Source organism: Myiozetetes cayanensis, unplaced genomic scaffold (assembly GCF_022539395.1).
Source record: "Myiozetetes cayanensis isolate MyiCay16 unplaced genomic scaffold, myiCay2020 scf59, whole genome shotgun sequence".
Lineage (NCBI taxonomy): Eukaryota > Metazoa > Chordata > Aves > Passeriformes > Tyrannidae > Myiozetetes > Myiozetetes cayanensis.
In genome coordinates, this window is record NW_026087842.1 from 4,599 (window position 1) to 142,093 (window position 137,495).

The following is a 137,495-nucleotide window of genomic DNA, read 5'->3' on the forward strand; positions in this document are numbered from 1 at the left end:
ATCATGCAATATGGACTTGATAACAAATATGTACAACAAATGTTAGAACAATGTTTCAAAAGCCAAGTTCTTACTCAAACTGACATTAAGGCTGTGATAGAAATGTTTTTTGATCCTACACAATTGTTGTTTTCTGAAAGATGGAAGGATAAGGTGTGGATTGCTCAGGTGGAAAACCTGAATAGAGGACCCGATGATCTGTTAACTGCTGCTACTGAAGACATGCTTTTAGGACAAGGACACTTTGCCAATCCTAATGTGCAGGCTGCATCACATCCAACTATATTACAACAAGCTCAGGCCCTTAGTTTAGCAGCTGTAGAGGAAGTACCACAGATCGGACGACCATTACCACCTTATAGTAAGATAATGCAAGGCTCCAATGAACCATATAAATAATAATGGCCAGTCTTCGCGAGCGAAGATCCGGGGAAGGTCTTTACACCTTCCAGCCTGCGCATTGGATTTTTTAGGTGAGACACAGCGTGCGCGGAACTGAGCCCACCCTTTAATCCTAAAGTTCATCTGCCGGGGCCAAGCGAGCTTGCACGGTGGCAGCGAGGTCCTTAGGACGTAGATGGGTTGCCTTTTTTTTAAGGGCTAACGAGCTCCATCTGGCCCGGGGAGCGTCCCTGACCGGGAATCGAACCCGGGTCTTGGTGGTGACAGCGCCACGCCCTAACCACTAGACCACCAGGGGCTCCCAATGAACCATATATGGAATTTGTTAATCAACTAAAAGAAGCCATCGAAGCATCTCCGAATCTTACCCCTGATGCCAAGGGTGCAGTCGGAAAAGACCTGGCTGTGGTTAATGCAAACAAACAATGTAAACAAGTTATAGCTGCCTTACCAAAAACAGTCACTTTGGTAGATATGATTGAGGCCTGTTCAAGAGCACCAATCATCGAAGAAGAACAACGAAAAACCAACATTCAGGTCAAGGCACATGCTAGTGCATTAGCAACAGCTTTGAAGCCTATATACAGCAAGGACATGGCAATTGTGGAGGACAGGGAAAAGCAGTATGTTACCAGTGTGGACAAGCAAGGCACCTGAAGCAAGATTGCCCCAGGAAACCAAAGCAACCAGCTGTTACAGCTAATACTGAAACATCTTCTACAGGCACCTGTAGTCAGTGTGATAAGTTTTGCCATCGAGTTCATGAGTCCTGGTCAAGATATAAGAAGGATGGAACTCTGCTTTCGGGAAACGGCCAGAGGAGCGCCAGGTCGGGGGGCACTAGGACACACACACAGAAAAAGCAGCATCAATGATGATTGACAGTGGGTCAGATGTGACCATTGTACCAAACGGGTCTTGGTCACATACCTGGCCTCTAGAACCAGTTAACACAATGGTAACAGGTATTGGTGGAGCTCAGCCCACCATGATCAGTACACAATTCATACAGCTCTGTGATGTCACTGAAGGGCCTATGGCCTCCATTCGCCCATATGTTCTTCATATCAACATTTGGCTCATTGGCAGGGATGTCCTTAGTCAGTGGGGCATGGTCTTAACTACAAATTTTCAGTAGGGGCCACTGATGGGAGATCAACCCTAAAATTGACATGGCTTACTGAAAAACCTGTATGGGTGGACCAATAACCGCTACCAGATGAAAAGGTGGCACACCTTGAGGCTTTGGTAGAGGAACAGGTACAGTTAGGTCATTTAGTACCTTCAACCAGTCCTTGGAACACACTAATGTTCACTATTCCAAAGAAATCAGGCAAATGGAGATTATTACAAGATTTATGAGCTGTAAATGCTGTGATGCAAGATATGGGAGCATTACAGCCTACGATTCCATCACCAAATATGTTACCTAACAATTGGGAACTGATGGTAATTGATCTCAAAGACTGTTTTTTTCACTATTTGTTTTGGACCCCATGGACTGTGAAAAATTTGCTTTCTCTGTGCCAGCAAAAAATTGTGCTTGACCAACGCAACGATGTCATTGGGTAGTTCTCCCCCAAGGTATGAAAAATTCTCCTACCATATACCAATGGTCTGTGGACCTTTTTTACAACCCCTGCAGAAACAATTTTCTGATCATCTGATCTATCGTTACATGGATGATCTGTTAATCTGTGCAGAACAACTAGCACAGCAAGAAATGTTGAGAGCATTACAAACTGTACGCTAACCATATGGACTTGTGATAGCTCCAGAAAAAATACAGGTAAATGCACCGTGAAAATATTTGGGACTGCAAGTTACTCTCTCCACTGTTCGACCTCAGAAGCTTCATATTCACTATAGCGTTCACAATGTGAATGATGTGCAGAAATCAGTAGGAAATCTTCAGTGGGTCAGACCCATTTGTGGCATAACAAACACAGACTTAAAACCTTTACTGGATATGCTCAGAACCAGTAATCAATTGACAGAAGCTCAATCATTGTCAGATGCTGGAAAACAGGCCCTACAGACAATTGAGCAGAAACTGGCACATGCTTTTTCAGGGTGATTGCTCCAAGATAAACCAGTTCAACTTACGATTTATAACACAGACACAGAAGTTGCAGGAATACTTTGTCAATGGGACATGACACAAACAAATCCTTTATGGATCCTAGAATGGGTTTTTCTTCCTGTATCATTATCTAAAACAATTGTTACCCATGTAGAAGCATTAGGACTTAGTATACAAAAAGCTGTAGATCACTTTTTGCAAATATCTGGAAAGTATCCAGATGAAATTGTTGCCCCATTACAAGATCAGATTGCAACAACAATTTGTACAAACAAAACATTTGCCCTTGCAGTAACAGGTCTTTCTGTGCCTTTAACCTGTCACTACCTGTCACACCCACTGTTCAAAACCACTTTGAATTTGGAACCATATTCCTTACTCAGCAAACACCCCCTAGAAGGTCTTCCAGTTTTTACAGATGCCAGCAGTTGCACTGGTAAAGCTGGCTTTCTCTGGAAGATTCAAGATACTTGGAATTCAGAAATCGTTGTAGCTGACGGCTCAGAACAAGTTCTGGAATTAGTAGTTGTAACACGGGTTTTTACAAAGTGTCCACAATGCCCTTTAAATATTGTGTCAGACCCTAAGTATGTTGTTTGCCTTGTGTCTTGCCTGCATTGTGCACTTTTTAAAGAAGTCTCCAATAAGGCCCTGTTTTATGCCATTTATCAACTGTGGCATCTCTTAGATGATCCCTTTTTTATTACCCACATTAAGAGTCACACTGCACTGCCAGGATACCTAGTAGAAGGCAATGAAAGATTTATTAGTTTCTGTATCAGCAGAGCTAATGCCAAAACCTGATTTACTGGGACAAGCATACCTCTCCCATGCCTTTTTTCATCAGTCAGCTAAAGCTCTGAAACACCAGGTCTGTATTTCTTTGACTGAGGCTACAGCTATTCTAGCTGCGTGCCCCGACTGTGCACTTGTACCTAACATTCAGCCTCAAACCACTAACAAAAGAGGGCTATCTGCTTTACAACTCTGGTAGACAGATATAACAGAATTTGCACCTTTTAGTAGACTTAAGTATGTTCATGTTTCCATTGACATCTTTTTTGGTTTTCTATGGGCCACAGCTCATGTATAAACAATGCCTGAGAGGTCCGAAAACACTGGCTAACTTGTTTTGCTGTTATGGGTGAACCACAGTGTATTACCGTGCCAAATCAACTCTTACCTTTTTACATGCCTGGGGAGTCAGTTATACATTTGGTAACCCTCACAATTCGACGGGCCAAGCTATTGTTGAGTGAGCCCATCGAACCCTGAAGCGTCATCTTGATGTTTTGAGAAAGGGGGGAGATGCTCGACCTATCTCCACTTCAGAACTGTTACACAAAACACTTTACGTATTAAATTGGCTTAATCCTCATGGTGGGGATGACGATTTGCCAGCAGCACAGAGACATATTATACACGATCAGGATATGGATCAGAATTTGTAAAAACCTTTGGTACAGGTTTATGACCCTGTCCTTGATCAGTGGAAAGGACCATGGATGTTGTTAACCTGGGGAAGGGGCTATGCTTGTGTTTCCACAGATAATCAAGACCCCCGTTGGGTTCCAGTAAAATAGATAAAGCTGTGGTTACAGTATGACTCAGCCATTCCTGTTAGAGCCTGAAGTTGAAGCAAGATGTCTGCAAAGACTGCATTGTATCCTTACTCCGAGGTTACAGGCTACTGGTCTCCAGGATTCAACAAAAGTTACACCAGAAGCTCTGTTGTGAGGAGAAATAGAAACAGTACTACAAGCCCCTCAAGGATTAGAAGAACAATTGCGCTTGTTATACACACAGGTATCAATGCAGACCATGGATTTGTGTGTATTGTAGTGGTTGTAATCAAAGTCATTGGAGGGTTGTACGTAATTCTGATGCAGCTGCACTGCATCTACTATGCCACGTTTGTGATCAGCAGCTAAGAAATGAGTTTTCTGCTGAGAGATGGTTTAGTGATTATTTAGGTTTTTCAGTTAGTCGTTGGGATGGCACATTTTCGCAAGCATTAGGGATAATAGAAAATTGTGAATGTTGAGCAAATGCAGTGATTATATTTCAATTTGTTCGCTTGGCAGCCCCCAATCAGGTGATAAAAGGGTGTGTCATTGTGGATAGTAGCTGTGGAGAACAGATCAAAGTACCACGATCTCGGTTTGTAAAAAGTGATAAGTGGCAGTCAGAATGCCGTCGCTTGTGGCGTCGACAGTCACTGTGGCGCTGAAACTCACTGTTGGCCTGACTACGGGTTTTATTACAGAAATTACCCCAGAACAAAACATGTGGGTTACATGGGCAAATCAAACTGGGCAAACGGACTTTTGTCTGTCTTTGGCAATGTCTGGAGATCCTTTTCGTACGTGCCTTATTGGCTATCCTATGTTTGAGAAAAGGGCATTTGACAGATGGTTTAGTGGTGGTTTTACTGACATGGAGTGTCTGTATAACAACACCAGACAGAACAAGAGCTCCAATGGAGAGTGCATGTGGAGCAACACTGTGCCTGTGATGCAAAGTGCCTTTGCACAACAATATCTTCTACAGCACCTGAACCATTTGAGTCCACTTCCCTAACAAGATTTAGACCTATTAGGCTCTGTAGCACCTGCTCAGTGGGCAAATGTGACCTCATATACCAACTGCAGCAATGTTAGCCCTGAAGAACAACCATGGAATGGAACAGGTAAAATTAGGTCATTTAGTACCTTCAACCAGTCCTTGGAACACACCAGTGTTCACTATTCCAAAGAAATCAGGTAAATGGAGATTATTACAAGATTTACGAGCTGTAAATGCTGTGATGGGAGCATTACAGCCCGGGATTCCATCATCAAATATTTTACCTAGCAATTGGGAACTGATGGTAATTGATCTCAAAGACTGTTTTTTCACTATTCCTTTGCACCCCATGGACTGTGAAAATTTTCTTTCTCTGTGCCAGCAAAAAATCGTGCTCAACCAACGCAACAATATAATTGGGTAGTTCTCCCCCAAAGGTATGAAAAATTCTCCTACCATATGCCAGTGGTCTGTGGACCTTGCTTTACAACCCTTGCGGAAACAATTTTCTGTTCATCTGATCTTTCATTACATGGACGATCTGTTAATCTTTGCAGAACAACTAGCACAGCAAGAAATGTTGAGAGCATTACAAGCTGTACTCTAACCATTTGGACCTGTGATAGCTCCAGGAAAAATACAGGTCACTGCACCGTGGAAATATTTGGGACTGCAAGTTATTCTCTCCACTGTTCGACCTCAGAAACTTCAGATTCATGATGCCGAAATTTTGCCCCAAAAGGCACGGAGAAACTGCTTTAGAGACAAAGTTTGTTTCTTTAAAGCAGGAGGTATTTTATTGCAACGCGTTGGGGAGCTCTCCAGGTCGCCCTGGGCAAAGAGCTCCGTCGTGTACAATCAGCATAGCTCTTTTATACAGTTTTTGAGTATAGGATTACAACACAATCATGCATATTCATTAAATTGCAACATCTAATTGTAATATTCATATGAAGGCGGAGTCTGGGCGGAGTCTTCAATTTGGGGAGATTTCACGGTGGGAGTTCCTGTTGCCTTCCTCTGGGCGGGGGTCGTGTGTGAGTCTTCCTCACTGTAAACTTCTGAACTTTCTTTCGATCTTCTCCTTTTAAGGCAGTTTTGGCAAACACAATAAGGTCAGGCTGACTTTTGGCTCATCCTACGATTTGCTGAGTTGCTATCTCTGTGAGGAATGCAGCTATCTCTCTAGGACTGCTCTAGGATTCGCTGAGTTGCTATGTCAAGGACTGCCTAGTTTCCTAATGTTAAGGTTTTGAAATTTCTCTTACAATTTTGTGTTAACCTTTTATGTTTCAAAGTTTTAAGTGAGTGGCTTCATTCATGATAGCGTTCACAACATGAATGATGTGTAGAAATTAGTAGGAGATCTACAGTGGGTCAGACCCATTTGTGGCATAACAAACACAGACTTAAAACCTTTACTGGATATGCTCAGAACCAGTAATCAATTGACAGAAGCTCGATCATTGTCAGACGCTGGAAAATAGGCCCTGCAGACAATTGAGCAGAAACTGGCACATGCTTTTTCAGGGCGATTGCTTCAAGATAAACCTGTTCAACTTATCATTTATAACACAGACACAGAAGTTGGAGGACTACTTTGTCAATGGGACACGACACAAACAAATCCTTTATGGATCCTAGAATGGGTTTTTCTTCCTGCATCATTATCTAAAACAACTGTTACCCATGTAGAAGCATTAGGACTCGGTATACAAAAAGCTGTAGATAACTGTTTGCAAACATCTGGAAAGTATCCAGATGAAATTGTTGTCCCATTACAACAAGATCAGATTGCAACAGCAATTTTTACAAACTAAACATTTGCCCTTGCAGTAACAGGTCTTTCTGTGCCTTTAACCTGTCACTACCCGTCACATCCACTGTTCAAAACCACTTTGAATTTGGAATCATATTCCTTACTCAGCAAACACCCCCTAGAAGGTCTTCCAGTTTTTACAGATGCCAGCAGTTGCACTGGTAAAGCTGGCTTTCTCTGGAAGATTCAAGATACTTGGAATTCAGAAATCGTTGTAGCTGACGACTCAGTACAAGTTCTGGAATTAGTAACTGTAACACGCGTCTTTGTGTGAAGAACTGGCTATTTGAAAAGAGGCGTGCAGGCCCACAGGAGCTGGGAAGGTATCGACTCAGCAACTTTAAGCACAGCTGGTGTAGCTGCTGTCCAAGCAAGGTCGTGCTAATCTCTTAGCGATAGCTGTTGCTCAATAACAAGATCTTGTTATTACTACAGCCTGGGAAAGTGAGGGGCTGAGGGTCCCCACAGACAAGAAGTGGAGGCAGTCCGGACCTCTAGGGCTCTTACCAATCATGTAGTTAAATTACAGAATATTAATAAGCTCATTATCTATCCTATATTTTGCTGTGGTGTGTGTTCAATAAATGGAGCATGTTGATTCTCATATTGAGTGTCCCTGCTTTCCCGTGTCTGCAACATCTTTGCAAAGTGGTCACAATGCCCTTTAAATATTGTGTCAGACTCTAGTATGTTGTTGGCCTTGTGTCTCGCCTGCATCGTGCACTTTTTAAAGAAGTCTTCAATAAGGCCCTGTTTTATGCCATTTATCAACTGTGGCATCTCTTAGATGATCGCAAATTCCCCTTTTTTTATTACCCACATTAAGAGTCACGCTACATTACCAGGATATCTAGTAGAAGACAATGAAAGGGCTAATTTATTAGTTTCTGTCATCATCATCATCATGGCTGGGCTTTGCGAACGAAGATTTGAGAAGGGCTCTACCCACGCTTGCTACAAGCGCACTGATGGTTAAAAAGGCCAATAATTAGTTTCTGTACCAGCAGAGCTAATGCCAAAACCTGATTTACTGGGACAAGCATACCTCTCCCATGCCTTTTTTCATCAGTCAGCTAAAGCTCTGAAACACCAGGTCTGTATTTCTTTGACTGAGGCCAGAGCTATTCTAGCTGCATGCCCCAACTGCACACTTGTACCTAACATTCAGCCTCAAGCAACTAACAAAAGAGGGCTATCTGCTTTACAACTCTGGCAAACAGATAGAACAGAATTTGCACCTTTTGATAGACTAAAATATGTTCATGTTTCCATTGATACCTTTTCTGGTTTCCTACGGGCCACAGCTCATATATCAACTAATTCCCAAGAAGTCCGAAAACACTGGCTAACTTATTTTGCTGTTATGGGGGTACCAGAGTGTAATAAAACAGATAACAGGCCTGGTTACTGTGCCCAATCAACTTGTACCTTTTTACATGCCTGGGGAGTCAGTCATACATTTGGTAACCCTCACAATTCGACGGGCCAAGCTATTGTTGAGCGAACCCATCGAACTCTGAAACGTCATTTTGATGTTTTGAGAAAGGGGGAGATGCCCAACATATCTCCCCTTCAGAACTGTTACACAAAACACTTTATGTATTAAATTGACTTAATCCCCATGGTGGGGATGATGATTTGCCAGCAGCACAGACACATATTATACAATATCAGGATATGGATCAGAATTTGCAAAAATCTTTGGTACAGGTTTATGACCCTGTCCTTGATCAGTGGAAAGGACCATGTATGTTGTTAACCTGGGGAAAAGGTTATGCTTGTGTTTCCACAGATCATCAAGAACCCCATTGGGTTCCAGCAAAATGGATAAAGCCGTGGTTACACCATGACTCAGCCTTTCCAGTTAGAGCCTGAAGCTGAAGCAAGACGTCTGTACAGACTGCATTGTATCCTTACTCCGTGGATACAGGCTACTGGTCTCCAGAATTTGACAAACATTACACCAGAAGCTCTGATGCAAGGAGAAATAGAAGCAGTACTACAAGCCCCTCCAGAATTGGAAGAACAATTGTACTTGTTATACACACGGGTATTAATGTAAACCGTGAATTTGTGTGTATTGTAGTAGTTGTAATCAAAGTCATTGGAGGATTGTACGTAATTCTGATGCAGCTGCACTGCATCTACTATGCCATGTTTGTGATCAGCAGCTAAGAAATGAGTTTTCTGTTGAGACATGGTTTAGTGATTTTTTAGGCTTTTCAGTTAATCATTGGGATGGCACATTTCTGCAAGTATTAGGGTTAATAGAAAATTGTGAATGCAGAGCAAATGCAGTGATTATATTTCAATTTGTTTGCTTGGCAGCCCACACTCAGGTGATAAAAAGGTGTGCTATTGTGGATAGTAGCTGTGGAGAACAGATCAAAGTACCACGATCTCGGTTTGTAAAAAGTGATCAGTGGCAGTCAGAATGCCGTCGCTGGTGGCGTCGACAGTCACTGTGGTGTTGACACTCGCTGTTGGTCTGACTACAGGCTCTATTACAGAAATTAACCCGAGACAAAACATGTGGGTTACATGGGCAAATCAAACTGCACAAACTGACTTTTGTCTGTCTTTGACAATGCCTGGAGATCCTTTTCGTACGTGCCTTATTGGCTATCATATGTTTGAGGAAAGGGCATTTGACGGATGGTTTAATGGCAGTTTTACTGACATGGAGCGTCTGTATAACAACACCAAACAGAACAAGAGCTCCAAGGGAGAGTGTATGTGGAGCAACACTGTGCTTGTGATGCAAAGCGCCTTTGCACAACAATATCTTATACAGTACCTGAACCATTTGAGTCCACTTCCCTTACAAGAATTAGACCTATTAGGCTCTGTAGCACCTGCTCAATGGGCAAATGTGACCTCATAGACCAACTGCAGCAATGTTAGCCCTGAAGAACAACCATGGAATGGAACAGGAGTAGTTGATTTTGGGAAGCCTTGGTACCTTTGGCTTCACACACAGGGTGAACAACTAGCAAGGAGTGGATATAAAAATCTGAGTGGTAATTCTGAACACTGGAATTTTTCTGAGAACAGTGCAGGGCAATTTACTGTCAACACATCTGGAGGCTTTTTATTACCACCAGGATATTTCCTAATTTGTGGTAACCGTGCATGGGAAGGTATCCCTTTTCATCCAGTGGGAGGTCCATCGGACCATCTGTGTTATATTGGAAAATTAACACTCTTTGCCCCCAGCCTAAGGCAATTGTGGAACGAAACACGATGTACAAAAAGAAATCTTCATCGCTTTGGTCCAGACTGTGATGATGATGTTAGAATTGGATCAGAGGCAGGAACAATAGCATTAGCCATTTTCCTTCCTGGAGGAGCTGCTGCTTCTAATTATGCTAAATTGAAGCACTCAGCATGCTGGAGTATTAAGCAGTTTAACACAACATCCAATATCATATATCAGCTTCTGACTGACGTAGATAGTGTTCGCAAAACACAGAGCAGCAACTGACTTTTTACTGCTAGCACAAGGCCACAGGTGTCAGGAATTTGAAGGAATGTGTTGCATGAATTTGTCTGACCATTCACACAGCATACACAAACAACTGCAGACCTTACAGGAATGTTTGGATCATGTTACTTATGGTACATCACCATTTACTGATTGGCTGAAAGGACTTGGAATGGGACCATGCCTTATGCAAATTGTACAATGATTGGCACCCGTTGCCTTTCTGCTTCTAGGAGTATGTATTTTTCTGCCATGTCTGGTACAATGTTTTCACAGCTTAATGGCTTAAACTGTATCTGCTTTGTTTAAAGAAAAAGGGGGAAATGTAGGGATTTTTAGTGCTAATATAGAGGATATGCTGCAGCTGTGAGAACACAGCCTTATGTTGCTAACATAGAAAGTATGCTGCTGTGAGAACATAATGTTATGTTGCTAACTAGAGGATATGCTGCTATGAGAATATAATCTTATGTTTCAATTCTGAAAACATGATCTGTTGCTCTGATGGCCTTCTGATGGTACCAGGATGTGAAAGATCTACCAAAAAAACCAGCAGCAAAGCTAGATATAGAAAACAGGTTCTCAGTACATGCTTTCAGGGTGGGAAAGGACATAAAGAAACAAAGCTAATAGAAGAGTATTGTTAGAAAACTGTATAAAAGACTGCTGCTTAATTTAAATAAATGGTGTTTCTCTGATCATCATATTGGTGTGCTGAGTCGTCCGTGCTTGTGCAAGAAACCCCACAATTCTTATTCCATTTGGGGCTCAAACTGACCATTGCAGTGCAGGGGTGTTGACACCAAAGAAATGCATTTCCACCTCCTGCCATGGGGAGGACACTCCCCCAATAGACCAGAGGGCTCCAAGCCTTGCCCAGATAAGTTTGATAAGGGGAGTCACTAAAGCACAATTATAGACTTGCATTAGAACTTTGGAAATGTCCTTCGGGGCAAGCATGTTCCAGAGATTGAATTTCAGTCCAAAATGTGCTAATGTCCCTCTAAGACTATTCTCTAGGCCTCCCTAAATATTTGGTCATAGTGTGAGACTTCGCAGATGCTTGAAGTGCTTTAGGCAGCAAGAGGCACCCATCTGGAACCAGAAACCCAAACAAAGTAGTTGTTGAGTTAGTTTCAAGATGGAAGACAAGGTGACCTCCAGGTGACCTCCCAGCTCCTGACCTTTTCATGAACCACATTACTACAGAGGGGGGGAACAGGTTTTGTTTTGGTGCCCAATTTCCTGGGAGTCTTGCTGCCACTCCAATTGTCTTCTACAAGGACAGGGTGGAGATAAGCAGCCTGGATGCCCAAGAAAGGCAGAAGAGTTACTACATGCTCTTCCCTGGGACCAGGGTGAGCCCAGCGACATACCCATGTGGATACCAGCACAAGAACAACAGCAACTGAGTGAGGAACTGTGCCCTCAGTGGTCCCCAGAAGCTGAACGTCGCAGGTGAGTTGTGGCACTGTGTAAAAGGCAGGAAAATATCATCGGCTCCACAGACCTCAGGTGAGCAAGGAGACCCTGCCCTGCCCTATGGCATGTCTCTGGATAGTAGGATGCTGGGGGTCACTGGGCAGTTCAGCCCAGCCTTTGCCACTGGGGACATGTTGGGGATGAGCTAAAGAGCGAGACACAGTTCACTCGCTGGAGGAACAACTTTATTAATGAGACAGAAGATCCTGCAACAGCCTGTCAGCCTACCTAATGAACTTTCTATTAATGATCACATGGCTAAACCTATTTCTAGGCTGAAGCCACCATTTTGTGTTTCATCTTCTTCTTTAGTTATGGACTCTGCCTTCCAGGCACAGTAACAATTTACCTATTGGCTAGTCTACCATGGGGTAGCTACCAATCAGTTCCTTCCCCAGTTGCCTCATAGTTGTGTTCCACCCCCTTGTCATGTCACCCTGTTACCAATCCTATCACCTTCCCTAGTTTTGCATGCTCCTCCCATGCTCCACCCCTATTCCTGATCCTTCCCTAGCCACACCCTTAAAAACCATCCATTTTCTTCAATAAAGTTAGATCAGCTTTGGCTGACCTCTGGTTCACATCGTCTCTTGTCTCTTGCTTTGGGCACGGTGGGTTTCAACCCTTTGGGTGAGACTGCATACGACCCTGCAAGGCAGAGTGTGTGTGCTGCACTTCAGCCTGTGGCAGGCTCTGCCAATTAGAAGAACTCCTGCAGTCCTGCTACGAGCCCGCTGGTCTCGTTTTTCCCTGAACCAAACCGTGTCAGGGACAACCCTCCCAGTCATGGGAGAGCATCCTGCTCCTCTCCTGCCCCTGAACCACAGAAAGGGGAGAATGGTGGTGTCAGGTCTAATCCAGAGCCACAACTGGGCCAGGGCATTCATTTCTTGATCCCCACAGTTGACAGACGGTGGCTCAGGGGGTCCCCAGAGTGTCTCAGGGTGTGCAGCACCTGGGGGAGCTGCAGGGTCTCAGCCTGTGCCTTTCTCCTCCCAGGCAGCGGGTCCAGCTCCCAGGCAGGCACAGCCACTGAAGGGCAGGGATTCCCTCCCTCCAACCCAAAGTCCTTCAGCATTGGACCAAGGCTGCCCAGCTGCCCCCACGAGGACATTGGGAGGTTCATCAGCTGGGATCTATCTTGTGTCTGAGGTCATATCCTGCTCTCTGCTTCCACTCATCTTCCCCAACAGCTTCCAGACATTTTCACAGGACCTCATGATAGGCTTGGTGACCACACCATTCCTCCTCTTGACTGCAACCACCAACTGTTTTGTGGTGGAAGGTGAGTGATTTGGGGATATCGAGAAGAACATTTGAGGCTGGAATTGCACTCTGATGCTGCTGCTGCTGTCTGAGCCCTGCTGCCTTAGGACAGCAGCATCCTCCCCTCACAGGCAGCTGAACCTCTCAGGCCTTTCCTTTGTCAAATGAAGCAAGTAAAGCTGTTGAGAAGGCAAAGACTTTATCAGAGGTTACTGTGCTTGAATGCCAAAGTCAGGAGGAAGAGACCAAATGCATCCCTGCCACAGGCACATGTTGGCTCCCATCCCCTGGACACAAGAATGGAGTGTCTGAGCTGGCCTGAGTGGAACCAGCACAGCTCCTCCACACTCTGGCTGTGCTCTGCTGCTGAGAGTTTGGGAGAGGCCAGGCTGGGAAATGGAATTCACTGTTTTATTGGGTGGGCTTGAAAAATCCCTCTCTGAGTGAGGTGTGGAGGTTCAGCCCATCATCCTCACTGTGTGGCCCAGAGAATGAAAAACAAGAGCTGTGCAGGATCTCTGCCTCCCACCTCTGCCTTTTTTTCCTTGCAGGGGCCTGCAGAGAGAGATGCCAAGGCTGAGCAGCAATCCCTGTGGGCTGTGGGGCTGTGGGGTGATGGAGATGGGGCATCCCGGGCCCCCTGGTGGGGCAGGGACCACTGGGGAAAAGAATCAAACCAAAACTGAAGGCAAAGGGCCCAGCTCCCTGCAGCTCTCCTGTATCCCAGGGACAGAGGCTTGGGCAGGGCTTGAAGCTAGCAGGGGAAATAAAGAGCTTTTCTTTTTCCCTCTAAAGCCTCACGTGCAAGAGCTGAACAGCAGCACAACCTGCCATATGCTGGTTGAGACAGAGCAGTGGAGCAAGATGCTGAAGGAGAAGGAGAGGAGAATCCAACTGATGTGTAAGATGAAGCAGAGAAGCCAGATGCTCGAGGAGATGAAGCAGAGGAGCCACATCATGAAGGAGAGGGAGGAGAGGATCCAAGTGCTCTTTGAGATGAAGCAGAGGAACCAAATGCTGGAAGAGACAGAGAAGAGGAGACAGGAACCACCCACAGTTTCCCAAGAGAGCATGCTCCCCTCTGCCTGCCAGCACTGGTGGCTCTGACTCCCTGCTGAAACCCTCCTGCTGCTCTTGGCCTTCTTCTGGCTGTCCAGGCGCAGGAGCTCTGCCCACAACCGCTCCCACACCAGCAAACCTGGGGCAGTGTTGGGGATCATGAGGCACCAGGGGAAACACCTGATGGAGAGAATGAAACATCTTTTTCTGAATGGAAAGCCAGATTTGTGGACAGGTGCAGCCTTGAAGAGATTGGTATTGAAGAACCACCACTTGGGACTGTTATTGAATAAATGATGTTTGGGGTAAAACCTACATGTAGGTTAAACCCCCATTTTAGTTTCTTTTCCCTCATGGACTTGCTGCCTTACCAGGCATAACAACAATTCCCCTATTGGTTGGAGTACAGTGTGGCACCAACCAATCAAGCTGTTTGGCAAGCTTTGGCTACTTGTCACTCCACTGTTACCACCCAATTCAACCCCCTTATGTTTATTCATTCCCTGTTAGTCAGTCACTGTAAGAGGATTTGCATGCTCCTCCCCTTTCTCCACACAAGTTCCAGACCCTTCCAACCCAGACCCCTAAAAACCCTCTATTTTCCCTCAATAAACTCAGATCAACCCTGGCTGATGCCTGCCTAACACCTGTGTCTCACTTCTCCTTATTCAGGTAGCGCAGATGCGTGCAGGGCGGTGCTCGCCTGCAGCCCTCCACTTCTTTCACTACCTACAGCAGAGCGGTGAACCCCAAGCTGGTTGGCTCCCTTCCTGACACTCAAAACCGTGTCAGGGCAGAGCTGAGGAGCAGAAGTCTCAGGAGGTGGCAGACGACGCCTGGCAGCACAGACTGCAGGGCCCAGCTGTGTCCCATCAGGGCTTCCTGTCAGCATCTGGCCTGGACGGACAAGCAGTCCTTGGGGAAGGGGGGCACCAGGCGGGTGGTCCCTGCATCTGACAAGGCCTTCCCACAAAGACATTCTGGAAGGCGATGCCTCTCCAGAATATTTTAATATTCATTCTTAGACTGCAGATTTTAGCTCTTGAAATTTTAGATTTTTTAGATTTTACATTTCTAAAACTAGATGACATTTTAGATGTTGAGGAAGTTTTCATTTTAGGTATAGAGTATAAGAATGTTAGTAAAACTGTTCCTAGGAGATTAGTAAAATTGTTCATAAAAATGCAGTGGAATTTAGAGAGATTACTTTTCAATTTAAGAATAAGCTATAAGGATGTTAGAATGTTTCTAGAAGATTAGTAACATGTTTCTAGAAGATTAGTAACAAGATTCAGTTTACAAAAAATAGAATGAAACACTCTGCAAAGTACCTTATATTTCACTATTTTTATAAAAACAAAAGAGGGGGAATAGAAGTAATAGAAATAAAAAGGAAGATTAAGACTAGAACACTCGTTGGTTAACGAAAAACAACAAGAATGTTTCTTTTTTATCCCCAATAATTTCTCTTGTCATACTTCCTTACATTGGGGGCATACATTTACTTTAAAATGTGAAAAAACATGCATGTCTTAAGTCTTCATACTGAAATTGATATTATAATTTGTAATTAGTCAAACTTTAATGATTGATTTTGAAGGGTAAATTCAAGAGTGTGTTTGAATGAATGAAAGGAGGCCTCAGTGAATGTGGTGAGAAAGCGTGAGTGTATGACAACCTGAAAACCTTCAAAGTGTTGAAAAGTTCACAAAAATATCAAGTTCTTCCTTGTTAAAAAGTACTTGTTCTCCCAAGTTACTACAGCCTGATGTTTAGTACTCCATTTCACAACAAACATGGATGCCATCACTGTAAAATTTAATCAGCTGACAACCTTCCAGGAACTTCAACAACTGAGCATTCTGATAGGAAAAGATGGAGCTAACCAAATTCAGCATTACACACACTGCAGACAGCAACATCAAGAGTTATCACAAGTGAAAGCAGTCTCTTCCAAAAAGCAACACCAATCGAGCCAGACAAGAACACTTTTAGGGTCAACCTCACTACATTATGTTCCAACAGAAAGTTTAGTTTCAGTTTTTCTTCCAAGTTTAGTGAAAATCTTACACCCTTCTTTCTTCTTAAGATAAAAATTGCTGATTTTTTACTTTATTACCTTTACATGTACTTTGTCCCTTATATATAAATCCTGTATTTTTATTAATCACTTTCTGATGTAATGCCATGTAAAATTACGTTTTCTTTCCATAATTTCTATTTCAATGCTCTGCCTCCTAACATCTGTTCAACTAGTATTCCCAACTGAATCATTGTAATTGCCTTTCTATTCTCTTTGTTAACTTATATGTCATCAGGTTTAAAAAATATGTCCTTCAAAATATTCTTCAAGCTTTCCATTTAGTAAACAAAAAAGGGGGAGATATTGGAGATGGCCATTCTGGAAATTCATCATATCTGCAATGGACAGAAGACTTTCCTACTGAAAGGGACAGTGAGCATGCCTCTGTGTATGAACTGTGTCACTGATACCACCATCTTGTCACTGTGGGCTTTGCTCCCTGGGCTCTCTGGTGTGTGTTCATGGGACCATTTACATCGATGTAATCTGTCACAACCAATCCCTGTCTGCCCTTGTTATGTCACTGTTACCACCCCTTCCCCTAATGTTTATTCATAAACCCTCCACGTATCCGATGTCAAAAATTTGCATATCCTTCCTACCTTCCAGCACCTTCCCCAGCCTACCCCATGTAAACCCACAATCTTGTTAATAAAGCAGATCAGCTTTGACCATTGCTCTGGCTGGACCTGCAGGTCTGTTCAAGAACCCCACTGCTGGAGGTGAGGGAGACTATGAAGAGATGGAAACAGCATTTGCACTGTGGAAGGATCAAGGGAAAAGAGAGATTTCATCTGGTGATTGGAAGACTAACCTTGTCCACACCACTACCCATGATAACACCAACATTTAAGGACTTTATTGTGGTAGCTTTGTTAAAGTTATAAAACCTATTAGTTGGTTGATTCCCACACTTTTTGTCTCCCCTCATGGACTTTCTGCCTGACAGGCACAGAGACAGTTCCTGATAGGTCAGTGTACCCTGAGGTACTGACCAGTCATGTTCTCCCGTTAACTCATCCCTTGTTGACGCCTCCCTATGTTTATTCATGTGCCCTGAACCAATTCTTGTTAGAGGATTTGCATGCTCCTCCCAGTCTCCATCCTTCTTCCAGACCCTTCTCTCCCTAACCCTATAAAACCCACCATTTTGTCCTAATAAAGTTAGAACGACCTCGGCTGTTCGAGTGTTCACTACTGTTGTGCGTGCCTCTTCTCTGGGTGCGCCTGCAGGGTGAACTTAACTCTCAGCCATTGCCTTGAGCCTACTAATACCACCTACAGGCTAGGCAAGAACCCTGAGCTGCTCCGGTCCCTCTCCAGACCAAAATTGCGTCAAATGGAGCCCAGCTGTGGGGCTAGCTTGTAGGTTTTCTGTTTCAAGAAGATCTGCACGGCTCAAACAGGGCGACAACTGCAGTGGTGTACAAGAGACCCTGCAGCTCCGGCAGTTTCCCCGGACGAGACTGGACTTCACGTCCCCCTCACCGGCTGCGCAGGCGTTTCGTCGGGAGAGGTGAACATCTGGGGCATTCCCTACCTTCCTACCCTTCTCCGTTTTCCCCCTATTTTACACTACTTGTCTTCTACATCAAATACAAAACGGGCGCTTTATTATCCAAGCCAGAGAAAGCCATATACAAGCGTATGCGTGCCATCATAGAACTTCAAGGACATAAATATGATAAAGCTTCCTTGAAAGTGCTGGCTACCTGGCTTCATGTCCATAAAACGTGTGTCCCTGAAGAGAGAGAAATTTACAAGCACGTTTGCGCTGTTATCGAACTACAGGGATATAAATACGATAAGATGTCTCTTAAAGCGCTAGCGATGTGGCTGCATTCTAACAAAGCCAAGTTCCCTGAACATTTTTCTTATGAGGAGTGGGACAAGATTGGAGAAAAAATGCGGAAGGCAGAGAGAAGGGGCAACAAGGTCACAGTTAGAGGACTAATTGCATGGAGACTGGTTCTGATGTTATTGCCCAAAGAACCTCAAGCTGAGAGCTTAAAGCCTTCAGCAGCAAATACAGCTTCTCCGTCCCAAGATGGGGTCCCCTCAGTTTTATCGGCTGCGTCACCACCTTCTTCTACCCCTGACACCATCATGGTGGGAGAAGACACCTTGAGGGGAGGGAGACAAGGCGACCGCAGGGTCCCTCCTCACTGTATGCCTCGCGTCGACTCCAAAAACGGCGGGAAACTCCATCTTCCCCCGGGGGCCACAGGAGGGAGGAGCAGAGGGCGCAGACTTTCTCACACGCGATGGTTTAGGTGCCGCCCACCTACACCGCCCCTAACCACATGTCATCTCTGCACCCCTCCTACGTGATTATGTCATCCAGGACACTGCCCCTAGCCAACATGGTGGCGCCCATGGACGAAGACCTATAGGGCCTGTGGCCTATCCCCCCCTGCCTACCCCTGATGCTGCAGCCCAGTCAGTGGCTTATAACTATCAGGTGCCACCTGCTCCTAATATCACTCTGACTGCTCCACCTACATACTTACTTCCACCAACTGCTTTCCAACGTTTCTCCCTTCACTCCTCACATTCACAACACACCTTTTCTACCCTTAAGTCCCCTCAAAAACAAGAATTACCTAAATCCACAATCTCAACCCAGACTCAATCTACCTCCAGCGAGAGTCTGGGGGATGATGAACCACTGGCACGTAATATAACTCCACCGCCACCCTTAAAAACAATCCTAGCTGGTGCTAGAAAGAAAACAATCACACCTACTAAAATAGTAAGCTTTAAAAAAAAGAACATGGCAACTACTCAGACACAGACATGTACACCACTCAGTCTGTTGAGACAAGATAAAAGTACCTCAGCAGAAAGCACTATTGAACCTACTGCTGATGATAACACTGACACTAATAGTCCGGGTGATGCACAGGCATATGTATCATCTACTGCTCTCCAGGAACAAATGACACCAGGACCCTGGATAGACATCACCCACCAGGTGGTGGAAGCTCATGATAGAGCTTGGAAAACTTTTCAAAATCAAGCTATTTTGGCTGGTGACCTTGAAATGCTGCAGGCTTTTCCAGTCCAAACATCAGACCGAGGGCCTCCAGAATGGATTCCATTTTCATATCCTATTATGAAGGATGTGAAGAAAGCAATTACTGATTATGGACTAAATTCACCTTTTACCATAGGCCTAATGGAGTCCTTCTTCCAAGCCTTTACACTTACACCCAATGATATTAGACTTATAGCTAGGGCCTGGCTTCCTGTTATTCAATTCTCAGTTTTTGAGGCTGAGTGGCAGGCCCTAGTCAAAAGATATGTAAGGGAAGGAGGAAATCTTAGGGGAATGACACCACCCCAAGCAGCTAACAGACTATTGGGAAAAGGTGAATATACACCTAATGCAATTCGAGCCCGTACCCACAAAGAACTATTAGACAAGTCTAAGGATTTAGCTTTTAGGGCCTTAAAAAAGGTGGCAAGGGTCACTACACCAACCCCTTCTTATGCCTTAATCTTCCAAGGTGTAAAAGACCCTTTCTTAGATTTTGCTACCCGACTAAAAGAAGTTATTACCAAACAAATCAGTGATGAGCAATCCCAAGAGGTTCTATTTAAATCCCTAGTGGTTGAAAGAGCAAACGAGGAGTGTCAATGGCTGCTTAAGCCTCTAAGGAATCCAGCATTGTTAGAAATGACAGAGGCTTGTCGAAACGGGGTTCTGTAAAAAATACAGTGGAACAAATTAGGCTGATGATGTGTGCAGCAAAGGGAAAATGTTTTAAATGCGGTGAATCGGGACATATGCAAAATAATTGCCCACAGAACCCCCGTCCAAAACAGTTCCCAAACTTTAACTGTCAAAGGTGCGGCAAGGGAAGACACTGGACTTCTCAGTGTCGGTCCCTTACCGATATCAATAATGATCCACTACCTCCAAAATCTCCAAACTTTCAAAAGAAAAAAGTAACCTTTGCCACTCCTCCAACAGCTCGAAGGGATTTAAATACAACCTCTCAGGGAAACTCCGTGAAAAGCGCCATGACACTAAATACCTCCACCCAACACCACTGCCCTGCCAGCAGACACTCCACAGAGCACAGTCAGACCCCAGTCTGACCATCACAGAGTTAAACTAGGTCATTACAATCAAATCATGCCATATACCTCCTCCCCGTCCCTACCTTTTTGTGCGGAAGAAGTTGTTCCTGTTAGACCTGCGGAACCTTTACTCAAGGGCCACCAGTATCTGGTTATAACAACAGAAGAAGCGGTTCAAAGAGGTGTTATAGCCCAGCATGAACTCCTTACTGATATAGACTGCGCTTCGCAACTTTTTGTGACTGTGTCTGTTCCTTTTCCTCCCTCTGAGTTGCCACCAGAAGAACCAGTAGCAGCTCTCCTTCTGTTACCTCCAGTTCAACATCTTAAAGAAGGAGAAGAGGAAGTCCAAGCCAATTGGATACATGCGGTTTCAGAAGACCAACCGACAATGACAGTAAAAGTTGTCTCACCCGCAGGAGAAATGTCTGTCTCAGGTCTATTAGACACTGAGGCAGGTGTCACCATCATCGTCACACATGATTGGCCAGCGAACTGGCCATTTGAAAACACCTTTTTAAGTGTCTCGGGTGTGGGTGGGACGCAAAAGCCGCTGAGAAATATATTGGTAGTCCTATTTACAGATGTCGATGGCCAAACGGCCAGTTGCAAGCCTTTGGTGCTACCCTTGCCCATGACGCTATGGGAGAGAGACCTTACGGCACAGTGGGGAACCAAATTAAATTCAAATTTCTAAATTTGGCCACTGGAGAGCAGCTGCTACCTGCTCTGGTGTGGAAAACAACCACCCCAGTCTGGGTAGACCAGTGGCCTTTGCCTCTTAAAAAACTGCAAATACTCCGACAATTGGTGAAGGAACAATTAGAATTGAGCCATATTGTCCCTACTGTTAGCCCATGGAACTCCCCTGTTTTCATCATTCAAAAAGCGTCGGGCAAGTGGAGGCTCCTGCATGATCTCCATAAAATTAACGAGGTCATTGAGCCTATGGGAACACTCCAGCCAGGCATGCCATCCCTGGCCATGTTACCTCAGGAGTGGTCCCTTGTGGTCGTCGACATCCAGGACTGCTTCTTTAAATTCAGCTGTACCCCCAGGATGTGGACAAGTTTGCATTCACCATCCCTTTGGTGAATGCAGGGAAGCCTAACCAGAGATTTGCTTGGAAGATTTTGCCACAGGGGATGAAGAACTCCCCCACTCTTTGTCAATTATATGTTTCCAAAATTCTATCTCCAATTCGGCTGCAAAATCCCAATTCAATAACTTTTTATTATATGGATGACATTTTAATTTGTGCCCAAAATAAATTCGAAATAAAAAATACCTTGGATGTTATTTTAGTTACCTTCAAGACCTTCCAATTGCAAATCTCTGGAGAGAAAATCCAATGGACTTCCCCTTGGTTTTACTTGGGGTGGAGAATTGACCAACAATCTATCACTCCACAGAAAGTTGCAATTTCCAAAGACATTTCTACTCTCAATAATTTACAAAAGTTTCTAGGGAATATCGATTGGATTAGGCCTCAGCTGGGAATCTCCACTGATGAACTCCATCCGCTATTTGAGTTACTCAGTGGAGATCCCGACCTGAGGTCCCCTACATGCCTTACGATGGAAGCAAAACAAGCACTTCAGCTTGTTGAACAAAAGATCTCTCAACAACAAAGTCACAGGAAAGTTCCAGGACTTCCACCTGTTTTAGCTGTTCTCCTAAGCAGCCTTTTGGTCTGTTTGGTCAGCTACAACACCAGAACACTGACTTTCTTCTGTGGGAGTGGGTTTTCCTCCCCCATCAATTTGGGAAAACTTTGGTAACATTACCAGAACTCATTTCCAAAGTTTTATTCAAAGGTCGAATTCGATGCTGGGAGATGTCAGGAGAAGAGCCAAACACCGTCTGCCTCCCTCTGACATCTGAACAGCTTGAACAAATGCTGATAACTTCTCTTGACTTTCAATTGGCACTAGCAAATTTTACTGGGTACATTAAATTTCACCCACCCAGCCAAAAATTACTGCAAAAGCTCAAATTAATTCCAATCGAGCCAAAATTTGTCCAATCCCTAGTACCACTTCCAGGAGCACTCACAGTCTTTGCGGATGGTTCCAAGAGAACCAGGAACGCCGTAATAGTCTAGTGTGTTAATGGAACCTGGGAACAGGATATCCATAAAGTTGAAGGTTCTTTGCAGTTAGTGGAGTTGTCAGCAGTTGTTCGGGCATTCCAAATTTTTAATCAGGTCCAAATAAACATTGTCTCTGATTTGGCTTACATTGTGGGCGTGCTGCAGAGGGCAGAAAATGCGTATTTGAAATATCTAAATAACCAAAAACTTTTTCTCTTATTTAAACAATTCTTATCTTTAATACAGAATCGAGAACACGCTTTCTTCATCACTCATGTACGATCTCATTCCACTCTTTCAGGTCCTGTGGCTGAGGGAAATCGCCTTGCGGACCTTCTTGCAGGTGTGTCAGTTGTCCCACAGAAATTGGAGCAGGCAAGGATCTCCCACGACTTTTTTCATCAAAATGCAAAGGCGTTACAAAAACAATTTCAACTCTCCCAAAATCAGGCTAAAGATATAGTCAGGGCGTGCCCTGACTGCCAAAAAGTAACCCCTCTCCAACCGGCTGGAGTTAATCCCAGAGGTTTGGAGCCTCTTCAAATTTGGCAAACTGACGTATCGCATGTGCCACAATTCGGTAGGCTAAAATTTGTTCATGTATCCATTGATACCTTTTCAAAATTCCTTGCTGCAATGGCGCATACAGGTGAAAAAAGTCATGATGCTAGGAAACATTGGGCCCTAGCTTTTGCTCAAATGGGAGTTCCACATCAAATCAAAACTGATAACAGACCTGCATATGTGTCTTTAGGCACTCACATTTTCATGCAACAGTGGGGCATCAGACACACTACGGGCATCCCTCATAACCCCACAGGACAAGGAATAGTGGAACGCGCCCACCAATCATTAAAAAATATGCTGAAAAAACAAGAAAAGGGGGGATCAGGCCTTACTCCCCAGGAGAAACTCACCAGAGCCACTTATGTTTTAAATTTCCTGAATAGACAGGACAGTGAGGACTTACCTCCTGTCCATAAGCATTTTTCAGCAGGTCCATCACCTCATATGGGAAAAGCTAGGGTTATTTATGAAGACTTACTAACGGATCAATGGAGAGGTCCCTTCCCCCTTATCACGTGGGGGAAGGGACATGCTTGTATCTCTACAGATTCTGGGCCGTTATGGATTCCAGCAAAACGTGTCAAGGTCCACCACGACTTATCATCATCATTGGTCTCTTCGTCATAAGCATGTGTACGACGGCATCATTCCCAGTACCCAGCTGGATGGAACAACCAAAGAAGAATGTCTAGATCTCCCTGGCAGAGGCTACAGGGACTGACTCTCTGTGCCTTGCGACATCCAGCACCCAAGATCCATTGAGATCGTGCCTCATTGGAATTCCCCTGGTACCAGGAGCAGAGTGGGTAAATTTCATCATGAGAGTTGCTCCCAGGTATATGACCACAACCGCTAACAACCTCTATGTTGCGCTCAAAGACCACCTTAACATCGCGAGTGATATCACGCCTCCTCCTGAAGTAGATCTCTTTGGTTTGTTTCCCCCTGCTTTGTGTTTTAAGTGGCATGTAACTAAGTTTTTCACTAAAATTAAATATATTGACGTGTCTTCTTCTAACCCCTCATTTCAAGGATAGTGCGACAACATGCAGGTGATTGTGGGAGTCTCTGAGTACTTTCCCAAAGTCCGTCCCCTACCATCAGGATTTTTCCTTCTTTGTGGAGATAGGGCCTGGAAGAGTATTCCCCCCTTTCCCATGGGCGGCCCGTGTACAGTAGGTATGCTTTCCTTATTCAACTCTGGTAAATTTCAGTCTTTAATCAACTCCACAAAATTTCAATTATCATCCCCTAACAAAATACAATTCGGTTACCCAGATCTCTTCCCCAAGTACAAGATCTAAAAACAGGAAAATCTGTCCCCCCATGGTTTTGGACTTTGGATAAATCTAAAGATCCCAAACAAGCTCCAATTCAAAATAGACCATGGTGGAGATCTCCAACTTGGGGTAAACCCAGACAGATAGCCCCTTCTCCCACTCCTTCTCCTGTCTGGCATGCTCCACCTCCCCCCGCCTTTCATTACCAAACCATGTCTCCTCCTTTACCTTTCCCGGAGGACTGCGACTCACACGTTGAGATCTGGTCGCAGATGAGAAATTTTTGGGCTGCCACATTTATACCTGCGATTGGAGCCAACCATGCCTTATCAGTCCTTACATATCTCGGCTGCTGGCTAACTAAGGAAGACAATACAACTTCCAGAGCCATCAAGGACTTATTAGAAGACATTCAAAGACTAAAAACCGTTACTCTGCAGAATAGGGCAGCAACTGACTACCTTCTCTTGGCACACGGGCACGAGTGCCAAGACTTTGAAGGTATGTGTTGTATGAATTTTTCTGATAATTCGGAGTCCATCTATCAAAGTATCCATAAATTAAAAGCCTTAGTCAAAGACATACATGCTCCCTCTTCTCAGAGTAATGACCCTGAGTTACCCAGTTTATCTGGACTTTTCAGTTGGCTACATCTGCCTAACATACCCCAATGGCTTCGCACTGTTATTGGCTTTTTAATCATAATACTAATCATCTTTTTTGTAATTTTGGTTATGACCCCTTGCTTGTTAGCCTGTGCTTGTAAATTACTAACAAAAAGCGTTGCAGCAAATTTTATTTTAAGAGATAAAAGAGGAGGAGATGCTGGGGATCACTCGACACCTGAGGAAGAGAATGAGACATCATTTATGGAATGGAAGGCACGATTCGTGGACGGATGCAGCTTGGGGGAGATCAGCAGTGAATCACCACCACTTGGGACTGTACTTAAACCATAGTTTTGGGGTAAAACCTATACGTAGGTTGAACCCTCATTTTAAGTTTCTTTTCAGATACTTTCTGCTTAGCAAGGCATGACAGCAATTCCCTGTTGGGCAGAGTACTGCGAAGTACCTACCAATCAAGTTGTTTGGCAGGCTTTAGCCACCTACCGCTCCCCAGTTACTGCCCAGTTACACCCCCTCATGTTTATTCATTCCTTGTTGTCCAGTCAGTGTGAGAGGATTTGCATGTCCAGTCAGTGTGAGAGGATTTGCATGCTTCTCCCTTGTTTCAACGCACTTCCACACGCTCCTAAACCTGCCCTATAAAAACCCCCCATTTTCCCTTAATAAAGAGATCAGCCCTGGCTGATGTTTGCCTCGCACCTGTGTCTCGCTTCTCCTTATTCGGGTTGCGTAGGCATGTATGGGGCAGTGCTCGCCTGCAGCCTTCTGCTTCTGTCACCATCTACAGCAGAGCTGCGAACCCCGAGCTGGTCGGCTCCCCCTTGACACCAAAACCGTGTCAGTTAGTCAAACTTTAATGATTGATTTTGAAGGGTAAATTCAGGAGTGTGTTTGAATGAATGAAAGGAGGCCTCCATGAATGTGATGAGAAAGTGTGAGTGTATGACAACTTGAAAACCTTCAAAGTGTTGAAAAGTTCACAAAAATATCAAGTTTTTCCTTGTTAAAAGCACTTGTTTTCCCAAGTTACTACAGCCTGATGTTTAGTACTCCATTTCACAACAAACACGGATACCATCACTGTAAAATTTAATCAGCTGACAACCTTCCAGGAACTTCAACAACTGAGCATTCTGATAGGAAAAGATGGAGCTAACCAAATTCAGCATTACACACACTGCAGACAACAACATCAAGAGTTATCACAAGTGAAAGCAGTCTCTTCCAAAAAGCAACACCAATCGAGCCAGACAAGAACACTTTTAGGGTCAACCTCACTACATTATGTTCCAACAGAAAGTTTAGTTTCAGTTTTTCTTCCAAGTTTAGTGAAAATCTTACTCCCTTCTTTCTTCTTAAGATAAAAATTGCTGATTTTTTACTTTATTACCTTTACATGTACTTTGTCCCTTATATATAAATCCTGTATTTTTATTAATCAGTTTCTTATGTAATACCATGTAAAATTATGTTCTCTTTTTATAATTTCTATTTAAATGCTCTGCCTCCTAATACCTGTTCAACTAGTATTCTAAACAGAATCATTGTAATTCCCTTTCTATTTCTTGTTAATATTCACTTATATGTCATTAGGTTTAAAAAATATATCATTCAAAATATTCTTCAAACTTTCCATTTAGTAAACAAAAAAGGGGGAGATATTGGAGATGGCCATTCTGGAAATTCATCATATCTGCAATGGACAGAAGACTTTCCTACTGAAAGGGACAGTGAGCATGCCTCTGTGTATGAACTGTGTCACTGATACCACCATCTTGTCACTGTGGGCTTTGCTCCCTGGAGCTCTCTGGTGTGTGTTCATGGGACCATTTACAACGATGTAATCTGTCACAACCAATCCCTGTCTGACCTTGTTATGTCACTTCTCCTACCCCTTCCCCTAATGTTTATTCATATACCCCCCACCTATCCCATGTCCAGGATTTGCATATCCCTCCTACCTTCCAGCACCTTCCCCAACCTACCCCATGTAAACCCACAATGCTGTTAATAAAGCAGATCAGCTTTGAGTATTGCTCTGGCTGGACCTGCAGCTCTGTTCAAGAACCCCGCTGGTCTCGTGTCTTATTCCCAGTTTGTGACAGAGGGCAGCTGCCAGCACTACAAACCCACGGTTCATGGGCTTTACCCCTCACAGAATTGTCCCCAATTGCAGGACATGGGTATTAAACATTGTTGACTGCACCATTAAAAGACCATTTCTTTCTTGGAAAGACAGGGGTTTTTCTAATTCCTTCAGATGGGTTAGGGAGGTGGGGTAGATCCATGAAAGGACTGGAAAGGAGAGCAAGCTCTGAGCTCGGGAAATGCAGGCACTCACATTTTGTTCCCGGCAGAGGAGGCGTGCCATGGCTTGGTCTTTTCCAACTGCTGAATCTGGCTGATGGCATCAAGCAAGTGAGGGATGCTTAAGACACACAGAGTCTCTCTCCAAGACAACTCCACAAAGTCATCCCTGTGCATAAGGTTTGTCTTGTTGTATGCTGTCTTTGCCTGGTGATGTCCTGGTGCTAAACACAATCCCTCTCCTTCAAACCCATCATCACATCCAGTCATTAGGAGCAAACGTGGTATTCTTCCTTGGGGAAACAGAGGTAGACCACAGCATTAACTCTCCAGTAGAAACACTGGAATCATGTTCAGAGAATGGTTTCTAGGGGACCATAAGGAAAGAAGTATTTTATTTGGAATAAATTTTAAAAATTATTGCATCTGTGACTGTTCATCATCTGTGATATTTATCTCACTATTGCATAAGCCAACCTTGCCTTGTACCCGTGGATAACACGCATTTCCACACAAACAACAGTCGATAGAGGGAAGGTAAATACAGGGAAGGATGTATCTTAACAAAATAAATTGGCTGGGAATGGAATCAAAGAACCTGCAGCTAAGAACCAGGGACGAGATTTTAATAGGACTCAAAAGCGAAAAAGACTTTGGAAAAAGGGTCCAAATCACAGAAATCCTGGGCAAAGAATTAAGAGCACTCCAGAGTTGGGAAACAGGTGAGGGATTACCCAGGGCTGTACATGTCAGACATCTGCCTTTGCTCCACTGCACTGCTAATTGAAACCAGCAGTATACTTTAAATTTCAAACCTAACACTGGGAGAGGTTCTTCCCTAAATGAGAAAAAGAATTCACAAGTCCATCAGCTACTCTAAGAAATAAACTTTTCCTAATTATAATTTCTTCATTTCACGTGGGTTTCTCCTGGAGAAATAATGCTGAAGAAAAACAAGAAAAAAACCCAAAATCCAAAGGGAATTTGTTGTCCTGGTGGAAAAAACAAGAGTTTGGAACTTCTTTTTCTCCTCAGGGCTATTCTTCCTTGTTCCAGATGGCAGTAATAGGAACCCTGAGAGGTGAGCCTGCATCCCTCTCGTGCCAAGGGGATGTGTGACTGCCTGGGCTCTGTGCTCTGTCACTTGTGGGGCTGCAGAGCCGGGGGCAGTGGCCGTGGGCACGGCCGGGCTGTCTGTGTGGGGCTCCAAGGGCTGTGCCGTGAGGGAGGCCAAGGCAGGCGAGGGGGTCCCCTTGCCGGGGGTGGGGCCCTGGCCATGGCAACGGCGGGGTGTTGCCGTGTTCCACGGCCCGGGACATCACACAGGACAAGCCGTGGAACGGTGCTCCAGGGGCTCCAGGCACACCAGGACGCAGCGTTGACACTGCAGAGCAGCTCCAGGCAGCGCTGAGTGGGGCAGAGGGAGCAAGGCTGGGCTGCCCCAGGGCTGCCCACAAGCACCTGGGGCCACCCTGGGCGGCTTCTGGGGCTGCAGGGAGGGCACAGGGGCTGCCGCAGCACCTGGGTCACATCCACTCCCACCCATTCCCAGCTCCCTGCGGCTCCTGCCCCTGCTACCCCAGGCACCAATTTCCCCACCCAGCCCCACTGAGCCCCTTCTCTCCCTCCTCCTCCTCCAGGCAATGGCTGGCAGCTTCACTCACCTCCTGGTGCTGCTGAGCATCTTCCTGTGTGTGGTGAGAGTCGGTGACGAGAGAGAAGAGGCCACTCAAGAGCTCCTGCACCAGCATGAGGAGTAGCAGAGACAGCAGATGGCTTGGCTGCTGGCAGAGATGGAGCAGAGAAGCCAGGTGCTGAATTAGATGGAGCACAGGATCCAACTGCTCTTTGAGATGAAGCAGAGGAGCCAGATGCTGGAGGAGATGAAGTGGAGGAACCACATCATGGAAGAGAGGGAGGAGAGGATCCAACTGATGTTTGACAGGAAGCAGAGGTGCCAGATACTGGAGGAGATGGAGCAGCGGAGACAGGAACCACCCACAGTTTCCCAAGAGAGCGTGCTCCCCTCTGCCTGCCAGCACTGGTGGCTCTGGCTCCCTGCTGAAATCCTCCTGCTGCTCTTGGCCGCCTTCTGGCTGTCCAGGCGCAGGAGCTCTGCCTACAAACGCTCCCGCACCAGCAAACCTGGGGCAGAGCTGAGGAGCAGAAGCCTGAGGAGGTGGCAGACGACGCCTGGCAGCACAGACTGCAGGGCCCAGCTGTGTCCCATCAGGGCTTCCCGGCAGCATCTGGCCTGGATGGACATGCAGTCCTTGGGGAAGGGCAGCACCAGGCAGGTGGTCCCTGCATCTGACAAGGCCTTCCCACAAAGAAATTTTGGAAGGCCATGCCTCTCCGGAATATTTTAATATTCATTCTTAGACCATAGATTTTAACTCTTGAAATGTTAGGTTTTTTAGATTTTACATTTCTAGAACTGGATGACATTTCAGATGTTGAGGAAGTTTTCATTTTAAGTATAGAGTATAAGAATGTTAGGAAAACTGTTCCTGGGAGATAAGTAAAATTATTCATAAATAAGAAGTAGAATTTAGAGATATTTATTTTCATTTTAAGTTTGAAGAATGTTAGTAAAAAATACTCCTAGGAAATTAGTAACGTGGTTCAATTAATATTAGTAAAATAGTTCATAGACTATTAGTAGAATTGTTCATAAATAAGAAGTAGAGTTTAAAGATAGTAAAACAGCAAGTGTAATGTTAACTAAATGTGTTATGGTATCCTTCAAAACTCTTGTTCTTTGTTGTCATTTCCAAACTTCTTTGTTCAAGAAAATCTTTTGTAAGATGTACTTTCCATAGGTGTTGAAATCTATAAATAAATAAGTTTCTTTGATTTCAAAAAGGAATGATTCAGTGGATTTTTTTTTCCAATGCCAAAACTGTGTAGGTTACTTGAGGAAGAAACCCATTAAGGACTAAAATGTATTTCTTGCTCTGTCAATCAGTTTCTGAGAAGACATCTTTCCAAGTAACATACAGAGCCCATTTTCACACAGCAACAACATCCTATGAAATGTGTTCCTTATGCAAATGAATCCGCTAGGAAATTATGAAAATGATGCATTAATTGAGAATCTGGTTCATGAGGACAGGCAGTCTTAAGTTTTGAGAAAAATGTTGACCACTGGGGAAGAGATGAAATCATCGTATTTTTCCAGCCCCTGGACAGAAGGCACACAGTGCTCATGTTGAAAGGGATGTCGGCTGCCAGCACTACAAACCCACGGTTCAGAGGGTTTACTGTAGGAGGTGGCCATTCTGGAAATTCATCATATCTGCAATGGAGAGAAGACTTTCTCACTGAAAGGGACAGTGAGCATGCCTCTGTGTATGAACTGTGTTACTGATACCACCATCTTGTCACTGTGGACTTTGCTCCCTGGAGCTCTCTGGTGTGTCTTCATTGGATGATTTCCAGCGATGTAATCTCTCACAACCAATCCCTGTCTGACCTTGTTATGTCACTTCTCCTACCCCTTCCCCTAATGTTTATTCATATACCCCCACCTATCCCATGTCCAGGATTTGCATATCCCTCCTACCTTCCAGCACCTTCCCCAGCCTACCCCATGTAAACCCACAATGCTGTTAATAAAGCAGATCAGCTTTCAGCATTGCTCTGGATGGACCTGCAGCTCTGTTCAAGAACCCCGCTGGTCTCGTGTCTTATTCCCAGTTTGTGACAGATGTCAGCTGCCAGCACTACAAACCCACGGTTCATGGGCTTTACCCCTCACAGAATTGTCCCCAGTTGCAGAACGTGGGCATTAAACATCATTCACTGCACCATGAAAAGGCCATTTCTTTCTTGGAGACACAGGTTTTATTGGAATCCCTTCAGATGGGTTAGGGAGGAGGAGTAGATCAATGGAAGGACTGGAAAGGAGAGCAAGCACTGAGCTCGGGAAATGCAGGCACTCACATTTTGTTCCCGGCAGAGGAGGCGTGCCATGGCTTGGCCTTTTCCGGCTGCTGAATCTGGCTGATGGCATCAAGCAAGTGAGGGATGCTTAAGACACACAGAGTCTCCTTCCAAGAAAACTCCACAAAGTGATCCCTGTCCATGAGGTTTGTCTTGTTGTGTGCTGTCTTTGCCTGGTGATGTCCTGGTGCTAAACACAATGCCCCCACTCCTTAAAACCCATCATCACGTCCAGTCACTAGGAGCAAACTTGGTATTCTTCCTGGGAAACAGAGGTAGACAAAAGCATTAACTCTCCAGTAGAAAACTGGAATCATATTCAAACAATGGTTTCTAGGGGACCATATGCAAATAATAAACTTTACATGTAAATTTTAAAAATTATTGCAGCTCTGACTGTTCATCATTTGTGATATTCATCTCACTATTGCATAAGCCAACCTTGTCTTATACCCAAGAATAACACGTATTTCCACACAAACAACAGTTGATAGAGGGAAGGTAAATACCGGGGAGGATGTATCTTAACAAAATAAATATGCTGGGAATGGAATCAAAGAACCTACAGTTAAGAACCAGGGATGAGATTTTCTAGGACTCAAAAGCGGAAAAAGACTTTGGAAAAAGGGTCCAAATCACAGAAACCCTGGGCAAAGAATTAAGAGCACTCCAGAGTTGGGAAACAGGTGAGGGATTACCCAGGGCTGTACATGTCAGACATCTGCCTTTGCTCCACTGCACTGCTAATTGAAACCAGTAGTATACTTTAAATTTCAAACCTAACACTGGGAGAGGTTCTTCCCTAAATGAGAAAAAGAATTCACAAGTCCATCAGCTACTCTAAGAAATAAACTTTTCCTAATTATTATTTCTTCATTTCACGTGGGTTTCTCCTGGAGAAATAATGCTGAAGAAAAACAAGAAAAAACCCAAAATCCAAAGAGAATTTGATGTCCTGGTGGAAAAAACAAGAGTTTGGGACTTCTTTTTCTCCTCAGGCTTATTCTTCCTTGTTACAGACAGCAGTAACAGGAGCCCTGAGAGGTGAGCCTGCATCCCTCTCGTGCCAAGGGGATGTGTGACTGCCTGGGCTCTGTGCTCTGCCCCTTGTGGGGCTGCAGAGCCGGGGACAGTGGCCGTGGGCACGGCCGGGCTGTCTGTGTGGGGCTCCACGGGCTGTGCCGTGAGGGAGGACAAGGCAGGCGAGGGGGTCCCCTTGCCGGGGGTGGGGCCCTGGCCATGGCAACGGCGGGGTGTTGAAATGTTCCACGGCCCGGGACATCACACAGGACAAGCCGTGGAACGGTGCTCCAGGGGCTCCAGGCACACCAGGATGCAGCGTTGACACTGCAGAGCAGCTCGAGGCAGCGGTGAGTGGGGCAGGGGGAGCAAGGTTGGGCTGCCCCAGGGCTGCCCACAAGCACCTGGGGCCACCCTGGGCGGCTTCTGGGGCTGCAGGGAGTGGTACAGGGGCTGCCTCAGCACCTGGGTCACATCCACTTCCACCCATTCCCAGCTCCCTGCGGCTCCTGCCCCTGCTACCCCAGGCACCAATTTCCCCACCCAGCCCCGCTGAGCCCCTTCTCTCCCTCCTCCTCCTCCAGGCCATGGCTGGCAGCTTCACTCACCTCCTGGTGCTGCTGAGCATCTTCCTGTGTGTGGTGAGAGTCGGTGACGAGAGAGAAGAGGCCACTCAAGAGCTCCTGCACCAGCATGAGGAGCAGCAGAGACAGCAGATGGCTTGGCTGCTGGCAGAGATGGAGCAGAGAAGCCAGGTGCTGAATTAGATGGAGCACAGGATCCAACTGCTCTTTGAGATGAAGCAGAGGAGCCAGATGCTGGAGGAGATGAAGTGGAGGAACCACATCATGGAGGAGAGGGAGGAGAGGATCCAACTGATGTTTGACAGGAAGCAGAGGTGCCAGATACTGGAGGAGATGGAGCAGCGGAGACAGGAACCACTCACAGTTTCCCAAGAGAGCGTGCTCCCCTCTGCCTGCCAGCACTGGTGGCTCTGGCTCCCTGCTGAAATCCTCCTGCTGCTCTTGGCCGCCTTCTGGCTGTCCAGGCGCAGGAGCTCTGCCTACAAACGCTCCCGCGCCAGCAAAGCTGGGGCAGAGCTGAGGAGCAGAAGCCTGAGGAGGTGGCAGACGACGCCTGGCAGCACAGACTGCAGGGCCCAGCTGTGTCCCATCAGGGCTTCCCGGCAGCATCTGACCTGGATGGACAGGCAGTCCTTGGGGAAGGGCAGCACCAGGCGGGTGCCCACAAAGAAATTTTGGAAGGCCATGCTTCTCAGGAATATTTTAATATTCATTCTTAGACCATAGATTTTAGCTCTTGAAATGTTAGGTTTTTTAGATTTTCCATTTCTAAACTGGATGCCATTTTAGATGTTGAGGAAGTTTTCATTTTAGGTATAGAGTATGTTAGGAAAACTGTTCCTGGGAGATAAGTAAAATTATTCATAAACAAAAAGTAGAATTTAGAGACAGTACTTTTCATTTTAAGTTTGAAGAATGTTAGTAAAAAAATACTCCTAGGAGATTAGTAGCATGGTTCAAGTAATATTGGTAAAATAGTTCATAGACTATTAGTAGAATTGTTCATAAGTAAGAAGTAGAATTTAAAAATATTAAAGCAGCAAGTGTAATGTTAACTAAATGTGTTATGGTATCCTTCAAAACTCTTGTAGTCATTTCCAGACTTCTTTGTTCAAGAAAACCTTTTGTAAGATGTACTTTCCATAGGTGTTGAAATCTATAAATAAATAAGTTTCTTTGATTTCAAAAAGGAATGATTCAGTGGATTTTTTTTTCCAATGCCCAAATTGGGTAGGGCACTTGAGTAGGAAACCCATTAAGGACTAAAATGTATTTCTTGCTCTGTCAATCAGTTTCTGGGAAGACATCTTTACAAGTAACATACAGAGCCCATTTTACACAGCAACAACATCCTATGAAATAAGTTCCTTATGCAAATCTATCCGCTAGGAATTTATGAAAATGACGCGTTAATTGAGAATTTGGTTCATGAGGACAGGCAGTCTTTGATTTTGAGATAAATGTCAACCAATGGGGAAGAGATGAAATCATTGTATTTTTCCAGCCCCTGGACAGAAGGCACACAGTGCTCATGTTGAAATGGATGTCAGCTGCCAGCACTACAAACCCACGGTTCAGAGGGTTTACTGTAGGAGGTGGCCATTCTGGAAATTCATCATATCTGCAATGGACAGAAGACTTTCTCACTGAAAGGGACAGTGAGCATGCCTCTGTGTATGAACTGTGTCACTGATACCACCATCTTGTCACTGTGGACTTTGCTCCCTGGAGCTCTCTGGTGTGTCTTCATTGGATGATTTCCAGCGATGTAATCTGTCACAACCAATCCCTGTCTGACCTTGTTATGTCACTTCTCCTACCCCTTCCCCTAATGTTTATTCATATACCCCCCACCTATCCCATGTCCAGGATTTGCATATCCCTCCTACCTTCCAGCACCTTCCCCAGCCTACCCCATGTAAACCCACAATGCTGTTAATAAAGCAGATCAGCTTTGAGCATTGCTCTGGCTGGACCTGCAGCTCTGTTCAAGAACCCCGCTGGTCTCGTGTCTTATTCCCAGCTTGTGACAGAGGGCAGCTGCCAGCACTACAAACCCACGGTTCATGGGCTTTACCCCTCACAGAATTGTCCCCAGTTGCAGAACGTGGGTATTAAACATTGTTGACTGCACCATTAAAAGACCATTTCTTTCTTGGAGACACAGGTTTTATTTGAATTCCTTGAGATGCTGTAGGAAGGAGTAGATCAATGGAAGGACTGGCAAGGAGAGCAAGCTCTGAGCTCAGGAAATGCAGGCACTCACATTTTGTTCCCGGCAGAGGAGGCGTGCCATGGCTTGGTCTTTTCCAGCTGGTGAATCTGGCTGATGGCATCAAGCAAGTGAGGGATGCTTAAGACACACAGAGTCTCTCTCCAAGACAACTCCACAAAGTCATCCCTGTGCATAAGGTTTGTCTTGTTGTGTGCTGTCTTTGCCTGGTGATGTCCTGGTGCTAAACACAATCCCCCACTCCTTAAAACCCATCATCACGTCCAATCATTAGGAGCAAACGTGGTATTCTTCCCTGGGAAACAGAGGTAGACCAAAGCATTAACTCTCCAGTAGAAACACTGGAATCATATTCAAACAATGGTTTCTAGGGGACCATATGCAAATAATAAACTTTACATGTAAATTTTAAAAATTATTGCATCTGTGACTGTTCATCATCTGTGATATTTATCTCACTATTGCATAAGCCAACCTTGCCTTGTACCCGTGGATAACACGCATTTCCACACAAACAACAGTCGATAGAAGGAAGATAAATACAGGGGAGGATGTATCTCAACAAAATAAATATGCTGGGAATGGAATCAAAGAACCTGCAGCTAAGAACCAGGGACGAGATTTTCGTAGGACTCAAAAGTGGAAAAAGACTTTGGAAAAAGGGTCCAAATCACAGAAACCCTGGGCAAAGAATTAAGAGCACTCCAGAGTTGGGCAACAGGTGAGGGATGACCCAGAACTGTACATGTCAGACATCTGCCTTTGCTCCACTCTACTGCCAATTTATAACAGCAGTATACTTTAAATTTCAAACCTAACATTGGGAGAGGTTCTTCTCTAAATCAGATCAAGAATTCACAAATCCATCAGTTACTCTAAGAAATAAACTTTTCCTAATTATTCATTTCACGTGGGTTTCTCCCAGAGAAATAATGCTGAGGAAAAACAAGAAAAAAACCCAAAATCCAAAGGGAATTCGATGTCCTGGTGGAAAAAACAAGAGTTTTGGACGTCTTTTTCTCCTCAGGGCTATTCTTCCATGTTCCAGACAGCAGTAATAGGAACCCTGAGAGGTGAGACTGCATCCCTCTCGTGCCAAGGGGATGTGTGATTGCCTGGGCTCTGTGCTCTGCCCCTTGTGGGGCTGCAGAGCCGGGGGCAATGGCCATGTGCCACAGCCTTGTCTCGGGATCGGGAGACAGACCAGCGATGGGGGGTTCTTGCCTTGCCTGCAGATGTTAGGGTGGCAATAGCAAGCACTGACAGGTTAGGTTCACAGCCACGCAGAGCCCCAGGAAAGAGACACACACACGAGATGCGAACACCTGAACAGCTGAAAGCTGATCCACTTTATTCAACGAAATGGTGGGTTTTTATAGGGTACTGGGTAGAACATCCTGAACAGAGGAGTAACTTGGGTGGAGCGTGCAAATCCGCTTACAGTGGTTGGACAATGGATTATGCATAAACATTAGTGGGTGTAAATGAGGGAGGCGAGAACTGGGGATAACCGGGTTGGTCAGTACCTCACGGTAGACTGACCAATGGGGAGCTGTATCCAAGCCTGTCAGGCTGTCAGTTCATGAGGGAGGAAGGGAAATGGCGGGAAGGCAACCTAAAAATAGGTTTTATATTTCACTAAACCACCGTAGACAGTCTCTTAGGCACACTGAGGTTCACTGTTCATTCTTACAAGGTGACTTCTCCATTCTTCAAAGGTAGTTTCTGTTTTCTGAGCATCTTTCCATTTCCTAAATGCATTTTCCATGTCCTCATAATCATCCTGACTGCCAACATCTCCTCCTTTCTTGTCTTTTAAAGAAACTGAGAAAACACGCTTGGTAACGATCCCTTTCCCTTTAAGGTATGAAGACAGATAAGTGAAGGATGCCGAAAGACAGACTAAAAGTATTTGTTTTAGCCAATTCAGAAGAGAGGGTAGATGTAAATTATCAAAGATGTCTGAGGAGTAAAAATTTGCAGGTACTTTGGCTGCATTAATCAGATTTTTCAGTCCAGAGATAGTATAGTAGGCATAGTATTGAGGAAGTGAAGAGGGATTGGAAAGATTGAAACAACAGAAATTGTTAATTTCCTGGCAACCAGGGTTTTGGGTCAGTAGAAAGAGATCAACAGCAGCTCGATAGTTTAAGGACATTCCAGCAACTAATAAAGAATTTTCTACCATTTTATGGAGAGTATTGCTAATACCGCAAGTCTTTCCTGTGATTGGACATTGCGTAGATTCCAGGATATCAAAAATTTGTATAGATTCCACATTTAAAGGAATGGAAATTTGGAGGTTACACTTAGTAGAATTTTGCACTTTTTGCATTGATGTGAAAGACAGGTGTTTTAGAGATAGAAATTTAGTCCAATTTAAAAATGTCATTAACCCTATGGTGCATGGTCCTCCCACAGGAAAAGAAGGTATTCCAGACCAAGCTCGGTCTCCACAAAGCAAAAACTCTCCTGTCGGGAGGCTCCAAGGTTTTTTTATCATGTCCTTTTATACAGTACGGATTTCATTGCACCATAGAAACGTATTTTTGTAAAGAGAAGAGAAGAGTGTAACCAGATACTTTTCTGTAAAGGCAGAGGGTCTTTCTATGAATATTATACATAGGTCAGCTTTTACAGTACCAAAAGTATGGAATTCTGGGGGTTCGGTATCTCTATATGAGAATGTCCTTAGAAATTGGAGGATTTGTTCTTTTACAGGTAAACCGATTAGACTAGTTTTGAGAGGATCGTTAGTATTAGAGGTAGGTAGACAGAGAGAATCGGTACCAAGGATCTCAGCCAATTTTACCCAAATGTTCCCTTGCCTGGACAAGGTCCAAGGCATGGGGTCTTGCAGCGGTCGTCCACAGGTTGCAGTGATGATGGTAACAAGGAGGGTGATGATCCATGATGGACGTTTGGAGAAAGGAAAGATGCAGGTTATGAGGTAGATGATGGTGATGACGGTCCATTGTAGACTCTTATCCTCCTTGAAGGTATCCATAACAGACCGGTACCTGTGGAAATGCAAGCGTGTCCTTTTCCCCATGTGATCAAGAGAAAAGGACCTTTCCATTGGTTAGTGAGGAGGTCTTTATGTATAATTCTGGCTTTGCTGTCAGGTGTTGTACTATCCCCCTTAAAATGTTTTTGTACTGGGGTCACGTCTCCATCTTGACAATTTAAAAAATTAAGAACATATAAGGCTTTAGATAGTTTTTCATGAGGTGTGAGGTTTTCTGTACTGGACCCTTGCTTTTTCAACATATTTTTTAAAGTCTGGTGAGCACGTTCCACTATTCCCTGTCCTGTGGGATTATGAGGGATGCCCATGGTGTGCTTGATGCCCCATTCTCTGAAGAAAATTTGGGTGCCTAAAGACACGTATGCAGGTCCGTTGTCGGTTTTAATTTGTTGTGGAACTCCCATAGTTGCAATCGCAGTTAAGAAGTGTTTCTTAACATCTCGACTTTTTTCCCCAGAATGTGCTGTGGCTACTAAAAATTTAGAAAAGGTATCAATTGAAACATGGACATATTTTAGTTTACCGAATTGTGGGACATGGGTGACATCAGTTTGCCAAATTTGCAAAGGTTCTAAACCTCTGGGATTAACCCCAGCAGGTTGGAGGGGAGTAATTTTTTGACAATCAGGGCAGGCCCTGATTATTTCTCCAGCCTTATTTTGGGTTATATGAAATTCTTTTTGAAGGGTTCTTGCATTCTGATGGAAAAAGTCGTGAGAGATCCTTGCCTGCTCCAATGCTTTAGGGACAACAGTCACACCTGCCAAAAGGTCGGCTTGGCGATTTCCCTCGGCCATAGGACCTGGAAGGGTGGAATGAGAGCGGATGTGAGTGATAAAGCAAGCGTGCTCCCGTTTGCCAATTAAGAATAGTAAGGATTTGAAAAGGAGAAACAGTTGTTTGTTAGGCAAATGTTTGAGGTAGGAGTGCTCCGCTCTTTGCACTAAACCTACCACGTAAGCTGAGTCACTGACAATATTTAAATTTTGGTCTGAGAAAAGTGTAAATGCACGTACAATTGCAGACAATTCAACTATTTGTGAAGAGCCAGTGACTACGTGACAGTCATGCTCCCATTTGTCACCTGTTTTACAGGTAACAGTTGCTTTCCCTGATCTACCTGAGCCATCAGTGAAGACTGTGATGGCATTAGGAATAGGGGCTGATGACTGTGTAAATTTTAATTTTATTGGAATATGTCTTAATTTCTGTAAAATCTTTTGTCCCAGTGCGGAAAATTTAATTTGACCAGTGAAATTTTTCATTGATAACTGAAAATCTCCACTTGCCTGATGATTTTTGAATGACAAAACCTGGAGAGTTCCAGGGACTGACTGATGCAGATATATGTCCTAACTTCAACTGCTCTTCTACTAATAACTCCAGTTGATGCAGCTTTTCCTCTGCAAGTGGCCACTGGTCTACCCAAATAGGTTTTTGAGTAAACCAATTAAGTTTGGGTAGCAGCTGCTCTCCAGTGGCCAATGTTATAAATTTGCTCCTATTTTTGTTCCCTATTGAGTCATTATATCCCTGCCCCAGAGCGTCATAGGCAATGGGAGAGTAAGTGGCTTGCACGACGCATGCCTATTGTCATCATCTGTAAATATCACAACCAGTTTGCTCTTCTGTGGCTTGCAGGATCTCCCCACCCCCGAAACACTGAGGGAGGTTCCCTCAACAGGCCAGGACTTAGGCCAATCCTAAGCAGCAATGATTGTGATGTCAGCTCCCGTGTCCAGAAGTCCAGTGATGGTGGTGGTTCCAGCCGGAGATGTGGCGGTGACTGTCATTAGCGGCTGGTTGTCAGAAAGTATCCTGGTCCAGTTTACTGAAGCGGTGGTCTCGATGGCTTCTTGCTTCTCCTGTATTTGCTGAAACAGTCTGGATACTGAAAGCAAAACACCTAGAGGTTCCTCGTTAGACATAGTCACTGGTGGAAAAGGAACATGCACAGAAATAGTAAGTTTGTCTGAGTCTTTGTGAGTAAAAAGCTCCACTTGAGCAATGATGCCCTTCTGTGATGCTTCCTCTGAGGGTTGGATTAAGTACCACTGATCTTTCTGTAAAGGATGCGATGGGTGCACTGTCACTGTGCACTCTTCTTCTGTGAAGATGATGTTAGGAGAGGAGGAATAAAGTGCAACGTGCTGTGGTGTGTTTAGTGTAGGTTGATTTGGCTCGGATTGGGTCCTGTCTGGCAGATGACATTGGCATTCCATTGAGGAACTTAGTGTCTTCGTGCCCCTCATGGCGCTCTAGAGTGAGTTTCCCCGACCCATGTCAGCCTTCCTTTGTGCAGGTGGTGTACTAAATGTGACTTTTTTTCGGTATTGACTTTTTGGAGACTTTGGTGGGAGGGGAGCACCATTAATATCACTAGTGGACCTGCAGTCTGAGGTCCAGTGCTTCCCCTTACCGCACCTTTGACAGTTAAATCGTGGAAATGTTTTGGGTGTATCTGGCCTATTCTCAGGACATTTTCATTCAATATGTCCTGACTGCTCACAAGTGAAACATTGCCCTTTAGCAGCACACATCATAAGCCTTATTTTTTCTTTGGTAGAGCCTACATTGCGGCACGCCTCAATCATCTCTAGCAATGTAGGATTTTTTAAAGGTCTTAATAATTTTTGACATTCCTCATTAGCTTTTTCTATAACCAGTGATTTAAATAAAACATTTTGGGAAGCCTCATCAGAAATTTGCTTTATTATGGCCTCTTTAAGCCGAGTAGCAAAATCAAGAAAAGGTTCCCTTGGTCCTTGAAATATCAAGGCATATGATAGTGTGGAGGTTGTTACCTTAGCTACCTTTTTAATAGTTTGCAGGGCAAGGTCACCTGTTTTGTGTAGTAATGTTGAATGTGTTAAGGCTTGCCGTGAGTTGGAAGTATATTCACCCTCGCCGAAAAGTCTGTCAATGGCCTGATCTTGTGTCATTCCATTTTCCATGTCCTCATAATCATCCTGACTGCCAACAGCCGTGGGCGTGGCCAGGTTGTCTGCGTGGGGCTCCACGGGCTGTGCCATGAGGGAGGTCGAGGCAGGCGAGGGGGTCCCCTTGCCGGGGGTGGGGCCCTGGCCATGGCAACGGTGAGGTGTTGCCGTGTTCCATGGCCTGTGACATCACGCAGGACAAGCCGTGGAACGGTGCTCCAGTGACACGGTTTTGCTATCAGGAAAGGACCAGACCAGCTTGGGGTTTGGTGAGTAGCCTGTAGGTGTTAATAGCAGGCAGTAGTCAGAGGCTAGCTCAAGCGCACACGCGCTACGCACCCCAGAATGAGAGGAGACGAGACGAACGTGTGAACAGGTGAACAGCCAAGGTTGATCTGCTTTATTGAACAAAATGGTGGGTTTTATAGGGTCAGGGAAGGAATGCTCTAGAAAGAGGGCAGTACGATGGAGGAGCATGCAAATCCTCCTCACAGGGTTGGCTTAGGGAAAATGCATAAACATAGGTAGGTGTTAACAAACCACAGTGTAACTGGGGAGAACAGTGATTGTTGGTACCTCAGGGTAAACCAGCCAATGGGACACTGTCCCTATGTGTGACAGGTAATGTCCACTTGATAACTGCAAGAGCAGAAAATGGAGAATTCAACCTACGAATAGGTTTTAAGACTTCATAGCTACTAAAAACAGTCTCAAATGGTTGCACAATCATCCTCAAAATGGCTTTTCCATTCCTCAAATGAATCCTCGTCTCCTTCACAGTCTTGGCCATCTCCAACACTCCAGGGGCTCCAGGCACACCAGGCCGCAGCGTTGACACTGCAGAGCAGCTCGAGGCATCGCTGAGTGGGGCAGGGGGAGCAAGGCTGGGCTGCCCCAGGGCTGCCCACAAGCGCCTGGGGCCACCCTGGGTGGCTTTTGGGGCTGCAGGGAGGGCACAGGGGCTGCCTCAACACCTGGGCCAAATCTACTCCCACCCATTCCCAGCTCCCTGTGGCTCCTGCCCCTGCTACTCCAGGCATTCAAAAATGTTGTCCAATCTCTACTACTTACTTCTAATCTTTTCAAAAGAGATGACCAACATCTACAACATTGGTTCATGCATTGAGCTATTACATAAACACTGACTATGTACATTGCCAATAGAAACAGTTGTTTTATCCTGGTCCAGTTTGGTAACCATGAAGTAAGTTTGTGGAGAACATCTCCCAAACCCAGTGAGACATTATCCAGAGATACCTGATGCAGAATTTTGGTTTGGTTCCAAATTGCAGCCAAATCGTTATTAATTCTTCCACTTTAGTCTATGTAAGAACAGTAACTGGTGTTAATGACTCTACACACGCCTCCCTGAGAGGCCAACAAGATGTTAAGAGCCAGTCGGCTTTGTAGAACTACACGAGACAGACTATGAAACTCCTCTTGTAAAGCTGAAATTGCATCTGAAGCCTGATCTTGAATATTTTCAATAACTATTGCTTTTTCCAATTCACTCACATCTAGAGATGGGATCATAGCTCTGACTATACTGTGAAAGAGTGTGGGACGCTCAACAAGGCGATTGTTTGTCTTTTTTATTCTTTTTGGATAAGTTCTTTCCCATTCCTCTTGTTCATCAGTTTGGTCAAAGATTGTTATGTTTGGGATTACAGCCCCTAAGGCACAGGCCTGATCTTTATCAAGGGGCAAAACTTTCCAAGCCTCCTTTCCACAGATCCAGTACCACCCTGAACCATGGGGAGGAATTAATCTCAAGGGGACCTGTGCCAACTTTATTACAACTTCTGGGTTTCTGTCTTCTTTAGATTTATCTTTATCGCAGTAGGGAGGGAGAATGATTTTTCCTGTGGCATTAACAACCATGCAGGGGACAGTATAATTTTCCTGATCAGGCATTACATGACCCAGGGTTGCTGGATAGTAGGCCTCAGTAACTGGCTTCCAGGTCCCTGGGAGTTCTAACATAGACTAACCAAAGTTTGTTTCGTTTAGTAAAATGCCAGTAAGGGGCCAGCTGCCGATTGCTGGTATTGGGGTACAAATCCAGCAGTCATCTCTGCGGAGGATTTTAGATACATTTTGGACTATGGTCACATGCAATTTTGGATCCCAAACTCGATTCATAGTTACCGACTGTACAGACAACATGTACAGTAGAAACAGTCTACGCCACATCTTCTTCATCTGAGTCAGGTTCTGCTTTGCTGATTGTTCCAGGAACTGAAGCTTTCTTCACTCTGGAGTAATGAAACCAGGGTCCTTTGCCAGCAACTTTGATGGCAGTGAGGGAAGTCAGCAGGACTTGGAAAGGTCCTCTCCACTTGGCTCGCAGCGGGTCACTGTCCCACCATTTGATGTAGACCCAGTCTCCTGGTTGGAATTGATGAGCAGGGGTGTCCAATCCTATGGACCTGGAAAGCTCAACAAATTTCTGGAGCTTCTGTAAAGTAGAGCCTAAAGCAATTTTGTAAATCAACCTTCCCTCTCATGTGAATGTCCCCTAGAATGTGTGGAGCCTGGTATGGTCTTCCATACAATATTTCATAAGGACTTATGTTATCCCTCCGCCTTGGCTGGATATGAATCCTCAGCAGAGCCAGAGGCAAAGCCTGAACCCATGACCTGGATGTTTCCTGACAAATTTTACCAATTTGCATTTTAAGAGTGCCTTTCAAGTGTTTGACTTTGCCACTTGCCTGAGGTCTGTAGGGAGTGTGGAGGTCCCAAACAATTCCTAGGACACGACACACCTCCTTCACTATCACTGCAATGAATGTGTCCCTCTGTCTGATGACATTCCCAGAGGAACCCCAAATCTTGGAATTACGTGATTAAGCAAAGCTTTTACCACTTCCCTTGCTGTATTAGTACAACACGGGTAAGATTCAGGCCATCCACTGAAAGTGTCAACCAGCACTAGTGTGTATTTGTACCCCTCTCTCGGTGGTAACTCAGCAAAATCTATTTGCCAATAATCTCCAGGGAGGTTCCCAGTCTTTGTCACTCCTAGTACCACCCTCTTGGTTGTATCAGGGTTGTTCTGCTTGCAGATTTCACACTTACTCACTATGGATTGCACAGTTTCCGTCATATCTGTCCCTATCACTACCTTCTTTAGGTGTTTGAGAAGGTTCTCTATTCCTCAGTGGGTAGCCTCATGTTCCCACAAAACTATTTCCCTTAGGAGTGGGGGTGTGACCACAACCTGTCCTGTTGGTGTAACAGCCCACCCACTTTCTTTGATTTCAGCTTAAAGGGATTTAATTAGTTGGTGGTCCTTCTCATCATATTTTGGGGTGTACCCTGTCAAATCTATTTCTTTTTGTGGTACTACTGCTAGAATGCCTTTTTCTGCAGCCCTTTGTGCAGCCTGGTCAGTAAAATGATTTCCCAATTCGGGAATTGTTTTCCCCTTCTGATGAGCATAATAGATACCTTTTCTGGCTTCCAGATACTTTGAAGGAGTGCAAGGATTTGGTCTGCATGTTTGATCCCACTGCCTTGGGCAGTTAGTAGCCCTCTCTCTTTCCAGATGTCTCCATGGGCATGTACCACACTGAATGCATACTTAGAATCTGTCCAGATACTCACTTTCTTACCTTCACTCAGCTCTAGAGCTCTTGTCAGTGCAATCAGTTCTACTTTTTGGGATGACACATCAGCTGGCAAGGCCTTCGCCTCGATTACCTCGTCTTTGGTTGTCACAGCATACCCTGTCATCCCTTTTCCATCCCGCATGAAGCTGCTTCCATCCATGTACAGTTCCCAGTCTGGGTTTTCCAGAGGCACATCCTTCAGGTCTGGTCTGCTGGAATAGGCCTCCTCTAGGTCTGCAAACAGTCATGCTCAGGCACACTGTTAGTCAGTGTTGAGGACAGAAACACAACAGGATTTACAATAGATGTTGTTTTCAGGGTAACATTGTCTTGTTCCAACAACACAGCTTGGTATTTGAGCATTCTGCCAGGGGCCAGCCAGTGGCCCCTTTTTGCTCAAGCCCAGCTTGGACTGCATGGGGTACATACACGACAATGAGCTGCCCAAGGGTGAGTTTCTGGGCCTCTTGGATCAAGACAACAGTCGCTGTGACAGCTCTTAGACACCCCGGCCATCCTTGGTTGACACTGGCTAGCTGTTTGGAGAAGTAGGCCACAGCCCTTCGCTGGTTTCCCAGGGTCTGTGACAGTACCCCTAGAGCAACATTTAGTTTCTCATATGTGAGCAGTTCAAAAGGCTTAGTCAGGTCTGGTAGTGCCAGTGCTGGAGCTGACATTAAAAATTGTTTCAGTTGTTTGAATGCAGCTCTGATCTCATCTGTCCATGTTATAACTCCTTCCTTGGCCACTTTCAGTGCTTCATACAGGGGTTTGACCAATAACCCATAGTCAGCTATCCACAGGTGTGGAGTGCTTAGATGAAAAAAGACACACTATGGACAAACCATACTAATAGACCTCAGTTAGGCCTGGGCCTGACATAGCCAGAAACCTGTTTGCAGGCAGTGGAAAAGTACAGGGCAGTGATAACAGACTGCAGGAATGTAAACGAAGAGAAACCTGTGACAAAAATAAGGAGGATTTTTGGAGACAAGCAATGCTTTCCTATCGCGTGGACACCTTTATGCACCCAGTAGGAAGTGTGTTAGTTATACATGCTCAGTTCGTGGATTACAGCACATAACCAATAGTTTGAAAGTGTTTGAAAGAGTTTCACTACCGGAGGGTAGTGAAAGTATATAAGAGGTTGGGTTATGTAAATTGAGCGGAACATTTGTGTAAATCATATTGATTTGTGTGCAGTTCGTTCTGGAAGCTCCTCCGCCAACACACAGGTGACACCATCCCACCATTCCTAGGAAAACCTGCATTTCTCTTACGGTGCGGGGCTCTGGGAGATGGCAGATGGCTTCTTTCCAATCTGTGCTGAGCCGTCAATGTCCACGATAGATTTCAAACTCCAGGTAAATGAGTATTTCCTTTGCAATTTGTGCTTTCTCTTTTGAGACTCTATACCCACTTAGTCCCAAAAAGCTTAAAAGACTTACAGTGAGCTCGATGCATTGGTCCCGACTTTTAGCAGCAATTAGTATGTCGTCTGCATACTGCAGGACAACTCCTTCTGGCTGCTGCCTTCTCCAGTCCTCCAGTTCTTTTGCCAGTTGGTTTCCAAATATCGTCAGGTTATTCTTACAGCCCTGAGGTAGAACCTCAGGTTCTTCTCCCTGTCTCAGGATTTTCCCATTCAAAAGCAAAAAGCTCTCCTTATGCACGGGAATTCAGAAAAAGGCATCCTTTAGATCAAGCACTGTAAACCACCCTAATTCCTCTGTTAATGTGGTTAATAAGGTATAGGGGTTGCCGACTACGGGATACATATCCTCAGTTATTCTGTTGATTGCCCTCAGATCTTGGACCAATCGATAGCTCTTACCATCAGCTTTCTTCACTGGAAGGATGGGGGTGTTATATTTAGATTCACATTCTACCAATAGGCCAAATTTGAGAAACTTTTCAATTATGGGTGCTAAACCTTGACGACTTTCTAGCTTCAAGGGGTATTGTTTTTGTCTTACCAGTGTTGCTCCTGGTTTGAGCGTGATGCTTACGGGTTCTGCTTGTTTGGACCTCCCAGGATAATCACTAGCCCACACTAAAGGGATCACAGCATTCTCAACCTCTGCAGGGATCTCTCCGTGGTTCTCCTGCATGAAGAAGGCAGCTGCCTCGATATATTTAGTGTCAGGGATAATAACTTTTACTCCCCTCCCTTGCAGAATTTAATTTCATCTTCCACTTTTTCTAATAAATCTCTACCCAATAAAGGCAAGGGGGAATTTGGCATATAGATGAATTGATGAGTTACTTAGTGTTTACCTAATTTAAATCTCAAAGATTTGAAGAAAGGCCTGGTTTCACTTACCCCTGTGGCACCAACCACAGTTACTGTATCATGACTCAGTTTTCCTTCCAAGGTGTTTAACACAGAATATGTTGCACCTGTATCAACTAAGAATTCTACGTCCTCCCCCCTAGCTTAGCTACAACCAGAGGTTCTGCTGGGGTACAATTCTCCAGTCCCCTTCATGCATTCTGGTCCACAGTCAGTTGGGAGGCTGGAGGAGGGGGTGGAAATTCATTTCTCTTCAAGTCTGGACAATCCTTTCTCCAGTGCCCCTTCCTTTTACAAAAAGAACAATGATCATTAGTCTTATCATATTGGCAATTGGATCTGTAATTTTCACAGTGGGCATTGTGTTTGCAGTGTTTTTGGTAGTCACTGTCCGGCTCCAGCTCCTTTCCTTTGCCTTTTTGGTCTCTATTCTGATAGACCATCCAAGCTATATCCAGTAAGTCACCAATATCTTTTTTATCACCCACCTTCTGCAGCTTTTTCCTTATATATAGATTGGCCTATAAATAAATAGAGTAAGTGCTTTTTCCCTGTATCTGATTCTGTGTCTGTGTCCGTGTATTTTTGTATGGCTTCTTTTAGCCTGTTCAGAAAGTCTGTGGGAGACTCATTTTTTGTCTTGTTTCACTTCATACATTTTTGACCAATTAACTGCCTTTGGAATTCCATGCTTAAAACCATAAACTACCCAGTCCTGTTAATGTTTCAATGCTTCCCTTTTTTCTGGTATATTGGGGTCCCACTTGGGATCCTCTAAGGGGAACACATCCTTGAGTTTCCCCTGGAATTTGCCCAGATGTTATCAGCATCTCAGTTGCATTCTGGGCAGCTCACTTTACCATCTCCTTCTCTGTGGGATCTAATAATGTTTCCATTATCACTTCCAAATCGTACCAATCAGGATTTTGTGTTTTTATTGCTCTCTGCACATAGCTAGCCACTCTGTCTGGGTTATCTCTTGTGATGGTTTGGACCTGGCTCCCTGCCAAATGCCCGAACTCAGAGTAGCAACCCCCTTCCCCCTCCCTTCCTCCTTTAGGGTAAAGAAAAAAAAAACTATAAAAATTGAAGAACTTGAACCAAGCTAATTATATAAAAATATATATATTTACGTGTGTTACAGTTATATACAGTTAAGATGCTATGTACACAGTGCAGGCAATCCAAACACTTCCCCCCCCAAGGGAAAGGGAAAGGGAAAGAAGGGATAAAAAGGGACAAAAAGGGACACCAAATAGATATACACAATCAAACTCAAGAACTATCCTAATAACTAGCAAAACAGATCTCACCACGTCCCTTAGAAAAGCAAGATTGCCAGACAAGGCCAGCACTCTCCAAACCTCCCATGTGGCAGGCCCATGGACCCTGCAGGCCTCAGCCTTAGATAAGCGAGACCAACGCAAGGACTCACTGCCCTGAACCTTGCCGGGAGAGAAGAGAGCGAGGTCTCTGATCTCCAACTTATTTATACTCTGGTTTACATAAAAATTGTATGGCATGCTGGGTACGTGGCCACTTCCTTGGTTACAAGCTGGCTACCGGGAAGGCCTAGACCAAAACCATCACAACATTTGAATGAAATAAAGTTCCCTGCCCTGATTTCTGTGTTGAAGATGCTTCTTCAGCCCTTCTCTGAATCTGCAGGGCAGTGCCTGTGTGCAGAGCTGGAGGGAAGAGACTCCCAGCACAGCAGCACAGCCAGGGACAAGGGTATTTGTTCTTTCCACATCTCGGCTTTGGGAAAGGCTGGGGAAGGTTGGGAAAGGTGTTAACAGGGTGGTTTTACCTGAGGTGTAAAACATGAGAGTGGGTCTATCTTCACAATTCCCAAGAGAAGAGATGGTAGAAAGCTGCCCTGCAGGTTGTATTTGAAGGAAGAAGAAAAGAGACCGAGGGTAAGGGGTTTCTTTCCTGGAGGGCAGGGCTGTCGTTCGCTTGCAGGAGCCTCGCGTTGGAATTGTCAGTCCGACTGCCAAATTTGAATCTGGACAAAGATTCCTGCCAGACAAAAGGTGGCAGGACAGAAAGCTCTTGCTGCCCGTGGAGTGCCCAGGGTGGCCAACCAACTGCACCTAACACCCAAAGGTCACAGGCTTTCTTTCCCTGGGGAAAGGGCTGTCTCTTTCTTTTCGGAGGCCTTCGCTTAAACCGTCAGTCAGACTGTCAACATTGAATAACGATGAAGATTCCTCCCAGATAAAAGGTGTCAGGACAGAAAGCTCTTGCAATCCATGCAGTGCCAGTAGTGGCCCAACAACTGCACATGAGAGACAAAGGGTAGGGGCTTGCTTTCCTGCGGGAAAGGCCATGACTTCACAAAGAGTCCCATGGCAGATGGGTGGGGTTGCACTGTGGGGGTGTGGGGCGTTGGTTCTTTGGTTTCCAGGGGCTATTCCAGAATGGAGAGGATGGGCCGGGACATCATAAAGGGGCACATGGGTGGGACTGCATTCTGACCTTGTGGGGTATTGATTCTGTGGTTGCCAAGGGCCATTCCAGAACGGAGAGGGTGGGCTGTGACATCACAAAAGGGCCTCAAGCACATGGGTTGGTTTAGTGGGTGGACCCTGACTGGATTTCAAACACCCACTAAATGCTGCTACCTCCCCCTCCCTCTGCAACTCCACAGAGGAGAGAAAAAAAACAGCTGAGGATTCCTGAGTAGAGATAAGGGTGGGGAGAAAGTCGCTTCCTAATGGGCAAAACAGACTCAAAGTAGGGATAGTACTTAAATTTATTACTGACAGGATAAAAGTCAAAGAGTGGGAAATAGTCTGAAAAACACCTTCCCCCCACCCCTCCTTCCACCTTTCCCTCCTCCCCCCAGCAGTGCAGGGGGATGGCAATGGGGGTTACAGTCAGTTGTTGTTTCTGTCACTGCTCAGGGAGAGGGTGATCAGGCATTGGAACGGCCTGCCCAGAGAGGTGGTGGATTCACCATCCCTGGAAGTTTTTAAAAAGAGATTGGACATGGCCCTTAGTGCCATGATATAGTAATTAGAGTTGGATCAGGGGTTGGACTTGATGATCTTGGAGGTCTTTTCCAACCCAATCTATTCTATGGTTCTATGATTCTATGAGTTGGATCCTTCCCTGTTCCCCTGGGGTCCCTCCCATGGGAGAGAGTCCTGGATGGACCGCTCCAGTGAGTCCATCCCTTGGGCAGCAGCTCTTCCCACCCTGCTGTCCCGTGGGTCCCTCCTCCATGGGGTCAGTCCTTCAGGGATGAGCTGACCCGGCGTGGGTCCCCCACAGGGGCCACGAATCCTGCTGGGAAAAACCTGCTCCAGCCTGGGCTTCCCTCTGCACGGGCTGCAGGTCCCTGCCAGGACCTGCTCCATCCTGGGCCTGCCCCGGGATCACAGCCTCCTTCCTGCATCCCCCTGCTCCAGCGTGGGAGCCTCCATGGGCTGCAGGGGGGTCTCTGCACCCCAATGCTCCCCCAGGGGCTGCAGGGCCTCAGCTCCAGCTCCTGGAGCACCTCCTGCCCCTCCTTCTGCACTGCCCTTGGGGTCTGCATTGCTGTTCCCACGTTCCCACTCTGCTCTTCCCTGGCTGCAATTCCTTCTGGCCCTAAATCTGTTATCCCAGAGCTGTTCCTGTTGCTCCTGATGGGCTCAGCCTTGGCCAGCGGCAGCAAGTCCATCCTGGAGCAGCTGGCATTGGCTCCACGGGGCAGGGGAAGCTTCTGGAAGTTTCCAACAGAAGCCACCCCTGGAGCCCCCCTGCTACCAAAACCCACCCACAGAAACCCACTACACCCAGTGACTTCCACTTGCCCCAGGATGGTCCCAGTTCCCAGCAGTGTGATCCCAGTCACTCCCAGTTCATGATAGTTGCCTCCAGCATGCACCCTGTCACTCCCAGTTACTCCCAGTTGCTTCCAGCATGATCCCAGTTGCTCCAAGTGTGTTCCCCATGGCTTCCAGCATTGCCCCACTGGCTCCCAGTTCTCCCCTGTGTAGTTCAAGTTGCTCCCACTATGATCCCAGTATGGTGCTGGTCACTCCCACTGTGATCCCAGTCACTCCCAATAGGATCCCAGTTGCCCCCAAGGTGGTCCCAGTTCCCAGTTCCTCCCAACCCCACTCAGGATGGTTCCTTTCCCTCTCAGGGACTCCCAGTCTGAGCCCAGTATGGCCCCAGGCACTTTCAGGCACTGCCTGGACAATGCCATTTGCCCCCTGCATGGTCCCGGTTTATCCCAGTATGACTCCAGTCACCACCAGTATGATCCCAGGCACTTCCAGTAGGAAGACAGTTTGATCCCACTCATCCCCAGTGTGGCTGCAGTCCCTCTCACACACTCCCAGTAAGACCCCAGTATGACCCCAGTAGGGGCCCAGCTGCTCCCAGTATGATCCCAGTTGCCCCCAGCAGGGTTCCAGTTGCTCCCCTTCACCCCTACTGTGGTTCCAGTAACTCCCAGAATGATCCCAGTCACTCTCAGCCACTCCCAGTATATCCCAGTTGCCTCCAGTATGCTCCCAGTCAGTCCCAGTATGATCCCAGTCTCTCTTAGTAGGATCCAAGTTACTCCCTGCATGGTCCTAGCTGCTCCCAGTCACCTCACTGTAGTTCCAGTCCCTCCCAGTATGACTCCAGTAAGATCCCAGTGACACCCTCTATGGTGGCAGCCACAGCCAGGATGAACCCAGACATTCCCTGTCACTCCCAGTATAAAGCCATTTGCCCCCAGCAGGGTCCCACTTGCTCCCACTCACCCCACTACAGTTCCAGTCTCTCCCAGTCGATCTCAGCCTGTTCCCAGTCGTCCCAGTATGATCCCAGTCACTCCTCGTCTCTCCCAGTATATCCCAGTTGCCCCCAGTGTGGCCTCACTCACTCCCAGTTGCTCTCAGTAGCTTCCAGCATGATCCCAGTTGCTCACAGCCACTCCCAGTCACTCCCAGTGTGATCCCAGTCACCTCCAGTGTGATCCCACTTGCTCCCAGTATATCCCAGTTGCGCCAACACGGTCCCAGCTGCCCTCAGAATGCTCCCAGTGATTCCCTGTATGACACCAGCGACCTTCACTGTGGGCCCAGTTGCTCCCAATATGATCCCAGTTGTGCCCAGCATGGTCCTAGTTGCTCCCAGTTCCTCCCAGTGGGATCCTAAGAGCTCCCAGTTGTCCCTAGCATAGAACCAGTTGCTCCCAGTATGATCCTAGTCTGATCCCAGTTTGATCTCAGAAGGATAAGAGTCACCACCAATATGATCCCAGGAACTTCCAGACACTTCCAGTACAAACCCAGTTTGATCCCACTCATCCCCAGTATGGCTGCAGTCCCTCCCACACACTCCCAGTATTATTGCAGTCACTCCGAGTATGATCCCAGTATGACCCCAGCAGGGGCCCAGCTGCTCCCAGTATGATCCCAGTTGCCCCAGTTCTGGTCCCGCTGGATCCAGTCCAGCTCTGGGTGTATCCCGGTGTCCCCCCTGTCCCCCCACCCCACTGTCACCCCCTTTTCTCTCCCCACAGAGCTCCTGAGCCAGCGGTGGCTGCAGCCCCTCCCCAGGGCCTCAGGTACAGCCTGGACCCCCCCCGTGTCCGTGAGGATTTTGGGGGGTCGTGTGTCCCCCCTCCCCTGCTGTCACTCTGCCTCCACCCACCTGCTCCCAGTGATCCCAGCAAAGCTTCCCAGTTCTCCCCAGTCCTAGTTATTGGGGAACAGTGGGGGGGCTTGGGGGAATCCCAAGGGATGGAGCTGAGTTTGAGGGGGCAGAACCAGCCCCAGGATGGATCGGGAATGGGGACCCCCCTGTGTTCCCACCGTGTCACCCAGCTCTGGGGGACTTTGGGATGGCACCGGCCCCTCAATAGGCTCCCAGCTCAACCCAAAAGGTGCTTGGGGCACCCTCCCAAAACCTCCCCAAAGCCCCTCAAAGTCCCACACTCAGAGCCCACCCAACCCCTTTTCTGGGGGAATTCTCTGGGCACTGGTGGTGTTGGGAGCCCCCCCCGGCTGCGGGCGAGAAGCTCTCGGATGAGCGGGGAGTGGGAAGGGGGAGGTTGGTGGGAAAAGGGGGTCAGAGGGGATAAAAGGGTGGTGGGACCCTGAACTGTGTGGAGGGGAGTGGAACCCCCAAAAGTAGAGGGGGAGGGGGACTGAGGTTCATGGGAAATGGGTGGAGAGGTGAGAAGTGGGGAAAGAGCAGGGTGGGACCCCCAGACTGAGCATGAGGGGGCTGAGGAGTGGGGGGATGATGTGGAAGGGGTGGGGAAAAATATGGGGGTTGGTACCACAGAACTGATCTAGGAGGGGCTGGGGATCGAGGGGACCATGAAAAAGTGGGAGGAACAGGGAGAAGGATGGAAAAGGGGGGGTGGTCTGGTGGGTCCGACAGTCCCATGGGGGTCTTTGGGCACAGGGACGCTGGGAAAGGGGGGTGGTCCCCTGAGCTCCCAAAGTATTGTGGGGTGCTGGGGGCTGCTGGATCCAATCTCAGCCTTGGGTCATGCCAACAGTTTCAGCTGAGAGGAATTACAGAGGTGGGACTGAACCACTTTTGTCCCCCAGGTTTTAATGATGGCAAATCAGATCTATTGACAGAAATTAATTATTTAGGGTTGCAAATTATCAGATAAAAGATCTTCATCAGAATTATTTACTGCACAATAGAAACACTAAAACTACCACTAGTACAGCATAAGATAGGACAGTGCTCTACACTAAAGCAATTGTTGAAGCAATTCTACTCAAGCTGGCACCAAAACAAGAATTATTCATTAGGGAGGGATGGAACTCCCCCAGACCAACGCTCGTGGGGAGATCTCTGCTCTCAACCTCCAACAGTGACCTTGGGGGGGTCCCAGTCAAGGCAGGAATCTCCACACACCCCCCAAGAAGGGTTCTGTTGGCACAACCTGCCCCTGGGAAAGGGGACTGGCCCTTTCTGGTGGAAAGGGATGGACTGACAGTCACTGGACTCCAGGGGTTGCCTCACCATCAGGGGGGTCATTCGGGGTGGGAGCAGCAGCCAAAGCTCTTCCCGCAGTCGGGGCACTTGTGGGGCTTCCCTTACTGGTGGGTCTGTTGGTGTCTGGTCAAGATGGGAGCTCTGGGTGAAGCTCTTCCCACACTCCCCACACTTGTAGGGCCTCTCCCCGGTGTGGATGCGCCGGTGGTCGATGAGGTGGGAGTTCCGGTTGAAGGCCTTCCCACAGTCCGTGCAGCAGAAGGGCCTCTCCCCTGTGTGTGTCTGCTCATGCCTGAGGAGCCTGAAGTTGGTTTGAAACCTCTTCCCACATTCCAAGCACTTGTAGGGCCGTTCCCCAGTGTGGATGTGCTGGTGGGTGACGAGGTGGGAGTTGCATTTGAAGCCCTTCCCGCAGTCGGTGCAGCGGAAGGGCCTCTCCCCTGTGTGTGCCTGCTCATGCCTGAAGAGATTGGACCTGCTCTGAAACCTCTTCCCACATTTCAAACACTTGTAGGGCCGTTCCCCACTGTGGATGTGCCGGTGTTGGATCAGGCCGGAGATCCGGCTGAAGCTCATCCCACACTCCCCACACTTGTAGGGCCTCTCCCCAGTGTGGATGCGCTGGTGGGTGACGAGGTGGGAGTTGCATTTGAAGCCCTTCCCGCAGTCGGTGCAGCGGAAGGGCCTCTCCCTTGTGTGTGCCTGCTCATGCCTGAGAAGATGCGATCTGGTCTGAAACCTCTTTGCACATTCCCTACACGTGTAGGGCCGTGCCCCAGTGTGGATGTGCTGGTGCCTGAGGAGGCAGGTGCTCTTCCTGAAGCTCTTCCCACATTCCAAGCACCTGAAGGGCTTCTCCCTGCTGCGAGGCTGCTCAGGGACCACCAGCTCGGAGCTCCGGCTCAAGCTCCGGCCGCCTTCCCGGCACAGGACGGGTCTTTCCTCCTCAGAGCACCCTGGGCTGGCTTTGCAGCCCCTCCTCCGGGGGCATCTCCGGGCCTTTTCCTCCCCGCTGCCTTCCTGCACCGGGGAGCCCTTCAAAACGGCCTCTCCCACCAGGCTCTGCCGGGGGGATTTGTCCTCCGTGCTCTCCGTCCTCAGCTCGGGGCCTGGGGCAGGAAGGAAGAAGGACAGGCAGGGGATTTGCCTCTGGTCCAGAGGGAAGGCCAAGGACATCCCCCCAGATCCAGCCCCGGCAGGACGGCGGTGCCAGCGGGGTTGTCCTGCAGCCGGGGGCGATGCTCGGCTGCCACAGGCACCACAAGACAGGGCCAAAGGGGCACTGACTTCCTCCTCACCTGCCTGGGGGGCCCACGGCAGCTTCCTCTTCCTCGTAGCCTTCTCCTCCATCCGCCCAAGCTTTGGGAAGGACAAATCCTGCTGGGGGCAGGGGGGAAAAAAAGGGCTGAGCGCATTGCCTTGGGGGTTCCTCCTGCCCAAGTCCAGTCCTAGGGCTCACCGTGCATCCTGTGACCATAAAAACCTCCAAAACACCAAGATTCAGCCCCAAAAGCCCTCCCAGGAGTTTCACCTTTCTGGTCTCTGGGCTTATAGGGGTAACCCCTGTCTGGGCTGCTGGGACTTCTGCGTCCATTGGAGGTCCCCCTTCTCCGGGCTGCCGGGGCTCCCGGGCGTCCGGGGGGTTCCCACTCTCCGCGGTCCCGTTTAGTGTTGCCAGGGGGATCACAGGGGCCACTTCTCTGCCTCCCGGGGCCGGGGTCCCTCCTCTCTCGGCTCCCGCCCTCTCAAAGCTCTTGCGGGTCTCGGCTCCCACCCCGTCTAAAGGCCCCCCCTCCTCTCCAGACTCCAAGGGGTTCCCCCTCTCCGAGACCCCCGTTTAAGGGTCCCGGCTCTCCCTCTGTGCTCCCCCCCCCACTCCCGGATTCCGGGGATCCCCCAGCTCCGGGATCGCCCTCTCCGCTCTCCCCACTCCCCGGCTACCGGGGTTCCCCCCGGCTCTCACGGGGGACCCCAAAACCGGTCTCGCCCCCCCCGCCATTACCGAGCGACCCCCACGTGGTGCTTTCTCCTCTTCTTTGAGCTGCCGTTCGGATCCCGCCTTGGCTGTCCCGCCGCTATTTTCCGTGTTCCGCCTCCGGGATCCGCCCCCTGCAGCCCTTCCCCCCCGGCCCAGCCCCAGCGCCCCCTTTGAGCCCCCCCCTTCCCCTCCCCCCTGCCCAAATTGCCGTCCCGGGGGGCGCTGAGGGCGAGGGAGGGCCCGGTGGGCTCGAGGTGGGGAGCGCTGGGGCTGCGGCTCTGCCCGCACACGGAGGAGCTGCCCCCGCAGCCGGGGGGGCTCCGGCACCACCAGTGCCCAGAAAGGTCTCCCCACATGAGGGGTTTGGGGGGTCTGGGTGGGGTCAGAGCGGGCTGGGGGGTCCTTGCAGGCTGTGGAGCGGGTGCCGTGTTGGGGTACAGGTGACGCCCCAAAGCTCCCCCAGAACGGGGGGACACACGGGGGTCCCCATTCCCAGTCTATCACTGGGCCGGTTCTGCTCTCCCAAACTCTTCTCCCCTTCGAGGGGTGCCCTCCCCCCTGCCCTCGCTGCCCCCCAGTGACCGGGACTGGGGAGAACTGGGAAGCTTTACTGGGAACACTGGGAGCAGGCAGCTGGTGTGAGAACAAAAGCAGGGCCGGGGGGGACACACGACCCCCCAAACTCCGGGTGGGGATGGACTGGGGGGTCCCGGCTGGGCCCGAGGCCACGGGGAGGGGCTGCGGCCACCACTGGCTCAGGAGCTCTGTGGGGAAAGAAAAAGGGGTGACAGTGGGCTGGGGGGCAGGGGGGGCACACACGCTCTGGGGAAGGGGGGACACAACCCCTGGGGACCCCCCTTTACCTTCTCCCGCAGGTAGAAGCCAAGCCCCAGCGCCAGGAAGAAGAAGCCCAACACGAAGCCCCCGACCCTCACCAGGATCTTGCTGCGGACGGTGTCCTGTGGCATCTCTGGGGGGACCTGGTGGGGTCAGGACCCCCAAAACCTCCCATAGACCACCCAGGACTTCATAAAGCCAGTCCTGGTCTCCCTCAGCCCACCCAGGACCCCCTGAAACCTCTTTCCAGTCTCTTCCCAGCCCCTCTGGCATCCCACAAAGCCCCTTCCATCCCCTTTAGGACCCTCCAACCCCCCTCCCATCACCCCCAGGACCCCCCTGAACCCCTCCCAGTCCCTTCCCAGCCCCCCAGCACTTCCCCAACCCCCTCTCAGTCACCCCAAGCCCCCCCCAACCTCCCTCCCATCCCACCCAGGCTCACCCAGACTCCCTCCCAGTCTACCCCAGGACTCCCCACAGCCCCTCTCAGACCTCCGAGGACCCCCCAACCTCCTCCTCAGCCTCTCCATTGCCCCTCAAAGTGCCTCCCAGTGTCCCCAATGCTCCCCCAGCCCCCTGGCCCCGCTAACAGTGTCCCCCCGGTGCTGGGGGGCCGGGCCGTACCCCAGTGCCAGCTGAGGGGGTGCTCCAGGCTGACGTGCTCCACCTGGCAGGTGTAGGTGACCCTGCGCCGGGGGGGATTTCCAGCATCACCAGCACCTGGTAGGTTCAGTCCCCATTGGGGACCACGTCGGTGGCCACCACGTGCTCCGGCAGCTCCTGCCCATCCTGGAACCACCTCATCTGCACCGGGCAGGGTAGAAATCCATCACGGAGCAGAGCAGGCGGCCGGGGCCGGGCTGGGAGCTCGAGGGCACCAGCGAGATGGACACGCTGGGGGGCACTGGGAGAGACGGGGGAGACACTGGGCTGAGCTGGAGGCGGCACTGGGAGATAGGGGAGAGGGTTTGTAGGGCATTGGTAGGCGTTTGGATGGCACTGGAAGGGACTAGGAATAGACTGGGGTAGAAGGGAGTGGGCTGGGAGGGCACTGAGGAAAGAGTAGGGAGATGTGGTAGTGAACTGAGAATGACTGGGAATGGAGTGAGAGGGTCTGGGAGTGGAGTGAGAGGGTCTGGGAAGGACTGGGATCGACTGGGAAAGATTGGGAAGGAACCGAGCGGGACTGGGAGACTGTCCTGGAGAGAGAACTCTGCGCTGCGGGTCTGCCCGGCAACTTATGAGTCATCTGCGAGGCGCGCTCTGATTGGCTGAGGGGCGGGAGTTCAGTGGCAGCAGCGGAGTGGAGACGCGGGGGGGAACTGGGAGAGACTGGGATGGACTGGGGGGCACTGGGAAAAACTGGGATGTATTAGAATGGAATGGGGGCACTGGGAGAGGCTGGGATGGATTCGGGGGCACTGGGAGGGGGCACAAGGCCACGGGGATGGGCACAGGGAGGGCTGAGGGGTCTGGGGTGATTCCCAGGGAGGGTTTGAGGGGCTCCAGTGTCTTTCCCGGCGCAAGGGAATTCCCGAGGGGACCCGCTCTGCCCCGCGCTCACCTCTGCGGTTCACAATGAACGGGGTGGACGCCTCGTAGTTGTGCCGGCAGTGCCTGTCCAGCTCAGCCCGTTTGTACTCCAGCAAGTCTTGTTGGCTGTTCCAGTGCCTGGCCTGGATCTCCCCATCCGGGGTGTCCCCCACATAGACCCCCAAATCGCTGACGAAGTGGGCGACTTGCTGCCGGTTGTAGATGAACCTCTGCACGTACCTCACACGCTCGGTGCCGCTGATGAAATGGCAATTGATCTTTCCTAGAAACTGGAACACCCCTGTGTGTGCAGGACACGGGTGAGGGGGTTCCCCGTCGCCCCCCATCATCCACCAGCCCCTACCAGCAGGTTGACAGCTCAGGCGGCCACCCCGGACCCCCCTTTCCCACCCCACTCTGCCCCACGGCCGCCGCAGCACCGGCTCTTGGCTGGGGGGAACCCCCCCAATCAGCCCCCCAGGAATGGACAGGCGGGTTGGCGACCCCCCCAGTGCGGATGCTGCTCCCTCCAGAGCCCCAGGGAACCGCTGCAGGGCTCCAGTGATGGGGGACACCGAGGGACTCCCATGGCACCCCTCTTCCTGCTCCCCTTTGCCCCCTCTCCCACCCCTTTCCCACCGTCCCCCCAATCCCCAGACCCTCCCGCGCTCAGTTTGGGGCTCCCACTTCCCTCCCACTAATTTCGGGGGTTCCAACCCCACACACACTCACTTTTGGGGCTCCCACCCCCTCTTTTCTCTCCTTTCGCCCCTTTCCCACCGCCCCCCGCTCACCCGAGAGCTCCTCGCCCGCAGCCGGCGGGGCTCCCAGCACCACCAGTACCACCAGTACGGCCCCAGCTCCCCGCACACGCTCCATCCCCAGCGCCGGGCAGGTGCTGACACCCCAAAACCATCCGGGCGGGGCCGTTTGGGGCTGTTTTGGACGCGCTCTGATTGGCTGAGAGCAAAATTGGGGAACCGTTTAGTGGTGCATCCTCCCGGCAACTGATGAGTCATCATCAAGACGCACTCTGATTGGGAGGTGCGAGCTCAGGGGCACCCACAAATGGGCACCCAGGGGTCCCGCAGTTCTACTGAACCCAAAAACGGGGATCCAGGTGTCCCGGAGCTCCGACGTGCCCCCAAAAACCCGTTGAGGGCGTTCTCTGACTGACTGATCTCGGTGAGAGCTCAGTTTGTCTGCCCAGCAACTGATGACGCACAAGCAGCGGTCGCTCCAATTGGCTGCATCCCGTGATCTTGCCCACAGCTTGGGAAGGCCAGGGTGGGTTTTGGGGGAGTCCCGGATTTCGGGGATTGGAGTTTGGGGTGACCTGGATACGGGAGAATGAGGTTCTGAGTGGTCGAGGGTGCCTAAAAACCTCCAGTTCCTTGGATTTTGGGGATCTGGGAGTGCCAAACTCCCTTGTTTGTGGGTTATTGGGAGGCTGACATGGCTCAAACCCCCCTGTTCCCAGGATTTTAGGGTTAGGGTTAGAGTTAGGATTTAGGGTTAGGGTTAGGATTAGGATTAGGATTAGGTTTTGTGTTAGGATTAGAGTTAGGGTTAGGGTTAGGTTAAGGGTTATGCTCAGGGTTAGGGTTAGGGTTAGGGTTGGGTTACTGTAAATTATTAGGTAAGTTTTGGGTTAGGGTAAGGGACAGAGTTACGGTTAGGGTTAGGGTTAGGTTAAGGGTTAGGCTTAGGGTTAGGATTATGGTTTGGGTTAGGGTTAGGATAAGGGTTAGGGTTAGAGTTAGGGTTATGGTTAAGATTAGGGTTGGGATTTGATTACCTTTAGGATTAGGATTAGGGTTAGGCTTAGTCTTAGGTTTAGACTTAGGCTTAGGGTTAGGGCTAGGGTTAGGGTTGGGTTTAGGGTTATGATTAGGGTTAGGGTTCGTGTTAGTGTTTAGGGTTAGGGTTAGGTTACAGGTTAGGGTTAGGGTTAGGTTACAGGTTAGGGTTAGGGTTAGGGATTGATTACGATTAGGGTTAGGGTTAGGTTTAGGGTTAGTGTTAGGGTTAGAATTACTGTTATGGTTAGGGTTAGATTTAGGTTAGGGTTAGGGTTAGGATGTTTATTAAGTTTACGTGTAGTGTTCCGTACGGACGTAGATTTGTCAGTCTAAAAACCCAAACTAACTCGATCCCAGTATGGAGTAAAACTGGAATGTTTTACTGGACAGAAAACACATTTTTTGGGGCCTCGGGTGCTGGACGTGTTATGGCAGGACAGGTTATGAAAATTTGGACGTTGCACAATTTTTACTATTGTTTCCAAATAGGTAAATTTTTCTTCAAACAGGATCAAAGATATAGGGGTGTTTAGACACTATTTAATTACATAATCTCAAGAAGTCCTTTCTTGATTCTGCTGGACCCAACTCAGTCCATAAGGTTGTACTTTGACAGATCCTGTGACAGGGGTCCAGCTTCTTAGATCCCGGCATGTTTGCCAGCCTCTGCTTTCCAAGGTTTGCCACTCAAACCCTGCAAGCTCCTTTCTGCTGACAGCTTGGTTTGGACGGCTACAGGTGACTTCACAAGGACAGTGGTGACATCACAGGGACAGCAGTGACATCACTGGGGACCAGTGACATCACAGGGGACAGCGGTGACATCATTGGGGACACAGTGACATCACTGGACACCAGTTCGGCCAGCACTGTGCCCAGACCCGCCTGTTGTGGGGTGCTTAACTAATAAAAAGCACCATAAACAAACCATACTAATAGGCCTCAATCTGTCTTAGCAAGAGGCCTCCTTGCAGGTTGCGGGAAAAGCACTGGCACTGATATCAGGCTGCAAGAATGCAAACTACTGAGATAGTAAGGAGGAGAAAGACAATGATTTCATGCCTCGTGCACAGTGATAAGGGGGTTAGGGATACACGTTTGCCTTGTGATTTACAACACTTAACCAGTGGTTTGAAGGTGTTCACGCGCCGCAGGGCTCTGAGGGTATTTAAGAGCCCAGGTTATGTAAATAAAGTGGAACATTTGCTTAAACCATATTGGTTTGCCTGCGTTTGTTCACTGTGAGCTCCTCCGCCAAGAGCCTGTTATCAATGGGCATGATTGGATGTTGCACCCATATCAATATGTACGTTCAGATGTTGTGACCTTTCCAGATCCTTCTCTTGGCACTGCTCGTTCCAGCCTTCCTGCTCAAACCGGGGCTCTGCTTCTCTCCTTCCTCGCTCTGACCTCTCCAGTGAGGTGACCTGAACTCTCCAACCTTGCAGACTCCTGGCTCTGGACCTTCTGTCTCTCATCCCAACATCTCGTTTCCCTGATTGTCACCGCTGTCCCCAGGGTGGCAGCGTGGCCTGGGGGTGGCACTGCTGTCCCTGTGATGTCACCGACATCCCCAACGATATCACCGATGTCCATGTGATGTCACCACTGTCCCCAGGGTGTCATCCATGTCCTGGGGGTGGCACCCATGTCCCTGTGATGTCACTGGTCCCCAATGGTGTCACTGTTGTCCCTTTGATGTCACCAGTCCCCTGTGATGTCACTGTTTGCCAATGATGTCACCAATGTCCCTGTGATGTCATCAGGGTCCTGTGATGTCACCAACATCCCCAGTGATGCCACCACTGTCCCCTGTGATGTCACTGCTGTCCCCAAGGGTGGCACCGCTGTCCCTGTGATGTCACCACTGTCCCCAGTGATGTCACCAATGTCCCCAGCGATGTCACCAATGTCCCCAATGATGTCACCAATGTCCCCAATGATGTCACCGCTGTCCCTTTGATGTCACCGATGTCCTTGTGAAGTCACCGCTCTCCCCAGCGATGTCACCAGACCCCTGTGATGTCACTGGTCCCCAATGATGTCACCACTGTCCCCTGTGATGTCACCAGTCTTCTGTGACACCACCAACATCCCCAATGATGCCACCACTGTCCCTGTGATGTCACTGGTCTCCAGTAATGTCACTGCTGTCCCTACAGGTGTCACCACTGTCCTCTGTGATGTCACTGCTGTCCCCAGGGCTAGTCCCTGTGTCCCTAAGGATGTCACCACTGTCCCCTGTGATGTGAACAATGTCCCTGATTATGTCACTGGTGTCCCTGTGATGTCACCACTGCCCTTGTGAAGTCACCACTGTCCCCAATGATGTCATCGATGTCCCTGTGACATCACTGCCATCTTAGTAATGTCTCTGATGTCCCTAGTGATGTCATCAGTGTCCCAAATGATGTGACCAGTGTCCCCTGTGATGTCTCCACTGTCCCCAGGGGTGTCACCCATGTCCCTAAAGATGTCATTGCTGTTCCCATGAAGTCATTGCTTTCCCCAGCGATGTCATCAGTCCCCTCTGATGTCACCAGTGTTCTTGTGATGTCACTGCTGTCTATGTGATGTCACCAATGTCCCTGGGATGTCACTGGACCCCAGTGGTGTCACTGATGTCCCTAGCAATGTCACCACTGTCCCTGTGATGTCACCGGTGTCCCCAGCGATGTCACAGGTCCTGGTGATGTAACCGATCCACAGTGATGTCACCAATGTCCCTGGTCATGTCACCAATGTCTCCAGTGATGTCACTGGTCTTTGGTGATGTCACTGCTCCCAGTGATGTCTCTGGTGTGTGATGATGTCACTCATATCCTTGTGATGTTACAACTCTTGGGTGACGTCACTACTCTTGGATGACATCACCGGTGTCCCTGATGATATCACCGCTGCCAGTGATGTCACCAGTGTCCCTCAATGTCACCGGCATCCCCGTGATGTCACTGGTGCCCCCTGTGATGTCACTGGTCTGTGATGATGTCACTGATCCCTGATAACATCACTGCTGACCCCAGTGACGTCACAGGTCTGCGGTGATGTCACCGGTGTCCCAAACAATGTCACCACTCCAAGATGATGTCACTGCACCCTGATGTCACTGCCATCCCCAGGGTTGTCACCAGTCCACTGATGTCACCACTCTCTCCTGTGATGTCATCGCTCATCAGTGATGTCACCAGTGTCCCTGGTGACATCACCAGAGCCCAATGATGTCACTGCTGAGCCCAGTAATGTCACCACTTCCTGGTGACATCACCAGTGTCCCTTGGGTGTTGCCGGCATCCCCTGTGGTGTCACAGGTCCCCGATGATGTCACTGCTGTGCCCAGTGATGTCACTGCTGTCCCCAGTGATATCACAGGTTCCCGGTGATGTCACCGCTGCCCCCAGTGATGTCACCAGTGTCCCAATGACATAATCGTCTCTCCATCACTGTCCCCATTATGCCCTCTGTGTCCCCATTGTCCCCTGTGTCCCTGTGATGGTTGGACCCGGCTCCCTTCCAAATGCCCAAACTCAGAGTAACAACCCCTTCCTCCTCCCTTCTGCCCTTGGGGCAAAGGAAAAAAAAAATATAAAAAGTTGAAGTACCTGAAACCAAAAGAATTCTATCCAAATATATATTTTTACATTTATTACAATTATATACAATTACAATGCTATGTACACAGCAAAGGGACCCCAAACACCCCCAGAAGGGAGAGGGAAAGGGTAAAAGAGGGACAAAAAGGGACAAAACCAGAACAGATATACACAATCAAACCCAAGAACTGGCAAAATAGAGAACCAGCAAAACAAAATCTCACCACGTCCCTCAGAAAAAACAAGATCGCCAGACACGGCCAGCGCTCTCCATCCTCCCGCGTGGCAGAGCAGCGGTCACTGCAGGCCTCAGGCACTAGATAAGCGAGACCCACTGCTCCTGAACCTCACCGGAAGAGAAGAGGAGCACTGGGCTGAAACTGGCCATCCAAAACCCAACATTCCATGTGGACGAAGTTACCTCCCAGACCAAAGGTGCGCACACAGAAAGCAAGATCTTGCTCTTTTTTGTAGTGCCGAGACTAGCTCATCAACTGCACTCGAGAGACGGAGTCTATGGGCTCGCTTTCCTTTTCTTCATCGAAGTCTGCCGTGGCCCTTTGGAGCATCATGCTGAAAAAGATTGTGAATAGAGTTGGTTCAAGAACGCAGCCTTGATTCACACCACTGGTTATGGGAAAGGGCTCAGAAAGTGCATCGCCGTATCTGACTTGGTCGTGCTGGTCCTCATGAAGCGAGATGAACATTTTGAGGAACTTGGGGGGACATCCTAAACGTTCCAAAATCTACCACAGACCTTTTCTGCTCACAGTGTCAAAAGCCTTGGTGAGATCAACAAAGGTAACATAGAGTCCTTTGTTCTGTTCCTGACACTTCTCTTGCAGTTGTCTGAGAACAAATGCCATGTCTGTGGTGCTCCTATTGGTTCTGAAACCACACTAGCTTTCAGGTAGAAGTTCTTCTGCTATAGAGGGTATTAATCTGTTCAAAAGAATTCTTGCAAGGATTTTACCAGCAATGGAGAGCAGAGTAACACCCTGGTGATTCGAACAATCTGATGTATCTCCTTTCTTCTTGTACAAGGTGATGATGACAGCGTCATGAAGGTCTGATGGTAGTTCGCCTCGTTCCCAACAGCCCACCACGAACTCGTGAAACTTAGAATGGAGTGCTTGGCCTCCATGCTTCCAGACTTAAGGTGGGATTCCATCGACCCCAGCTGCCTTGCCAGTTTTCACCTGCTGTATGGCCTTAGGAGTTTCTCCCATAGTGGGGGCAATATCCAGTTCAGTTTTCACTGGTTGTTGTTAAATGTACATTGCTGAGTCTTGAACTACACAACTGGTACTGAAGAGAAAAAGTGTCAAGACCATCGATTGAACCTGGTGTGTAGGACCGTAGGCTGTTTTCAGAGCCTCATAGAATCCCCTGTAGTCACTCGTATCTGCACATAATTGAACTTTTTCTGCCAGATTGATCACCATTGTTCTGGATGTCATGAAGTTTCTGTTGGAGCTTGCTGCATGCGAGTCGAAAGGCTGCTTTTCTTACATGACAAGATGGCTGAGCAAGGTGGGCTTGGTGAGTAGTTCTCTTCTTTATCAACAATTCCTGGATCTCTTGATTGTTATCATCAAACCAGTCCTTGTTTTTCTTGAAGGAAAACCCTAAGGATTCTTCAGAGGACTGCAGAATGCTACTTTTATTAAGTTGACAAAGCACTTCAGGAGAGGGATCTGTGGAATGATCTTCAAGCCTGGATTGAAGATTTGCCTGGAAACTGTCTCTCACTGTAGCTGTTTAAGGTTACTAACTTGAAGTCTCCTCCTTGGAATACCTCCCCTTTTAGGTTTGAGCTTAGAGAGGAGGTTAAGTTTACAGTGCACAAGGCGATGATCCGTTTGACATTCTGCACTAGGCATCACACGGGTGTGACGAACATCGCGGATATCTCTCTGTCGGACCAAGATATAATCAATGAGGTGCCAGTGTTTGGACCTAGGATGCATCAAGGTTGTCTTCGAACTATCTTTCTGCTGGAAGACAGTGTTGGTGATGGTGGGCTGCTGCTCCGCACAAAACTCTAGCAGAAGGTGACCATTATCGTTGCAGTTTCCAACACCACGCCTGCCTAATACTCCTTTCCAGGCTTCGGAGTTCTTTCCTACTCTGGCATTGAAATCACCAAGGATAATGATCTTATCATCTGCAGGAACCTTTTGGATAAGGCAGCACAGGTCAGTGTAGAATTTATCTTTTTCGGCAGGGTCAGCTTGGAGGGTTGGGGCATTTATACTAAAGAGAACAATATATTGCTTTTTGTGCAGTGGGAGGTGTAAGGAGATAAGGTGATCAGAATGACCTGATGGCAAATTTTCGAGGTTAGAGACAGTAGAGTTTTTGATCATGAAGCCAACTCCTGAGAGATGCCTTTCAGTTCTGGGTTTACCTGACCCAGAGTATACATAGAGTGTATAACCAGCACCATGTTCTCTAATGCTGCCTTCCTCATGGAGACGAACTTCACTGAGAGCAGCAATGTCAATGTTGAGTCGCGCAAGTTTATGGGCAATTAGAGCGGAGCGATGCTCAGGACATCCACTATCCGCAGTACCAAGCATGGTTCTGATGTTCCAGCATGCGAGTGTTAATTTGAACACACCTTTGAAGGCAGGTGTGTGCCTTTGACTCTTAATCTTTATTTGACTGCATCAGAAGATGCCTGTTGGCCGTGGTTAACCAACCGGGTGAAGGGTGGAGATGAGCTTTGGTTAGGCCACCTTTTCTAGGCCCCTCTCTGTGTGGAGCAAGCAGTGCTCTCCTTGAAAAAGGCTGCTTGGTCATTCAGGATGCTGCCGAATGAGTCTGTCATCTCCAGGGTCAGACTCAGGCGATCAATGTCCTGAACCGCCTGCATGCAGGGTTGGGTCTGCGGCTTCCAGTGCACCTTTATCAGCTGCCGTTTTGTCCCTCGCCTGTCGCTGCAGGGCTTTACAAGTGTGGATATAACCTTCAAGCCTGCGCAGTGGATTTTTTAGGTGGGGCTCAGCTTGCACAGAACTGGTCCCACCCTTTACTCCTGAGGTTCATCTGCCAGGACCAGGCAAGTTTGGGTAGTGACAGCGAGGTCCTCAGGATGTAGGTTTGAATTGGAGTATCCTTCCCTTGGATGGATGGCCTTACAGGGCTAAGCGAGCTCCGTCTGCCCAGGTTTGAAATCAGAGCTGTCCTTCTCCTAGGATGACTGCTGGAAGGCTGGTGAGCCCATCCTGGCCATGGACACATTTGATCTGACCCTTCAGTTGTGGGTCTGTCTGGCATGGGAAACCCTGCCAGAGGTTTATACCACCACCAGCACAGCTCGCAACCTCAGAGGGGCACATAAGCTTCTCACCCACTAAAATGATTAGGGCAAGCCTTTCACTCCCTATTTTGCCCTCCCAGCCTCCTGCACTCAAACCCAGGGACATTCCCTTGCCCTAAACACCCTTCCAGGATACTGTAGTTCTGAAACAAACCATTCCTGGGCAGTAGCCACAGGCGAGCCAAAACAAACGGTTCCTGGACAGAAGCCATGGGTGAGCCAAGCTCAGCACATTCCAACCTCACTGCAACAATGCCAGAACAGAATTGATCCCAAACACACCCCCAGGCAGGGCAGGCACACAGATAAGGTGACCCCACACCCACTCGAGGCCCAGGTATCAAGCCAGCCTGAAACCCCCAACCCTTGAGTTAAAAAAAAAAGCTACTGCTTTCCAAAAAATGCTTCCCACTAATATATTTAGCTGACCCATCAGTAAACCACGCATCTTCCTTTCTTCTTCTGTTAGTTGCTCTAGGGGTTTTCCCCATTTCACCGGTGATTCGTGCTCACTATCTAAGTGATCTGCATTTGTTGTTTGATTCACGGGGGCATTGCAACTTTCTCATGAAGTGTTGTTACTCCCCAACCTCTACTTTAGCTCTGTCTTGAATATATCATTTCCCTGTAATTATCACAGAATCATAGAATTAACTGGTTGGAAGAGACCTCCGAGATCATCAAGTCCAACCCTTGATCCAACCACACTGTGATTACCAGATGATGGCACTCAGTGCCACATCCAGCCTTGTCCTAATCACCTCCAGGGACGGTGAATCCACCACCTCTCTGGGCAGGCCATTCCAGTGTCTGATCACTCTCTCTGTAAAGAACCTCTTTCTAATATCCAACCTAAACCTCCCCTGACACAGCTTAAGCCCCTGCCCTCTTGTCCTGCTGCTGATTGCCTGGGAGAAGAGACCGACCCCCACCAGGTTACAACCTCCTCTCAGGGAGTTGTAGAGAGTGATGAGGTCACCCCTGAGCCTCCTCTTCTCCAGACTAAACAACCCCAGCTCCCTCAACCTCTCCTCATAGGACTTGTGCTCAAGTCCCTTCACCAGCCTGGTTGCTCTTCTCTGGACCCGCTCCAGCACCTCAATGTCTTTCCTGAACTGAGGGGCCCAGAACTGAACACAATACTCAAGGTGTGGCCTTACCAGTGCTGAGTACAGGGGTATGCTGGCTTCCTAAGCATGTCCTATCTTGGGTGAACTTTTTACCCACTGCATTATCGGAATTTCAGGCCTTAGTGCCATGTCATGCCCTATTGTCATTTGTTCTGTTTTCACTAAAGCCCAGTAACATTCCAATAGTTGCTTCTCAAATTAGGTATATCTTTGTCCGGCTTCAGGTAATTTCCTATTCCCAAATCCTAAAGGCACTTTCTTCCTACCCTGCTTCTGCCAGAGGCTCCAATTGGCATAATTATCATTTACAGAAACATTTGATTCCACCTCTCTGGCTTGTATTGGCCAGAGGTCCAGAGCCTGTTGAATTATGTATTCAGTTGTTCCAAACACTTGCTCTTGTTCATTTTCCCACTCAAACTCATATTTCTTTCATGTTACTTTATATAATGGGGCAAATATTTGTCCCAAATGAGGACCATGTTGTCACCAAAAGCTGAATAAACCAATAAAGCACCAAGCTTCCATCTTGCTCTGAGGTGTGACAAAATCTACAATCTTTTGTGTAGCCCTCGGCAATACTTGTCGATGACCACAGAATTCCAAAAATTTTGTGGTTCTTGAATGTTGTTTGGATTAACATCCCACACCTTACTTTTCATACGCTGCAATACTAATTCTAATTGCTCTTGTACTTCCTGCTCAGTTTCTCCCTGAATCATTATATCATCCATATAATGTATGATATACAGTATATGTTATATACATATATCCTATCTGTATCTCTATATATACATCTATACATTATGGATGATATACCTATATTTGTACTGTGTCTGGCAACAAGGGTTTGTGCAGGTGTTCTGCCACGGTTCGATTGCAGAGGGTGGGACTATGGAGCCACCCTTGAGGTAAGTGGGTAAACATGTACTGCCTGCCTTGCCAGGTAAAAGCAAACTGATCCCAGTGTTTCTCAGCAATGGGTATTGTAAAGAAGGAATTAGCTAAATCAATTATGGCATATCAAGTTCCAGGGTGTCGTATTTAAATTAAAGTGACAGTGTATGGTACCGCAGCTGTCAGTGGTGGGGTATATTTGTTAAGCTCCCTATAGTCTATTGTCATTCTCCACATTCCATCACTCTTTTTAACAGGTCAGATAGGATTATTAAAGGCAGTGGTTGTTGGTTTCAACACTTCTGTATGTATCAAATCTTGAATGATTTGTGATATTTCTCCATGTCCCCCTGGTATACAATATCGTCTCATGTCATTCCTTTAGTGGCAGGTGGAATTTGTAGCAGAGGTATTTTAGCTTTCCTAATGTATGTCCTGGTTCCAAACTGATACTTACCATCCAGTAAATGTAAAGTCAGCCCTTCTGAAATATCAGTTCCAATTATATATCCAGGGACAGGAACAATCAACACTGAGTAAGTTTGCTCTGGCAGATTGCCTCTTTTCATCTCAATTTTTATCTGTATGGCTTCAATTTGTTTGCTACCTAATCCTGTAATCAAAACTTCTTGTCCTTTCAACTTTTCAGGATTACCATAAATTAAAGAGGCCTGAGCTCCAGTATCAACAAGGGTATTAAATGTTTGAAATTGGAAGCTCCACATGAGGACAGTGGTCTTTTCTCACCCATCCTTGAGCTGAAGCTTGGCCTTCATCTCATTCTGGTTGTAATTCTTTCAATTGTTGCACCATTTTAACATCTGGTCAGGGATAGAGATCTGCACATGATCCCATCCCGTTTTGTCCCCTGGAACAGTTGACTCACCAATGGGAGGGCCCTCCACTGGCAAGTGTCCTGTCCCGTTGAGGTTCATGGAGGGGAGCAGAAGGTCGAATTGCTCCATCCATCATGTCATCTTTTGGGCCTGAACTTGAACTCTTTACTTTTATAACAGGTTTGTTCAAACCCCACTGCTTGTTTTATCTCCACATCTCATTACTGGGGAGCCCATCAGTCTTATCTTGGGCCATCCCATCTATCAGCAAGGCAGCAAACATATCCTTTCAAGAGACTCGATTCTCTTTCACCTCACCATTCCTGTTATCACCTCCCCTGCTTTGTTTGTGTCCCCATTCCCCCAGTCTCCTAACTGCTGGATTTTTTTCTCTGACTTCTCCTGCGGGGTTTCCTATTTCATTTATCAGTAAAGTCATAAAAACACACCTATATGCACGTGGAGCTGTCTTAGTAATCCTCTTTTGAACTGGAGCTGATAATGCATTTTGCAGCATAGTGTCTGTACCACCAGTAAAAAAAACATCTTCATTCCTTCTGCCTTAATATGCTGAACACAATCCCATAGAGTGTCCCAGGGCCCATCTGCACTGGGCTACCCCCTTCCACGGGATATTTTCTATAACAACCTTCCATCACTGCAGCCAACAAATTAGCCTCTCCAGCTGAGCCTCAGAAGGCATCCTGAACAAATGAATCAGAACTTAACACTGCAAACTTCTTGCTGTCATCCAAGTATAATTTAATCCCAGAGGTTCCAAGATCATGCAGCCTGACTACCCAGGAGATGAAAGACTCTCCAGGCTTCTGTTTAAATCTATCCATGATATCACTGATTTCATACTGAGTAAAATCTTCCACGACATCATGCCTAACTGAATAACCAGTAGGGTCACCTTCCAATTTCTTTTGTATTATTGGCTTTGCTTCAGCAAACGCTTGACCTCTGAACTACTATCAAAATTCGTTGAATTCCAGATATCTCCATCCCATTTTTCAGGATCCCAGTCTATCCCTGCCTCTGCCAACAGAGCATGCACTATTTTTCTATTTACTCAATCCCTTTGCTTTCAATATTTATATTGGGCTACCCCAAGAGCCACTCTTTCTGCTACTGTTTGATAAGTGTCCAACTTGTCCATTAATAGTTGCAACATTTGGCATTGCAACATAACTATTTCCCCCTGCAATTCACACACTCACTTCCCCAAATTAATCTCATCCTTACACATTTGTTCTCTCTGTTGTTGCTGTTTTCAATATGCAGCATGCAAAACCCACCCTGGTCTCCCTAGAGCAATCACTTCCTTTCCTTTCTCTACTGAAACCTTCTGTAAACATTTCATCACATCAAAGGGTTCTGCCTCTTTCAAATAGGAGTCCCAGTTCTCACAGAAACCATAACACAACCGCTCAGGGGCCAAAATACAATAAGGTAATTGTTCCCAGCCAGGAATATCCAGTTCTACATTTGTCTTAGCAACATTTTTCTTTACATTAAAAACATATTTGTTTTGTACCCTGCGCTGTGATGCCACATTTGTTTTGCTGAGGGGTTGAGTGCTCAGCAAAATGACTATACACTAGTCATTGTATAATATGAACAGTTGCCTAAATAAACACAATAAAATGAATGCAATATATATACATATAATAAATATAATGGCCAGTCTTCGCGAGCGAAGATCCGGGGAAGGTCTTTACACCTTCCAGCCTGCGCATTGGATTTTTTAGGTGAGACACAGTGTGCGCGGAACTGAGCCCACCCTTTAATCCTAAGGTTCATCTGCCGGGGCCAAGCGAGCTTGGACGGTGGCAGCGAGGTCCTCAGGACGTAGGTGGGTTGCCTTTAAGGGCTAACGAGCCCCACCTGCCCGGGAGTGGCCCTGACCGGGAATCGAACCCGGGTCTCCGCGGTGATAGCGCGGCACCTTTACCACTAGACCAGCAGGGGCTCCTAATATATATACAGTACAAAAGAAAATTAGTGATGCATCAAATCATTAATGCCTAGAGGGAGAGAGAACAGTGACTAAGAAGCAATACCCCACTAATTACCACCTAATGCTCAACATCCAGGACCACAATTCCTCTGAGAAGCCCCATTACAGCTGATGCCCAGAGTCTCAGGTAATTGGGAGAATTCCTGGGTTGTTGGCCAGGCTCTCTGGCATGGCCATATGTGGAGTCATGAAACAGGTGCACATTTGTGTTTCCTACCTTTTTCCAACATACAGTCATAACAACTCTATACTTTATCAAATACTATTTATCAAAGATGTCCTTTATCATCTTTCTCAGTCACGAGTGGGCATCAATTCTCAGTTAAGTTCTCATCCACTGCATCCAAGTGGCACTTGGAATGTGGGAAGAGCTTCAGCAACAGCTCCATCCTCATCACCCAGCAACGCCTGCACACCAGGGAGAAGCTGTACAAGTGTCCTGAGTGAGGGCTACACAGGGGAGAGGCCCTTCTGCTGCCCCAGCTGCAGGAAGAGCTTCAATTGCAGCTCCTGTCTCATCCCCCACTGGCACATTCACACTGGGGAGAGGCCCTACAAGTGTCCTCAGTATGGGAAGAGCTTCGTCGTGAGCTCTGCCTTAACCAAACACCAGTGGACGCAGCAGTAAGGGAAGCCCCACGAAGCCCAAACTGCAGAAAGAGCTTTTTCCTCTGCTCCAACTTCATCACCCAGTGGAGGTCACACCTGGTGACCCATGGTGCCAGTGTTCCACGTTGGGAAGATGACAAGATGATGGTCTCCACATCCTGCTCGTTCCCCATAGGCACCTGTCTGAATGCAGAGGGAGGAACATCCATTGGGATGCAGACTGTGTGTGCCCTGCAGCAAAAGAGCCTTTGCTGTGAAAGGATCTGTTAACACATTTCAATATTTTAGCTTAGCTAGCCTGAGAAATTCACCTGATAAAATAATAATAAATATTAAAATAATATAAATAAAATAAATAATAATAAATAATAATAAATATAATAAATAATAAATAAGTATAATAATAAATATAAACAAAATAAATCTTTTTGCTTGCCTGAGAACCCTGTTACCTTTAGATAAGAAATACAATTTTGTAAGTAGAAATTATGTGGGTAACATTTATGTATCAGTTAAAAGGAGTAACCAGTCAGAAACCACCCCCCAAGGCTGTGACTCTACCCACCCAAAAAACAAAGAACAAGTTTCGAGGTTTGGAAACGCGACAATAGACCTTGAGCGTGGGTCAAGTGAGGAACACCGTGAAAAACGACCACCAAACAGCCAGCAGAGTGACTGTATTTCTTGCAAAAGTATTGCAGATGGCAGCAAAACACCATAAATTGTGACACTGATCAATGGGTGTGTTTGGGTAAAATATTTCTGAGACAAGATGAATATAAAGGTTTGTAATCAACTCGTTGTCAGAGCACTTATGGGAGGATTTATCCCCAGTGCGACCCTGTGCTGGCAGGAGAGAACTGGCACTTTTAACACTGATCAAATCCCAGCGTTAATTCTTGTTTATTCTTCACCAGTAACCCCCAGTGCTCACCAGTAACTCCCAGTGACACTCCCAGTAAAACCCCAGTAACCCCAGCGCCTCTCCTTGGTCCTCAGTGACTCCACCAGTAGCTCCCAGTGATCCCCCACTGCAGTAATCCCAGTGCCTCCCAGTACCTTTCCCAGTAACTTCCAGCAGCCCCCAATTGCCTCCCAGCAACTCTCAGGGCCCCCAGTTGCCTCCCAGTGCTCCCAGTAACTTTCCCCACTCCTCCCCAGTCCCCCCTCAGAGCCCTCCAGTCCCTCCCAGTAACCTCCAAGGCCTCTCAGTTACCTTTACCAGTAGCAACCAGTGTCCCCAGTTGCCCCCAAGCATCTCCTAGTAACTCTCCACTGCCCACCAGTAACCTCCAGTGTCTCCCAGTTGCCCCCAGTAGCTACCAGTTACTCCCCAGCACCTTCCAGTGCTTCCCAGTTGCCTTCAGCACCCACCAGTTGACTTCTGGTGCTTCCCAGTACCTCTCCCAGTAACCTCCAGTTGACTCCCAGTACCACTCCAAGGAACTCCCACGTCCCCCCACTTGCCTCCCAGTGCCCCCCAGTACGTCCTAGTTGCCACCTAGTTTCTCCCAATCCACCCTGGTGGCCCCCAAGTCCCTCCCAATGGTCCCAGTAACCTCCAGTCCGTCCCAGTCCCTTCCCCAGTACCTGCCTCAGTAACTCCCAGCACCTCCCAGTTGCCTCCCAGTTCCTCCTTAAAGCCCCCCTGTCCCTCCCAGTGTTCCCACTAACCTCCAGTCCCTCCCCCATACCATTCCCAGTGACTCCCCAGCACCCACCAGTTGCCATCCAGTGTCTCCCAGTCCCACTTCAGAGCCCCCAGTCCCTCTCAGTGCTCCCAGTCCCTCCCAGCACCTTTCCAGTACCGCTCCCAGTAACTCCCAACACCCACCAGGTGCCTCCCAGTGCTCCCTGTTGACTTCCAGTGTCTTCCCCTGCTCTCCCCCCAGTCCCCTCTCAGAGCCCCACAGTCCCACCCAAGGCTCCCAGTAACCTCCAGTTCCTTCCAGTACCTCCCCCCAGTAATTCCCAGCAGCACCCAGTGCTTCCCAATGACTTCCAGTTGCCTCCCAGTGATTCCCCAGCACCCACCAGTTGCCTCCCAGTCCCCCCTCAGAGCCCCCCAGTCCCTGCCACTGCTTCCAGTAACCTCCATCCCTCCCCAGTACCACTCCCAATAACACCCAGCTCCCTGCAGTTAACTCCCAGTGCTCCCAGCATCTCTCAGTTACTCTCCAGCACTCCCCATTTGCCTCCCATTGTCTCCCAGTCCCCCATAGAGCTCCCCAGTAACCTCCAGTCGCTCCCAATACCACTCCCAGTAACTCCCAGCTCCACCTAGTTGCCTCCCAGTGCTCCCACCTGCCTCCCCAGTCCCCCCTGAGAGCCCCCCACTCCCTCCCAGTGCTCCCAGTCCCCTCCCCCTGCTGCCTGGGAGCCCCTCCAGTCCCTCCCAGTGCTCCCAGTACAAGGCCCCCTCTGTCCCCAGTGGCCCCAGGCCAGGGCCCAACAGCGGCCCCTTTGTATTGGGAGGGGGCATGGCCAGCGCTGGCTGGGCGGGGCCAGACGTGGAGTGGGCGTGTCCACCACCCATAGGCCCCGCCCGCCACCGTGAGCGCCGCAGCCGAGCCCGGGGGGCGGGTGGGGACCCCAGTTTGGGGGGCTTTATTGCGGGAGGGGGCGGAGAGGGCCAGGTGAAGGGGGAGGAGGGCGGAGAGAGGGGTCAGTCTGGGAGGGGCAGGTTTGGGGGATTTAGGGAGGAAGATTTGGGGAGAGGGTTACAGGGGAGATTTAGGGGTCTTTTGGGCGGGGTCGGATCGGGGGAGGTTTTGGGGGCAGATTTAGTGGGCTTTTGGGGGAAGTTTTAGGGTGGCCTTTTGGGGGGTCACTTCGAGGTGGAAGTTTCGAGGGGCAGATTTAAGGGGGGTCTCTTGGGGGGGTCCCTTCGGGGACGGGAAGTTTCGGGGGCATTGGGGGGGAAGATTTAGGGTTTTTGCGGGGAGCCAGTTCGGGGAGGGAGTTTCGGAGCACAGTTGTAGAGGGTCTTTTGAGGGGACAGTTTTAGAGGCAATTTTAGGGGGCTTTTTGGGGGGAACAGATCCGGGGAATCATTTTGGGGGCATCTTTTGGGAAGGCCATTTGGAGGGGCTCCATGAGGGCAGGGGGCCGCGTTGGTGCTGCTGGTGCTGCTGGGGGTGAGGAGGGGCTTTGGGGGTCCCGATGTGGGGGTGGGTTTGGGACACCCCTCCGGGGGGGCGGCGGCTGCCCGGGGGGCTGCGAGTGCGACCGGGAGAGCGCCCTGTGCCGGGGGGTCAGGGGGTCCCCGGGGCTCCCCCGCCTGGCAACGCTGTGAGTGACCCCCCTCCAATTTGGGGACCCCCTTTATCCCCTCTTCCCTTTGGGACCACCCCTATTGTGGTTCCCCTCTTGAGTCCCCCCCACGACCCCCCTTTGGGGGCACCCCCAGAACCTTCCTGTGACCCCTCCTTGCGGATTCCCCAGAAACTCCCCGGAGACCCCTCCCCCGTTGGGCACCCCTTTCCCCTTTTAGGGCTCCCCCAAAAACCACCCCTGGGATCCCCTAAAACCACCTCCCCCCATGGGAAACCCCCTTCTGGGACCCCCCCTTTGACCTCCCGCTTTTGGGGTACCCCCTGAACCCCCCACCCCAGGGACCCTCAGTGGGGACTCCCCGGGACACCCAATGATCCCCGAGGCCCCGCCTCTCTTATGACATCATCACTCGAAGCCCCGCCCCCGCATGGGATGGGCGGGGCTGGGCCCAGTTTGTGACTGGTTTAGACCAGTTCAGGGCTGGCTGGGCTCGGTATGGCCTGGTCAGATACTGGTTTGGCCCAGTTTAGCTCCAGTTTAGGACTGACTTGGACCAGTTTAGCACAGTTTGGTCCCCGTTTCTCCCAGTTTAACCTCAGTTTGGCCCAGTTTGACTCCAGTTTGGCCCAGGTTGTTCCTGCTTTCTCTCAGTTCAGCCCAGTTTGACCCCTGTTTCCCCAGTTTAGCCCAGTTTGGTCCTCCCCGTCCTCCCCAATGCTCTCTCAGTCCCTCCCAGTTCACCCAGTTCCCCCAGGTCACTGGTTCGGTGGCACATCGAGGTCCTGGCCGAGGGCAGCTTCCGCCACACCCCGAGCCTGCAGCTGCTGTGAGTGACACCAATGTCCCCAAAGTGTCCCCACGTGGCCCCGAATGTCACCTGTGTGTCCCCAATACGTCCCCAAAGTGTCTCCAAATGTCCCCAAATAGCCCCAAATGCCACCTCTGTGTCTCTGAAGTGTGTCCCCAGAGCGTCCCCAAAATGTCCTGAAAGTGTCACTAATGGCCCCAAAGTATCACCAAATGTCCCCAAATGTCACCTCAATGCCCCCAGATATCCCCAGGACATCCCCAAAAGCCCCTCAGTGTCCTCAGTGTGTCCCCAGAGGGTCTCCAAATGTCCCCAAATGTCCCTAAGGTGTTCCCAGGAGTTCCCTAATGGTCCCAAAGTGTCCCCAAAGTGATCCCAAAATGTCCTCAAATGTCCCCAAGGTGTTCCCAAGAGTCCTGAAATGGCCCCAAATGTCACCTCAGTGGCCCTAAATGGTCCCAGAGTGTCCTCAGAATGTCCCTGGGGTGTCCCCACAGGTTGGTCACCGCCGGGAGCTTGGGGACCATCGGGGACGGGGCCTTTGCTGGACTGGTGTTACTGGAGTACCTGTGAGAGGGACTGGGAGGGACTGAGGGGACTGGGAGGGGATTGGGAGGGCACTGGGAATGGACTGGAAGGGACTGGCGTGGAACTGGGGGGACACTGAGGAGGGACTGGGCTGGACTGGGAGGAACTGGAGAGACATTGAGGAGGGACTGGGGTGGATTGAGATAAACTGGGAGGAACTGGGGAGACACTGAGGAGGGACTGGGGTGGACTGGGATAAACTGGGCTGTGCTGAGAGGAACCGGGGGAAGTGTGGAGAGACTGGGCTGTACTGGGGGGGGGGGATACTGAGCTGAACTGGTGAGAACTGGTATGAACTGGTGCAAACTGGTATGAACTGGTGCCACAGGTTCATCGAGGACAATGAGGTCGGGGCCATCGAACCCACTGCCCTGCGAGGCCTCCGGGGGCTCCTGTTCCTGTGAGTGACACTGGGGACATTGGGGGGGATTGGGGACATTGGGGTGTCCCCAAATATCTCCAGGTGTCCCCAGGTGTCCCCATGTCCCTGGTTGTCCCTAGGTGTCTCCAAATGTCCCCAAGCGTCCTCAAGCGTCCCCAGGTGTCCCAAATATCCCCAGTTGTCCCCAGGTGTCCTCAGGTGTCCCCATGTCCCTGTCCAGAAGGCTCCCCAGGTGTTCCCAATGTCCCCACTGTCCCCAAATGTCCCCACGTCCTTGTCCCCAGGTGTCCCCATGTTCCTGTCCCTGTGTCCCTGTCCCCATGTCCCCAGGTGTTGCCAGGTGTCCCCAAATGCCCCCATTTCCCTGTCCCCAGCTGTTCCCAAGTGCCCTCAAGTGTCCCCAAGCCCTCCAAACCCCATGATGTTCCTGCAGTGTCCCCCTCAACGTCCCCAATGTCCCCACAGGAGTTTGGCCAACAACCGCCTGGAGACTCTGCCTCGGGGGCTCTTCCAGGGACTGGAGACCCTGAGCCACCTGTGGGTGACACCAGGGGACACTGGGGACAGGGAGGGAAACTGGGGCTGTGGGGGGGATTGGGGACATCGGAGACGTTTCAGGGATTGGACGATGGGGCATTGGGAACATTGGGGGATGGGGACATGGGGGGAACCTTGGGGACATTCAGGACATTGGGGGAGGTGTAGGGACTTTGGGGACATTGGGGGATGGGGACATGGGGGGAACCTTGGGGACATTCAGGACATTGGGGGAGGTGTAGGGACTTTGGGGACGTTGGGGGATGGGGACATTGGAACATTGGGGACATTCAGGAGGTTGGGGGAGGTGTAGGGACTTCGGGGACGTGGGGGCACAATGGGACACTGGGGACATTGAGGGCATGGGGACATTGGGGATGTGGAGATGGGGGGATGGGGTGTATTTGGGACATTGGGGACAAGGGGACAACAGGGGATGTGAAGCACATGGGGTGGTTTGGGGGGGATTGGGGACACTGGGGGTTTTGGGGTACATTGGGGACATCGGTGGGACATTGGGGGACTTGGAGGGATTTGAAGGATTTGGTGACATGTGGGGACATGTAGTGACATTTGGGGACATTTTGGTGACACTTTGGTGACATTTGGTGGCGCAGGGACCTGCGGGGGAACCCGTTCCGCTGTGATTGTCACCTGCGGTGGCTCCTGTCGTGGTTGGGGACAGTCCCCTCCTCCCCCGAAGCCACCGGGCGCTGCCACAGCCCCTCCCCCCACCAAGGGACCCCCCTCGCCCACCTGGATCCCAGGGACTTCCAGTGCCAGCGGGCAGGTGGGAACTGGGAGCACTGGGAGGGACTGGGAGGGGATTGGCAGGGACTGGGAGGGACTTGGGGGGACTGAACACCCTGGGCTGGGGGTACAAACACACCTGGGGACCCCAATGTCCCCGAAGTATCCCCAGAGTGCCCTTGAGGTGCCCCAAGAGCCTCCAAAGTGTCCCCAAGGTGTCCCTGGGGGTGACAGCAAAGTGTCCCCCAAAAGCCTCCACGGTGTCCCTGAGGGTGTCCCTGGGGTGTCCTCCTGTCCCTGCAGTGTCCCTGGGGTGTCCCCACATCCCTGGGGATGTCTCTGGGGTGTCCCCGTGGTGTCCCCATATCCCTGGGCGTGTCTCTGGGGGAATCCTCGTGGTGTCCCTGGGGGGTGGCATTGGGCTTGTCCTCCAGAGTGTCCCCATGTCCCCAGGCATGTCCCAGTGCTGTCCCCATGTCCCTGGGAATGGCAGGGGGGTGTCTCCAGTGTGTCCCCATGCCCCTGGCGCTGTGCCTAGGCTGTCCCCATGATGTCCCCATGCCACCCCCGCAGTGTCCCCCTGTCCCAGGAGTGCTGCCCGTTCCAGTCCCTGCCCTCCTCACCTCTGCAGACTCATTCCTTCAGCAGGGGAGGCCTTGAGATGCCCCCATGTCTCTGGGGGTGGCATTGGGCTGTCCCCATGGTGTCCCCATCATGCCCCTGTGTCCCCAGAGCTCCGGCCATTCCAATCCCTGCCCTTCTCATCCCTGGGGGCCGAGTCCTTCACGCTGGGGGGGCACCAGGGGGTGGCCCTGGCCCAGCCCTTTGCCGGTGCCTGCGCCCTCCTGGAGTGGGACCAACTGGCCGGGAGGTTCCGGGCCCCCACCATCATTAACAGTGAGTCTGGGGGGACCCCAAAACCCACCCTGGGTGGGGTGATCCCAAAAACAGCTGAGGGGGGGCCCAAAAATGGGGTGAGGGACCTCAAAAATGGAGTAAAGGACCACAAAAATGGGGTGAAGGACCTAAAAAATGGGCTGGAGGAGACCAAAACCACCACCCCAACCCAAATGTCCCCACTGCCCCCATAGAGACATCCCCACCACCTTCATGTCCCCAGTGTCCCCAATGTCCCCCATGTCCCCATAGCCTTGTGCCCACCATCCCAATGCCCCCATAGCCCTGTCACCACCACCCCAATGTCCCCCGTGTTCCCAACGTCCCCAATGTCCAAATAGAGATGTCCCCAGTGTTCCCAACGTCCCCAAAATCCCCAACATCCCCAACCCCTTACCCCCCATAACCTCAGTGTCCCCACAGGCTCCTCCCCCGTGGCCTGCCATCCCCTGCCCCTTGGAGGGTCCCTCCTGGTGGTGGTGGCCCAGCTCCGAGGCGGTTCCTGGGTCTGGCGCCGCTCTGGTGGCCCCGGGGCCACTTTTGTTCGCCACCAGAGCCTCGGGGCGGGGCGGCTGCGTCGCCCCCACGCCGTGGCCACCGCCCGCCTCGGGGGCCACCTGTACCTGGGCGTGGCCGACAGCTCCAAGGGGGGCACCAGCACCGTGTTCCGCTGGGGCGGGCGCGGCTTCTACCCCCACCAGACCCTGCGGGCGTGGCACCGCGACACCCACCTGGAGTTCCTGGAGCTGGGCGGGCGCCCGGCACTCGTGGTGTGCTCAGGGGCCAGGAGACCCCTGGTGTACCGGTGGAGCGGGGGGGTCTTCGCCCCCCACACCGACATCCCCCACGTGCCCGACGTGTACGCGGCGAAGCACTTCCGGCTGAGGGGACACGTGTTCCTGTGCCTCACGCGGTTCCTGGGGGACGCCAAGGTGGGGGGGAGGTCGGGGGAGTGGGCAGGGGTGGCCATGGAGGATATCAGGGTTGTGTGGTTAGGGGGGCCATCAGAATCATCTGTTCATGGGAGTCATCAGGGGTCCGTGGGGGTCCAGCAACATCATGAGGCCATGGGGGACACCAGCGGTCGTGTGGTTGTGGGGGATCAACGAGGTCATATGGTCTTGGGGGCCACCACCGTCATGGGGGTCATCAGGGTCATGTGAGTCCATCGCTGTCATGGGTCTGTTGGGGTCCATCATCATCATCATCACAGGGTAATGGGGAACCATCAAGGTCGGAGGTCTGTGGGGGTCACCAGGGTTGTGGTCATCATGGGGCTCATCGGGGACCATGGGAGGCCAGCAAGGTCATGAGGTCATGGGGGATACCAGGGTTGTGTGGTTATGGGGAGTTATCGGGGTTGGGTGGGCATGGGGTCAGCAGGAGTCCATGGGGGTCCACCAGGGTCGTGTGGCTGTGGGGGTACAGCAGGGTCATGGGGCTGTGGGGGGTCACCAGGGTTATGTTGTTAAGGGGATCCATCACCGTCATGTGGTCATGGGGTGCCACAACATCTTTCCCATGACCCCACCACCCATCCCACAATCCCATCACCCATCCCACGATCCCACCACCCTTCTCAATCCATGCCACGATCCCACCACCCATCCCAACCCATCTCATGATCCCATCACCCATCCTGCTATCCCAGTACCCATCCCACCACCCAACCCAATCCTTCCCACGATTCCACCACCCATCCCATGATCCCACCACCCAACCCAAGCCGTTCCATGACTCCACCACCGCACACAGCCCAAGAAAACCCAACACAACACAACCCACCCTATGATCCCACCACCCTTCCCAACCCACCCTATGATCCCACCACCCTTCCCAATCCATCCCATGATCCCATCACCCATCCCATGATCCCACCACCCAACCCAACTCAACCCAACCCACAATCCTACCACCCATCCCACCCCTGTCCCCCCTTTCCAGGTGATGCGCTGGGAGGGCTCCATGTTCCGGGAGATCCAGCAGGTCCCGGCTCGGGGCTCGATGATCTTCCAGCCACTGACCTTGGGTGGCCACCGCTACGTCCTGCTGGGCAACGACTTCGCCCTGAGCCGCGTGTTCCGCCTGGGCCCCGAGGGGCACCTGGAGCCCACCCAGGAGCTGCTGGTGCCCACCCCCCGCGCCTTTGTCCCCGTCACCGTTGGCCACCGGCACTTCCTTGTGGCCTCGAGCTTCAAAGGGGCCACCCAGATCTACCGGCACATCACCGTAGAGCTCGGGGCATGAGAGGACATGGGGACATCAACCACTGTGTCCCCATGGACTGGTCACCTGAGGGATTTGGGGACATCAACCATCGTGTCCCCATGGACTGGTCACCTGAGGGATTTGGGGACACCCTGTGACCATGGACCTGGTCACCTGAGGGACATGGGGACACCAGACATCCTGAACCTGGTCACTTGTGGGACTTAGGGACACCATGTGACCATGGACCTGGTCACCTGAGGGACATGGGGACATCATCTCCCTCGCCATCATGGACCTTGGTGCCACCATCCCCCTGATGTCCCCAAGACTGCTGTCAGCCCAATGTCACCATTGGCCTCATGTCCCCTCCTGGTATCACCATCGCCCTGATGCCCCCAAGGCCACCACCTCAGGTTCTCTCCTCCTGGTGATACCATTGCCACGATATCCCCAAGGCCACCATCAACCTGATGTCACACTGAACTTGTGTCACCTCCTGGTGTCACCATGGCCCCGATGTCCCCTGTCCCCTCCTGCTGCCACCACCAACCGAAATGTCTCCAAAGCCACCTTCAACCTGATGTCACCATTGGCCCAATTTCATTTTCTGATGCCACCAATGCCCCGATGTCCCCAAGGCCACCATCACCGCAATATCACCATTGGCACAATGTCCCCTCCTGGTGCCACCATCAACCCTATGTCCCCAAGGCCACTGTCACCACAGTGTCACCACTGACCTCATGTCCCCTCCATGTGGCACTCACTGTCCTCAAAGCCACTATCACCCCATGTCACCTTGTCCCCTCCACGTGCCACCCCCAGCACTGTCCCCTGTCCCCATGTCCCCCCTATGTCCCCCCATGTGCCATCACCCCTGCAAGAACCAAATTACCCCTTTTTTTTATTTTTTACCTTTTTTTATTCATTTTCCCCATTTGTTGGGCTGTTTTGGGGGGGTTTCACCCCAAAATAAACCTGCCCGTCCCCTCTCCATGTGTCGCTGCACTTGGGGACACTCGGGGACACTTGGGGACACCTCAGCACGTGCTGGTGGCTCCTGTAAAGAGAGGGGAGACTAGGGGGGTCCTCATTGTCCCCAGCGTCCCCTCCAATGTCCCCAGAGCCCCCCTCCTTGTCCCCAAGTACTCCAGATGTCCCCAAGGGGATTGGGACACTCACCTGTCCCAACCAGGTGTGACATCTCAGGGGGGTGTCGTCGGTGGCTGTGGGAGGTGGGCGGGGTCAGGGACACCTCTGTGTCCCCAATGTCCCCAGTGCCCCCCTTGTCCCCCCCAGTGTCCCCCCAGTCCTCCCAGTGCCCCCCCAGTGTGCCCCTGTCCCACCTGGCCTTGCTCCGGCACTTGCACTTCCCACCTGTCGGGGGACACAACAGGTGACACAGAGAAGGTGACACAGGGACCCCCCGGGTGACACTGGGGACCTCCCCCAGCTGGCAGAGGTGACACTCACTGAGCAGGATGACGAAGCCCAGGACACACAGGACGGCGGCCACGCCCAGCCCGGCCACGCGCAGGTGATGCCAGTCTGGGGACACACACCTGTCACACCTGGGACACACCTGGGACACACCTGGGACACACCTGTCACACCTGGGACAGCTGGGACACACCTGTCACACCTGGGACAGCTAGGGACAGCTGGGGACACACACCTGTCACACCTGGGACACACCTGGGACAGCTGGGACACACCTGTTACACCTGGAACACACCTGGGACACACCTGTCACACCTGGGACACACCTGGGACAGCTGGGGACAGCTGGGGACACACCTGTCACACCTGGGACATCCCCATTCCCTCCCTACCCCTCCCAGTCCCCCCAGATTTTTTCCCAGTCCTCCCCAATTCCCTCCCAGTTCCCCCCAGTCCCCCCAAATTTTTTCCAGTCCTCCCCAATTCCCTCCCAGTTCCCCCCAGTCCCCCCAAACTGGTCCCCACTCACCGTACTGGAAGGGATTGTGGGCATCTGTGGGGAGGGGAAGAGTCAGAGGGACCAGGACTTCCCCACCCCAGTATAAACCAGTATAAGCACCCCCATCCCAGTATAACCCAGTACAGACCTGCTATGGACCCTCCCATTTCAGTATAAACCAGTATGGGCTCCCCCCAACCCAGTATGAGCCCCCACAGTAGTACAAACCAGTGTGAGCCCTCATCCCAGTATAAACCAGTATGGATCTCTCACATCCCAGCATGACCCAGTATGGCCTCCCCATCCCACTATAAACCAGTATGGCCCCCTCATCCCATTATAACCCAGTATGAACCCCACCCCCACTCCCAGTATGACCCCACCCCACTCCCATTACACCCCCCCCACCCCCAGTTGGCCCCAGTTTGTCCCAGTCACTCACCAGTGTGGGGGTTCCCTCTCACCATGGACAGAACTGGGACAGGGAGGGGAACCAGTTTGGGGGGGATCAATGGTCCCAGTTCCTCCCAGTTCAAAATAAACCAGTTCCCTACCCAGTTACTCCCAGTCCCTCCCCAGTTCCCTCCCAGTTGCTCCCAATCCCCTTCCAGTATATCCCAGTCCCCCCCAATTCCCCCCAGTATATCCCAGTGCCCTCAGTTCCTTCCCATTTGCTCCCATTTCCTTCCCAGTCCTCCCCAGTTCCCTCCCAGTTGCTCCCAGTCCCCACCCAGTCCTCCCCAGTTCCCTCCCAGTTGCTCCCAGTCCCCACCCAGTCCTCCCCCAGTGCCTCCCAGTTCCCTCCCAATCCCCTCCCAGTATATATATCCCAGTTCCTCCTCAACTGCTCTTTGTCCCCTCCAGTTCCCCTCAGTCCTCCCCAGTCCTTCCCAGTTTCCCCCAGTCCTCCTCAGTTCCTCCCAGTACCTCTCCCAGTGCCTCAGCCCAGTTCAGCCTAGTCCCATTCCCAGTGCCTCCCCAGTACTCAGGCCTCCAGTCCACTCCCAGTTCCCAGTCCCAGTTCCCTCTCCCAGTGGCTCCCAGTTCACCCCTAGTCGTCCCTCTCCCAGTATTCCCAGTGGTCCCAGTTCACTCCCAGTTCCTCCCAGTTCCAGTCACTCAGTTCAGCTCCCAGTCCTTCCCCAGTGCCTCCCTAGTTCAGCCTCCCAGTTCCTTCCAGTGCCTCCCAGTTCCTCCCAGTCCCCCCAGTTCACACCCCTGGTCTCTCCCCAGTATGTCCCAGTGGCCTCCCAGTCAGCCCAGTCCCTTCCCAGTGGCCTCCCAGTTCAGCCCAGTTCGCCTCCAGTCCACCCTAGCTCCCTCCCAGTCTGCAGTCCTCCAGTCCATTCCAGTTCAGCCCAGTGCCATCCCAGTCCCCCAGTTCAGCCCAGTCCATCAGGCCCACCAGCCCAGTCCCTCTCCCAGTGCACTCCCAGTTCACCCCAGTTCCAGTGCCCAATGCTTCAGCCCAGTCCTTCCCAGTGCCTCCCACGAGGAGCAACTGCAGGGGGACTGGGAGCAACTGGGGGGACTGGAGGGTGACTGGGAGGTAACTGGGACAGACTGGAGTGAACGAGGGGTTAACTGGGAGGGACTGGAGGGTAACTGGGAAGGTCTGAGGGGGGACTGCGGAGGTCACTCACCTTCCCAGAGCAGCCACAGGTAAAAGTGGTGGGTGAGACCTGGGGGGCGTGGCCACGGCTGAGGGGCGTGGTCATCGATGAGTGGGCGTGGTCGGTGTTGAGGGGGCGTGGTCACGGGTGGTGGAGTGGGGTGGACTGTGGGGGCAACTGGGATGGGCTCGGATGGAGTCTGGGTCATACTGGAGTGATACTGGGAGGGACTGGAGGACACTGAGAACGCTGAAGGGGGCACTGGGGAGGACTGGGATGGACTGGGGGGACACTGGGGTGGACTGGGACATACTGGTATGGACCGGGACATACTGGGGGACACTGTGGGAGACACTGGGGGTCACTGGGACATAATGGCGGACGCTGGGAATGCCGTGAATGATACTGGGATGGACCGGGACGTACTGGGGGACAATGGGAGCACTGGGGAGGACACCTGGGGGAATGGGGAGGGACTGAGGGGGACACTGGGGAGGGCTGGGGGACACTGGGGCATGCTAGGAATGACACTGGGAGGGAATGGCACTTACTGGGGGACACTGGGGGGGGGGCACCTGGGTGGACTGGAAGGGACGGGGGAAACTGAGTTGGACTGGAGGGACTGGGGACACTGGAGGACAGACTGGGGGAGGCTGGAAGGGCCCTGAGGAAGCGGGCTGTACTGGGAAGGCCTGGGGATGAACTGGGCAGTACTGGGGATGAAGTGGGCTGTACTGGGTGGGACTGGGACTGAACTGGCCCCTACTGGGAGGGCCTGGGAATGAACTGGCCCATACTGGGAGGGACTGCAGCGGTAGCCTGGGGTGTTCCCTCCTCTACGGCCTCCCATTGGTCGCAAAGCCCGCCCGTCAAGGCCCGCAGCCAATCCGCGTCCGAGAACGGGGTGGTGGAGGCGGGGCCTGGAGGCAGAGCCGCCTTCGACGCTTCCGGAACTACAGCTCCCGTCATGCACCGCGGCCGCATGAGGCCATTGAAAGCCGGGACTACAACTCCCATCGCCCCCCGCGGCCCCATAGACCCCCATTACCCAGGGTTTGCAGCCCCCCAAGTGCCCCCAAATTCCCTCCCCTGACCCCGAAGTGCCCCCTAAATGGCCCATAAGTGCCCCATTAACGGCTCCTCGGATACCCAAGTTCCCCTCTCCTGAGTCCCCCGAGTGCCCCCGAGTGCCCCCTCGGACCCCCAAGTCCTGGGAGGATGGACCCCATAGAAAAGGGGGCTCTGGGGGTCACTAAAGGGGGTTGTGGGGGCTTTAGGGGTCCGGGGGCGGGGGTTAGGGGGATCTAGAAGGGGCTTTGGGAATTTGAGGTGGAATTCAGGGAGTTTTGAGTGAAATCAGGGGGATTTCGGTGAGATTGAGGGGGGAGAAATTGAGGGTTTTGGGGATTGAATGAATGGATTTGGCGGGATAGTTTGGGATTGTTATAGGTTACCAGCAATGCCTCAAAGAAATTGAAGGAGCCAATTTACAATAGTAAGCAAATTTATCAGTAAGCGGTAGATAAACAATCGGCGCGCCGGGACGGGGGGGGGGGCTGTTTAGAACAAAAGAAAGTTCTCTCACAGCTCGCCGCCGCCGCCCCCCCTCAGGCTCTCAAACTTCCCCTTTTGAACCCCCCGGTTCGCCGTCCAGACATGCTCAGTACATAGGTTCTTATCCATACATAGTCCGGGGCATGTGCTCTTTGCACATGCTCAGTTGCAAAGTTTTCCCCATGCATGTTCCTGGGCTGTGTTACCGGCGTCCGTGGTCTGGGGGTTTCTTTGTGGGCCGGGGTCTCTGTGATGAAGATTTTGAGTCTTCCTCGATGTCCGCAAGATGAACCCGGCTTGGAGCATGCGCCTTTAGTAGGTATTTTTCCTCCCCTTCCAGTCTTATCGTCTATATAAATCACTTTGACTTCTTGTTTAGAGGAAGCTCCTCAGTATCCCCAGCTGGTGCCGTTTGATTACAGTGCCAGACTTCCCTCCCCCCTTTCTTATCAGCCTCGAGAACAAACGCCAGCTTGTTAGAGGTAGTTAACAGATATGTGGGAAATACACACGGAAATCACATATCAATGTCCTGAAGTTTTACTAAGTTTAACAAAAAAGAATCCCCTCTAAAATATAGCTTATTACAGGGATTAGGGGTGGAATTAAGGGCACTTGAGGTGAACTCGGGGATTTGGGGTGAAATTATGGAAATTGTAGGTGGGATTAAGGAATTTCGACTGAAATTGAGATTCGGGGTGAAATCGGGGATTTTGATGAGATTATGGGGATTTTATGTGGGATTAAGGGGGTTTTGACTGGAGTTAAACAGATTTGGGGTGAAATCAGGAGGAATTTGATGAGATTATGGGGATTTTAGGTGGAGTTGAGGCAGCTCTGAGTAGAACCATTGCAATATGAGGTGAAAATCAGAGGATGTGAGGTGAAATTAGGGGTGTTTGGGTGGAATTAAAGGAATTTTGTGTGAAATTAAGGGACATTTTGGTGGAATCTTGGGGATTTGGGGTGAAATTATGGGGATTGTAGGAGGGATTAAGGGAATTTGGAGTTCAATAAAGGGATTTGGGGTGAAATTAGGGAGATTTTAGGTGGAATTAAGGGACTTTTAAGTGGAATTAAGGGCATTTGTGGTGATATTTGGGGGATTTTGGATGGAATAAAGGGAATCTTGGGTGGAATTAAGTGGATTTAGGGTGAAATTATTGGGATTTTTTATGATTTCGGGGGATTTTAGGTGGAGTTAAGGGACTTTTGAGGTGAATTGAGTGGATTTGAGGTGAAATCAGGGATTTGGGGTGAAATTGGGGGGTGGGCCAGGTTAAGGGAGTGTTGTATGAAATTAAGGGAATTTTTGATTGAATCTTGGGGATTTGGGGTGAAATTAGTGGGACTTCAGGTGCAACTATGGGGATTTTAGAAGAGTCTAAGGGAATTTTAGGTAGAGTTAAAGAATTTGGAGTGAAATTAGGGGGATTTGGGGTGGAATTAAGGGGATTTGGGGAGGAATTAAGGGAATTCCTGTGAGATTGAGGGGTTAGTTGGAATTAAGGGATTTTGGGGGTTGAATTAAGAGACTTGGGGTGATATTTGGGGGATTTTAGGTGGAATTAAGGGGATCTTCAGTGGAATTAAGAGAATTTAGGGTGAAATCAGGGATTTGGGGACAAATGAGGGGAATTTTACATGGAACTAAGTGGAATTTTTGAGTGGAATTAAGGGGATTTGGGGTAAAATTAGGGGGATTTTTAGTGATATTTGGCAAAGTTTGCCTTGACCCACAAATGAGGGGAGGAATTGGGTTCTAAGATACCCCCAAGCAAGATTAAGGCCCAGATGAGGCCAGATGTTGGATTCCAAAAGGATAATCCAACTTCTTTTGCTAAAACCAAAAGAGAGGAGAGAAAGGAAGAAAAGCAGGAGAAGCCAAGACAAATTACTGGAAGCACAAAAAAGGGATGGGAAAGGGGGATGGGTGAGCTCCCAACCTGCTGTGGGGTGTGGGGGGGGCAGCCCCTGATTTGTGTCCCTGCAGATAAAGGGCTGTTCCAGTTCCTGGGAAAACTCAAGTGTCCCTTCCTGAATGGCCCCAACTGGGAGAGGTTTGTGCACAGGTACATCTACAACCCCAAATCCTCCCAAATATCCCCCTGAACTCCCAAGTCCCTTCCCCCAAATCCCAGTAAAATGGTGGGGCTTTGCATGTCTTTGTTCAATTTCTTTATTTTTACCCCAATTTTCGGTGTTCTGAGTGGATGAAGATGAATCAAAAGTAAATCAAGGCCAAAATAAAAGGATTTATGTTTTGGCACCATGTGAGTATCCATGGGGTTGGGTTGGGTGGGTAGAAGAGCCTTTTCAGGGGGTTTTACACTCCACTGTCTCCAAAATCTTGGCCTTTTTTCCCAGTCCATCACCATTTGGCTGTGGAAAATGCCCTTGGGCCATAGAGAATCAGAATCACAGAATTATTTAAGTTGGAAAAGACCTTGAAGATCATCCAGTGCTGCTTGATGCCACCAGAAGGAACAACTGGACAGAACAGGTGAGATTTTTGGGGGGTCTAAAGTCAACAAATCCGCTCTTCCCTATGAATTTCTGACCTCGGGCTGTGTCTCGATGGATGTTCTCCCCCTGCATTCACCCAGGTGCCTGCAGGGAACCAGGAGGATGTGGAGACCACCAGCCCGGTGTCCTCCCAGAGGTGGGAGCCATGGATGAAGCTCTTCCCACATTCTGCACACGTGTAGGGCCGTTCCCCAGTGTGGATGTGCTGGTGGGCAAGGAGGTTGGAGCTCTCGCTGAAGCTCTTCCCACATTCCAAGCACCTGAAGGGCTTCTCCCTGCTGGGAGGCTGCTCAGGGACCACCAGCTCGGAGCTCCGGCTCAAGCTCCGGCCGCCTTCCCGGCACAGGACGGGTCTTTCCTCCTCAGAGCTCCCTGGGCTGGCTTTGCAGCCCCTCCTCCGGGGGCATCTCCGGGCCTTTTCCTCCCCGCTGCCTTCCTGTGCCGGGGAGCCCTTCAAAACGGCATCTCCCAGCAGGCTCTGCCGGGGGGATTTGTCCTCCGTGCTCTCCGTCCTCAGCTCGGGGCCTGGGGCAGGAAGGAAGAAGGAGAGGCAGGGGATTTGCCTCCATGCCCAGAGGGAAGGGGAAGGAGAAGGAAGAAAGAGAGGAAGGAACATGAAAGGAAAGAACAAGCAGAAAAAGAAACAAGGGGAGGAAGGAACAGGAGGAGGAAGGAAAGAAGGAACAGGAAGGAAGAACCAGAAGAAGGAGAAAAAAGAAGTAAGAAGAGGAGGAATCACAGAATCAACTAGGTTGGAAAAGACCTCTGAGATCATTGAGTCCAACCTATGACCCAACACCACCTTGTCAACCAGACCATGGCACTGATGCCACATCCAGTCTCTTCTTAAACACCTCCAGAGACAGTGGCTCCGCCACCTCCCTGGGCAGCCCATTCCAATGCCCAATCACTCTTTCTGTGAGGAACTTCTTCCTAATGTTTAACTTAAACCTTCCCTGGTGCAGCTTAAGACCGTGCCCTCTTGTCCTGGGAGAAGACACCAACCCCCATCTTGCTACACTTCCTAGCAGGGAGTTGTTGTTGAGAGTGCTGAGGTTTCCCCTGAGCCTCCTCCTCTCCAGGCTCAACAACCCCAGCTCCCTCAGCCTCTCCTCACAGCACTTGTGCTCCAGGCCCTTCCCCAGCCTCCTTGCTCTTCTCTGCCCCTGCTCCAGCCCATCCATGTCCTTCCTGACCTGAGGGGCCAGAGCTGGACACAGCACTCCAGGGGTGGCCTCCCCAGTGCCAAGCACAGGGGCAGAATCACTTCCCTGCTCCTGCTGCCACACTCTTCCTGACACAAGGAGAGGAAGGAACAATGAAAAGAAAGGAGAAGAATGAACACAAAGAAAAAGGAGGAAGGAGAGAAAGATGAAAACAGAAGGAAGAAGGAAAGGGAGGAACAAGGAGGAGGTAGAAGGAAGGAAAAGGAGTGGAAGGAAGAAGGACAGGCAGGGGATTTGCCTCCGGCCCAGAGGGAAGGCCAAGGAGCCCTGAATCTCCTTCCCAGCCATCCTGGGTCTCCCCACCCAGGGAACCATCTTTCCCTGACACTGGAGGCCCCTGGATCCCACTTTCCTGGGCACAGGGACACCCTGGACTCCCCATTTGTCCTCTCCCCTCTCCTAGTCCTGCCTTTTCTTTACCTTGGGGCCCCCTGAACTCCCATTCTCAGACACTGGGACCAACCTGAACCCTCTTCCCAGCTCCAACCCCCTTCCATCCCCTTACCCTGCACCAATACCTCCCTGTACCTCCTTTCCTGCCCATCCCACCTCTCCCAGCCCCCAGGCTCCCCCTTTCCTTGATCCTGGGACTCCCTGGACTTGCATTCCTGCCTTTCCCAGAGCCCCTTTCCTTCACACCATGGACTCCCTGAATCCCTTCCCAGGACTCCCGATCCTGTGAACTGCCTTTCCCTGGCACTGCAGACTACTGGACCATCCTTTCCTGGACACGAGGACCCTCTAGATGCCCTTTTTCCCTTGGAACCCCCATCCCACTTCTCCAGGTTCCTGCACCCCCCTTCCCTTCACCCTTGGATCACCTGGAAACCCCCTTCCCTGTGTCCCTCCTGCACCCCCAAGATTCAGCCCAAAACACCAAGATTCATCCAAAAAAACCCTCCCAGGGTTCCCTTCTCTGGTCTCTTCCCTTTGGGGTTCTGGAGGTCCCCCATGTCCGGGCTGTTGGGGGTCCTGTGTGTATTGGGGTCCCCCCTCTGGGCTGCCGGGAGTCCTGGGACTCCCAGGGGTCCCCCATCTCCTGTCTTCCCCCTCTGGAGTCCTGGGGTCCCCCCTCTCCGCAGCCCCCCGCTTAAGGATGTCGGGGGGGTTGGGAGTCACAGGGGTCCCTTCTCCCCTGACTCTACTTTGGGGTGCGGGTTCCCAGGGGTTCCTCCTCTCCTGTGCTCCCCCTTCTCCAAGCTGCCGGGGGTCCGGCAAATCCTGGGTTCCCTCCCTCCCCAGCTCCCTCCTTCAGTGTCCATGGGGTCTCCCCTGGCAGGAGGGGGTCCCGAGGGTCCCTCGTCTACGGGCTCCCCGTCTCAGGGTCCCAGAGGGTACCCCAGAAGATACCCCCTCTCCGTGCTCCGGGCTGGCAATGACCCAGGATGAACAACCCCCCCCTGCGGGGGGTGACACCTCTCATGCCCCCACCCATCACCGGGGCTCTGCCGGGAACCGCCACCGAGACCCCAAAAAAAACACCTCCAGGGGACCCCCAATATCCCCCCAAGGGGCATTTGCGGCTCAGCTTTAGAGTCCTCCAAGCCCCAAACATCCCTCCCCCCTCTCCCTCAAAACAAAAACAAAACACAAACAAAACAAAAAAAAAAAAAAAAAAAAAAAACAAAACAAACAAAAAACCAACCTCCAAGATATTTGGGGCGAGCTCCCCCTCCCCGCTCACCTGAGGAGCTCCCGGGGGAGCCTCTCGGCCTCTCCTTCTGCCCTCGCTGCTCGTCCCGCCCCTGCCTCCCCCTCCTCTTCTCCCTCCACTCCTGCTGCTCCGCCTCCTCCTTCCCCCTCTCCCCCTTCCTCCCTCCCTCCCCTCTCCCCCCTCTCTCCCTCTCCCCTTCCCCCTTCCGTGCCTTCCCCCTCTCCCTTCTCCCCTCCCTCTCCTCCCTCCCTCCTCCCCCTCCCTCCCTCTCTCTCCCCTCTTTCCCCCTTTCCGTGCCTTCCCCCTCTCCCTTCTCCCCTCCTTCCCTCCCTCCCTTCTCCCCTCCCTCCCTTCTCCCCTCCCTCCCTCCCTCCTCCCCTCCCTCCCTCCCTTCTCCCGCTCCCGCCGCTCCCGCCCATCCGGGCCCTCCTCAGTTCCTCCGGGCCGCGCTGGAACGGCCGCGATCAGGGGAGCCCCAGGCCGGGCCCCGACCCTCTCCCCCGACAGGTAATGCAGGGAGGGGGAACTGAGGGACACGGGGGCTTGGGGGCTGAGGGTCCCAGAGTCGAGGCGGGGGTGAGGAGAGGTGGGATGGTCGGGAAAGGGGGTGCAGGGGGGTATCGGTACGGGGTGAGGGGGTGCAGGGGGGACACGGTGCTGGGGAAGGGGGTTTCCAGGAAAAGGGGATGCACGGGCTTGGAGACGGGGGATGGGGTGGTCCCGTGCCCAGAAAAGGGGGATCGGGGGTCCCTGGTGTCAGGGAAAGGGGGGTCGCGAGGTGGGGAGACGCGGGATGGCTGTGAAGGATTTCAGGGGGTCCCTGATAAGAAGCAAAGGGGGTCTCGGAAAGGGAGGAATGGGTATCAAGTGGAGTCCCAGAGTTAAGGAAAGGGGGAGTCTGGGAGAAGTGGGATGGGCAGGAAAGGGGGGCAGGGGGATCCTACAGTCAAAGAAAGAGGGGTGTGGGGGCTGGAAAACTGGGAATGGCCTGGCAGGGGGTCCCAGTGCCTGGGAAAAAGGGGTGCAGGGGGACCCTGACAATAATAGTGAAGAGCAGGAGGAAACAATGGGATGAGGCTCCAAAGTGCTGATTTCCAGCAGCAGGAAGGTGGGGAGAAGGCAGGGAAGTGCCCCTAAGGAATGGGATCCCGGAGCAGATCTGCTGGTCAGGGCCAGAGTGGGAACTGGGAACAAGGATTTTGGGAATGCAGAGCAGAGGGAGGGGGGTTGCCCTGTCAATCCTGCGCTTCCTAGAGCCCAGTAACTCCCAATATGAGCCCAGTCACCTCCAGTATAAGCCCAGTTGCTGCCAATATATCCCACTTGCCCATTCTATGGTCCCCAGCATAGTGTTCCCAGTATGAGTCCAGTATGATCCCAGCCCCCCAACAGGGTTCCAGTTACTCCCAGTTGCCCCCAGTGTAGACATAGTCACTCCCAGTGTTGTCCCAGTCACCACCAGTATGGTTACAGACGCTCCCAGTGTGGACCCAGCTTCTCTCAGTATGATCCCAGTTACCCCAGCTGTGGTCTTACTACTGCATGCATCATTCCAGTATCTGCCAGTTGATCCCAGTTGCTCCCAGTGTGTCCCAGGCTGGGTCCCAGCATGATCCCAGTAGCTCCCAGCAACCCCAAGTAAGACCTTATTCACACCCACTGTAACCCCAGTCACTCCCAGTATGATCCCAGTTGCTCTCTGTCGAGACCAATATAATCCCAGTCATCTCCAGTATGATCCTAGTCACTGCCCACCACTCCCTGTATGATCCCAGTATGATGCCAGTCACTTGCAGTCACTCCCAGTATGATCCCAGTTGCCTCCATCGTGGTTGTATTTGTTCCCAGTATCAACCCAGTCACTCACAGTGTGATGCCATTTGCTCCCAGCATCGTCCCAGATGCTGCCAGTCACCCCCAGTATGATCCCAGTCACTGCCAAGTAGTTCCAGTACTGTCCCTGTCACTCCCAGTTTCTCCCAGTATGAGCCCAGTTGCCCCCCACATGGTTCCAGTTGCTTCCTTTCACCCCCACTGTGGTTCCAGTCACCTCCAGCGTGCTCTCTGTCACTCCCAGTTGCTTCCAGCATGATCCCACCGGTACAAGCTAGTTCTTACTTCCTCCTCGTGAGAATTCATTTACCAGTCCTATTCTTTTGATTTTCATTCGAAGATCTCGTGGTTCGGATGTAACAGTCCACTTTGGGGAAGACAATTCCACCGGTCCTTTAACCCGCGACGCACGAGTCCAGCCTCTTTCAGCAGTACGAATTGCTGTATCTGTGGTAATAAGAACAACAAAGGGCCCTTCCCAACGAGGGGTTAATGAGGATTCCTTCCAGGTCTTTATTAATACCTGATCTCCAATTTGAGTCTTATGTATTGCTATGTCTAAAGGAGGTCTCTGAGGTACTAATCCTTCTTTTCTTAACTCCTGTCTTCTCTTCATTAATTCAGTTATACATTCCCTTAGAAAAGTATCTTCTATTTTTGGGTTCTAGAGGGCTACCAAAATCATATGGCATCCCATATATCATTTCAAATGGTGAGATCCCTGTATCAGCACGCGGTTGGGTCCGAATATACAATAGAGCTAATGGTAAACATTTTACCCAATTCATTTTAGTTTCCATCATCAATTTAGTTAAGTGCTTTTTAATTTCTCCGTTCATCCTTTCAACTTTACCAGAACTTTGTGGGTGCCAAGGTGTGTGATACTCCCACTTAGTTCCAAAAAGCTCCGTTGTTTCTTTAATTATTTAGAGGTAAAATGTGGTCCCCTATCTGAATCTACGATGGTTACAATACCATATCTCGGAATTATTTCTTCTAATAAAATCTTAATTACTGTTTGGGCCGTACATCGTGCTACAGGAAAAGCCTCTACAAAATGAGTAAGATGGTCTGCTAATACTAATAAGTAACAATACCTCCCTACTTTAGGTAATTCGGTAAAGTCTGCTTGTATTTTCTCAAAAGATCTTTTAGGTATCTCTCAGCCTCCTTGAATTCTTTCTCTCAGTTGCCTTTTGTTCACTTTTTGGCAAGTTATGCATCCCTCTAGAATCCTTTTGCAATTCCATATGCCCCAACACAAACATATTTGTTTTTGAATTGATCTATTAAGGTTTGTGTTCTCCAATGTGTTTGTTCATGTAATTTAGCCATAATCTTTTGAGCAAGGCCCTTTGGGAGTATTTCCCGACCATCGGGTAACATCCATTTATTATATTCTTCTTTTGCCTCTACTTGTTGTAATTTTTCTTTTTCTTGCTTGCTAAAGCTTTTAGGGAGATTTAAATTTTCGGGGTTTGAGTTATTTAATACTAATAAAGCTGCTCTTTTTGCTTCTTCATCTGCTAGGTTATTTCCCCTAACCATGGCCTTTAGTCCCTTTTGGTGGCTTTTTACGTGTACTACAGCGACTTTTTCTGGCTTCCTCAAAGCTTTTAAAGTTTCTTTTATTAAAGTATCATGAATTAATCCCTTTCTCTGTGCATTTATTAGTCCCTGTTCTTCCCAAATTTTCCCGAAGGTGTGTACTATTCCAAAGTCAGTAAATATTGTTCCCACCTTTCCCTCTAACTGGTGTAAGGCCCTTAATAAAGCATATAATTCACAAGCCTGGGTTGACCATGTTTTATCGAGAGGTCCAGATCCTCTTACTCGAAATGTAATCCCATCTATCACAGCATACCCTGATTTTTGATGTCCATCTACGACTCTTGATGAACCATCTATGTATAATTTTTCGCCTTCCTCCAATTCTTCTTCCTCTAGGTCTTCCCTAATTTTAGCCTGGAGATCGACTACTTGCAAACAATCATGTACTAGTTCTCTTTCCGGTTCCCCATATAAGAATTGGGCCGGATTTTGCAAATTCATCATCTCTAATTCTAACTTAGGTGAGTGTAGTAGGATACTTTCATATTTTAGCAAGCGACTATCTGTTACCCATTTATCAGCTTTTTGTTGTAAGATTCCCCTTATATTGTGAGGGGTGAAGACCTTCAACTCCCCTCCAAAGGTTACCTTTCTGGCTTCTTCTACTAATAAAGCTGTTGCTACAATAGCTTGCACACAAGTAGGCCACCCTCGACTTACTGGATCTAGTAATTTAGAATAGTACCCCACTGGTTTCTTTTGTCCTGCCCATGTTTGAGTTAAGACTCCATGGGCTGTCCCATTTTCAGTATTCACAAAAAGATAAAATGGTTTTTGGATATCGGGCGGACTTAATACCGGAGCATTTATTAGATCTTCTTTGAATTTCTTTAATTGCTCCTCATCTTCATAATTCCATTTGATTAATCTGTCCTTTGTTAATTTTTCATATAAGAATTTAACTTTACTGCTATAGTTTTCAATCCATTGTCGGCAGTACCCCAATAATCCAAATAATTATCTGTCTTTTGTTTTTAGGTGCCTGCAAAGACAGAATTCTGAGTACTCATTCGGGGTCCAGTCTCTTGTGTCCCTTACTTAACCAATGTCCTAGATATTTAACTTCTTCTTCAGTAAACTGTAACTTTGATTTTGACACTTTCAATCCTTTTGAATTCAAAAAGTTTAGTAATCTAATACTCTCTTCTCTAACTGCCTCTGGGTTCTCTCCCACAATTAGTAAGTCATCTACATATTGGATTAGCACAGTACCTTGGTGTGTCTCAAAAGATTCCAATAATTGTTCTAAAGCTTGTCCAAATAAGTTGGGGGATTCTGTGAACCCCTGGGGTAAAACTGTCCACCTCAACTGTTGCTTTCGGTGGGTTTCAGGGTCTTCCCATTCGAAAGTAAAATAGTCTCTGCTTTCTTCCTTAAGGGGACAAACCCAAAAGGCATCTTTCAAGTCTATTACACTGTACCATTTATGGTCAGGGGTGAGTTGATTCAGTAAAGTGTATGGGTTAGCAACTACTGGAAATCGGGTGACTGTTCTTTTATTTACTTCTCTCAGATCTTGTACTAATTGATAAGTTCCATCAGGTTTTCTTACTGGTAAAATAGGGGTATTACGTGGTGACATACAAGACTCCAATAGTCCCTGTGTTATAAGCTTTTCTATAGTAGGTTTTAATTCTACCTTTCATTTATAGGAAATAGGGTATTGTCTTACTCTAATTGGTTCCTCAGCATTCTGAATAACAACCTCAAATGGTTTTATATTTAATTTCCCCACAGAGTCTGGAGTATACCAGACTTCAGGGTTTATTCTGCTTCAGGGACTAACAAAAATGATCCCACAACATATTTCTTAGGAGTCTCTATTTCTACATTTTTAATAAGGGGTACCCTAAATGGTTCTCCTTTTGCCCCTATAACTTGTACTGAATCTGAGGATGCTACACAGCCCCAAGGTATTTTCTGAACAGTTGATCTCTCTGCTCCTGAGTCCGCTAAGGACTCAATCTCTTGTTACTGGGGACCTAATTTTAATTTTATCACGGGCTCTGTATTTGTCCAGGTCCCCAGCAAACAGAGCCCCTGACCCCCTAATCTTCTTGAAATACTTGCTCATCCTGCATACCCTTCCTACAATTCCTTCTCAAATGTCCTTTCTTGCCACAGTAATAACATTCTGCTTCTGTCTGACCTGTCTGTTTTTGGTTATTTGGGACTGCTCGTTTGTCAGACCCACGAGGGGTCCCACGTCTTTGCTTATAATTCTCTTTCCTTCCCTCCCTCACTGTTGTCATAAAAATCCTTGCCTGTTTCTTTTGACTTTCTTCATCCCTTCGTACATATACCTTCTGAGCCTCTCTCAATAATTCATCTAACCCTCGCTCTTGCCAATCCTCAATTTTCTCTAACTTCTTTCTAATATCCTCCCATGATTTTGCTACAAACTGTGTTTTAAGTAAAGCTTGCCCTACTGGAGTGTCAGGGTCTAGACCCGAGTAGAGCTGTAGGCTCTTTCTTAACCTTTCCAACTAGTCAGTAGGAGTCTCATCCTTTTTCTGTTGTTCTCTAAATGCCTTATTAATGTTCTGTCCCCTGGGGACAGCTTCCCTGATGCCCTGCACTATGATTGTCCATAAATCCGACATATGATTCCTATGGGCTGGGTCCTGGTTGTCCCAGTTGGGCCTCTGAAGGGGCCACTTTACGTCCGCAGCTGGTCCTTGCTGATGTCTTTGGTTCCAATTTCTCATCCCCGCCCTTCTAATCATTTCCCGTTCCTCAGCTGTAAATAATATTCCTAATATTGCCTGCATTTCATCCCATGTGTATGTATTAGGACCCAAAAATTGATCAAACCTCTCAGCTACACCGAGGGGGTCTTCTAATAAGTTCCCCATTTCCTTTTTAAACTCTCTAACGTCCCCTGAATTTAAGGGGACCGACACGAATCCCATCCCTTGTTGGCGTCCTCCCATGGCAATCTCCCTTAAAGGGTATAACTGCATTTGTTCAGTAACCGGGAGTGTGGATGGGGAAGTAGTATCCAGGGAAGAGAGTTCCTGTACCGCGGCAGGAGAGGAGGGACAGTCTCACACCAGGTTGGGGGCGGTGGGTAAGGTGGCAGTTCCCGCGCCGTGGCAGAGGGGGCAGGACAAAAAGGCGGTTTCCGCGCCACAACAGGGGGAACGGGACAGGATGGCGACAGGGCTGATCCTGCTGTAGCAGTGGGCTGAGGGGTCATTACGGGAGCAGGTACAGGTGGGATGTATGGAAAATTCCCAAACAGGGTTCTAGTGTCTGACCTTATCCATATACTAGCATACTTGCTCTCTTGTGAACAGAAGGGTTCCTTACTAATTACATAAATGTAGTCCTCAAACGCGCCATATACTGGCCAATATAAATGATCTAATCTTATCTGTTTTCCTCCCCAGACTTCCATACAATAATGTACCATCTTTTCCCTTGACTTCTCTCTTCCAGAGGGATAATTATTCCAATATTTTATCATTATTCCCAAGGGACTATCTGGGGGTATACCAGGCAATTCCAACTCAAAATTGCCCATGGGAGAAAAAAATCTACTCATCATTTGTCCCATCTTCCGAAAGTGCCTTCTCACACACGCACACTCGTTTCCCCTCATTCGTGGCTTATGCCCTCACAGGCGATAAGAACCGCACTAATAGAAGGTCCACACTCGCTTCGTCCCAATGGACGTCTCAATCGTTTGCACTCCGGGAATCCTTTGTCCCCGACCGAACGGAACCGCAAACACTTACTCACTCCTGAGTCTTCACTCGGATCTCCGGGAATCTTTTTATTCCCGACCAAACGGAATCGCAGATACTCACTTACTCTTGAGTCTTCGTTCGGATCTTCATGCACAAAAATTACAGGGAACTGCAGTATATTCTTTTGCTCATTTGTCTTAAATCTCAGTCGGATATCCAGAGTCTGTACTGCAGGGGACCCTCCCCAGGACCATCCAAACGGAGATGGTGGCGCCCTCCTGGAGCTGGAGTCCCGCAGCACAGAGGATCTGGGTCCGAGTCACGGCACCAAATTGTTATAGTCACCAGACCACAAACATAAAATTTAAAATATTAAAATTTATTAAAGGCGAATGAGCAAAACAGCACTGGGCGACTGGGGGAGTCTCCTGCCCCGCCAACGGTTCACGCACCAAAAGGCTAGCACCGGTCTTTTATATGTGCCACTATCCCCTCCTCCTTCAGGTGCTCCTCGGATGAAGGCAGGTCCCGGATGAAGGCGGGAAGGTGGCAGGTTCTCCTCCCCCAGCTCCCCTGGATGACTCATTTTGCCCACATCTTTACAGGCACATTTAAAGCTTACATTCAGAACTTGCTTAACATAATAAGATATAGCTTGTCATAGTAACATAACATTGTGGTTTGACACCTGCAATTCAAACTAACCACCAACCCCTAACATTACAAAGTTAATTTGATTAGCAAATTATCTACCTTTGCTTTTATTAACTATTACAGTCAGTGTGGTCCCAGTAACCCCAGTCACCTCAAGCATGATCTCAGTTGCTCCCACTATATCCCAGTTGCCCATAACATGATCCTGGTTGCCCCCAGCATGCTCCTTGTCACTCCCAGTATGATCCAAGTCACCGTTAGTATGATCCCAATTGCCCCCAGCATGGTTCCAGTTGCTCCCTGTTCTTCACAGTGGTTTCCCTGTTGCCTCTAGTGTAGTCCCAGTGTGATCCCAGTCTCTCCCAGCATGGGCCCAGTGTCACGGTGGGAGTGAGAGGCTTAGACAAAAGTCATTCAGAAGTGCTGCCGTTGAGTCCCGAGGAGCAGAAAGGACTCCCAGGTTTCCTAAAGCCCTGCTGGGAGAAGAGCCCGAGTGCAGCTGAATCCAATCTCAGCCTCGGATTGTGCTAGCATTTAAGGAATTACAGAGGTGTGACTGAACTACTTTTGTCCCACAGGTTTTAATAATTGGCAAAATGAGAATATTTATATAAAATAATCATTTATTATAAAAAATGATCAGATGAAAGATCTTAATCAGAATTACTTACTACACAATATAAAGGCTAAAACTACCAGTAGTGTAGTATAAGACAGGATAGTGCACTATATTGAAGCAATTATCGAAGCAGTTATATTAAAGCCAGCAAAAAGGAAATAATTATTAATTAGAGATGGATGTAACTCCCCCAGACCAATGCTTCTGGGGAGATCTCTGCTCTCACCCTGCAGGAGTGACCTTGGGGGTGTCCCCAGCCAAAGGAGCAATCTCCACACTTACACCCCCAGGAGGGTTATGTCAGAAGAACCTGACTGTGAGAGGGGACTGGACTTTAGTATAAGGTGATTGACTCAAGTCACGCATTTACAGCCCCTCGAGCAGCTGATCTGACTCAAAGTCTGGTGAACCAGGATGGGTTTAGCACAAATAACACCAAGGCAACACCAGCAGTTGATGGTTTGCATCCTGTGCATTCTCTGATTGGATTTTAGGTTTGATCAGGGGTAGGCTCTCCTGCCACACCCAGTCACACCCACTTGCCCTCAGTATAGATCCAGTCACTCCCACTTGCTCCCAGTTCCTTCCAGTGTGGTCCTAGTCATTCCCAGTATGTTTACAGACACTCCCTGTATTATTCCAGTCCCTTTCAGTCACTCCCAGTATGATCCCAGTGTGTCCCAGTGGCTCCCAGGATGAGCCCAAAGCTGTTGGAACACCTGGAGGCCCCACCCAGGGGAGGTCCCTGCAGGTTCTGTGGCTGCAGAAGAGCCCCAAGAAGCCGAGGTCTCCCCAGAGCCCCCCCAGGCAGCAGAAGGTGGTGACAACTCTCCAGCCCGGGGTCCCGGGAGCACCGAGGGGTCTCCAGCCCGACCCCCCAGCAAGGGGCTCCCACAGCCCCTCCTGCTGCCCCCAAAATCCCTCGGAATCCCCCATTCTCCATCTCTGTATTCCCCCCTCCAAGATCTCCAGGCTCCTGAGGAGAGCCCAAAGGGGTGGAAATGCCCACCCAGGGGGACCATAACCCCCAAATTTTGATCTCCAGCCAACCCTTTTGCCCCTTTTCCTGTTCTTTTGCCCTTCCTGGGATGCCCCCAGGGGGTGGAAGCAGCCCAGGGCCCAGCACTGTCCCATCCCCACCTGCCCCAACTCCATCCCTGCTCCTCCCACGGGATGGGATGGGTTTGGGGGGAAGGGGGCACCAAGGGTGGGCACTGGGCCTGGGGGAGGAGGAGGAGGGATGGAGAAAGGAGTGGGAGAAAGGGTGGAGGTAGGAGAAGAAGGAGGTGGGGTTGGGGAGGAGAAGGAGGAGGAAGAGCAGAAGAGGAGGAGCAAGAGGAAGGGGAAGGATAGAGGAGGTGGGGGGCAGGAAAAGGAGGAAGAGGAGGAACAACCATCACAACTCCTCCCACCCTGAAAGCATCTCCCCTCCTGCATCTCACAGGTGACTGGGGAGGGGGAGCTCACCCCAGATATCTTGGGGGAGTCTGTGTTGGATTTTTTGGGGGAGAGGATGTTTGGAGCTTAAATACTTCAAAATGAACTGCAAATGCCCCTTGGGGAGATACTGGGGGGGCCCCAACAGGTGGGGTTTTTTGGTGGGGATCCACAGCAGGTGCCAGCAGGCAGGAGCCACATGTCCCAACTCGGGGTGGGGGGGAGGGCACCAGTTTTGGGGACCTCCAGCAGACCCAGGTGGGGAACCCCGGGGCCCCCCAGAGTGGGGAGAGTGGAGAGGGGTGACACTGGAGCTGGGGAACCCCCAGCAGCCTGGAGAGGGGGGGAGCACAGAGATGGGGGGAACCCTGAGACGTGGCAGCCCCAAGAGGAGAAACTCTGGAGGGGGGAACCTCTGGGATACTGAAACTGGAGCCTGGAGAGAGAGGACCTCCAACAACCAGGAGAGAGGGGACCCCTGGGAATCCAACACCCAGAATCAGAGAGTGAAGGAAGAATGGACCCTTTAACCCCCAACGCCCCTGGCATCCCTAAGCAGGACCATGGAGAGGGAGGAACTCCAGGACCCCAAAGTGAGGAGTCTGGAGAGGGGGCGCTCCTGGGATTCCCAAGGCCACTAGCAGCCTGGAGGGGGCAGGGATCCCGGAGAAGATGGACCCCCAATACACACAGCACCACGAACAGCCTGGATGGGGGGACCCCAGAACCCCAAAGTGGAGAAACCAGAGAGGGGCAACTCCTGGGAGGTTTTCATGGATACCATTCTAGGGATAGACTTGGGCAGGAGGAATCCCCAACCCAACGTGCTCACACCCTGTTTTTCCCACCAAAACAGGATTTCTCATTGCCAAACCCTTACTGGATGGAGGAGAAGATTGTGAGGAAGAAGAAGATGCCGCAGGACACCCAGGCAGGTGAGGAGGAAGTCAGTGCCCCTTTCCCCCTCTCTTGTTCTACGTCTCCCAGCCGAGCATCGCCCCCGGCTGCAGGACAACCCCGCTGGCACCACCGTCCTGCTGGGGCTGGATCTGGGGGATGTCCTTGGCCTTCCCTCTGGGCCAGAGGCAAATCCCCTGCCTCTCCTTCTTCCTTCCTGCCCCAGGCCCTGAGCTGAGGACGGAGAGCACAGAGGACAAATCCCCCCGGCAGAGCCTGCTGGGAGAGGCCGTTTTGAAGGGCTCCCCGGCACAGGAAGGCAGCGGGGAGGAAAAGGCCCGGAGATACCCCCGGAGGAGGGGCTGCAAAGCCAGCCCAGGGAGCTCTGAGGAGGAAAGACCCGGCCTGTGCCGGGAAGGCGACCAGAGCTTGAGCCAGAGCTCCGAGCTGGTGGTCCCTGAGCAGCCTCTGAGCAGGGAGAAGCCCTTCAGGTGCTTGGAATGTGGGAACAGCTTCAGCCGCAATTCCCACCTGATCCGCCACCAGCTGATCCACACAGGGAAATGGCCCTACACGTGCTTGGAATGCAGGAAGAGCTTCAGGTGCAGGTCTGAACTGGTTCTCCACCAGCACATCCACACTGGAGATAAGCCCTACAAGTGCTTGGAATGTGGGAAGAGCTTCAGCCACAATTCCCACCTGATCCGCCACCAGAAGATCCACACAGGGGAACGGCCCTTCAAGTGTTTGGAATGTGGGAAGAGCTTCAGAGACAGCTCTACCCTGATCCGCCACCAGCTGATGCACACAGAAAAACAGTCCTACCCGTGCTTGAAATGCAGAAAGAGCTTCAGGCACAGGTCTGAACTGGTTCTCCACCAGAGCATCCACACTGGAGATAAGCCCTACAAGTGCTTGGAGTGTGGGAAGGTTGTCAGCCACAGTTCCAGCTTGATCCGCCACCAGATGATCCACACAGGGGAACGGCCCTTCAAGTGCTTGGAATGTGGGAATAGCTTCAGAGACAGCTCTACCCTGATCCGCCACCAGCTGATCCACACAGAAAAACGGTCCTACCCGTGCTTGAAATGCAGGAAGAGCTTCAGGCACAGGTCTGAACTGGTTCTCCACCAGAGCATCCACACTGGAGATAAGCCCTACAAGTGCTTGGAGTGTGGGAAGGGTGTCAGCCACAGTTCCAGCCTGATCCGCCACCAGATGATCCACACAGGGGAACGGCCCTTCAAGTGCTTGGAATGTGGGAAGAGCTTCAGAGACAGCTCTACCCTGATCCGCCACCAGGGCATCCACACCAGGGATTAGCCTTACATGTCCTTGGAATGCAGGAAGAGCTTCAGCCACAGCTGGTGACCTACTGAAGTGCTGAGGCCTAAACAACAGGCCCTGAGCCGAAGTTGACCTCCAGATGAACCTTTCAGCCTGACGTACTTAGCCGTGTGTCCGCTCGTCAGCAAACTATGGACGCTTGTTAGTAAAATATGGACTACAATAATACTACACCTGTGTCAATATGTGTGCTTATTAGTAAGCTATATCTGTGTTCTCTCATTAGTGAATAACATTGGTATCTGTCCATTAATGAAATGTATATGTTTGTCAGCAAAATAGGACTGTATTTATCTTTCTGTACTTAGAGACTGGTCAAGGCCATGGAAATAGATCTCTGGCCTTGTTTGGCAGCAGATGGTTCAGGCTGACTCCCTTGGTTTTGCCCTGAAGCCCTGGCCAGGCTTTAGGTGAAACCCAAGGAGAGAAGGAAACCAGATATTTTCCACACTAGTGGTTATGTAAGTTGGTTTGTTCAACAGTATAAAAGCTGGACCCTCTCACAGCAAAGATGGAGACCCCCACCCTACGAGTGGATGGCCTGCGTGGGACTTCCCAGATCCCGAGAGGGGTTCTCTGACCCTTTGCTGTGACTGGGACTCCCCTGCTGACCTGCGGGTCTGGATGCTGATAACGTATCAGGATAACTGGTGATTTCTTAGTGACTGTAGGCAGTCTTTGTAGTCATGATGAGGTGCATTACTGAGCTTATCTTTTTGTGATTCTTTGCTGTTTTGCATAAAAGTAACTTTACGCACTTGTTCCTTAAGGTTGATGTCTGTGTCTCTCATGCTGACCCTCATCCCCTTGGCAAAACAACTCGAGATGTCACCGTGTGCTTGTCTGTGACCTTTCTCCTTCTGAGCAGTGAGAGGTTTGACCTTGACTGGACACCAGGTGTCCACACAAACCACCCAACCCCTCCAAAGGGAAAGGGAAGTGTCGCAGGTCGAGGTAGGATAGCAACATGGTTTCATGATATCAGCTCTTTATTACAACAGTGTAGCTACTCTAATACAGTTCTAGGTGACACGTGTACACACAGCATTGGTTTACCACTAACATAACAACTCATGATTGGACACACAGCCACATGTCTGAACACAATAGGTCAGCATTCCTGACAGGAAACCCATTCTGTGTTACGGTCCTTACTGTCCGTGGCTGACCCTCTACCAGGTGTAGAAGTTCCATCTTCGGTATTTCAACTTACAGAGAGCCCAGAACCAGCTGGGCTCCCCCACAATTCCCCCTCTTTTGTATTATAGAAAATGCCAGCATCATCTAATACAGGGTCCTTGCATTAGAGACATGGCAATATCAATAATACAATACAACTACACACACAGGCAAAGAATCAACCCCAATAGTCCTTCTTTCATCAGTCCACAGGAATGGTATTCCTTCTTCTCATTTCTGAATGTCCATAAATGAGTCGTCCATGTAACTTGTGTGTGTGCAACAGGCAGGTAGAGAGCAGTCTGTTGGAGGATAAAAATACTACTCCTCAAAAGTTAGCTGAACAAGCAGGTATCCATCCTTTTTTTTTTTTCTTTCCCTTCTTTTTCTTTTTTTCCCTATTTTTTCCCTATTTTTTTCTATTTTTTCCCTTTTTTTAATTTTTTTTTTTCAAATTATTACTGGTAGTTTTTGACTTCTTAAAGCCTTTCAGTGCTTCTTCACTACGTGTGGAACTTTTGAACAAAGATTTGCCCGATTCATCCCACACAGATACACTGAAAGCAACTTTAGAAGTCATCTGGTATCCCTGGTCTCTGCTCTATATTGGCATTTTTGCAGGAGCAAGGCATCTAGCTTGATTCCATGTTCCTTCAGCAGTAACTGCTACATCTGGATGATAGAATCATCCTCTCTAGATAACGTGGAACCCATTATTCTCCGGTGGCTCACCTGTTTTAAACAGGTGTCTCATTATATATCTGAGCCGGCCCCTCTGCAACTCTCTTGTCGCTCTCAAAAGCTACACTGGAGTTTCCACCCCCTACGGTTCCTTCAGAGCTGTCTTTCTCCGTCCTCACTTGGGACGTGGAAAACCTTCTAGATTGCTTCAGGAGGTACTTATGTGAGTTACAAACAGAGCGACAAAAAACAAAGCCGAACGATGGCTGGAATGCTGATCTAAGCAGCCGAGAGTCGACAAACGGCGGTTGCCAGGATACAGAGATTTCACAACAGTCCGAGCCGAACGGGAGGGCGAGCAGCAGTTTGCCTGCCCGGTGGCTACAGGAGCAACGGAGCCGGGTCCACTCGGAACAGACGGCACTGCTGAGTCAGGGCACGTTCAGGGTGCGGTCTCAGCTTGCTCAGGGCACGACCAGGGGCATCCGGTGAAAATGGAGGGACGCGAACCAGGCACGGAGCAGGGTGGAGCACTGCACAGAGCCGGGATGTCAGGAGAGGCGCTGCGCAGTTTACGTACAGCAGCACGCTGGTCGCATTCACAGCCACGCAGTTTCCATAGGGCTGTGGCTGGGACGCGGAGCGAGATGGAGCAGGGCAGCCCTGTGGGAAGGCTGGGAGCGGAGCGGAACCGACAGGGATTGGACCTGCAGGGTTAGGTGTGTGCCCGATAATTTACGCACAGCAAAGGCAATGCCTCAGCAGCAGAGAAAAAATGTCAGCAGCAGCGACAAGGAGAGCTCAGTGGCATACGATATCTCCAGCTGAGAAGCGGTGAAATGGATCAGGGGGGTCAGCGACCGTCTGGTCCTCCCGTCGGCAGCTTCCTGAGAAATCCGCCAGTACAATCTCTGAGCAATTCTTCGTTCGCTTCAAAATCGTCTTGTCAAGTTCTCTTCTATCTTCCCTCACAATCACGTCGGGGTCACCATATGTCACGGGTCGAGGTGGGATAGTGACATGGTTTCACAATACCAACTCTTTATTACAACAGTGTAGCTACTCTTATACAGTTCTAGGTGACACGTGTACACACAGCATTGGTTTACCACTGACATAACAACCCATGATTGGACACACAGCCACATGTCTGAACACAATAGGTCAGCATTCCTGGCAGGAAACCCATTCTGTGTTACGGTCCTTACTGTCCATGGCTGACCCTCTACCAGGTGTAGAAGTTCCATTTTCGGTATCTCAGCTTACAGAGAGCCCAGAACCAGTTGGGCTCCCCCACAGGGAAGAGGGGAGAAAGAAAAGTTAAAACAAACTCGCTAAGAAAAAGGCAGTTTATATTTACATGGAGAAGGGAAAAGCTAAAAAACTAAAACTAATGCACTACAAATACTGCAAAAAGAACCAACAGTAAAATGTACTTCCCCACATGAAGAGGAGCGTCCCCTCCTCTGAGACAACAGTTGTCTGTTCAGCTAGCTGTCCTGGAAGAGGGGAACTTCCTCCTCTTCTCTCTCTTTTATATCTGAGCTGCCCTAACATGGTCAGTAGGAGCCAGGTGACCTGCTTCCATGACTGGGAAGAGAAAATTTGGTTTGACGAAACAAACCCACTACGAGCAGGCTGGAGTCACCTCTGATTGGAGCCCCTGTTACTGTGTGTGCCTTAACAGATCTTTAGGACCCCAGAGACCCAAGGTCTTGGTGTAGATCTGGATCCCCCCATTCTCACACAGGATCTTCTCAGCTCTGGAATCTCTTCCTCAGCTCCAGGCTTTCCTCAGTTCGGTGTTTTCGGCACAGCCAGGGCCGTTCCCCACTGGCAGTGACCTCCAGCACCAACATCACCGATCCTTGATGACTTCCCAGAAATCAGAACCTGACATTTCCCTCAGACACTTCCCAAGCCCCGCCCCTTCCTTCCCATTTCTGGACTTCGGGGTGCAAATAGACCCCTAAACCATCGGGATTTGGTACATCCTTAAAGATGGATAATTCTGGAATGTGCCCGGGAATATCCGTGGCGGGGACTGGCACAGGTACCTGGGGTGCAATACCTGCTGCCACCTGCGGGAGGTGCCCTGGGCAATGAAGGGGCATGGAACTGGTTCATTTGGTTTAACTGGTTTAATTCTACAAATGAACTGGTTTAATTTGTTTAGCGGGTTTAATTCTCTAGTGGAACTTCTCTAAGTGGTTTAATTCTCTAATGGAACTGGTTTAACTGGTGTAGATGGTTTAATTCTCCAATGTAACTGCTTTCACTGGTTTGACTGGTTTTATTCTCCAATAAAATGGGACTGGTGTAACTGGTTTATCCAGTGTGACATCCCAGGAAACCTGTACCTTGGAATGGGGACAAACGACTCAAACAATGCACTGTTTGCAAAACCCCCAGTGGGGAATGGAGAAGTGGAGTCCTGCTGCTCTTGGGGTCGAGTGATGCTGGGACCAACTGGACTCATTGATCCCAAAATTTGAGAGGGAAGATATGGCAGAGCTGGGAAAATCACCAGCCAAAAGAAGAAACAAGTGACACCACTGAGAACTTCTCCAAAGCTGCTGAGCTGGCACAGCCCGACACACCTGACTGACAGACTTGCACTTTGTACTATAAAAGCCCAAATTTTAATGGAAGGATCTTCTGAATTATCCCTTCTTGGAGTGTGGAGATTCCTCCTCAGGAGGCCCCTCAAGGTCACTCCTGTAGCCACAGTTGTTGTTCTGGGTGAGTCACATCCAGCTCTGCCTGGTTTTGCCATTTTACTGTAATTGCTCCAATATTGCTTCCCAGTGCTCCGTACTCTACTGCAGTTGTAGCTCCTACAAGGTGCAGTAAATAATTCTGATTAAGATCCTTTTGTCTGATCCTTATCAGAATAAACCCTGTATATTTATATAAATGTATTTGCTTTACCATCCTTAATTCCATGGGATAAAGTTGCATGAAACCTCTCTGGGCTCCCTGCACACCCAGTCTCCCCCAGTCAGACCAGTTTCTCCCCTGGCCCCAGTGCCCCAGTGAGGGCCCTGAGTCCTTTGTGAGGTCAAGGATCCTCCCCATTCCCCACATTCCCACCCATCCTTGCCCTTTCCCACTTAATTTTGCCCATTCCAGTCGCTTCCTGCCCTCCAGGACACCCCTTGAAGGTCCCACTGGGATCTGGGAGAATGGGGGCCCAGGAGATGAGATTAAGGGGATTGGAGTCCTGGGATGCAGGTGCCAAGAAGGGGGTCCTAGGGAATGGGATTACCATGGGAATGAGGTCCTAGGGAATGGGGTTACCATGGGAATGGGGTTACCATGGGAATGGGGTTACCATGGGAATGGGGTCTTAGGGAATGGGATTACTATGGGAATGAGGTTACCATGGGAATGGGGGTCCTAGGGATGGGGAACAGTTGGGTGGGCACATGGATCACAGCTCCTTCCCTGTGGCCTCAGATTTTGGGCTGACCAGGGTCCTGTGCAGCCTCCCAGGGGGATCCTGGAGGCTCTGGGAGGCTCCAAGACTGTTCCCTCCCCCACCCTGCCCTGGAGCTTTTTCTTCTCTTTATTTTTCTTTTTCCATATTTTGGCTCATATTCTTATGTTTGGGTGTTTTGGAGGTCTTTGGCCTCATTTTTGGGGCCCTTGGGCTGATTTATGCCATCTTTGGGCCCATTTTTTGGATACTTTAGGCTGATTTTGGGGCGCTTTGGGCTCATTTGTGGGTGTTTCTGTTCAATTTCGGGGTGTTTGGGTGAATTGTGGGTATCTTTTGGCCCATCTTGGGGACTAAGTGCTCATTTTAGGGTTCTTTGGGCTGATTAGAGGGGTATTTTGGATCATTTTTGGGGTCTTTGGACAGATTTGGGGGGTGTTTCAGCTCAATTAGGGACTGATTGGGCTGATTTGGGGGACTTTGGGTTCACTTTTGGGGTGTTTGGGATGATTTTTTGGGTCTTTTATCTCATTTTCCAGGTCTTCAAATTGATTTTGGGGGTCTTTTGGCTCATTTTTGCCTCATTTTTGAGATGTTTGGGCTGAGTTTTGGGGTCTTTGGGGTCATTTCTTGGGTCTTTGGCTGTTCTTGTGATCTTTGAGCTGATTTTTGGGGTCCCAGAGACTCTGCCACTTTTGAGAAGAAAACAAAGATTATTCCTAAAAATGCCATCTTTTTAATTCACCACTGGGAAAAAAAGAGGAGTTCCAGGGATTTTCCTCCAAAACTCCTATTTCCAAGCCCTGTTTTGGGGCTCCAGCACAATTCTGGGACTCAAATTTAAAAACAACCCCTGGAAAGTGAAGTGAGAAGTCCCAAAAATGCAGACAAATCACCCACGAAATCCCACTTCCCTTTATATTTCTTACATTTTTTGACGTTTTTCCTGTTGGGGGGGGACTTTCCAGGGCTCAAATATCCCAGAAAACACCTCAAAAGGACTGAAAACAAGCAAAGAGAAGGGATTTGCATGGAATCGGGATCAGAGGTGAGGGGGGACCCCATAATATGGAGCTGGGAACCCCAAAATGTTGATTTTGGGAGGTGAGACCCTGAGATTTGCAGTAGGGGAGGGGGGAACCCAAAATGTGGATCTGGGAATTCAGCGGCCTCAAAATGAGGAGTTTGGGAGGGGGGACCCCAAAATTTGGAGCTGAGGAACCCCAAAATATATATTTGGGAAGAGAGGAATCCCATAATGTCGATTTTGAGAAGGGGGATCCCAAAATTTAGAGGGAGAGACCCCAAAATGTGCATTTTTGGGAACAAGGGAACCCCATATTTTAGTGTTTGGGAACAGGGGAACCCAAAACATGGAATTTGGGAATTAGAGACCCCAACATTTGGAGTTTGAGGGAGGACCACAAAATATGGAGTCTGGGAGCCCCAAAATTTGGATTTGGGAAGGGAATACAAAATTTGGAGGAAGAGAACCCCAAAATGTGGAGTTTGGAAAAGGGGGAATGTCAAAATATGGACCTGGGAATTGGGGAACTCAAAATGTGGATTTGGGAAATAAGAACCACCAAGATTTGGATTTTGGGAAGAGAGATCCCAAAATTTAGAGATGGGGAGTCCCAAGATGGGTTTTGAGGAAGAGGGATACCAAATTTTTGAGGGGTGGATCCCAAAATTTGGAGGGAGAGACTCCAAAATGTGACATTTGGGAATGGGGGCCCCAAAATGTGGGGTTTGAGGAGTCATGACCCCAGGGCTGCTGAAATTGTTGTGATTTTTGTTTGAATTTCCAGATTTTTCCACAGGCTCCAGCAGATCTGATATGATGTCACTGCTCCAGGTATGGCTGGGCTCAGGATTTGGGGATATTTTTGAAATTTTGAAGCATTTCAGGGTGAAAAGGAAGGGATTTTTTACTCCCAGCGTCAGAAAATTTTAATTCTTAAAAAAAATTTCAAAATTAAATGAAATTAATTGAATTAAATCCAAAATCAAGGAATTTGGGGGATTTCAGCCTAAAAAATCTGGGAAAAGGGGAATTTGGGATGTGGTAATTGGGATGGGAGGAGGTGATGCCTCCCATGGTCCCCCCTCCAGATCTTCCTCCTCTTACTTGGCCTTGGAATTCTGGGAATTCTGGGAAATCCAGCAGTGGAAGTGCCAGGAAGGAGCCTCCTGGACGCCCTCAGTGAGTCTTGGACCCTCTCAATCCCTTCCAGTCCCTCCCAGTTCCCTCCCTCCCAGTACATCCCAATGCCTCCCAGTTCCCCCCAGTCACTCCCAGTTCCCCCCAATCCCCTCCCATTATATCCCAGTTCCCTCTCAATATATCCCAGTCCCAACCCTGTCTATCCCAGTGCCCCCCAGTCCTCTCCCAGTGACTCCATTTCCCCTTCCAATAAATCCCATTTCATGCCCAGCCCCTCCCAATTCCCTCCCAGTGACACCAGTTCCCCCCAGTACATCCCAGTTCCCTCACAGTGTATTCCAGTTCCTCACAGTGCCCCCCAGTCCCCTCCCAGTGACCTCTGTCCTCTCCCAGTAGCCCAGTCACCAACCTTTGACCCTAATCCCAACCCAACCCCACCTATTCCAGAACATCCCTCCAGCCTGGGACAGAATTCCCGCTTTTTCCCAAAACCTCCTCCCCTTTTTCCAACCCCCCCCCCCATCACCTCCTCAGCCATTCCCACCTGGAAGCGAGACCAGGACCCCCCTTCCCACCTGCGCTGGGAGCCCTTCCGAGGCCGCCTGCCCCCCGACGCCGTGTCCAGCCGGAACCGCCGGACAGGCCGCCCAGAGTTCGTGTGTTCCACGACGCAGCACGGCTGCAATTCCGGCTCCTACGACCCCCTCAGGGGCCCCTACTGCTACTTCCCGAGGCGGGGATGGGAGGAGCGAACCCCCAGCTTCAACATCTTGGTCAACGCCGGCGGCTTCGAGGCCTTGGACTGGGTGGACGATTCCTTCGGCACCGTCCCGGAAAACGCCGTGGAGAGCTGCCCGTCGGTCGACGTCTTCGTGGGGCGGAGCCCGGACGGGCTGGGAAAGGTGTCCAAGGAGCACCGGGCGCTTTTCGTGGCGCTGGGAGGGGAGGAGGTTTGGTACAAGTGGTACCAAGTCCTGGTGGTCAAGACAGGCCCGTCCGACGTGTCCATCGTGGACGTCGCCTACAACCTGAGCGCGGCCCTGGAGCTCTCCGAGGACGTGGCCTTGGCCGAGGCTCCGGTGCGGAACGGAGGGTGCCGGGCAGCCCCGGCCTCCGCCCGCTTGGAAGAGGCCTCGGAGACGGAGCACTCGTGGCGCTCGGATCACCCCGCGCTGGCCTCGGTGCGGGGGGTGCTCTGGGCGGCCCCGCTGGTGCCCACCGGGACGGGCTGGGCCGTGGGCGATGTCACCTCCCTGCCGTGGGTTGGGGGGGCCAGCTCGGCCCGGTTCGTGCCCCACGGGCCCCACGAGGTGCGGGAGGAGGTGCCGGCGCACTCGGAATGCACCGCGGTGCTCCGGGGGCGCCGGCGGGACCTCCGGGTGCCGTTCACAGCCCGGCTGCACCGGGAATTCCGGGATGGATTCCAGCACAGCGTGGGGGTCGCTGGGTGGGCACAAACTCGGGTGGTCAGCGGGGTCAGCGCGGGGATTGAGCAGTGCCGGGAACTCGCCGGGGTCCCGCCGTGTCCAGCGTAGGGAGGGACCTATGCAGGCTGGATCCCAAAATTCCTCCCCAAAGATTTTTCCTGGTGTTTTTCCCCTAAATAATCCCGCACAATGCAACGGCAGCAACTTGGAATGCAGGGCAAGGCTTGGATTTGGTGGGTTTTCCCATATTTTGCTTTTTGTGACATGACCTTTATCCCTTTCTGGAAAACTTGCAAAAACGTGGCATTTTCTGACTGAATTTCCTGTTTTCCCCAAAAATTTGGGGGTATGGGGGGACCCTGGGACAGTGCAGGACGAGGGGTGGAGAGGGATTGGGAGTCCTGGAATGTTGGGAGAGGGGTCCCAGAGATCTGAGGGGGCCCAGGGAGCTTGGGGGGAACACAGGGATTTGGGAATACCCCGAATTTTGGATATGGGGGGGGGGAAGAAAAGATTTGGGGAGACCCCAAATTGCCTGAAGGAAGGGGGTGTCCCCAGAGAGCTGAGGGGGTCCAGGGGGCTGGAACCATCCAGACCCCCCTCTGGGTGCTGTTTGCAGTGGGAATTCCACACCGGCTCCAGGCACAGGGAGGGGGTTGGCTCCCTCAGACCTGCCCCTGCAGGGGGAGGGGTTCCCGACCCCCCTGCCATGAAAACCTGCAGGGAACCGAGATTGTCTGACCCTGGGAGCAACTTGGAAGGGGAACTTGGCAAGATAAATGTGGAGGTGGTGAGATGTGTCCTTGTGTGGGGGAAACTGCTTGGGAGTATTCTTCTCACGGGCAGTGAACACTTAAATAAAAAGTAAATACAGGGAAAAGTTACCAACAGGCATTTACTGCTGATGTAACAGGGTGTATAAACCGTGAGAGAACTGTAAGAAATGATTCCATCATTCCACACTCCTCGGGGTCCATGCCTGAGTGCGACACAAAAAACCATCAACGGGCCTCACAGAACCCCTGCTTGGGGTCGAATTGTTTTTTCTGCTCCTTGCAGGGCTCAGCTGACCACAAACAGGCCTTTTTCCCCCCCCAGGCAGGAAATGGTTTTGCAGCAGCTTCAAAGCTGTGAGAATCAAAGCCCAAGGGGTGGGTGGGACCCTCAGGTGCTACCTCATCTGGGCTGGACAGAGCAGGGACTGCAGATCCCCACGGCACTGGGGGTGGGGCTGGGGGATGGATTGGCCCCAAAGGTTGATGGCACTGCCTTCCAGGATTAGTGGGTTTGGAGCTTCTTCCTGCTGGGAGGTCCATTCCCAAACTGCCCTTTCCATGTTGGATCATCCAGGGGGGAGCAACAACGGAGAAGTCTGGGACATGTTTTCTCCAAAAAAACAATAAACCCAAAGCGTCTCAACCCCCCCAGTACAGAAACCCCCTGGCAAGGGGTGTGGGGAAAGGAACAGGACAGAGAGGGGAGCCCCCCAGCAGCCTCAGTCCCTCCACAGCAGCAATTTGAGGCCAAAACAGCCCTTTCCAGGAGGAAAAACCTTTTCCTTGGTGGTTTTTTTTCACTTATTTTCCTGATTTCTGCCTCCCCTGCCCCAAGTTCCCATCTTGGTGAGCACAGGGGGCACCTGAGCAGGTAACAGGCTGGGGGGACCCCGGGGGGGGGAAGGGGGTGCTGTGGGAGGTGGGGGTGTTCAGTTGTGCCCCCCCCAGCACTTTCACTTTCTCTTTCCTGGAGCAGAAGAAGAGTCGGTTTAGGCTGTGAGTCAGACGGGGTGGGGGGTGGGCAGGGTGGGTTTTGTCCTGGGCAACAGCAGTTCTGGGGGGGTCCCAGGACACGTGCTAGGGTGGGCTCCTGTCCCAGAAGTGACACATCCAGGAAACTCCTGCCCACCCCCCTGTCCACAGTGGGGCACTGTGACCTCTGGGATGCCCCAAGTTGGGGTCCCCCATCCCCTCTGGGAGCCCCCTCGGGTGCCCCCCATGCCCCCCAAGTCTGCAGCTCCCCAGGACCCTCCCTTGGGTGAGAAGCCCCCATAGGATGGGGTAAAAGTGAGGGGGTGACAGAGGGTGGTTGTCAGGTGGGGGGGCACAGATCCCCCCATAAGCTCCCCAACCCTCCATAACCCACTCCCACCACCCCCCGTGCTCCCCTCTGTCTGCAACACCCCCTGCCCCTCCACACACCTCTAATTGCCCCCAGACTGTGGAAAACTGCAGCTTTTTCCCTCTGGAAATGGCTGATTTGGCCCCAAATTGCTGCCATGGAGATCCCAAATTGCTGCCAGGGAGATGGGACCCCCCCCAAATCTGCGGGGGGTGAAACTCTTGGAGCGCTGGCCCCTCCCTCTTCCTGCCCCCCCGTCCTGTCTTCCCACTCCCCCCTCCCCCAGTGAAGCTTCTGGGCTGGGGGGTGAGAGCTGAACAAATAAACAAATAAACACCTTTTCTCCCAGTTGAATCAAAAAGCTGCATTTGTGGCCCAGAGGCAGGGAAAGGGGCCCTGTGCACCCCTGACCCAGGAAGGGGGAGGGGGGATACAGTGGGAGCACTGGGAAGGGGAATGTGAGGCCACTGGGAGCACTGGGGGTACTGGGCAGGGGGGACAGGAAGCCCCTGGGGGTACTGGGAGCGGTGAGTGGGGGTGTAGGAGGAGCAATGGAGAGGAACTGGGAAAGGGAATAAAGTGACCCTGGAGGTACTGGGAGCACTGGGAGGGAGAATGGGGAGCACTGGGAGGGAGAATGGGGAGCACTGGGAGGGAGAATGGGGAGCACTGGGTGCAACGTGCAGCCCCACAACACAACCCCCCCTACTCGAGACCACCCCCCACGGGCACGGGGTGACCCCCAGGATCCAGCAGGGGACACAGGGGACATGGGTGCCCATGGGCAGGGAACTCCAGTGCCGCCCCGTGCCCCCCAGTGCCCCCCAGTGCCCCCAGTGCCCCCCAGTGTCACGGCAGGTTCTCGTAGATGTTGTTTGGGACCCGCCGGGTCCTGTGGGGTCTTGGTCGCTTCGCGTAGATGACCCGGGGGTCCCGGGGGGAGGAGGTGCAGGAGGACCCTCGGGGACACCCTGTGAGAGACACCCAGTGGGGGGATCCAGGTGGGGGTGACACCCCTGGGTGGCCTGTCCGTGTCCCACCCCCGTACTCACCCCCAGCCCGCTCGGGGGCCGTGACGTGGGGGTGCAGCCCCTCCCCCTCCTCTGGGGCCCTGCGGGGACATGGAGGAGTCTGGGGGTGTTTCTGAGGGGGGTGGAAATGGGGGCCATGGCTGGAGCCCCCCACTCACCTGTCCTGGGACTTCCTGGTGGCTGCAAGGGAAAGGAAGGGGGGATGACTGTGGATCCACGGGACCCCTGAGCCCCCCCAGGACGATCGACCCTCCCACAGGACCCCTGATCCACAGCAGACCCCCGAGTACCCCAGGGCCCCCTGGCCCCCCTGAACCACCCCAGAACGCCAAACCACCCTGGGAACAATGAGCCACCTGAGCCCAGAACCCCAAGCCTGGCAGGCAAGGAGACCTCCAACCTCCCCCAGGATCCCTGAAGACCCTCCAACACCCCTCCCAGACCTCCCCAAACCCCCCAGAAGCTCCCAGTAGCCCCCCAGTATTCCTAAAGACACACCCTAGGACACCCCAGGAGCCCCCCACAAGACCATCCAAAATCCCCCCAAGCCTCCAGGACCCCAAGTGAAGGTCCCCAGGGGCTCAACCCCACCCCAAGTCAGGCTCTGTGGGTGCTGCACCATCACCCTCCCAAACTGGGGGCCCTCCCAGCTCTCCCCTTGATCCCCATCCCCCGCATTGTCACCGACCCGTGCGGTGCCACCAGCGCCAGCCCCCGATGGCACCCAGGAGCAGGAGCAGGAACAGGAGCGACCCTCCAACCCCTGCAGCCACTGCTGGGGACAGAGGGGGACACGCTGGGGTCACCTGCCGTGCCAGGGGTCCCACAGCCCCAGGTGACCCAGGATGACCCAACCTGTGCCCCATCCCCGTGGTGTCACTACCAGGGACCGTCCCGCAGCCCGGGAAGGTCCCGGGGGCTGAGCCCACCTGCCCCGAGCAGCGCAGGGTCACGGGGTCTCACCTGTGCCCACCTGCAGGGACGGGGGTCCGGGGGTGATGGTGGCATCGGCCACGGGCACTGCGGGGGGACAGACGGGCCTGAGGCCGGGGGAGGGGCTGGCACCCGGTGTGGGGACAGGGGGGATGGGGGGCTTGGGAAGTTTCTGGGTGGGACGGGGGATGCTCTGGTGGGGTCACCCCCAGCCCGAGGGTCCCGCTCACCCAGCACGGTGACGTGCAGCGGGGGGCTCTCGGCCGCGCTGTCCCCGTCGGTGACCCGGCACTGGTAGTGGTCGCTGTCCTCGTCCCCAGCGTGCAGCTCGAGGCGGGGGCCGGTGCCCAGCGGCACGGCCGAGCCCCCCCGGTGCCAGGAGAAGGACAGGGGACCTGTCCCCGCGGCCACCGCGCAGCTCAGCACCAGGAGGTCACCCAGTGCCACCCGCCCCCCGGGGGGCTGCGCCGACAGGGACACCTCCGAGATTGGGATCCCTGTGGGGGGACAGCAGGGTCATGGGGGACACGGGAGGGCTGGGGGAATCGGGGGGTGATCCCAGTGAGGGAGAGAAGGTCCCAGAAAGGGATGGAATGTTCAGAGATGGGTATAAAGGACCCCAGGCAGGGATGAGGGCACCTGTGGAGGAGGGACACACACCAGGGAGGGATGGGGGACACGGGCAGGGGGCTGGACTTGGAGAGCGGGGTAGGAAATCCCAGGGAGTGATAGGGGATCCAAGAGGAAGACCTCGAAAGGGTTGCGGGGGCCCCAGGGAGGGTTGTGTGGATCACAAACAGGCATGAGGGGGCCGGGGCACCATGAAGGGACCTCAGGCAGGGATGGGGGAATCCGGGAATGTCGCTGTTCCGCCCCCGCCCCCATCCCCGCACTCACTGCGCACCGTGACGCGGAGCCGGGCGCTGCTCTTCCGCACCGCCCCCCCCTCGGAGCGCACCTCGCAGGTGTAATTCCCCGAGTGGGAGACCCCCACGGCGGGCAGGTGGAGCTGGGGGGACCCCTGCGGGCCCCCCACCAGCACCCCGTCCCGGTAGAAGAGGTGCAGGAGGGGGGCTCGGGGCCGCAGGGGGCTGGGGGGGCTGAGGCAGTTGAGATTCAGGGGGGACCCCTCGGTGGGCTCAGGGGGACCCTCCAGCACCGGCACCGGGAAGAGCTCTGAGAAGGAGAGGGGAGGGGGCAGGACGGTGACCCCGAGTCCGCTGGGGAGGGGCTGTGGGGTGTCGGGTTGTGGGACTGTGGGGGTGCACACTCTGCACTGTCACTGGGGAGACAGCGTGACCCCCAGCCCTCTGGGGACGGAGTGTACGGGTGCCGAGGGGTCAGGCTGTGAGGTTATCAGGGTTATCAGGGTGTGGGGGTGCTCACCGTGCACTGTCACTGTCACCGGCGCCGACTCCTTCCACGGTGAAAACCCGGAGCCCACCCAGCCCCCGCAGCGGTAGCGGCCGCCGTGGTGCAGCTGCAGGGGGACAGGGACAGCTCGGACCCCCGCAGGGGCCCTCCCAGCTCCTTCCCCTCGTGGTAAAACCGCACCCCGGTGAGCCGCAAGTCCCACCAGCGCCGGCAACGCAGTGTCACACTGTCCCCTTCCAGCAGCTCCCTCGCCGGGACCTGCAGCACCAGCCAGTCTGGGGGACAGGGGGGTCCTGCTGCACCAGGGGACTCCGGGGCACAGCAGAGTGGACCCCCCTGGCAGCATTGCACCAGGGGAGTCCCATCGAACTGGGATGCACTGGTGTGAACTGGAGTGCACAAGGATACCCCAGCATGCACTGGGATGCACTGGGATGCACTGGGATGCAATGCTGTGTACAGGGGATGCACTGGGATACACTGGGATGTTCCCGTGTCACACGAGGGGTGTGAGGCCACTGACAGAGCTGAGTCCACCCAGAGTCCCCGTGGGGAGGCAGCCATCCCAATCCCCCTCACCATTTAGAAAGACGAGGGAGATGGAGGGGCTGAATCCAGTGCCGGGTCTGTGACACTTGTAGATGCCGCTATCGGTGACAAGGAACCGGTCCTGTTTCTTCTCCCTCAAGAGCAGCCCATTCTTGTACCAGGAGGTGGCCCCGGGGGTCCCCGAGCCCTGGCAGGTCAGGGTCACCCGGTCCCACTGCACTGCCGGGGTCCAGGGGGGCTCCAGCAGGACCTGGGTGGTCTGGGTGCCTGGGGGGGACAGGGGACACCAGCCTGCCAGGGCCACCACGGGGCTGGGGACAGCGGGGCAGGGGACATGCCATCCCCCCGAGGACTCACCAGCGAGGAGCAGGGTCTGGGCTGGAAGGGAGAAGGGAGAGGGGCTGGGTGGGGGTGGCACCCTGGGGGCAGTGGCACTGGGGATGGGCTGTGGGGACTCTCCCTGTGGGGACACCAGTTCTCACGGGAAAATGCATGGGGATGGTCCCCAAGAGGTCAGGACAGGCCGAGGGCCATGTCTGTGTCACAGCCACCCACAAACCACATCCCCGGGGGTTGGGGACATGGCAGTCACCTTGGGCTGAGGCAGGACAGGGGTCACTGTGGACACCCTGGGGACATGGACAGCACGACCACCACAGGCACAGGCACACCATGGCCACCCCATTCCAGCACAGGTCACCTCCACCAGCCCCACAGCACCTGTCCCCATGGCCACATCCCCATGGCCCCGTGCCCATGATCCCATTCCCTTGGCACCTGTCCCCGTGGCCCATCCACATGGTGCTTGTCCCCTTGTTCCTGTCCCTGCATCCCTGTCCCCACAGGTGCCCCAGCCCCGTGGTGCCAGTCACCACATCCCTGTCCCCACATTCTTGTCCCTGTATCCCTGTATCCCACTCCTGCCCCCACATCCCTGTCCCTCCGGTCCTGTCTTCACGGCCACCCCACCACCCCAGTCACACCGGGGGGCCACACCCAGGGACTGACTCTGCTATGCCCCCTCCCCGGGCAGCCCCTGCCCCTGCTCTCTGCCTCTCTGGGTGCCATCCCCGTGGGGCCAGGCCCGTGCCCGGGGCACTCACCCCACAGCAGCAGCGCCACGTTCCCGGCCATCCCGCTGTCCCCAGCCATCCTGGGGGCTGTCACACGCTGCTGGGGACACCTGTGCCCTGCATGGGGCTGTTTGGACAAAGCAGAAGGAAGCGAGGTCACGTCCTTCCCCCACGAGGAGGTGGAACCTGGTGGGGACAGGGCGGGGACACGGTGGGACGTGATGGGGACATGGTAGGAACATGGTGGGGACACAGTGGGGAGACAGTGGGGACATGGGGATCTGAGGAGTGGGCAGCACAGGGGCTATGGGGAGTCAAGGCTGGGTGTCCCCGAGAATGGTGGGGTGCAGGGAATGGGGTCTGAGGGGGGTTCTGAGGGGAATGGGGGTCCCAGGGATGGGGAGCGCCTGGGTGGGCATGGGGGTGGCAGCTCCTTCACGGGTGGCCTTGGATTTTGAGGTGACCCAGGGTCTGGCACAGCCCCTCCCCAGGTGGCCTTGGCCTGGGGGGCACTCCAGGGGTGTCCCAGCAGCTCTGTGGGCTCCAGGGTCTGTGACAGCCCCGGGGGGCTCTGGGGGGCTCCAGTGCCATCCAAGGGGACATCGGTGCCACCTGCGACCCCCCAGACTCTCCACTGTCACTGCCAGGTGTCACACAGAGACTGTGGGTGCCCAGGGTGAGGGGCTGATCTCTCCTGACCCAGGGACCTCCTGCTGCCCCCAAATTCCCCCCAGGGGCCCCGGTGGAGCCCGAGCTCTGCTCCTCTCCAGCCTCATCCTCACGGGCCTCTGCTGCCACCTCAAAGGGACCTGGGGGACCCTGCTGATCCCCTATTTAGGGATCCCCAGGCTCCCACTCCCCACCCTGGGGCTTTTTCCTCTCTTTCTTTCCACTTTTTTCCTTATTTTCCTCATTTTCTCCCCCCTCCCCTGCCCTCAGTTCCTGGCTCAGTGAACATGGGAAGCACCTGAGCAGGGAACGGGTTGGGGGCACTCTGGGAGGGAAAAGGGGGTACAGGGGGAGCAGGAAGGGCTGGGGAGAACTGGGGGGATGGAGGTGTTCAGTTGTGCCCCCCCCCAGCCTGGAGCAGGAGGAGGAGCCTGTTTACACTGTGAGAGGGGCAGGTTCTGTCCAGGGGGGGCACATCCAGGGGGTCCTGTCCCAGGGAGAAGGGGATGCTCTGGAGTTTGGCAAATACTGAGGAGTCCTGTTCCAGGGGGGTCCCCGTTGTGGGGCTGACATGTCCTGGGGGGATCCTGGAGGATGGAGATTGGGGGATTATCCCTGGACACATCCCGGGGGGGTTCCCAGTCCTAGAGGTGGCCCATCATGGGGTCTCCTATGCTGGGGGTCCCTGCCCACCCCTATTTGGCCCAAAATTGCTGCAGTGGGGCCAGGACTACCCAAATCTGGAGGATGTGAAGCTGTTGGGGGGCTACCCTCTCTGTGCTGTTCCCTCCCCCACATCCCCTGCCAGGGGGTTTCTGTACTGGGGGTGTTGAGACCCTCTGGGTTTATGGTTTTTTTGGAGAAAACATGTCCCAGACTTTGTTGTTGCTCCCCCTGGATGATCCAACGTGGAAAGGGCAGTTTGGGAATGGACCTCCCAGCAGGAAGAAGCTCCAAAACCACTAATCCTGGAAGGCAGTGCCATCAACCTTTGGGGCCAATCCATCCCCCAGCCCCACCCCCAGCGCCGTGGGGATCTGCAGTCCCTGCTCTGTCCACCCAGATGAGGCAGCACCTGAGGGTCCCACCCACCCCTTGGGCTTTGATTCTCACAGCTTTGAAGCTGCTGCAAAGCCATTTCCTGCCTGGGTGGGGGGGGGAAAAAGGCCTGTTTGTGGTCAGCTGAGCCCTGCAAGGAGCAGAAAAACAATTGGGACCCCAAGCAGGGGTTCTGCAAAGGCCTTGGAAGGTTTTCCCAGCAGTGGGGTCAGGAACCCCTCCCTGTGCAGGGGCAGCTCAGAGGGAGCCAGTCCGGAAAGGCACCAATGGATCGTTCCTGTCACTGTCCCCAAGGGCCTCAGGGAGCCCCAAAACACTCCAAAGACAACAACAATCTGCTCAATAACCTGGCCTGGGCCCTCCTCCTGCCTGGATCAAACCTGCCCTCGCTTTGGAACCTCCCTCAGGGAATGTTTGGTTCCAGATGAGAGGGAAAAGTGTGGAAATCTGGAGCAGTGGCTCCAACTGTTGATTGGAGGAACAGGGTGGGGACAGAAGGAGAAGGGAGGGCCTGGTGTGGGGGGAATTACCAGCAGCAGGGAGTGTATTTTCCAGGGAATCAGGCAGTGATTCCTGGATTGATCCAGACTGCACTGGAAACTGGGGGAGATCCGGAACACCTGCAATGTATTGATGGGATCACTGGGTGGGGCAACACTGGCACAGATTCCTCTGCAATATCCCAAGGATGGGCAGAGTGGCTCCTCTTTTGGCACTGGGGAGGGTTGCCCTTGGCTGGCTGCCAGGTGCCCACCAAGCCTCTCTATCGCTGCCCTTCCCAGCTGGAAAAGGGAAGGAAGAACAAGGTGGGAAATCACTCCAGGGCTGAGACAAGACCCGTTACAAAAGCAAAAGCAAAAGTTTGGGCAGGCACAAGCAAAGTGAAAATTGCTTTGGTTTCTTCTCTATTGCCACAGGCAGTCACATCTGGGGACTTGCCAGGAAGCACCAGACAGGCAAATACTGTAAATAGTAAAATAAATACTGTAAATAAATACTGCAAACAGCAACTGCTCTGCCTCCTCAGCATTACTGTCTGAGCTGGTGTCACATGGGCTGGAACAGCCCTTTAGTCATCTGGGGCTGGACTGGCTGTGACCCTCTCAGGATCTTGCCCTGGACTGGGGGAGGAGAGTTGAGAGACAGTGCTGATGCTGTGCCAGCCCTGTCAGCAGCGGCCAAAACACTGGTGTGTCACCAACACCCTTCCAGCAGCCAGTGCCGAGAGCAGCACAGCCAGGGCTGCCATGGGGAAATGAGCTCCAGCTCAGCCAGACCCAAGACAGGCTCCATGAGGTCCCCCAGTGTCACAGGGTTGTCCTGGGGTAAGAGAACACAAACTTGAGGTGAGGATAGGTTGAAATGTGCCCTGAGGGGTCCAGTTCCTGGGCACCTCTGCATCCCCACGGGCCAGCACCTCAGCTCTCAGGGGCAGCCCCAGAGATCAGTCCCCTCCTGATCAGACAGAAAGGAAGCCCCAAGCACAGGCCATGGGGGGAACTCTGGTTCTTTCTGCACCATCAGGGGCAGTCTGGAGGAATGGGATGGTGAACCCACCTTTGAGCTGGGGGTGCAGGTACGTGAGTTGAGAGGGAAGAGGTTTGTTAAGGAGGAGTCACTCAAGAGAGCTGTCAGGGTAGGAGGCACAGAGACACAGGAAAGCCATCAGGGATCTCCCAGACATGAACTGGCTGGAATCACCTCCTTTGATCGTGATGAGGGGACTCCTGGTCTGGCATCACAAAGGTCAGGGAGTGAATACTCTGACCAGGAACAGGAATAGAGGGTCCCTGACCTGTCCCTGGGGTGGGAACATCTGCACTATATTGATGGGATCACTGGGTGTGGCAACAAAGCAGGAGAAGGTTTTGAGTAAGGAAACCAAATCATCCGAATCCTGCCTAAAGCTGGTTTTGCCATAAACCAAAAAAGGTAAAGGCACCTGCTGGGAGATCCACTTTTTAGGAGAAAGTGGCAAGATGGACTTTGTCATGTGCACTCTGAAGGGGCCTCCTGGAGATGCTCCCATGGCCAAAAGTCATCCCACTGAAGAACATCAGAACAACGAGCAGGTGGATAAGGCTGCCAAGATTGGAACAGCTCAGGGAGGCTGAGACTGGGAGCAGAAGGGTGAGCTATTTATGGCCTGATGGGCCCATGGAACATCAGGACATGTGGGAAGAGAGGCCACATCCAGATGGGCTCGTGACTGAGGGGTGGACCTGACCATGGAGGCCATCACACAGGTCACTCACAGGTGGGAAACCTGTGCTGCAAGCAAGCAGGGCTGTGAGAGCAAAATCTCCCTGGACACAGGGCAGGGGTTGGGTTTCCACATGGTGAGGCCTGGCCAAGTGACTCCACTGGAGCACAGCCACCAACAAGAGCTGCAGACTCACCATGGTGGAGCCAAGGACTGCTGGGCTGGAAACATCCCCTATAAACCAGACCACTGCTCCAAACTCCAGCTCAGGCCTCGAGAGACACCTTTTGTGGTGCCCCAGAGAGGACTGAATCAGACCATGGGACTCCTTTCCAAAATAACCTTCTAAACTCTTGGGCAAAGAAACCTTGAGGAACACTTTCAAAGTGTCCTTGTTCCACTCCCTGCAGACACAACCAACAAAAGACAGCAGCAGCACAGGAGGAGGCAGGAACTGCTGACCAGAATTCCATCTGCTAGGGGTGAATGAGACGACCCAAGGCCCCAAAGCCTCTGACCCACTGCCAGGGAGGTCTGAAATAACAGGTACCAAGGCCAGGTAGCGCCTCCAGGCCCCTCAATTTGCCTTGCCTTGCCCACCATTTACCAGCCTTGCCTGCTGCCTTTCCCTCAGGGGGATTTGGGATGCCCTCCCCTCACCACGTGCCCAGCAATGACAACCCCATCCTGCCTCGCACCAGCAGCCCCCTCACTCCCCCTGCACTCCACCCTCACACCCCCAGGGCTGGGTTCACTTCTGGGCAAAGAACCAGCACCCCACACCCCACAGTGCAGCCCCAGCCCTGAGCCAGGGGCCTCCAGGGCTCCCCAGGACAACACACTCCCTCCAAACCCTTGGCAGACACAAAACTGGCTGACAGGACTCAGGGGTGCTCGTAGGAAAGAGGTACAAGCTTTTCTTGAATCTTGGGGCTGGTCAGTTTTTCAGTTCTTAGTGTTCAGAGTTATCCATTCAGGGGCAGGATGTCCTCTAGGCCCCTGTTGGGTTCCATCTGGAGTGAGAAATAGTTGTCCTGTGTCAGCAAGAAGGGATTTCAGTTCAGAGAGATCAACCCACTGGATTAGAGTCAGAAGATCTCTGAAGTCTGTGGGATGGGAGTGTGACACCAGTGGTGTGGGAGAAGAGGTGGAGATGGTGTTTGTTGGGTGGGGCTGAGCTGGAGTCCCTTTCCCCACAGCCCCTGGCAGTGCTGGGCTCTGCAGTGGGAGATCCAAGGGGTAGAGAAGGGGCCGTGTTTTGGCTCCTCCTGGGCAGGGCAGGCACAGCATCAGGGCTGTCTCCCAACATTCCCCCCATCCAGGGGCTGGGGGAGGGCAAGATCCTGGGAGAGGGCCCAGCAGGGCCAGCTGAGCCCAAGAATCCCAATGAGCCCCAGGGATATTCCAGCCCCTGTGCTCACACCAGCTCAGACTGCACAGCTGAGGGAAGGAGGAGGAAGGGGGGCAATGGTTATTCCCAGGGATTGCCTCGGGAGCAGCCTCTCCATGTGCTTAAGCCCTGCTTGCTGGGACATTCCACACCATGCTGAGGGGAAGGAGAGAATAAACCTTTGTTTTTTTGGGGGGAAGATGATTTTGGGGCTCCCTGAGCCCCTTGGGGACAGTGACAGGAACGATCCATTGGTGCCTTTCCGGACTGGCTCCCTCTGAGCTGCCCCTGCACAGGGAGGGGTTCCCAACCCCACTGCTGGGAAAACCTTCCAAGGCCTTTGCAGAACCCCTGCTTGGGGTCCAAGTGTTTTTTCTGCTCCTTGCAGGGCTCAGCTGACCACAAACAGGCCTTTTTCTCCCCCCCCAGGCAGGAAATGGCTTTGCAGCAGCTTCAAAGCTGTGAGAATCAAAGCCCAAGGGGCAGGTGGGACCCTCAGGTGCTGCCTCATCTGGGTGGACAGAGCAGGGACTGCAGATCCCCAATCAGCCATTCCAGGGAGGCAAAAGCTCTGTTTATCCATCACAGTCCTGGGGGGAAAAGGGGAGCCAGGGCAGTCACAAATGTTTCATCTGAAGGGTCTCACGGGTCTCTCAGTTCCAGCACTGAGACCCTGCCAGGAAAGAGGGTCCTGGTGGATTTATGGTGGGGTCTGTGCTCCCCTGAACAGACACCCACCCTCTGTCACCCACCCCCCAGCTGTCACCCCTCCCTGGGGGCTTCCCACCCAGGGAAAGGGTCTTGAGGGGGCTGCAGACTGGGTCCTGGGAGACCAACCTGGGGGAGCTCCCACGTGGGGTTGGAGCTCCTGTGCTGGAGAGGCCGTGGGGCAGAAGGGTAGAGGGGAAAGGGGGCACCCCAGGGGTCACAGTGCCCCAACAGGGACAGCACGGGCCCCCAGGGACAGAGGTCCCCAGGTGTGCCACCTCTGGGACAGGACCCTCCCCAAGGTGTCTCCAGTGACCCCCCCAAATCCTCCATTCCCCTGCACAGGATCCCCCTGGCCAGGTCGTGTCACTCCTGGGACAGGATCCCCCCCAGGACGTGTCCGCCCCCAAAACAGGGACCCCCAAGGACAGAACCCAAGGGGCTGTTTCCTCCCCCTCCAAGCAGCCCCTTCCCCCACGACAGGACCCCCGTGGGTGTGCCCCCCAGGACAGAACCCGGCTCCCCACTCCCCTCCCCCCGAGCTGACTCACAGCCTGAACGGCCTCATCCTTCTGGTCCAGGAAAGTCTGGGGGGGGGAGGGGGCACAGTCAGATTCTCCCAACTCCACAGCCCCTCCATCCCTGCCTGCAACCCCCACACCCCCTTTTCTTCACCCTGGGGTCCCCCCACCCCGGTATCTGCTCTGGTGCTTCCCTGCACTCCTCGAGCCAGGAACTGGGTTGGGAGGGCGATGAAGTGAGGAAAAGAATCCAAAACTGTGGTCCCTGGGACCCCCATTCCCCTCAGACCCTCATCCCTGGGAACGCCATTCCTCTGGGACCCTCATCCCAGCTCTGCCCTTCCCCAGGACCTCCATTCCCCACCCATTTTCCACACACCCCATCCCTGGGATGCCCATCCCACAACCCAAATTCCCAGGAGCTGACATTCCCCTGGGCCACCCCTTTCCCTGGCTCCCCCACCCTTGGCTCCCCACATCCCTGGAGCACCCACTCCGGGGACCCCCATGCCCCACCATGTCCCCCATGTCACCAGTGTGTCCCCCCCATGTTCCACCACGTCACCAGCCTGTCCCCGCTGTGTCCCCACCCTGCCCCCACAATGTGCCACCAACATGTGGGGGACGGATGTGACCTCGCTTCCTTTCCCTTCGCCCCAAGAGCCCCTTGCAGGGCACAGGTGTCCCCAGCAGCGTGTGACAGCCCCCAGGATGGCCAGGCACAGCGGGATGGCCGGGAACGTGGCGCTGCTGCTGTGGGGTGAGTGCCCCGGGCACGGGCCTGGCCCCACGGGGATGGCACCCAGAGAGGCAGAGAGCGGGGGCAGGGGCTGCCCGGGGGGAGGGGGCACAGGGGGCTGCAGGGCCAGGGGAGGTGGACCCCCGGTGTGACCAGGGGGATGGTGTGGCTGTGGGGACAGGAATAGGGGGATGGGGATGTGGGGAGTGGCACCACGGGGCTGGGGCAGCTGAGGGGACAAGGACAAGCGACAGGGATGCCGGGACAGGGACGAGGAGACAAGAGCCATGTGGATGGGCCATGGGGACAGGGGCCATGGGAGTGGGATCATGGGCACAGGGCCGGGGGGATGTGGCTGTGGGGACAGGTGCTGTGGGGCTGGTGGAGGTGACCTGTGCCAGCACAGGGTTGTCACAGGGTCACCATCCCTGGGGTGCCACATGGATGTAGAGCATGGGGGCTGTGACACAGACATGTCCCTCGACCTCTCCAGAACTGTTGGGGACCATCCCCGTGCACTTTTCCACCAGAATAGATTTCCCCACAGGAACAGTTTGGGGAAGTCCCCACAGCCCTGTCCCCCGAGTGCCACTGTCCCCATGGTACTACCCCCACCCAGCCACTCTCCCTTCTCCCTTCCAGCCCAGTCCCTGCTCCTCGCTGGTGAGTCCTCGGGGGGATGGCATGTCCCCTGCCCCGCTGTCCCCAGCCCCGTGGTGGCCCTGGCAGGCTGGTGTCCCCTGTCCCCCCCAGGCACCCAGACCACCCAGGTCCTGCTGGAGCCCCCCTGGACCCCAGCAGTGCAGTGGGACCAGGTGACCCTGACCTGCCAGGGCTCGGGGACCCCCGGGGCCACCTCCTGGTACAAGAATGGGCTGCTCTTGAGGGAGAAGAACCAGGACCGGTTCCTTGTCACCAATAGCGGCATCTACAAGTGTCACAGACCCGGCACTGGATTCAGCCCCTCCATCTTCCTCCTCTTTCTAAATGGTGAGGGGGATTGGGATGGGTGCCTCCCCACGGGGACTCTGGGTGGGCTCAGCTCTGTCAGTGGCCTCACACCCCTCGTGTGACACGGGAACATCCCAGTGCATCCCAGTGCATCCTCTGTACACAGCATTGCATCCCAGTGCATCCCAGTGCATCCCAGTGCATCCCAATGCATCCCCTGTACACAGCATTGCATCCCAGTGCATCCCAGTATATCCCAGTGCATCCCAGTGCACGCTGGTGTATCCTTGTGCACTCCAGTTCACACCAGTGCATCCCAGTTCGATGGGACTCCCCTGGTGCAATGCTGCCGGGGGGGTCCACTCTGCTGTGCCCCGGAGTCCCCTGGTGCAGCAGGACCCCCCTGTCCCCCAGACTGGCTGGTGCTGCAGGTCCCGGCGAGGGAGCTGCTGGAAGGGGACAGTGTGACACTGCGCTGCCGGCGCTGGTGGGACCTGTGGCTCACCCATGTGCGGTTTTACCACGAGGGGAAGGAGCTGGGAGGGCCCCTGCGGGGGTCCGAGCTGTCCCTGCCCCCCCTGCAGCTGCACCACGGCGGCCGCTACCGCTGCAGGGGCTGGGTGGGCTCCGGATCCTCAGGCTGGGAGGAGTCGGCACCGGTGACAGTGACGGTGCACGGTGAGCACCCCCACACCCACACCCTGAGACCCCGACACTGCCACACCCCCACAGCCCCTCCACAACGGACTCGGGGTCACCGTCACACTCCCGTCTCCTTCCTAGAGCTCTTCCCGGTGCCGGTGCTGGAGGGTCCCCCTGAGCCCACCGAGGGGTCCCCCCTGAATCTCAGCTGCCTCAGCCCCCCCAGCCCCCTGCGGCCCCGAGCCCCCTCCTGCACCTCTTGTACCGGGACGGGGTGCTGGTGGGGGGCCCGCAGGGGTCTCCCCAGCTCCACCTGCCCGCCGTGGGGGTCTCCCACTCGGGGAATTACACCTGCGAGGTGCGCTCCGAGGGGGGGACGGTGCGGAAGAGCAGCGCCCGGCTCCGCGTCACGGTGCGCAGTGAGTGCAGGGGTGGGGGAACCCTGACATCCTTCCCGGGTCCCCCATCCCTGCCTGGATACCCCCATCCTGCCCTGACATCCCTGCAATGTCCCCTCTTCCTTGTCGGGGTCTCCACACCCCTCCCTGGGTCCCTGCATCCATCTCGAATCCTCCCTCTCTGAATTGCCCATCCCTCCCTCCCTGCAGTCCCCACACCCCTCTCCAGGTCCTTCCCACTCCCGGAGTCCCCTGTCCCTCCCTGGTGTGTGTCCCCCCTCTCCGTCCGTTCCATCCCTCTCCAGGTGTCCCACCCCTCTCTGTGCCTCCTTCTCCCTCCCTGCGTTCCCCTCCTGTCCCGTGTCCCCCATCCCCCTGCTCTCCCCCCACAGGGATCCCAATCTCGGGGGTGTCCCTGTCGGCGCAGCCCCCCGGGGGGCGGGTGGCACTGGGGGACCTCCTGGTGCTGAGCTGCGCGGTGGCCGCGGGGACAGGTCCCCTGTCCTTCTCCTGGCACCGGGGGCGCTCGGCCGTGCCGCTGGGCACCGGCCCCCGCCTCGAGCTGCACGTTGGGGACGAGGACAGCGACCACTACCAGTGCCGGGTCACCGACGGGGACAGCGCGGCCGAGAGCCCCCCGCTGCACGTCACCGTGCTGGGTGAGCGGGACCCTCGGGCTGGGGGTGACCCCACCAGAGCATCCCCCGTCCCACCCAGAAACTTCCAAAGCCCCCCATCCCCCCTGTCCCCACACCGGGTGCCAGCCCCTCCCCCGGCCTCAGGCCCGTCTGTCCCCCCGCAGTGCCCGTGGCCGATGCCACCATCACCCCCGGACCCCCGTCCCTGCAGGTGGGCACAGGTGAGACCCCGTGACCCTGCGCTGCTCGGGGCAGGTGGGCTCAGCCCCCTGGACCTTCCCTGGCTGCGGGACGGGCGGGAGGTGGCCCGGGGTCCCCTCCTGGAGCTCGGGGACGTCGAGCCGGGACATTCCGGCCCCTGCCAGGGCGTGGCCACCAAAGCAGCTGGACGGCATCGCCTGCTCCGGGCACTCAGCCCGGCACTGATGGGGACACCACGGGGGTGGGGCGCGGGTGGGGTCACTCAGGGTCACCTGTGTGACCCCAGCGTGTCCCTCCCCATCCCCAGCAGTGGCCACAGGGCTCGGCGGGTCCCTCCTGTTTCTGGTTCTGCTCCTGGGGGCCATCGGGGGCTGGCACCGGTGGCGCCGCTTGGGTGGGTGACAAGTAGGGGGCTGAGGGGGGTCCTGGGGCAGAGAAAAGTCCCCCAGTTTGCAAGGGCAATGTGGTCCCACCCACAGACCTTGACTCGGGGTGGCTGAGCCCCCACTTACCTTGGCTTGGGGTCCTGGGGGGCTTGGTGGGATTTTGGAGGGTCTTGGGGGGGCTCGTGGGAAGCTCTGGAAGAGACTGGGAATATTGAGGGGGTACTGGGAGTTCCTGGGGGGTTCAGAGAGGTCTTAAAGGCTTTTGGAGAGATGTTGGGTGGTCTCCAAGGATCCTTGTGGAATTTGGGGCCTCCCTCTCCCTGCTGGGCTTGGGGTTCTCGGGTCTCAGGGGGCTTGGGATTTGCAGGGGTTGGAGGGTACTGGGGTGGTTTAGGGTTACTGTGTGGGTTTGAGGGTTCTTGGGAGTCCTGGGGGGAATTTGGGGTCCAGTGAGGCTTCCAAGGTTTTGTCAGGGGTCTCAGGGAGTTCAGGGGTCCTGGGGAACACACGATCACCCCCCCACCTTTTCCTTGCAGCTACCAGGAGGCTCCAGGACAGGTGAGCGATGGTGTCCTCCCATGGCTCCCCTTTCACCTGTCCCCAGACATCCCCCCAGATGCTCCCTCATCCCTGCAGGGTCTCTGTGGAGCCCCCGGGCCCTCCCGAGGAGGGGGAGGTGCTGTACACCCCCGTCACGATCAGCGAGCGAGTGCTGGGTGAGTGCGGGGAGGGGACAGGGACAGGGACAGGGACAGGGACAGGGACAGGGACAGGGACACGTCACCCCCACCAGGGTTCCCTCACCCCCTGTTTCTCGTAGGGACCCCCAGGGGGTCCTCCCGTGCTGCCTCCCCCTGCGACCCCCAGGTGACCTACGCAGAGCTGCGGGGACCCCACCCACGGCTGCGGGAACCCAAGGACATCTGCGAGGCTGTGGCGTGACACTGGGGGCACTGGGAACACTGGGGACACTGGGGGCATGGGGGGCAGTGGGGGAACTGGGGGAACTGGGAGCACTGGGAGGCACTGGGAGCACTGGGGGGACACTGGGGGCACTGGGGGCACTGGGAGCACGGGGGGACACCAGGGATCTCCTCCCTGGGGCACTCCCATGTGTGTTCCTCCCCCACAGCTCCTGCCCTGCCCAGGGAGGTGCTCACGAGGGAGGGGGGTCTTGCCTGGGGCTGCACAGGGCAATTCTCCCAGTTTCCAAGCCCAGAGCTCCCAGTACCCCCAGGGGCTCCCTATTCACCCACCTCGTGTTCCCCACTCTCCCTCACAGTGTTCCCAGTCCCCCCACATTCCCCTTATCCTCCCTCCCAGTGCCTCTCCATTGCTCACAGTACACCTAGTGGGTCCCCATTCCCCTTCCCAGTGCTCCCAGTATTCCCAGTGTTCCCCATTACCCTCCCCAGAACCCCCACATCTCGCAGTGACTTCCCATTTCCTCCCAGCACTCCCAGCACTCCCAGTACACCCAGTACACCCAGTACTGGCAGCCAGTACCCAGACCAGTGGGAGGGTGTAAGATAAAACACGAGGACACCAGCACTGCTGGGACCCCCCCATCTGCCCCACCAGCTGTTGGCTCCAATGGACCACACCTGGAATGTTTCTGCACCAGGGCAGCCCCAACCAAGAGGAGCTGGAAGCTTCAGCCCAGTCCCAGGGATTTGACATCCCTGCCACGAGTGAACCGTGCTGGGCCCAGCCCTGGCACTGGAACGCTCTGCTGAACAGTTCCAGGCCCTGCAGGGGGGATGGGCAGGGAAGAAGAGGCAGAGGGGTGGCCCTGCGTGTAATGGAGGGGTTGGAATGTCTGGAGCTCACAGTTGGGACCCTCTGGGTGAGGATCAAGGGGCAAACAAACAATGCTGATGTCACCGTGGGAGCCTGGAATTGACCTCCCAGCCTGGACAGCGCTGACACTGATGAGTTATTCTTTGAGGAGCTAAGGACACTTCCAAGTCAGCGGCCCCTGTCCTTGGGGGGACTTCAACCTGCCAGAAATTACCTGGGAGCATCACACAGCTGGTACAGAAGATTCCTAAAAAACCTGAAAGACAACTTTATGGGACAGGTCCTAAGGGAGCCGACTCAGATCAGTGCCCTCCTTGATCTGCTGCTTGTCCACAGAGAGGATCTTGGGAGCAAAGTGGAGACTGGGGCCGTCTTGGCCTCAGTGACCATGCAGGGATCTGCTGACAGGAGGGGAAGTGCCACCAAACCTCCCCTCTGGCCATGAGGAGAGCAGACCTCAGGCTGCTCAGGGAACCGGTAAGGAAGGTCCCCTGGGAAGATGCTCCTGCCCGTGCTGGAGTCCATCAGTGCTGGCCACTTTTCAGACATCACCTCCTGAGGCACAGGAGCAGCAACTGCCAAATGTCAGAGGCCGAGCAGGCGAGGCAGAAGGCAGCTTGGCTGAGCAGGGATCTCCTCGTGAATATAAGGCAAAAAAGGGAGGTGTGTGCCCAGTGGGAGCAACATCAGGTGACAGGGTGTTCTAATTGTAGAAGGTCTTTTGTTTCGTTTGTATTTTATTCTCTTTTTTCCCACATTGTTCTTGGAGGGACTGCCTCTGAAAGGATGAATTCTCCCCTCCCCCTGCCATTCCCTGGAGTGGGGAGAGGAAGAGAAAAAAAACAAAGGGTGGAAAGTGAACTCCGCACTTTCTGGGGCCACGTTTTTGCTGCTGCCTGTGGAGCCCACGGGGGAGCTGCTTTTTCTTCCACCTGATGCTCAGGAGCCGCCTGGAACCGCCCAGCACAGCTCGGCCCTGCTGCCCCCGCCAGGAGCTGCTCCTGGGGACGGGATGGAAACATCCCCCACCTCCGGCACAGCCAGAGAGCGAACACAAGTTAAACCGAGCCTGCCCACGGGGCACCGATCGCTGTCCCTGCCCCGCCTGCCTCCTGGAGCCGGCACGGACGGAGCAAAGCCCAGCCCAGGGCGTGGGGGAAAGCCCTCGGGGCACCGTGAATTCCCCTCTTTTTGTGGGTGAGCCCTTTCCTTTGTGTCTTTGTGGCGCTGCCGTTTTCCTTGTCAGTAAACTGATATTTTTTTCCCTTGTACCTCTTTGCATTTTGGTCTCTCTACATTAGGGTGGGGAAAAAAAGGGGAAGGGGTTCATTTTATTGGAGTTTCCACCCCAATATTTGTCTTTAAGCCAAGACACCCGTGGACAGATCAGAGAGCTGGGCAATCACCAACCATGGGAAGTTCAACAGGGGGAAGGGCTAGATCCTGCCCTGGGATGGAGCAATCCCGGATGGACACCCTGGGAATGAGAGGCTGGGAAGCAGTGCTGGGAAAGGGCCCTGGGGGTGCTGGTGGGTGCCAGTTGTCCCTGAGTCAGCAGTGCCCTGGCAGCCAGGAGGGCCAAGCCTGTGCTGGGGGCATCAGGGAGGGGATTGTCCCGCTCTGCTCTGCCCTGGGGCGGCCTCACCTGCAAGATTGGGGCAGTTTGGGGGGACACAATGGAAGGGAGAGATTGAGCCATTGGAGAGTGTCCAAAGGAGGGTAAAGAGATGGGGAAGGGCCTGGATTTGAAGGCGTGTGAGGACACTGAGGGCACTTGGTGTGTTCAGCTGGAGAAGAGGAGACTGAGGAGAGACCTCACTGCAGTTCCAACTGCCTGGGCAGGGGCAGAGGAGGGGCAGGACTGAGGGTGCTGATTGATGGGAGGCTGAACATGAGCCAGAGTGTGCCCAGGGGGCCAAGAAGGCCAATGGGTCCTGGCCTGGATCAGGAACAGTGTGGCAGCAGGAGCAGGGAAATGATCCTTCCCCTGTACTCAGTGCTGGTGAGGCCACTCCTGGAGTGCTGTGTCCAGCTCTGGGCCCCTCAGGTCATGAAGGACATTGAGGTGCTGGAACAGGTCCAGAGAAGAGCAGCGAGGCTGGGGAAGGGACTTGAGCACAAGTGCTGTGAGGAGAGGCTGAGGGAGCTGGGGTTGTTTAGTCTGGAGAAGAGGAGGCTCAGGGTTGACCTCATCACTCTCTACAACTACCTGAGAGGAGGTTGTAGCCAGGTGGGGGTCGGTCTCTTCTCCCAGGCAATCAGCAGCAGGACAAGAGGGCACGGGCTTAAGCTCTGCCAGGGGAGCTTTAGGTTGGATATTAGAAAGAAGTTCTTTCCAAAGAGAGTGATCAGACACTGGAATGGCCTGCCCAGAGAGGTGGTGGATTCACCTTCCCTGAAGGTTTTTAAGACGAGGCTGGATGTGGCACTGAGTGCCATGATCTGGGAATCACAGTGGGGTTGGATCAAGGGTTGGACTTGATGATCTCAGAGGGCTTTTCCAACCTTGGGAATCCTGGGATTCTGTGAAAGGCCTTTATTGATGCTGAAGCTCAACTGACACCACACCTGAGTCACAAGCCCTGCTGCTTCCCAGCCTGGGGGCTTCTCTGCACCCCAAAACTGGCCTTGATCCACGTGAGAAGTGGATTTGCAAAGCCTCTGAACTTCCCCCCCAGAGCCCCAGCAGTGCAGATGGGGATGATTTCACCTCAAATATTGGCAGCAGGGTGGACATTTTGGGGTGGGTGTGCAGGGTGGTCGTGGGGCAGATGGAGGCTTTAAATCTTCCCCATCTCCTGCCACAGGTGAGGAGAGCAGGAAGTGTTTTTGGGAAACCCCCCTTGTGTCCATCATTCCAGTCCTCACCCTCCAAGGCCACTGTGGCTTTTTGGTGTCCTGCACCCTTCACCCAGATCCTGCAGCTGCCAAAACTGCACAGCAGGAATTCTCCTGCCTGAGAGGAGAGAACAGTCCAGGTGCTGCTGGGAATGAGGGGTGGGGAGGTTCTTCTGGCCTTTTCCCACACCAATTCCTGCTGGAGGGGCCGGGTGGGAGGGCAGTGGCTGCACTGGCACCCAGGGCTGGGAGGGGCAGGAGCAGCTGTGTGGGTGTGCTGGGAGTTGTGGGGTCGCTGTGCCCCCGACCCCAACGAGCTCTGTGACCCCAGCATGTCCCAGACCCCAACTCTTGGTCTGCAAGAGCTTCATCTTCAGGAAAGGGAGACCAGAGCACAGAGCCCAACAGCTCAGAGAGAGGGATCAGGGCATGAACAGGGGCTGAAATGGAGCAAAGCTGCTTTTTACACCAGCAGGCTGTGGAGACACCCACAAACCCCCACAGGGGAGGCCACAGAGCTGCTCCCAGGGCTGGTTCCACTCTGCTCTGGAGCCAGGCTGGGACAGTTGGGGGGGCTCACCTGGAGAAGAGAAGGCTCCAGGGAGAACTTAGAGTCCCTTCCAGGGCCTAAAGGGGCTCCAGGAGAGCTGGAGAAGGACTGGGGACAAGGGGTGGAGGGACAGGACACAGGGAATGGCTTCCCACTGCCAGAGGGCAGGGACAGATGGGATGTTGGGAAGGAATTCCCCCTGGGATGGTGGGGAGGCCCTGGAATGGGTTGCCCAGAGAAGCTGTGGCTGCCCCTGGATCCCTGGCAGTGCCCAAGGCCAGGCTGGATGGGGCTTGGAGCAATCTGGGATAGTGGAAGGTGAATAAGATGAGCTCCAAGGCCCCTTCCCACCCAAACCAGGCTGTGATTCCACGATTTTGGGGTTGAAGGGTGTGTTGCCCACCCATCTCCGCTCCTGGCATGACCCTCATCCCACCCACACCAGCTGGTGCCTGTCCCCATCCTGCAATAAAAAATACTTAGAATTAAAAATAAATAAAATAATAACAAAAATAATAATAATAATAAGTAATACTATATATAGAATAATAAACAAAGAAACCAAAAGTAAAGGCTGGCACCAAAGAGCCCAGGGATTTGTGGAGAGAGGGGCTGGAGCAGCTTTGGGGGGGGATTTGGGGCACCACGAAGTGCCACTGGGGTGCCACAGCTCTGGCACTGCTGGGCAGCGGAATTATTTTCCAGGAGGAAAGGCAAAACCCCCTCAAAGTCCCTCAAAATTCAGCTTTTTTTTCGCTCAGCCCAATGCCTGGTCCAGCCCAGGCCCTGCCAGGTCCCACAGGGGCACTGGGGCAAACTGGGATGGGGGCACTGGGCAAACTGGGATGGGGAGAACTGGGCAAACTGGGATGGGGAGAACTGGGCAAACTGGGATGGGGAGAACTGGCAGGGGGCAAATGGGACTGGGGGGGTGCAGGAGGGAATGGGGAGGAGGGGACAGTGTGAGGGCAGGGGAGGAAACTGGGACTGGCAGAGGCCACTGGGAGCAGTCAGAGTCACTGGGCTGGAGGGACAGGGGGTGCACAGGGACTGGGGGCAGGTCTGGGCAGGACAATGACACAGATGGGGACAGGGACCAGGTGGGGCCCCTGAGAGGAGCAGGTGACTCAGGGTGGGGGGCACTGGGCAGGGTGGGGGGCACTGGGACCCACTGGGGACAGGCAGCCAAGGCTCACAGAGCATCAGCCCCTCCACATTTGGGGACCAAAGGAGGTTTTGGGGGGCACAAAGGTGGGAGGGTTCAGGGGGATCCCCCCTCTCCCCCCAGCTCTGGGGCCTGGAAGAGCCTGAGGCAGCTCCTGGCCCGCTGCTTCTCCTGGGCCTGGGGGGCACCTGGGAGGTCATCTGGGGGTGACAGTGATGGCCTGTGAGCTCTGTTCCCCCACTCA

The 137,495-nt window shown here is 52.0% G+C and overlaps 5 protein-coding genes, 1 long non-coding RNA gene and 2 pseudogenes across 7 annotated transcripts; 4 read left to right on the forward strand and 4 right to left on the reverse strand.

Annotated features, from left to right (window-relative positions):
• Window positions 1-53,508: 53,508 nt before the first annotated feature.
• On the reverse strand, window positions 53,509-91,171 carry LOC126650216 (zinc finger protein 501-like; annotated as a pseudogene).
• LOC126650243 (class II histocompatibility antigen, B-L beta chain-like) lies at window positions 55,810-59,038 on the reverse strand (annotated as a pseudogene).
• LOC126650221 (leucine-rich repeat LGI family member 4-like) lies at window positions 68,901-82,812 on the forward strand. The gene is made up of 10 exons (XM_050334773.1): window positions 68,901-68,917; window positions 75,630-75,662; window positions 76,402-76,473; window positions 76,953-77,024; window positions 77,372-77,443; window positions 77,891-77,962; window positions 78,580-78,752; window positions 79,445-79,609; window positions 80,033-80,541; window positions 81,554-82,812. Exons 1-10 carry the CDS (start codon window positions 68,901-68,903, stop codon window positions 81,854-81,856), a joined length of 1,488 nt encoding a protein of 495 aa, XP_050190730.1. The 3' UTR covers window positions 81,857-82,812.
• LOC126650219 (FXYD domain-containing ion transport regulator 3-like) lies at window positions 82,734-84,274 on the reverse strand. The gene is made up of 5 exons (XM_050334772.1): window positions 84,202-84,274; window positions 83,790-83,813; window positions 83,294-83,368; window positions 83,167-83,197; window positions 82,734-82,880 (listed from the first exon to the last, which is right to left on the reverse strand). Exons 1-5 carry the CDS (start codon window positions 84,224-84,226, stop codon window positions 82,742-82,744), a joined length of 294 nt encoding a protein of 97 aa, XP_050190729.1. The 5' UTR covers window positions 84,227-84,274; the 3' UTR covers window positions 82,734-82,741.
• On the forward strand, window positions 86,937-89,186 carry LOC126650220 (uncharacterized). The gene is made up of 3 exons (XR_007631348.1): window positions 86,937-87,241; window positions 88,920-88,998; window positions 89,137-89,186. It is a non-coding gene; the product is annotated as an uncharacterized LOC126650220 (long non-coding RNA).
• Window positions 91,172-93,354: 2,183 nt separating the features above from the next.
• LOC126650217 (zinc finger protein 501-like) lies at window positions 93,355-113,621 on the forward strand. Of its 2 annotated transcripts, XM_050334771.1 has the most exons (6): window positions 93,355-96,237; window positions 103,035-103,113; window positions 110,690-110,769; window positions 111,533-111,579; window positions 111,837-111,927; window positions 112,423-113,621. In XM_050334771.1, exons 4-6 carry the CDS (start codon window positions 111,562-111,564, stop codon window positions 113,421-113,423), a joined length of 1,110 nt encoding a protein of 369 aa, XP_050190728.1. In that variant the 5' UTR covers window positions 93,355-96,237; window positions 103,035-103,113; window positions 110,690-110,769; window positions 111,533-111,561; the 3' UTR covers window positions 113,424-113,621. The 2 variants fall into 2 exon arrangements, with proteins under 2 accessions (XP_050190728.1, XP_050190727.1); XM_050334770.1 differs by lacking the exons at window positions 110,690-110,769; window positions 111,533-111,579; window positions 111,837-111,927; window positions 112,423-113,621 and adding an exon at window positions 103,302-105,258 and having other exon boundaries at window positions 93,385-94,741.
• Window positions 113,622-116,282: 2,661 nt separating this feature from the next.
• On the reverse strand, window positions 116,283-120,472 carry LOC126650222 (Fc receptor-like protein 3). The gene is given in 12 exon segments (XM_050334775.1): window positions 116,283-116,404; window positions 116,486-116,544; window positions 116,623-116,644; window positions 117,348-117,423; window positions 117,426-117,484; window positions 117,628-117,894; window positions 118,295-118,573; window positions 118,784-118,888; window positions 118,891-119,080; window positions 119,364-119,587; window positions 119,678-119,698; window positions 120,424-120,472. Coding segments are annotated over 12 exon segments (1,473 nt in total).
• A 7,182-nt stretch (window positions 120,473-127,654) lies between these two features.
• Window positions 127,655-131,840, forward strand: LOC126650223 (Fc receptor-like protein 4). Its single transcript, XM_050334776.1, is given in 14 exon segments — window positions 127,655-127,703; window positions 128,325-128,345; window positions 128,436-128,642; window positions 129,027-129,311; window positions 129,417-129,515; window positions 129,518-129,694; window positions 130,066-130,332; window positions 130,476-130,534; window positions 130,537-130,588; window positions 130,591-130,764; window positions 130,820-130,906; window positions 131,435-131,456; window positions 131,535-131,614; window positions 131,719-131,840. Coding segments are annotated over 14 exon segments (1,701 nt in total).
• The last annotated feature ends 5,655 nt before the right edge of the window (window positions 131,841-137,495 follow it).

Bases quoted from the DNA above. Each gene is read 5' to 3' on its own strand.
- LOC126650217 (XM_050334770.1), top strand. From the start codon at position 94,658: ATGAGGATTCCTTCCAGGTCTTTATTAATACCTGATCTCCAATTTGAG. The intron at 94,742-103,034 runs GTACTAATCCTT...CCACCAAAACAG, and splicing joins GTCTAAAGGAGGTCTCTGAG to GATTTCTCATTGCCAAACCC. The intron at 103,114-103,301 runs GTGAGGAGGAAG...TTCCTGCCCCAG, and splicing joins GCCGCAGGACACCCAGGCAG to GCCCTGAGCTGAGGACGGAG.
- LOC126650219 (XM_050334772.1), bottom strand. From the start codon at position 84,226: ATGGTGAGAGGGAACCCCCACACTG. The intron at 83,814-84,201 runs GTGAGTGACTGG...CCCTCCCCACAG, and splicing joins GAGAGGGAACCCCCACACTG to ATGCCCACAATCCCTTCCAG. The intron at 83,198-83,293 runs GTGAGTGTCACC...GTCCCCCGACAG, and splicing joins GGGCTTCGTCATCCTGCTCA to GTGGGAAGTGCAAGTGCCGG.
- LOC126650221 (XM_050334773.1), top strand. The intron at 75,663-76,401 runs GTGAGTGACCCC...CAGTTCCCCCAG, and splicing joins CTCCCCCGCCTGGCAACGCT to GTCACTGGTTCGGTGGCACA. The intron at 77,963-78,579 runs GTGGGTGACACC...TTGGTGGCGCAG, and splicing joins CTGGAGACCCTGAGCCACCT to GGACCTGCGGGGGAACCCGT.